The sequence below is a fragment of the Chrysemys picta genome, chromosome 2 (assembly GCF_011386835.1).
Source record: "Chrysemys picta bellii isolate R12L10 chromosome 2, ASM1138683v2, whole genome shotgun sequence".
NCBI classification, from domain to species: Eukaryota; Metazoa; Chordata; order Testudines; family Emydidae; genus Chrysemys; species Chrysemys picta.
The window spans coordinates 285,344,836-285,469,734 of NC_088792.1; the positions used below are offsets into that span (position 1 = coordinate 285,344,836).

The 124,899-nt window shown below is 48.5% G+C and overlaps 3 protein-coding genes and 1 long non-coding RNA gene across 4 annotated transcripts; all 4 read right to left on the reverse strand.

Annotated features, from left to right (window-relative positions):
• Positions 1–35,154: 35,154 nt before the first annotated feature.
• On the reverse strand, positions 35,155–43,433 carry LOC135981841 (uncharacterized). Its single transcript, XR_010599040.1, has 2 exons — positions 40,215–43,433; positions 35,155–37,620 (listed from the first exon to the last, which is right to left on the reverse strand). It is a non-coding gene; the product is annotated as an uncharacterized LOC135981841 (long non-coding RNA).
• An 18,937-nt stretch (positions 43,434–62,370) lies between these two features.
• On the reverse strand, positions 62,371–73,827 carry LOC101942543 (lymphocyte antigen 6E-like). The gene is made up of 4 exons (XM_065586340.1): positions 73,661–73,827; positions 73,446–73,578; positions 65,699–65,818; positions 62,371–63,277 (listed from the first exon to the last, which is right to left on the reverse strand). Exons 2-4 carry the CDS (start codon positions 73,495–73,497, stop codon positions 63,072–63,074), a joined length of 378 nt encoding a protein of 125 aa, XP_065442412.1. The 5' UTR covers positions 73,498–73,578; positions 73,661–73,827; the 3' UTR covers positions 62,371–63,071.
• A 17,177-nt stretch (positions 73,828–91,004) lies between these two features.
• LOC135981843 (lymphocyte antigen 6E-like) lies at positions 91,005–101,130 on the reverse strand. Its single transcript, XM_065586341.1, has 3 exons — positions 100,936–101,130; positions 96,421–96,540; positions 91,005–91,881 (listed from the first exon to the last, which is right to left on the reverse strand). Exons 1-3 carry the CDS (start codon positions 100,985–100,987, stop codon positions 91,676–91,678), a joined length of 378 nt encoding a protein of 125 aa, XP_065442413.1. The 5' UTR covers positions 100,988–101,130; the 3' UTR covers positions 91,005–91,675.
• A 12,854-nt stretch (positions 101,131–113,984) lies between these two features.
• Positions 113,985–121,173, reverse strand: LOC101951317 (lymphocyte antigen 6E-like). The gene is made up of 4 exons (XM_065586342.1): positions 121,035–121,173; positions 120,804–120,936; positions 115,297–115,416; positions 113,985–114,891 (listed from the first exon to the last, which is right to left on the reverse strand). Exons 2-4 carry the CDS (start codon positions 120,853–120,855, stop codon positions 114,686–114,688), a joined length of 378 nt encoding a protein of 125 aa, XP_065442414.1. The 5' UTR covers positions 120,856–120,936; positions 121,035–121,173; the 3' UTR covers positions 113,985–114,685.
• Between the last annotated feature and the right edge of the window lie 3,726 nt (positions 121,174–124,899).

Here is a 124,899-nt window from a genome sequence, read left to right on the forward strand (position 1 = left end):
ATGACAATAGATCCTAAAGTAGGAGGGTTTACCCTAAGAATGAACATAAGTCTCATGCTACGTCAGATATGGAAGGATATCTCTGTATATGAGGCAATTTATAGAGACAAAGAAGTGGGTTGATGGCCTCTGACGTAGTTAAATTACCTTCCAGAACTACCCCCGCCTCCGGTCACTATCAGTTTCAGCGGGAAGGACTTGCACCTTTATTCCACAGAGGAAAGTGGGGTAGAGGAGGGGTTCCGGCCTACCACAAGGGAGAATGAAAATGAAGGTGGTGTCTGATCATTTGGACTGGCTGTACAAGCCTCGAGTGCTGTGTTTGTTCTTGTCGTAATAACGACATATTAAAATGAGGAGACCAAAGCAAGAGGCTGTTTGATTCTTCTTCAGGATACACCCAGTTTGCTCAGTGATTAATTAGGAGGAACAAATGGAAGTGGGGGGTGATGCATTTTGCTAATCATGCCTTCTAGCCAAGCAGACACAACCACTTTCTAGCTGCACTAACCGTGTGCCCTTCTCCATTAGCAGAGTGGAGCTTGCAGTTTTCTGCTATTAACACACCCATTCCCTGGTGGGTTTTCTACCCCTGGAGATCCTGTCCCCAAGATAACTGGGTGTAAATTTCCAGTCTCAGTTTTGTTCCCTTTGACCATTTCCTGATACTCCTCAGATAAGCCTATTCACCCACCTGCAAAGGCAAATACAGTTTGCTAGTGCCACCTGTTGGCAAAAGAAGAAAACGGAAATGTTTTTTTTGCTCCAATCAAAATCCCAAGGAAAACAAGAGCAAATTGTTGTTATTCTGACCATTTGCTTTTATTTGTTCATTTCAGATATTTCCAAATAAGGGATTTTGTGCCTGTACGGCTTGGCTCCCGCCGTGTTTTGGAAGAACATGTTAGCTTCAGAAAGAGTCAGCATCATATGGAAAACACTGGGGAACTATGGGCATTCTGGGGACTCATGAATGGATCAAGAGTTAAACTCTAACTGGCTGTAGGCAGGGTGAACAGCTGATGTCCCTGCACCTAAAAGATCTGATAGGAAGGGCAAAATAGCTTATGGCATGGGGAGCTTGTAGCTCTCAGACTTGCTTGTTTATTTAGTGTCCGTATTTGTTTAAAGTATTTTTATTATTATTCCTATAATAGTCAGACCCTGACTCTGATGACCACACCAGTGGAAATCTGGAGTAAGGCCACTAGAATTAGTGGAGCTATCAGGGTATAAATAAGATCAGACGTCGGCCCTGGGGCGCTTTTCATTTGCGGCTCTTCAACTGCTTTACAGTGGAGAATAAAGACTCTCATCACCGTGCTACAGATGAGGGAACGCAGACAGACAGCACTCAGGTTTCAGAGGTAAAGAACCCCTGGAGTTCCCGTTCACAATTTTGGTTGGTCAGTGGCTCTGAAAATTTGGGCCTAAGCAACTTGCCCAAGGTCAGAGAGGGACCCTGTGCCAGAACCAGTGGGCAGGGGGGACAGTAGGGGGCATGACCCCGTCACTTTTTACCTGCCCTAAGGGTGAGCGACGGGGCGGGAGGGGGAAGGGAACAGAGAGGAGCGAGTGGGGTCTTTGGGGAGAAGAGGTGGTGCTAGGGTGGGGGCCCGGGAAAAAGGGGCAGCGTGAGGGCAGGGTCTTGGGGGTGGGGGCAAGGCCACAGTTCAGGCACCTGTGCCCCCCACTTTTAGAGCCCTTCCAGCACTCCTGGCCAGAGCTGGCATTTGAACCCTGATTTCCCAAATCCCCCGTCCAGTGCCTTAACCACAAGGCCATCCCTTCCTCTGAAGTCTAGGGCTGATTTTTTTCCTGTGGTAACAGTTGGGATTTGGGTCCTCATCTCTCCAAAACACTGAACGTTGGAGGAGGATGTGGGAAGGCGGGTGGCTGGAGATGAGTCATTCTGGTTTGGGCGCAATCTCCAGTATATTGTGGCTCGTTTTCTATCATGTGTGCCCGTTGATCAACAACACACCACGCCCTGCTGGGATATTAATGAGTCATTTCTCTATAGCAGAATGAAACGCATCACCAGGAATGGACATTTTTTTAATCAGACATTTTCAGGGGCATAAACATCAGTGAGTCCCGAGCTTTATTTCTGCAGCACGTTCACCATGACATAGGGGGCTAAATAAAGGGGGAGGGATAGCTCAGTGGTTTGAGTATTGGCCTATTAAACCCAGGGTTGTGAGTTCAATCCTTGAGGGGGCCATTTAGGGATCTGGGGCAAAAATCTGTCTGGGGATTGGTCCTGCTTTAGCAGGGGGTTGAACTAGATGACCTCCTGAGGTCCCTTCTAACCCTGATATTCTATGATTCTAACCTACCCTATATAGCATTGGTCAACGTGCCCCAGGGGCCACTAGTGGATTCAAAATGTGCACAGCCCAGCTGAGTGCCTAAGTCTCCAACCCCAAGGACATGAGAGAAAACCTTCTGGTTCCACTGAGCGGCGTGGAGTTCCACCCAGTGACCGAGGCGGGAAAGGTGGTAGAGAAGCTTAGTGATGAGATCCAAGATGACACTTGATAGAAAAGGCCCAGTGTTAATCCCGGTGGGATGCATTGCAAAGAGGAGGTGTTGTCTCTCCCTGGGTGGGTTCAGCGAAGAAACCCCCTCTCTGCCCAGCACATCACACTCTGGTCCTGACAAAGGTGACAACAAAGCCGGCAAAGATGCTCATTGCCAATGCCGGGAAGCCGATTCTTATGTCACCCACCCCATTGCACAAATCTTCCTGGCAGCAGAGAAAAGAAGATTGGGGCGTGGCAAGAGGTTTAATCATTGTAGAGAGTGGGCACGATGGGGAACATCTCTTCTCCAGGACATAGTCGGGAGTGGAGCCATCTAAACAAGAAAAGGAAAAGGGGAGGGGGGTGAATCTGCATTTAAAAGTTCCCAAATGACTCCTTAAAGACTGTATCCATCAGTGTTGACTTTATCCTAAATCCCACTGGGATCATAACGCCATGGAATCATCCATTTATCCCAGGGGATTTATCCATTTGTTTCTAGTTAAATAGCACCCTGAGACACCTCAGATTTGACAACTCCTTGGGAGGAGGAGGAGAAATTGCCCACAATTATCTGCTGAGATCTCTCAGAGGGAAAAGAATAAAGCCGCTGAGGAGGAACCCTTTCCACTCCTGTCAGGGTCTGCCAGTGAGCCCAACACTTTGTGATAAATGGTACTGGCTGATACCTGATCTTCATCCATCATCAGGAGAACATCATTGACCAATGCGGTCTCTGTGCCATAACTAGGTCTAAACCCAGAGTGAGAAGGGCCCAGGAGATCTAAGGCATCTGGAGGTGTCTTACCCCAACCTTCTCCACAGACGTACCCAAGAAGGGAGGATATCAATATGTTGAGTGATGGCCCCTTGAGCAAAGGCTGCTCTAATGCTTCCTTCGAAGCACTAGGAAGCCTGTCCTCACTGAGAGAGACATTGACAATGTCTACAACCAAGGACCCAGTCCTTCTCTGCTGGCCTTCACCAGCCCGGAAAGACATGGATCCAGAGCACAGGTTGTGGGATGAAGTTCTCTCACGCCTCCAAGACCTCACGGAACATCAACAGATGGATCTCTAACAGAGACAATGAGATCCTTGTTCCCCCAGGATTTTGCTCTGCCACCAGTTCATTCCTATTCTGATCAGTTTTACCCACAAAATAACAAGAAATTTCCTCAAAACGGCAAGCCTGGCCCCCAATGGAAAGGAGAGCAGCCTCGTGGCTGGTCTAACTTACACTCTATTTTCCATTGGTTCTGGGAAGTAGAAAAATAGCCATAGTGCAGGGCACTCTGGGCATGACCCCTCCTTTCATGTCCTACCCTGGGGAATAGGAGCAGGACAGCATAGGACCCTTATACCAGTTGTACACCAGCTGGGGCACCCAGCACATGGGGCATTCTCAATGGGACCATTTCTGCCCACTTACTTGTCTCCCTGCCCTTAATCAGCTACTCACTAAGCAAGGCTCTGATCTTGCCATTGGACCATTGGCTTAGGGCTCTGCCTGTGCTGGTCCACTCCAGAATATGGCCCTAAGCACCTGCAATGCTGGGACTTACTTCTAATAAATGTCGTACAGTAACGATCAGCGGTTGAGCAATTGACGGGATTCGTGCAGGTGTTCGCCGTTGTGGTGTTGCACATGTGGCAATGCAGTGAGTAAGCTGTGAAAAGAAGATAACACGGCATATCCGACAGCTATCGAAACAGTTGCTTTTATTTGATTGGCTGGGAAATCAGCCTTATTCTCCCAGGGAAATGTCATGAATACTTGCTCGGTGTCAGCCAGAATTGTGCGACAGGCAGCAGAATGTCACCGCTGAGGATCAGACCTGCTACTATCCAGACACAACACGTTGGTGGGCCAGATCCTCAGCAGATGTAAATCGGTGTATGTTCATCCAGGGAGCCAAACCGATTTAAACCCAAGAACTTAAGTGAGACATGGGTGGTGCTGGCCCTCTGCACAGGCAGGGCCGGCTTTAGGCCAATTCCACCAATTCCCCTGAATCGGGCCCCGTGCCTAAGAGGGCCCCGCGCCGAGTGGCAGGGCCGCCCAGAGTGGGGGGCAAGTGGCAGAGAATCCCTTCCCTGGCTAGAGGCGCCTTTTTAATTTTTACTCACCCGACGGCGCTCTGTCTTTGGCAGCGGGTCCTTCAGTGCCACCGAAGACCCGGAGCGAGTGAAGGACCCGCCGCCAAAGACTAGGAGCGCAGCCCGGTGAGTACAAGCCCCATGTGGTTTTTTTTTTTTTTTTTTTTAAGTCAACCCTGCAGGGGCCTCGTCGAAACTATTTGAATCGGGCCCCGCACTTCCTAAAGCCGGCCCTGTGCACAGGGATGAGTTTCACCCATGGAAAATGAAGGGAAACTGGTAACGTTACTGAGATGTGCAGAAAAGAAGGAAAGCAAAACTAATTAGAGAAGCAAATAGGAATAATAACTGGCAAAAGGCCGAAAACTGGGGAGAGTTCTGAAAAAAGCTACAAGAATTGGAGGTCTGAAAACCCTGCCTTTGTAGTGAGACACTTAAGAGGGATGATTGATTTAGTTGATTCAAGAGAATGCTAACAGGGGCTTGATCAGCGACTCTGATCCTACATGGGAAAGAGATTTCCGAGAGGAGACAGTTCTTTAAACTGACAGAAAAAGGATAAAGAGATCCAATGGATGGAAACTGAATCTAGACTAGAAATTGACTAGAAATAAGGCATTATTTTTTAGCAGGGAGGGTAATCAGCCATTGGAACAGATTTCCTAGGGACATGGTGGATTCTCCATAACTTGCAGTCTTTAAATCAAGGCTAGACCTCTTTCTAAAGATCTGTGCTAGCTCAAACAGAAGTGATGAGCGTGATGCAGAAATCGCTGGGGATAATGATTCTGATCACCTTTGTAAAGCGCTTTGTGCGCTACTGATGAACAGTGCTATATAAGAGGCAGGCAGTGGTGTAATTATTATTTCTGGGTCCAAGTTCTTCATCCAGTATTATACAAAAAGTCGGATCAGATTATCATAATGGTCCTTTTTGGCCTTAAACTCCACAAACACCTTTCATTCCCGCTGATTTTTCAGATACTTTAATGAGCAAGGAGGAAAAGAAGCCAGTGGGGTCTTTACAAAGAAGATCAGCATTTATAGCTGGGGATAAAGGTGGAGTGACCACAGACTGCACAAAGAACAGCAACAGCGGCAGAAATCATTTATCTCAGGACAGAAGAGGAGCTGGCAGAACGTGCAAAGAATGAGAAACGATCCCGTTCCTTTCTCTCCCCATCCTAGCTTCTGTAAACTTTTCCTTTGGGGAAGGAAGTCCACTGAAGCCAATGGGGGGTCTTTCCGCTGACTTCACTGGGCTTTGGCTCAAGCCCATAATTGTAAGTGTACAGGAGCTCAGCGATGGAAAGCATTATTATCAATGGAAGTCTCACCTCTCTTTGCCCACAGGACCGCGGCCAGCAAAATGATTAGATAAGCCTTCATCTCCTTGGGATCCTCTCAGCTTGCAGAGAAAAGGACAGCTTCTCCGGTAGGGACGATGGATTGCCTTGGCAAATGAGGACAGCAGTTTTAAAGGCTTGGTCTCAGGTAGGTGTGACAATAGGTGGCTCAATAAGGTGTGGAGCATCCATATGTACCTACCTCATAAAGCGAGTCTTTTATTTACCTTTCCATTTACAAGATTTGTCTTGCCTTTTTCTCCTTTGTCGTAAGCAGAGAAAACAGGAGAGGGGATTTTACATCCTTTTTCAGGGCGTTTCCTTTTAGTGAGGGCTCCATTATAACTCTGAGACGTCTGCAATTCAGTATATTGATCTGTAAACCCCTTTCAGCTACGGATCAATCCATGAACACCCCACCCCACCCAATTCAAACGTCTCTTCCCTCCCCAACCCAACTGCTGTGACCCCTTCCTTATCTAATGCTATCATCCTCAATCCAGTATCTGGATTGGTTTGTCTTCTTGTTCCCTCCTATTCTCTGTATGACGCAGAAGAGAATCCTATCTGCTCCACTCCTATTAGCGTAGGTCTGTGAGATGTGTGAGCTATATGTCTTGTGTGATAGGTGGTTATTGGCAGGCCCCTGAATATTTTCAGATGCACTTGGACAGTTCCAGGCATTGTTAGGTTGACATCAGGGTCACCACTTGTAATGCAGGCCAAGCCAGTAGTGACGAGGGCCCTTCACCATCTGAGTTCTGAGTTCTGTCCTACATGAAATGAGTTTGGCAGAGCTCAGTTCTGTTCCTAGAGCACAAGTGTGTCCACAACACAGAAACAGCTGCCAACCTTGACGCTTGCTGGCCTCCTTGTTAAGAGTCAGCAGGAGGCCAAAGACTGACTAAGGACTATCTGTGGAGACCATCTCCAAGCCACTGCTGCTCCCTCCAGGCCAGGGTTGGGGCAGTGTGGGAGAAGCTGGCATTGTGCGGCGTCTGGCGAAATAGAAGTCTTCAGTGCAATCAATCAGGCAGCTTCCTCTATCTGCAAAGAGCAAAAAGCATCTCTCCTTACACCCATCCTCCTTGTCTGTTAACCTTTCCCAAGGTTCTCCTGAATCCGTTCGCTCACAGTCCATAGCTTACTGCGCATTCTGCATGCCAGGTTTGTAGTGGGAAACATTGCCCACAAATATCGGTTTGGATATTTAAATGAGTTTGCTTTGACGCTATTATGTTTTTCTTTTCCAAGAGCCAACAGAGCTCTGACAGTCTGGATTGACTTTTGTTTCCAATTTACAAAAATAGACAAAGCAAAAACAAAAGGAAATCTTCATATGAGAGAAAGAGAGAGCACTGTGTATGCAACTCCTTCTATAACAGCCACCCTGAACTGACAAACAGCACTGCCTCTAGTGGGAAGGCAAGGAGATTCCATCCATTTGAAGGTGCTGTACATGTGAGACGTTATCTGATTAAAATATGACCGTGTAGATCATTGTTGCTATCACTGTTATATAATTGCAACAAATCTTATACATAGTGTGCCACGTGAGGTGTCAATGGAAAGGTTATGATTTGCTGAACGTGATTATCCTATTTGTATCTGAATTTATGTATATTGACTATGTACCTGTATTTCAAATGTATTTGCTCCTTTGGTAGCACCCACGGGGTGATTTGCATCCTGTCTGGCCAGCACATTGTGAATGGAGTATTCAAGTTGATGGCTCATCGGTGAACACAATGGACCATGGAAGAAGCCTATCTACACCTGATGGACTGTCCTGTGAACGTTCTAACTAGAGTATGGGTAATGCCCTCTGCTATGACTCAGCAAAGTGTGCAAGGGCATGTGACTAAAATCATGTGACCCTAAACTCCATCTTGTTACCTATATTTTTCCACAAACTGGGCTGAGGGCTTTGTTTGGAACAATGGGTTTCCCTCCACATAGCAGAAGCTATAGAAGGCTCTGGAAACACCTCCATTTTGCCTCTTTCCTGCTCTAACCTCTGGACTATGGACTTACACTAATGGGAGCCCAAGCATTCTAACCAAGGGACTGAGGACCTTCCAAATTATTTGGAAGCAACCAGAGATTTAACAAGCCAGCAGTTTATGCCATCACTGCTACAAGCCTAATCCAAGAACTTTGCAATTATTGTATGTATTTGATTCCTTTAACCAATTTTAACTCTCACCTTTCTTTCTTTCTTTCTTTCTTTCTTTCTTTCTTTCTTTCTTTCTTTCTTTCTTTCTTTCTTTCTTTCATAAACCTTTAGATATTAGATACTAAAGGATTGGCAACAGCGTGATTATTGGGTAAGAGCTGAGATATATATTGACCTGCGTATGTGGCTGGTCCTTTGGGATCAGAAGAACCCTTTGGTTAATGAAATTGGTTTTCAATAACCACTCATCATTAAGTCTAGTGTCTGGGTGTTGAATCCAGGACTGGAATAATCTAAGGAGGCTGCATTTCTGACTTCTTGTTAGCCAGTGTGGTGAGACAGAAGTTTACTTTTGTTGCTGGTCAGCTATATCTTATGGGAGAATAACCACCAGTACTGGGGTGTGTCTGCCCTATTTCTCAGCAGCTTGTTCTGAATTTGGTGTTCTCAGTTGTGACAACATGCAAATCAGAATCCCAACACCTCCCCTGTGTTTATGTGGCTATGTGCACCACAACCTGTGTTCATACCCTAGATATATTCAGGCAAAACAATATATTAGTAAAATGTTCATGAAAACAATCAGTTTTAATGGCATATTGAAGAATGTTTGCTGACTATGAATTTAGAACTTGCAATCAGAATCATAGGACTGGAATGGACCACAAGAGGTCATCTAGTCCAGTCCCTCAAGGCAGGACCAAGTATTGTCTAGACCATCCATGGCAGGTGTTTGTCTAACCTACTCTTAAAAATCTCCAGAGACGGAGATTCCACAACCTCCCTAGGCAATTTATTCCAGTGCTTAACCACCCTGACAGTTAGGAAGTTTTTCCTGATGTCCAACCTAACTGCCTTTGCTGCAATTTAAGCCCATTGCTTCTTTTCCTATCCCCAGAGGTTAAGAAGAACAATTTTTCTCCCTCCTCCTTGTAACAAACTTCTCCGTACTTGAAAACTGTTATCATGTCCCCTCTCAGTCTTCTCTTCTCCAGACTAAACAAACCCAATGTATAGCTCATGTTTTCTAGACCTTTAATCATTTTTGTTGCTCTTCTCTGGATTTTCTCCAGTTTGTCCACATCTTTCCTGAAATGTGGCACCCAGAACTGGACACAATACTCCAGTTGAGGCTGTATCAGCGCAGAGCACAGCAGAAGAATTACTTCTCGTGTCCAGCTAATACATCCCAGAACGATTTTCGCTTTTTTTGCAACAGTGTTACACTGTTGGCTCATATTTAGCTTATGATCCACTATGACCCTCAGATCATTTCCCCAGTACTTCTACCTAGGCAGTCATTTCCCATTTTAATGTGTGCAACTGTTGTTCCTTCCTAAGTGGAGTACTTTGCATTTGTCCTTATTGAATTTCATCCTATTTACTTCAGACCATTTCTCCAGTTTGTCCAGATCATTTTGAATTTTAATCCTAGCACTTGGAACCCTTCCCAGCTTGGTATCGTCTGCAAACTTTATAAGTGCACTCTCTATGCCATTGATGAAGATATTGAACAGAACCGGACCAGAACTGATCCCTGCGGAAGTCGTCTGACATGATTTGTTCTTGACAAATCCATGCTGACTGTTACTTATCACCTTATTATCTTCTAGGTGTTTGCAAATTGATGGCTTAATTATTTGCTCCATTATCTTTCTGGGTACTGAAGTTAAGCCGACTCAATCCTGAGTTTCTGAATCAGAATCCTGATTCTAAGAGTTATGCCCATCCAATCAGAAAACAGATTTATACCCTGTGACCCCATGTGCTGAGTCACACCTGCTTGAATTCTGATTCTCAGAATGAACGACTTGCGATCGAGTTACAGATGCAGTGTTGTTTGCAGAAATCTTTTGGGGATGGAATTCACCCCTCTGGTTAGGGACCAGCATACGGACAAGGCAACATGTACATCCCACTAAAGCTCTCATTTTAGACAAAACTTTTCTTATTAGTGATGAAGTACAGAAGGAAGGAATTCAGTTTGACTCCTCTGTGTATCTAGCCAGATATTTACATGGCCCTCATCTCCATAGTATCTGAATACCTTTGATTCCCGGCTGTGTTTGCAGGGCCCACGGTTAGAAAAAACATGGAATTCTTGCATCTGAAGAAGTGAGGTTCTTACCCACGAAAGCTTATGCTCCCAATACTTCTGTTAGTCTCAAAGGTGCCACAGGACCCTCTGTTGCTTTTTATGGAATCCTTGTGAACTAGGTAAACTTGATCTGGGGTCATTGAAAGCCTACGTGGGACTTGGCAGGCCTAAGTGGGACATTAGTGGCACCTATGCCTTTTGCCATTCGGGCGAATGTCACCCTGTCAGTATGTGGGAATGACCAATATGTTTGAGAAAATCACTATTTTCTTTTAATGCACAATTTGTGAGCAGGGAAGAAGGCAAAATTCTTCAAGGACATGTTCTAATTACTCATCCAAATCCAGTTGACAATACAACTTGTTTGAAACCAGAAGCAATTTGTTTCCTCTTTGGACACTCCCCCATCAAAGATGTTTAATCTAAACTCTTAGAGATTAGAATCTCTTATAGACATTCCTGCAGTTTCTGGGCAGTAAAACAGCACATAGCTGGAAAGGTGTCAGGCTAGTTCAGTTTATTGCAGGATGTTGCCCAACACCCCATTTAACAGCCTTTTAAAGATCAGTGCGTATAAGAGTCAGGGACTAGTAATAAGTTATTATCCTTTTTTAACCTACCCCACATATGCTCAAGATATGGCTGGCGGGTTAGATCCAACCTGCATGATATATTTATGGCCACAAGCACTGGTAATGCTGGGCATGAGGCCTGAGGCCTGAACTAGAGTAATAGTCAAGACATTGTTAAGCAAAGCTGGGCTGTTCACATGGAGTGGCCCCAAACCAGTTAACTGCAGCAAAAAAGGGCACTCCCGCTATCCATTTGGCATGCAGACAAAAGCAACAGACACTGGGGGAACAAATTCAGGTTTTACAAGAGCAGGTAACTACCCCCACTCTCCTCTCAAAGCCAGGATAAAAACCAGGAGCGCAGTTCCCAACTGCGCAGGTCCCCAACTGCTTTGACTCACGGAACCACGCTCCATGCTCATATCTAAAAATATAACCTTCTTTCTCAAATATTTGTACATACCGGTTAAATTTTTTCCTTTATATGCTTCTAGGGTTACCATACGTCCGGTTTTTCCCGGACATGTCCAGCTTTTCGGCAATCAAACCCCCGTCCGGGGGGAATTGCCAAAAAGCCGAACATGTCCGGGAAAATGCCGGCCAGGCACTTCCCCTCCCACGGCTGCTCTGCTCCTCCCCTGACTCTTCGGCTCTGTTTAAGAGCCAAGCTGCCCGAGCGCTATGGGCTTCAGGCAGCCCCCTTGCCTCCGGACCCCAGCCGTCGGCCGGGCACTTCTCCTCCCGGGCTCTGACGGCGCAGGGTCTGGAGGCATGGGGGCTGCCCAAAGCCGGTAGCGCTCGGGCAGCTCAGCTCTTAAACAGAGCTGAAGAGTCAGGGGAGGAGCAGAGCCTCCGGCTGCGGTGGCTCTGCTCCTCCCCTGACTCTTCGGCTCTGTTTAAGAGCTGAGCGCTACGGGCTTCGGGCAGCCCCCGTGCCTCCGGACCCTGCGCCGCCGGAGCCCGGGAGGGGAAGTGCCCGGCCGGGGGCGCAGGGTCCGGAGGCATAGGGGCTGCCCGAAGCCCGAGCGCTACCGGCTTCACGGTTTGCCGGGCAGCCTCCAGACCCTGCGCCCACGGCTGGGCGCTTCCCCTCCTGGGCTCCAGCTGCGCTGGGGAAGCGCCGGCCGGGGCCGCAGGGTCTGGGGGCTGCCCGGCAAACCGTGAAGCCGGTAGCACTCGGGCAGCCCTTTTCGCGTGGCTGGGAGTGGGAGGGAGGAGGGGGCGGAGTTAGGGCGGTGAAGGGGCGGAGTTGGGGTGGGGCTGGGGTGGGGAAATGGGCGGGGCCAGGGCCCCGTTGAGGGTCCTCTTTTTTTATTTGTTCAATATGGTAACCCTATATGCTTCCTCAATTTGCTAAACTTGCTGCTACTGCCCATAATTTCAAATACCTTGATAGAGTTAATCTCTCTTGGCTCAGGTCTTACTACCTTCCTAGGTTGCTCTCCACCCTCCCACCCCCTTTTCCCCGCTTCTCCTCACTTCGGCTCTCTCTCTTGGTTTTAAAAGTTAAAAGTTGTAGTTTTACAGAAACCTCCAAAAGATAAAGCAATTAAAAACAGAACAAAACAAGAAACAAAAAGAAAACAAGGTAAAAACTTTACTTTAAATAAATCCAGTGAATTAATTATTTTAACCCTTCAGAAATACAACAGCTAAAATTATTCCCAACTTTCTTGAAGATATGGTTGCCAAGCAACAGAAATGCACACTCTGCTTCTAATTCTAACCACTCACTAATATTTGAAACATGGGCTTTTCTTTTTTCCATATAATGTTTAAATTCCATTTAAAATAATGTTAAATATAAAGTAATACAAAATTCCTTGTTACCAAATTAATGCAATACATTTGGCAAATATTAATTTATTTTTTATCAATTTTATTAAAAGTTTTAAATAAGGTAATAACTTGTTTATTCAAATGTTTAACCCTTTTAATTTTCTGTTTTTGTTTGCCTTACTTTGTATAGTTATGAATAGAATGCTGGCGCCATTTGTTTTTAATTGTAAGTTTGTTCTGTATGTCATGTGTGTTGTCCTGTGTTGTATGTTGTGTGTCACATGACTATTTTTTTAAAATTATTTTTATTTTGTTGCAACAAAAGTCAATTTTATACCCTTTTAAAAATATATGCATATGTGGTACCACACTATTTGAAGATCACGGTTGGGGTATAATCAAAAAGGTTTCAGTTACAAATATATGTACATATATTTCTGCCTCAACAAATAATGCAATTGCAAACAAAAAGAATTCTCTTTTATCAATGACAGTTTTGTTTTGTTTTGTTTTGTTTTTTATTTATCATTCAAAGAAAAAATGTAAGGGGAAACCTCAATATTAAGATTAAGCTAATATTAACAAAATGTCAATTTCTTGTTTGGGCTTTTTATAAACTTGTTTGCACTTTTGAATATAATTATAAGAATGTCATAACCAAAATGTTTTAAAATAACAATTTATGAATAAGGCTAACCAAACAATTTCAACAGGTTTTCAACAGGTTTCCACCTTTGGCTCCCAAACATAACAAAGCATCATGAAAGTTTAATACCCTCAAAGTATTTGCATGGACCTGTATTTAAAATTTAATTTGGTTTAATTTTATAGTTGGTTTAATTTTATACATTTTTCTTTTGTTATGTTATGTTATGTTATGTTAATGGGAAGCAGTGGTTGTTAAAGTTTGTGCTTCTAAACAGTTAACAAGAGTGAAGTTGGTATCACAAGCAAATTAACTCTAAAAAGCTTATTAAAAGTATGTTACTAACAATTTTGCTGAAAGGAAGTGTTCAGCGAGGGAAAGCAATACACCTTCTCATGGAAGATTGTGAGCATCTATTTTAGCCATTAAGCATCACATTTAGTATAAAATATTAGTAATGCATCTCAAGTGAAAATGAATGTCTATACAACAATTGCAAAAATATAACTTGTGTTATAAAAGATTTGGTCCCTATTACATTTTAAATTCGAAATGAATCTGTGTATTAAATTTGGGTTACTAAAAACATGAGAAATGTAAAAACAAACAAACAAAAGCTTTATTGTAGTAACTAACTTAAGCTGTTTAAGGCTGCATCCCACAGACCAAAGACACCAGAAGATATCAGTATACAGTGAAGAAACCCCCAAGCATCAAGAAAAGAAAAATGAAGTGTTCTATCAATAAAAGACTGGTCAAATACACCTCTATCGACCATATATGGACAATTAATTTAACAAATCAGCAAAAAACCACTAGCCAGATCAGGATAAACTGTTATTTAATTTCAACTTGGTTACTGTGTAAAAACAACTGTATTATTGCTGTTCTATTGTATTATCATTGTACTATTGCTGTGTTGTATTATTGCTATACAACATTTACAATGTGCATAACCTTGCTAAACTGTTTAACCAACACACAGGTAAAAATCAACAAATGAACGGCAGCAAACAACATGAAGGCACATTAAAAACAAATCGGTAAAGAAATTAAGTTACACAGTAACTACACTTGGGTAAACAAATTCCGTGTTAGTACCCATCATAATTTGGGTAACTGACACTGCATCCTAACTAAGACACATGTTATTCAGAACAATCTTGCTCAGTGTCTGGATACCAATACTACATCCTGCCACAGCAATATTTGATAAAATCGGTTACTGTCCAGTCAGTAAGTTATCTGGAAAACAACAGCTGGCTCTACGTCAACTGCTGGTGTATCACAGGGCAATGCAATCCATGGAACAGAGAAGCTAAACGTTCCTGTTTCCTGCCCAGCAAAGCTTACCAGAGGGTGACAACCAGCAGCAAGGGTGACCCATAACATGAATGGAGAGTACTGAGTAGTAACTAATTACAATATATATAGAGGCCTCAGTGGTAGTGTCACTACTTCAAATTTCTGTTTTACTTCTCATATACATAGCACTCTGGGACACATTATCACAATCCCTATACCAGAATATATACATATGGGGCCCATATACACTACAAATATTTACAGGTCTGTCACATCTTATGCGCATTTAACATGCGCGATTTCAACTTTACGCAGTCGGCAAAAACAAAACAAAAAAAAGAGAAAAACAACAATTTTAATACTATACCTGTAGTGTGGGCGATTTCGCCCACCATTGAACTCAATGGGATTTTGGCTATATGCGTTTTTCGCTTTACGCACTAACCATGGAACAGAACCCCCACGTAAGATGAGACAGACCTGTACATCATACCCATATTACTGATAGATATTAATTATTTGGGATTGCCTCTAAGACTCAATCATAATACTACATTCCTTAGTCATGGTCCCGGGGCTAACATTCCCAGACCCGCCATAAGGCACTTGAAAGAATTGAATAAGAAAATCTGTCTACCAGTCATACGAGGGAATGTGCAGACTAAGGACAGATGGGGCATGAGTGTATTGATGGTAAAAAGAGGTAACCACATAACAGTGTTTAGCCCACTGGGTTATCTTCAATCCATGCATTATGTTTTTCTGGGACGATGGGTAAACAACCTCCCCATAAAAAAACAAGAAGTGGGGGAATGTAGTAAGATGAGTCTATGAGACATAAACCCTTGGTATCAGGGCCCGGTATGAGGCCTGAGGCCTGAACTAGAGTAATAGTAATAGTCAAGACATTGTTAAGCAAAGCTGGGCTGTGAGCCAGAGGCAGATCCCACTCACAGAAGTTGGCAAGAAGAGGGCTGCTAGAAGTCACTAATAAAATGAACCTGTGCCAAGACGGCACCAGAACAGCTGGGTAGGAACATATCCCACACAGATAACAAGGAACCAAGACCTAGCCTAAAGACAGTATAAAAGAACAATATGATGGCTAGACAATATGAAAGGACAATACGGTGGAGACAATATGATATGAAAGGACAATACGATGGATAGTATGATGGATAGTTTGTTCGAACCAACCTGTGCCAGGCGAAGGCACCCCCCCAATAGAGGGGCTGTACCTCAATGCATCAGGAGTGATGAGTAATCTGTTTGCAAAAGGGTATAAGAATGCATCCCTGACTGGATGTCTTTGTCCGGCCTAGGGGGCAGTGGAAAGTCCCGCCACTGACTGAGCTATGTCCATTGCCAGGGGGCACAAACACATAGTATGTCCTGTAGCGTCTATAGGAAACTATTACTGTGCTTCCTTTGACAATAAACCTGGCCGGGGGCCTTCGTACCTTATTAGAGTCTGTGGTCATTGGTGGTTCTCTCGGGGTCTATTGGGTAGGACTGGCTCCTAGGTTTTTGCCGCCCCAAGCGGCGGAAAAAAAAAAAGCCACGATCACAATTGCGATTGACGGCACTCCAGCGGCAGCTCCATCTCACCGCTTTCTTCTTCAGCGGGAATTCAGCGGCAGGTGCTTCCCTCCGAGAGGGACCCGCCGCCAAATTGCCGCCGAAGAGCCCGACATGCCGCCCCTTCCCCTTGGCTGCCCCAAGCACCTGCTTGCTGGGCTGGTGCCTGGAGCCGGCCCTGCTGCTGTGTCAGCTCTCTGCGCAGAGTCGGGACAGCACACAGAGGGAACATGCACGCAGCCGACTGATATCAACATTGAACAGAGCAGAGCACCACATCGGTAGCGTCTGACGACACTGGGACTAATCATATTATGGCCTAGTCACATTCTCCAGAATCTCAGCTTACTTGTTTTTTAAAAATGAAAGTTTCTTGCCCTCATGGTTGTGAAGAAAACCTTCCAAATGTGAACCAAGTGTAATCGACGGCGCCTGAGTTTGCAGACAGCCTGATACCATTGCTCTGAAGGGTGTGACCTGCCCTGCTCCCCACTGGAATGTCATCCCTAAAGGCCAACGATGACACTTCAGTATCAATGTTAACGATCCACTGCTGGTCCTTCTACAGGATGGAGCAGAAAAGGGGATGTGTCATAACTATAAAGGGAAGGGTAATAGCTGTCCTGTGTACAGTACTATAAATCCCTCCTGGCCAGAGACTCCAAAATCCTTTTCCCTGTAAAGGGTTAAGAAGCTCAGGTACCTGGCTGGCATCTGACCTAAAGGACCAATAAGGGGACAAGATACTTTCAAATCTTGGGGGGGGAAGGCTTTTTGTTTGTGTTCTTTGTTTGGGAGTGGGTTCGTTCTCGGGGACTGAGAGGGACCAGACATCAATCCAGGTTCTCCACATCTTTCTAAGCAAGTCTCTCCTATTTCAAACTTGTAAGTAAATAGCCAGGCAAGGCGTGTTAGTTTTCCTTTGTTTTCTCAACTTGTAAATGTACCTTTTACTAGAGTGTTTCTCTTTGTTTGCTGTACTTTGAACCTGAGACTAGAGGGGAGTCCTCTGAGCTCTTTAAGTTTGATTACCCTGTAAGGTTGATTTCCATACTGATTTTACAGAGATGATTTTTACCTTTTTCTTTAATTAAAAACCTTCTTTTTAAGAACCTGATTGATTTTTTCCTTGTTTTAGATCCAAAGGGGTTTTGGATCTTGATTCACCAGGAGTTGGTGGGAGGAAGGAGGGGAATGGTTAATTTCCCCTTGTTTTAAATCCAAGGGGTTGGATTTGTTTTCACCAGGGATTTGGTGAAGGTTTTTCAAGGTTTCCCAGGGAGGGAATCCATTGAAAATGGTGGCAGCCGAACCAGAGCTAAGCTGGTAATTAAGCTTAGAAGTTTTTATGCAGGCCCCTACATTTGTACCCTAAAGTTCAAAGTGGGGATCTCAGTCCTGACATGGTGAATAGCGGTGGGATCATTTTAAACCCAAAAGCCAGTGAGATTTTTTTTTCCTTCTAGCTGCTTGGAAAGCCGAGCTGGAAGTAGATAGATGCATATCTTATCTCTCCTTGCCTGAAGGCAGAGGTGTTAAGTTTTTTTTACAGGTCCTTTGTTAAGAGAAGGGTTCAATTAGCAAATGACTGGTAAAAGGTATTTACAAGCTGAATTGTTTTTTTTCTTTTCTTTTTACATCCTCGGGAGTAGCTAGTTAGAAAGTTACTGTTAACTCTGCAGCAGCCAGAGCTGAGAGCTTCCCAGTTTGTCAACTGCAAAGGGGGTGACCCAGCACAAGAAAACAGGAAAATGACTACCAAAGAAGAAAAAGCCAAAGAGGAGGCCCACAAGAGAGAGATAGAGCTGAGAGACAGAGAGGAGAAAGCCAAAGAGGAGGCCCACAAGAGAGAGATGGAGCTAAAAGAAAGAGAAGAAAAAGCCAAAAAGGAGGCCCATGAAAGAGAGATGGAGCTGGAAAAAACCTAAAGGATGCTCAGGAAGAGCAAAAGGCCTGGTATGATAAACATTCCAGAGAACGGTCCTTCAAGGTAGGAGACCAAGTCATGGTCTTAAAGGCGCTCCAGGCCCATAAAATGGAAGCGTCGTGGGAAGGACCATTCACGGTCCAGGAGCGCCTAGGAGCTGTTAACTATCTCATAGCCTCCCCCACCTCCAACATAAAGCCTAAGGTATACCATGTTAATTCTCTTAAGCCCTTTTATTCCAGAGAATTAAACGTTTGCCAGTTTACAGCCCAGGAAACAGATGATGCGGAGTGGCCTGAAGGTGTCTACTATGAAGGAAAAAAGGATGGTGGCGTGGAAGAGGTGAACCTCTCCACGACCCTTGGACGTCTGCAGCGACAGCAGATCAAGGAGCTGTGCACAAGCTTTGCACCAATTTTCTCAGCCACTCCAGGATGGACCGAACGGGCATACCACTCCATTGACACAGGTAATGCTCACCCTATTAGAACCCCACCCTACCGGGAGTCACCTCATGCCAAAACGGCTATACAAAGGGAGATCCAGGACATGCTACAGATGGGTATAATCCGCCCCTCTAAGAGTGCATGGGCATCTCCAGTGGTTCTAGTTCCCAAACCAGATGGGGAAATACGCTTTTGCGTGGACTACCGTAAGCTAAATGCTGTAACTCGTCCTGACAACTATCCAATGCCACGCACAGATGAGCTATTGGAGAAATTGGGACATGCCCAATTCATCTCTACTTTGGACTTAACCAAGGGGTACTGGCAAGTACCACTAGATGAACCCGCTAAGGAAAGGTCAGCCTTCGTCACCCAGGCAGGGGTGTATGAATTCAATGTACTTCCTTTCGGGTTGCGAAATGCACCCGCCACCTTCCAAAGACTTGTAGATGGTCTCCTAGCGGGATTGGGAGAATCTGCAGTTGCCTACCTCGATGATGTGGCCATTTTTTCTGATTCATGGGCAGAGCACATGGAGCACCTGGAAAAAGTTTTCGAGCGCATCCAGCAGGCAGGACTAACTGTTAAGGCTAAAAAGTGTCAAATAGGCCAAAACAGAGTGACTTACCTGGGGCACCAGGTGGGTCAAGGAACTATAAATCCCCTACAGGCCAAAGTGGATGCTATCCAAAAGTGGCCGGTTCCAAAGTCTAAGAAACAGGTCCAATCCTTCTTAGGGTTGGCTGGATATTATAGGCGATTTGTACCCCACTACAGCCAAATCGCCGCCCCGCTGACAGACCTAACCAGAAAGAAACAGCCAAATGCAGTTCAGTGGACTGATAAGTGTCAAAAGGCCTTTAACCAGCTTAAGGCAACACTCATGTCTGACCCTGTGCTAAGGGCCCCAGACTTTGACAAACCGTTCCTAGTAACCACAGATGCGTCCGAGCGAGGCGTGGGAGCAGTTTTAATGCAGGAAGGACCGGATCAAGAATTCCATCCTGTCGTGTTTCTCAGTAAGAAACTGTCTGAGAGGGAAAGCCATTGGTCAATCAGTGAAAAGGAATGCTACGCCATTGTGTACGCGCTGGAAAAGCTACGCCCATATGTTTGGGGACGGCGTTTCCAACTACAAACAGACCATGCTGCGCTACAGTGGCTTCATACCGCCAAGGGAAATAACAAAAAACTTCTTCGGTGGAGTTTAGCTCTCCAAGATTTTGATTTTGAAATACAACACATTTCGGGAGCTTCTAACAAAGTGGCTGATGCACTTTCCCGGGAAAGTTTCCCAGAGTTAACTGGTTAACAATTGTTCTTGGAATGAAACATATTGTTAGTTTTTATATAATCAGTAGTATGTCTAAAGGTACATGTGTCTTATTAACTCTGTTTTCTCCTAGAACTCCAGGAAGAAATCACAGCCAGTGTGGAACCGAACATCCAACACTATCTGTGATTTGGGGGGCGTGTCATAACTATAAAGGGAAGGGTAATAGCTGTCCTGTGTACAGTACTATAAATCCCTCCTGGCCAGAGACTCCAAAATCCTTTTCCCTGTAAAGGGTTAAGAAGCTCAGGTACCTGGCTGGCATCTGACCTAAAGGACCAATAAGGGGACAAGATACTTTCAAATCTTGGGGGGGGAAGGCTTTTTGTTTGTGTTCTTTGTTTGGGAGTGGGTTCGTTCTCGGGGACTGAGAGGGACCAGACATCAATCCAGGTTCTCCACATCTTTCTAAGCAAGTCTCTCCTATTTCAAACTTGTAAGTAAATAACCAGGCAAGGCGTGTTAGTTTTCCTTTGTTTTCTCAACTTGTAAATGTACCTTTTACTAGAGTGTTTCTCTTTGTTTGCTGTACTTTGAACCTGAGACTAGAGGGGAGTCCTCTGAGCTCTTTAAGTTTGATTACCCTGTAAGGTTGATTTCCATACTGATTTTACAGAGATGATTTTTACCTTTTTCTTTAATTAAAAACCTTCTTTTTAAGAACCTGATTGATTTTTTCCTTGTTTTAGATCCAAAGGGGTTTTGGATCTTGATTCACCAGGAGTTGGTGGGAGGAAGGAGGGGAATGGTTAATTTCCCCTTGTTTTAAATCCAAGGGGTTGGATTTGTTTTCACCAGGGATTTGGTGAAGGTTTTTCAAGGTTTCCCAGGGAGGGAATCCATTGAAAATGGTGGCAGCCGAACCAGAGCTAAGCTGGTAATTAAGCTTAGAAGTTTTTATGCAGGCCCCTACATTTGTACCCTAAAGTTCAAAGTGGGGATCTCAGTCCTGACAGGATGGGAATGAAGTTTTGGGGGAGAGGAAACTGAGAGTTGTTGCAGGGAAGTAAAAACCATAGGGAAGAACAGAAGAGGCTTGCAAAGAAGGAATGAGAGGGAGAGAAAGAGAGAAAGGAGGGTGGGGAAGGAAGAGAGAGAAGGCAGCAGTAGCAGTGACTTTACAGGGAGTAGATTTTCTTGCTGAATGTGACAATAAGAGTGAATATATTAAAGTTTAATCACTGCATGAAGGCTGTATTGTCCCCCTGATCTCTGTGCAGTGCTCTACTGACATCAGGGGAGTGTGAAGGGGTGTGACCTGCCCTGCTCCCTATTGGAGTGGGGATGCTGTGGACTGAGGGGAGCATGAAGTCCTGAATATCTATCCTAGGCCTTAGCCTAAGCTCAAACATGGGCGCCAGCCAAATGAATGTGATACCCTAGACTTACACAGGAAGTTACTAGTTCAAATCCAGGGCTTATCTGCAGCGATGCTAGATGACACTGAGTTTTTATTAATATTTAAGATTCTCATAGACTCATAGACTCATAGACTTTAAGGTCAGAAGGGACCATTTTGATCATCTGGTCTGACCCCCTGCATGCTGCAGGCCATAAAACCGTCCCTACCCCTTCCCTGGACTCTGCTGTTGAAGTCCCCAATCCTGTTTTAAGTGACTTCAATCGGCAGAGACCCTCCTGCTAGAGATCCCTGCCCCATGCTGCGGAGGAAGGCGAAAAACCTCCAGAGGCTCAGCCAATCTGCCCTGGAGGAAAATTCCTTCCCGACCCCAAATATGGCGATCAGTAAGACCCCGAGCATATAGGCAAGAGTCTCCAGCCTGACCCTTGTTAGCCATTATACTATTTACCTGCCATTGCTTGGTTTTCCTTGACTACTATGTTTTACCATTAAACCATTCCCTCCATAAACTTATCTAACTTAATCTTAAAACCAGACAGGTCCGTCGCCCCCACCGTTTCCCTCGGAAGGCCGTTCCAATATTTCACCCCTCTGATGATCAGGGCTTCATTGTGCTAGTTGCTATATAAATCTATACTGATCCACTCCCTGATACAGAGAGCCAAGCAATTGTCGGGCAAAAATGGAACAAGCTGGAGTTAAGGTTGTTAATGTGCATCAACATCAGGGTGCAACTACCCTGAAATGCAGCTCTGCTCTAAAAAGCGACCCTGTAAAAAACGCATCATGGGTTTGTCTCCCGGTGATGCCCGATCAAACTTCGTATTCAAGCCAAAAAAGATGCTGTTTTCTAATTGCAAACTCGGCCTGAGATCTGAGAGTCAAGCTGGGCTCTTGTCCTTTTTATGCATCATCACCAGTAACAATGGGTCTGCGGGCCAAATCCTAGCCACAGTGACACCTCTGCAACCCCTTTCTCTTCAGATTCTGCTGTGTTCCTCCCGTGCCTTCGTGAGGTCGTTATAATTATTGTATTACAGCGGCATCCTGAGGCCTCCGTTGAGATCAGGGCCCCATTGTGCTCGATGCTGTACAGGCACTAGAGACAGTGCCTGCCCCAAAGAGCTGAGAATCTAAGTAGAAAAAGGATGGGAAGGGAAATGGAGGCACAGCAAGGTAAAGCTACTTGCCACGGTCACAGGCAGAGCCAGGAATAGAACCTACATCTCCTGAGTCCCAGTCTGGTGCCTTATCCACTAAAGAACACTGCTTTTTGATAACCTGGCCATCAATGCCTTGAAAGCATGGCTCCGGCTCGTATTCAGGTTGCCACTTTCTGACTGAGCACCCTCCCCACAAAAAACGAATCCAGCCCCCCTTCTGCAGAAGAGAAGAGTGAGGGGGGATTTGACAGCTGCTTTCAAATACCTGAAAGGGGGTTCCAAAGAGGATGGATCTAGACCAGGGGTAGGCAACCTATGGCACGCGTGCCAAAGGCAGCACGCGAGCTGATTTTCAGTGGCACTCACGCTGCCCGGATCCTGGCCACCGGTCCGGGGGGCTCTGCATTTTAATTTAATTTTAAATGAAGCTTCTTAAACATTTTTAAAACTTTATTTACTTTACATATAACAATAATTTAGTTCTATATTATAGACTTATAGAAAGAGACCTTCTAAAACCGTTAACATGTATGACTGGCACGCGAAACCTTAAATTACAGTGAATAAATGAAGATTCGGCACACCACTTCTGAAAGGTTGCCGACCCCTGATCTAGACTGTTCTCAGTGGTATCAGATGACAGAACAAGGAGTAATGGTCTCAAATTGCAGTGGGGGAGGTCTAGGTTGGATATTAGGAAACACTATTTCACTAGGAGGGCGGTGAAGCACTGGAATGGGTTACCTAGGGAGGTGGTGGAATCTCCATTCTTAGAGGTTTTTAAGGTCAGGCTTGACAAAGCCCTGGCTGGGAGGATTTAGTTGAGGATTGGTCCTGCTTTGAGCAGGGGGTGGGACCAGGGCCGGTGCAACCATTTAGGCGACCGCTAGGATTTGGGGGGCACCATTTTCTTCGGCAGCGACCGCGGCAGCTGGATCTTCGGCTGCCCCGGTCGCCGCCGGCATTTAGGCGGAGGGAGCTGGGGCAGTGGAGCGCGGGGAGGGCTGCCTGCAGCAAAGGGGGGGGGCGGCACGCGGGGGAACTCCCCGCCCCAGCTCACCCCTGCCCCGCCAATCAGCTTAGGCGCCGCAAGCCTGGGAGGCGGGAGAAGTGAAGCAGTCACGGCATGCTCGGGGAGGAGGCGGTGCAGGGGTGAGCTGGGGCGGGGGGGGGGGCGCCTCAGGGCGGAGGGGGGGAGCTGCCACGGGGGCGGGGTGTCTCAGGGCGGGGGCTCAGGGATGGGAGGGGTGCGAGGTGGAAGTTTCGCCTAGGGCACGAAACATCCTTCCACCGGCCCTGCGTGGGACTAGATGACCTCCTGAGGTCCCTTCCAACCCTGATATTCTATGATTCTATGATTCTAAGCCTTACCGCCTTGCTCAAGCCACATGCTTGACTACGGCTGGTGCACAGAGCTAGGGTCCTCCTGGTTTTGTGGAAGGCAGCAGCACTGGGATACAAGGAGAGGTGTTCGCACTCTCTCGTCTGGGATGTGTTCTGCTCCTCCAGCCTGCACCTACCCAGAAAACTCTGTATCATGAATCCGGTGCAAGCTCATTCGATGCTTAGCACTTTGGAAGTTGACGTTGTCTAACCCTACTAGTTTGCCCAACACTAGCTTGTCTCAGCCTCTACAGAGCTCAAATCACGAGCCTCTACCATTTGAGCTAACAGAGTAACTCCGCTAGCTGGAAGCACTAAGAGATTCATAAACCTCTCAAATAGACCAGCTGCTAGCAAGGATCAAAGACACACCCCCCCGCCACAATGTGAGTTACGCTTACACTGCCGCTGCCCATGCTGTCGCTGTTCTAAGGGCCTGATTCTGATCTAACAATGGTGGCAGGACTCCCCTTGTGTGAAACTGATGTCAGGAAGAACAGAAGCAGGCCCTCAGTCTCTGGCAGCATTAAATTCATTGCTCCTCAAAAACTCATCAGAGGGTACGTCTATACTTACCTCCGGGTCCGGCGGTAAGCAATCGATCTTCTGGATTCGATTTATCACGTCTTGTCTAGACGCGATAAATCGATCCCGAAAGTGTTCGCCGTCGACGCCGGTACTCCTGCTCCGCGAGAGGAGTACGCGGAGTCGACGGGGGAGCCTGCCTGCCGCGTCTGGACCCGCAGTAAGTTCGAACTAAGGTACTTCGACTTCAGCTACGTTATTCACGTAGCTGAAGTTGCGTATCTTAGTTCAAAGTGGGGGGTTAGTGTGGACCAGGCCAAAGACAAGACCAGAGACTTATTCCACATTGCAGATCTGTCCTACACTGGCAATAAAAGGGAGGCTTGAGCACAAAGGTGGCCTATATAGCATGACAATAACCACGTAGTAATGATTCCTGCAGAGACTTGTCTATACTAGGGGTTTCCATTGAACTGCAAGTAGCATCCTGGTGGGAGTTTCCCCCGCATGCCCTGATTTTCTCTCCTATGTTTCAAGCCTTCCGCAGTTTCCTCCTTGCAGACACGCAGTGAGAAGGAAAGAGCTCTGGGGAAAACCTGCCCAGAGTTTAACGTGATTTCATTATTTGCGATGTGAAAAAGCAGGTTAATATTTACATTGGTAGGGATGCTCCCTGTGAGACGTCACTTATATGAGCTTTTGATTGAGGAAGTGACAGAGGCTCCCTGAGACTTTTAAATAGCAACTGGCAAGTGTTTTTGCATATCCAATGGTTTTTATAGTTGTACCAATGGACATTAATCTGTTTGTCCCTGGGAACGTTTCGTTAGAGCTCATAAATCCCAGTGATGGGTACGGTAGATGGCAGATTGATCAACCTGATAGATGAATGGAGGATAGAAAGACAGCGCCGCAGAGATACCCATCATTTGTTCCCCCTCTTGTCCTCCAAAGCCCTGGCAAGCCGCACCCTTCAGAGACTTTGTAACACAGCTCGATACCAACCTGGGAACGACTAAGCCTTTTCCCAAGGGGGTGATGATGGTGCTGCCCCAGGACACTGGTCTGGGGATTTCAGATGGTGCTGCCCCATGATGGTGGTCTGGGGATTTCAGATCAAGGAAGCTGGGTCCTACGAAAGGCAGTGAGTCACCATGCCCTGCCAGCCTAGCCCTGTACCGTCTATTCTGCACATACATAGACAACATCAAATGCACGTGTATTTGAAAAGAACAACAAGAAGCCATTTCAAATCTCTTGCGTCATCAGCTTAGCTTCCAACCCGTCCCATCCTGTCCTAGCGTCTAGAGCAGAGGTGGGCAAACTACAACCCGCGGGACCCTCCTGCCCGGCCCCTGAGCTCCTGGCCCGCGAGGCTAGCCCCTGGCCCCTCCCCTGCTGTTCCCCCTCCTCCGCAGTCTCAACTCACTGCGCCGCTGGCGCAATGCTCTGGGTGGTGGGGCTGCGAGCTCTTGCCGGGCAGTGCAGCTGCAGAGCCTGGCCTGACCCGGTCTCTGTGCTGCGCGGTGGCATGGCTGGCTCCAGCCGGGCGGCGCAGCTGCCCGTCCTGGTGCTCTGGGTGGCGCGGCTGTAGTGCTGCCAGCCACCGGTGCTCCAGGCAGCGTGGTAAGGGGGCAGGGAGCAGGGGGGGTTGGATACAGGGCAGGGGAGTTTGGGGTGGTGGTAAGGGGGTGGGGGTGTGGATAGGGGTTGGGGCGGTCAGAGAATGGAGAACATGGGGGCAGGGGTCCCCGGGGGGAAGTCAGGAAGGAGGGGGGGTTGGATGGGGCAGCGGGGGGCAGTCAGGGGCAGCGGGGGGCAGTTAGGGAACAGGGAGAAAGGGTTGTTGGACAGAGGGCAGGGGTCCTGGGAGGGTTGTCAGTAATTACAGGAGGGGTTGGATGGGGCGGCGGGGGGTAGTCAGGGGCAGGGGTTCTGGGGGCTGTCAGGGGACAGGGAGCGGGGGGGTGGATGGAGCAGGAGTCCGGGGGGGCCATCAGGGGGTGAGAAGCAGGGGAGGAGTCGGATACGGGGCATTGGCTGGGCCATGCCCAGGGCCGCCCAGAGGGGGGGCAAGTGGGGCAATTTGCCCCAGGCCCCGGGCCCTGCAGGGGCCCCCACGAGAATGTCTGAGGCTCCCCCCCCGCCTCCGCCTGCCCCCTCTCCCAGAGCCTCAGTGCGTCGTGTCTAGGAGCGGTCCTGGACAGCGCTGCAGCGGACTGGTGGCTCCAACGGGGCCTGAGATCCCGCCACTCGGAGCCGCATGGTAAGGGGGCAGGGCTGCAAGCTGCAGCCGAGCGGCGGGAGCTCAGGCCCCGTTGGAGCCACCACACCGCTGCAGCGCTGTCCAGGGCCTCTCCTGGACACGGTGCGCTGAGGCTCCGGGAGAGGGGAGGCGGGGGTAAGCAGCATGATAAACCCCTCTGAGCCGGACACCCCCCGACCCCATCCCCCCCACAGCCCTGACCCCTAGCTCCGAGCCCAGCCCTTCTGAGCCGGACACCCCCCGATCCCATCCCCCACACAGCCCTGACTCCTAGCTCCGAGCCCAGCCCCTCTGAGCCGGGCACCCCCCCCAACCACATCCCCCCACAGCCCTGACCCCTAGCTCCGAGCCCAGCCCCTCTGAGCCGGGCACCTCCTGACCCCATCCCCCCACAACCCAGAACCTCAGCTCTGAGCCGGGCACCCCCCAACCCAGAGCCCAGCTCCCCACCCAGCCCTGGGCAACAGCAGCGCCACCCCCAGGCAGCGACAGCCCATTGGCACCAACCGTCGCCATCACCCAGCAACAGCCCATTATGTAATTGCAAATGTGTACATCCCATTAAAGCATTTAATGGTTTAAATAATGTATTTCGTGTATTTTCAAATTATTAAAAATTAATTTTTGAATGTATTTCACTGGGTTTTTTTACATTTCCAAATACATGTTACTATAGTATTGCAACTTTTTTTATGGAAGGGGCCCAGAAATTGCTTTGCCCCAGGCCCCCTGAATCCTCTGGGCAGCCCTGACTAGCCTCCCCTAACCGGCCCGCCATACAATTTTGGAAACCCGATGTGGCCCCCAGGCCAAAAAGTTTGCCTGTCCCTGTTCTAGAGAGTCCCACTCAGGTTTGCTGCAAAGGTAACCAAAATCACAAACAAGGTCCTCTGCAAGGAGAAGTGTCTCGTGAATGCGTCAGACTGAACTCTACACAAACCAAATCAGCAAGTCCTACAGAGGATGTCTTCTGGGACTCAGGGATTTGTATTGCTGTGCATGGGCAGTTGTGCCCCACCCCCCCTTTGAGCACACACATGCAGTGGGTGCACACATTTACCTCTGCAGGGAGGCAAGCGAGCCTGCTTCCTGAAAATTAGGCTCACAACATATATGGCAAAGCAGTCGAGTTAAACAACTTCCCCATACTACCTGTGCTGTAGCCAACTCCTGTTTCCCCTGAAGGACTGCAAGATAGGTGCTATGATGCTTGCAGCAGCCACTCAGAACAACAATAGAGAGAGACTCAGATCAGCTTCCTCCAGAAACTCAAGCTCCTGCCACTTGAGACAAAGGAGAATCCCCATGAGCAGTATAGGGTCCATGACACAAAGCTGAGCAGTTCTAATTCCAGCCAGTAGAGGACAGTGGTTTTAATAGTTTCTAAAGCCAGAAGGGACGATTCTGATAATCTAGTCTGGCCTCATTAATAGCACAAGCCATAGAGCTGTCCCAAAATAATTCCTAGCGCAGATCTTTTAGAAAAACATCCAATCTTGATTTAAAGATTGCCAGTGATGGAGAAAGCAACAGAGGGTCCTGTGGCACCTTTGAGACTAACAGAAGTACTGGGAGCATAAGCTTTCGTGGGTAAGAACCTCACTTCTTCAGATGCAAGTAATGGAAATCTCCAGAGGCAGGTATATATCAGTGTGGAGACAACGAGGTTAGTTCAATCAGGGAGGGTGAGGTGCTCTGCTAGCAGTTGAGGTGTGAACACCAAGGGAGGAGAAACTCTTTCTGTAGTTGGATAGCCATTCACAGTCTTTGTTTAATCCTGATCTGATGGTGTCAAATTTGCAAATGAACTGGAGCTCAGCAGTTTCTCTTTGGAGTCTGGTCCTGAAGTTTTTTTGCTGTAAGATGGCTACCTTTACATCTGCTATTGTGTGGCCAGGGAGGTTGAAGTGTTCTCCTACAGGTTTTTGTATATTGCCATTCCTGATATCTGACTTGTGTCCATTTATCCTCTCACTACGCAAGAGGATAAATGGACACAAGTCAGATATCAGGAATGGCAATATACAAAAACCTGTAGGAGAACACTTCAACCTCCCTGGCCACACAATAGCAGATGTAAAGGTAGCCATCTTACAGCAAAAAAACTTCAGGACCAGACTCCAAAGAGAAACTGCTGAGCTCCAGTTCATTTGCAAATTTGACACCATCAGATCAGGATTAAACAAAGACTGTGAATGGCTATCCAACTACAGAAAGAGTTTCTCCTCCCTTGGTGTTCACACCTCAACTGCTAGCAGAGCACCTCACCCTCCCTGATTGAACTAACCTCGTTGTCTCCACACTGATATATACCTGCCTCTGGAGATTTCCATTACTTGCATCTGAAGAAGTGAGGTTCTTACCCACGAAAGCTTATGCTCCCAGTACTTCTGTTAGTCTCAAAGGTGCCACAGGACCCTCTGTTGCTTTTTACAGATTCAGACTAACACGGCTACCCCTCTGATACAGTGATGGAGAATCCACCACAGCCTTTGGTAAATTGGTCCAGTGGTTAATTCCCCTCCCTGGTAAAGTGTTACACCTTCTTTCCAGTCTGAATTTGTCTGGCTTCAACTTCCAGCCATCGGCTCGTGTTGTATCTTTTTCTGCTAGATTGAAGAGCCCATTAGTAAATATTTGTTCCCCACGTAGGTACTTATGGACTATAATCAAGTCACTCCTTAACCTTGTCTTCGTTAGACTCAAGAAGCTCAATCTATTTAGCTCATTGCAATAAAGCATGTTTTCTAATCATTCCCACGGCTCTTCTCCAATTTATCAACAACCTCTTGAATTGTGGACACCAGAATTAGACATGGGATTCCAGCAGCGGTCACACCAGTGCCAAATACAGGGGTAAAACAACCTCTCTACTCCTACTTGAGATTCCCTTGCTGATGCATCCCACGATTGCATTAGCTGTTTTGGTCACAGTGCCACCCTGGGAGCTCATGTTCAGCTGATTATCCACCATGACTCCCAAATCTTGTTCAGAGTCCCTGCTTTCCAGGATACAGTTCCCTTATCTAGCAAGTATGGCCGACATTCTTTGTTCGCAGATGTATACAGTTACATTTAGATGTATTAAATCACATATAGTTTGCTTGTGCCCAGTTTACCAAGCAATTTAGATTGTTCTGAAACAGTGACCTGTCCTCTTCATTATTTACCACTTACCCAATTTTGGTGTCATCTGCAAACTTTATCAGTAATGATTTTATGTTGATAAAGATGTTAAATAGAATATCATGGTTGGAAGGGACCTCAGGAGGTTATCTAGTCCAACCCCCTGCTCAGGGCAGGACCACTCCCCAGACAGATTTTTGCCCCAGATCCCTAAATGGCCCCCTCAAGGATTGAACTCACAACCCGGGGTTTAGCAAGCATAGCTTAGAGCCAAGCATCAATAGGACCCCACTGGAAGCAGACACGCTCAATGAGGATTCCCTGTTTAGAGTTAGCTAATTTTTAGTCCATTTAATGTGTCCCATGTTAATTTTATATCATTATAATTTTTTAATCAAAACGACAAGCGGTACCAAGTCAAGCACCTTATAGAACAGTGGTTCTCAAACTTTTTTTTTTTTTTGCGGACCACTTGAAAATTGCTGAGGTTCTCGGCGGACCACTTCATGATCTTTCCAAACATTGTACCATTAGCTAACTATTGTAAAGCTCTTTGGATAAAAGTGCTATATAAAAAAAATAATAATTAACATTTTTTGTTCTACAAATAAAAACACACAACTCATATTTTAATATCAATACTCTCACTTTTCGAATGCGATGGATGTGCCCGCTCTCCCCCGCTGCGGCAGCCCCTGAGCTGGGGCTGGGAAGGAGGGGGATCTCTCCCCCACCACAGTAGACACAGAGCTGAGGCTGGGAAGAAGGGCTGTTTCTCCCTGGCAGCCGCAGCCCTGGAGCCGGGGAAAGTTATCTCTTTCTCTGGCCACCGCAGCCCTGCATGTCCCAAATTCCTCTCACCCCCTCTTCTAACCCCACTGCCCCCTCCCACCTACCCCCTCTTCACCCCAAGGCCACCACCTCACTTAACATTTGCGTCTTCTCCAGGGTCCAGGCACCTAATTAGTGGCGCGGGCCGAGGGACGTACTGGCCGCCGCTTCCAGCAGCTCCCATTGGTCTGGAGCAGCGAACCGCGGGAGCCGCGATCGACCGAACCTGCGGGTGCAGCAGGTAAACAAACCGGCCTGGCCCGCCAGGGGCTTTCCCTGCACAAGCGGCATCCCTCGTTTGGGAAACAGTGTGTTAGGACATTGATCCATAAGCATTCAAGATCATTTTCTTCTGAGTTATCAGTGACTTGGAAACAGATAATTAGGGTTACCATTCGTCCGGATTCCCCCGGACATGTCCGGCTTTTTCGGGTTAAAAATAGCGTCCGGGGGGAATTTGTCAATGTCCGGACTTCTCCTCCTTCCCCCCCCCCCCCCCCCGCCCATGCAGAGCGTGCGCGCGGCTTACAGACCAGCCGGGGCTCCGACAGCCAGAGCCAGAGCCCTTCCTTCACTTCCCCCCCCGCCTCTCTCCTGAAACTTGACACCACTCCCCTCCTCTCCCTCCCTCCTCCTGCCCTGCATTCACAGATCGCCGGGCTGGGGCTGTTCGTCTGGAGCTCCGACCCGCTGTCGAGCGCGCTGCTCTGCAGCACAGTAAGGGGGCCGGGGGCCAGAGAAGCGGCAGGGAGGTTCGGGGGGGGGTAGTCAAGAGACAGGGAGCAGGAGGGAGGGTTGGATGGGTCAGGGAGTTCGGGGGGGGGCTGTCTGGGGGTTGGGGGTGTAAGGTTTTGGGCAGTCAGGGTACAGGTGGGGGGGGTCTCAGGAGGGGGCAGTTAGGGGACAAGGAACAGGGAGGCTTAGGTAGGGGGTGGGGTTCTGGAGGGCAGTTAGGAGCAGGGGTCCCAGGAGGGGGCAGTCAGGGGACAAGGAGCGGGGGGGGTCGGGAGTTCGGGGGGGGGCTTTCTGGGGGAGGGTGGATAAGGTTTTGGGCAGTCAGGGTACAGGTAGGGGGTAGGGTCCTGGGGGACAGTTGGGGGGGGTCTTAGGAAGGGGCAGTTAGGGGATAAGGAACAGGGCGGCTTAGGTAGGGGGTGGGGTTCTGGAGGGCAGTTAGGAGCAGGGGTCCCAGGAGGGGGCAGTCAGGGGACAGGGAGCAGAGGGGTTTAGATGGGTCAGGAGTTCTGGCAGGGGGGCTGTCAGGGGGTGGGGGTGTGGCTAAGGGTTGGGGCAGTCAGGGGACAGGTAGGGGGTAGGGTCCTAGGGGGCCAGTTAGGATGTGGGGAAGGTCTCAGGAGGAGGCAGTCAGGGGACAAGAGGCAGGGAGGCTTAGGGAGGGGGTGGAGTCCTGGGGGGCAGTCAGGGGACAAGGAGTGGGGGGGAGGGTTGGGGGTTCTGAGGGGGGCAGGAAGTGGGAGGGAGTGGAAGTGGCAGGGGCGGGGCTAGGACAGGACGGGGGCGGGGCTAGGACAGGGGCGGGGCTAGGGCGGGGCTCCTCCCGTCCTCTTTTTTGATTGTTGAAATATGGTAACCCTACAGATAATGCCATTTTTTACACAGTGTGCCACTCCCTGTGCCCTTTTGCCCACTCGATCTTTCCTAAATAGGTTATAACCATTCACGTTAACACTCCAGAGTCATCCCACCAGGTTTCAGTCATGCCAACTAGATCAAACGGATGCTCATAATGATCAATTCCAATCCCTCGTGTTTGTTACCCGGGCTCTTAGCATTAGTGCACAGGCAATTCAAGACTTTCTTGAGTGTTGGGGAAGATAACGGACTGGGAACCCTCCTGACAGGAGTCATGATCTTTCAGGCTAATAACAGCTGTATATTTGTTAAGGTCCATATTGTATACAGCGTCCATTTTAACCTCACTTCGACTGCAGGCAGCCATGTTATTTATTGGCCTGCGGATAAAAATGTACAATCAACTCTCAGGTATAAAATGCCCTTTAACTGGACAACCCTGGTACCAGACCGTTTCCAAAATCTGTTTTCATTGATACCCGAGGTCCAAAACATTTCTGATGTATAGGGACAAATTCATATCCTTAAAAATGTATATCAGGTAGAAAAAGGTGCCTTTCAGCCAGCCTATAGGCTGTCTTCTTTGTGTACCAGTTGGGATTTGCTGTGTGTGGTAACCAAAATGATATGTGAACCCCATCGTATTGTTATATTGAGTGGGCTAACAGTTGTGGTGATGTTGCTTGTTTGGGGATTGTGCCTTTGTTATTGCTGTTCAAATAATATTGCTGTGCATATAATTTTTCTGCTAGGCAAGGGAACAAGTGGCATTAATGATTGTTAATAAAAGTTGGGATGAGAAAAGGGAAAAGAAAAGGAAGGAAATCAATGGGCTCACGAATGTAGAAGTTTAGGCCAAAGATGGCACCAGAGAAGCGCCAAAGGGGGGAACTGTGGAGGAAAAATGGTCTAAGGCCTAAACTTTGGTCAAGTGAACTGTATGTAGGGTCAGGTGAACTATATGTGTGACCTGGAGGGAAGGGGAGAGGTAAAAGGAGAAGGGTAGACAGAAACTACAGAAGCAGAGCTAACCGTTTGTAACAGTCTATGATTAATAGCTAGTAGGTGGCAGAGTAAACTGCAAAGGCAAAACTAAGAAAAAACAGGAAAACTTGTTTTGCTTCCTCTCTTATATGGATGTAAAACTTTAAGGAAGTCTATGTAATTTTTGTGGTTTTTCTCCTATATAATCTCTCGCATTTCATCTGTCGGGGGGGTTCGGCTGCCTTGGCTGACACCCCCATGCATGCATGTTTGATTGATCAATAAAGGAGCCTCAGGCTGTCTGATCCCAAATCAACCGTGTGGTCCATTTTCCACACACTGATTACTTGCAAAAGTTGCAAGTGTTTTTGTACACCCTGATGACAGAGAAGAGCATCTAGGATCCTTAACATGGATAATGCTAATTGCTGCCCCAATATCTATAATAAAATTTCGGTGGTGGCCCCCTACCACTGCAGATACTGTGGGTTTCCTTCTTGCATCCCTGCCTAAAGGGTCTATGACTATGTGCGGGGCTGATTGGCGTCATGCCAAGTAATTTGTAGAGCATGCAGACAAATAATGTACGGGTTTTCCTTCTATCTCTCCGGAGGCTGTCCACCGGAGAGGAGGAAATGGGTCAACTAAGGCCACCAAATGGTTTGAGGGTGCCGGGCCTTGGCCTTCCATCATCAGCTCATTCACGTGGGCTCGGAGTTTCTGGATATCTCATCGTTGAGCCTCAAGCATCTGCTGCAGTGTCTTAAACATCATTACAACTGAGTCCTCATCTTTGTGGGGACGGGGTGACTTGGGTCTCTGCAGGCATCAATTGTTCTGTGCGGTATCTAAAAAGAAAGGAACACAGTCCCGGGCCCCTATATGGGATCCAAATGCATAACCCTGTCGAGGGGCATGCCTACTCGAAGGTCCAGGGTTACTACGTGGGTTAGGGTCATTTTGCCAACGCTGGTACCTGGGGAATTTAGGAACACCTCGGCCTAACCCTGGGGGGGTTCTTCAATCCTCACAGTGGGATTAGCTCGTGGTTCCTGAAGTATTGCAACAGGGGCTTCACGCCGACCAATTTTAAGGCCTCCCTGAGAATATGCCTTGGCCAGTAAGGCTAATGCCTCCTTTAAAGGATCTGAAGATCTGAGGATCTTCTCTCCGCATTGGGATCTGGACTTCTATCTGAGCTTGAATTTATTATTTCTATGTTTTGACTTCTTTTACCCAAATTTACATTTTCCTCATCTGAGCTATCAGAACTTTCCACTGGAAATAATCCTGGATGAGCAGGATAACTTTTCATAAAACCTCTACATCCTACACTCAAGGCATTTTTACACTGACGCAGGACATCTTTTAGTCCGTTAAGATCTAGTGTAGTAGGGTGTTCTACTGGTACACCAGGTGATACCAACATACACTAAGGGGGTGTAGAGGGTCCATGAAATTCTAGGGACCTAGGCAATGTGGATGATTGCCCAAATGCCCAGAAGTGTCCACCCAAACGGGCTGGATCTCCTGATCTACAAGGTGCCAATGTAACAATGGGTGGAGGAACAGGAATTGCATCCCTTGGTTGTTGTATTTCTCTCTGTTGTAATTTAGAGATTACTACATCACAGGCACTAGCTACTCGTGTCACTTGTGACACCGCATCTTCTAGTCCTTAGAATCATAGAATCATAGAATATCAGGGTTGGAAGGGACCTCAGGAGGTCATCTAGTCCAACCCCCTGCTCAAAGCAGGACCAATTCCCAGCTAAATCATCCCAGCCAGGGCTTTGTCAAGCCTGACCTTAAAAACCTCTAAGGAAGGAGATTCCACCACCTCCCTAGGTAACCCATTCCAGTGCTTCACCGCCCTCCTAGTGAAATAGTGTTTCCTAATATCCAACCTAGACCTCCCCTACTGCAACTTGAGACCATTGCTCCTTGTTCTGTCATCTGCCACCACTGAGAACAGCCGAGCTCCATCCTCTTTGGAACCCCCCTCAGGTAGTTGAAAGTGTTAGCCAAATAGGGCCCGTTTCCCCCCGGAGCTTACCTAATTACACCAAGGAGGCACGGAGAGACAAGAAGACGGGTACCAGGTCCTTTATTTGTCAGTCAGCTGAGAGGGTGCTCCTCGACTTATGCCAGAAGAGACACACCTTACAAGCACAACTGAGCTCTTTTATACAGAGAGACAAACAACTTAGCATTCATTCTTTTGCGTCATTATGCTGACCGATAGATAATAGGTTACACAGAATACATATTATTTTGGGGCAGGGGATACAAGAGACATCTGTTGCGGATACATTTGTCATTTTGAAGGGAGAACAAGGTACATCCCTTGACCCTTTGCACTAAATGCCTTGGGGATATATGGGAAAGCAACTACAAACTAACTATCTCTCTCTGTTCCCTCCTCCTTATCTCTATTATTTCTGCTAGTGTGCGTGAAACTGCAGCCATTTGCTAGAAACGCTGACCAATACATTTCTGCTTTAACATGTAAGCAGTTAGCACAGAAGTAAATGAGAGTTCACAAGATGGAGTCTGGAGTTTCAGGTAGGCCCAGAGCAAAAGAGTTTCATCGACACCTTGGCTTTCCACTCTCCCGAGTTACCTGGCAGCTATGCCTAGTGGATCCCAACAATCCCCCCTTTGAGAACACTCAACAAACCTTTGTCAGAGTTTTCTCATACTCTAAAGACAAAATGCGATTAAGCTCCATGCAATCAGGATTATCAATGAAAATAAAACCAATGCTCAGGGTTCTCGCGGGGAGTATGCCGTGACTATTCAGAAAGATCACAACGCATTCCCAGCGACCCTTATTGTCTTTTGAATAGCGGCCTAAGTCCCAAATCGTCGTTAGCAGTCTTCTCCGCAGGCTGGACAGTCCACTGTTCAGGAGCGGGCACTGCTTTTAGTCGAGAGTGATGAATCCAGTTCTTGTGTCCTTTGACCTTTGCCACTGTATGGGTGACAAGCAGGATGGTGTGGGGTCCCTTCCACTTCTCTTGGAGAGGCTCGTCCTTCCAGGTTCGCATGAGAACGGAGTCACCAGGCTGCAGGGAGTGGACCCGGAGTATCCAGCAGAAGAGGCTGTGAATCTTTGGTGTGCCTGTGAAGAAAAGAAAGAACAGCAGACAGAGGGCACATGTACTGAGACAAGAAACCATACCCCATCTCCCACTCCCCTGCCAGAACTGGGGTACCATTCATAGGCCATGCTCTTCCAAACATAATCTCGAAGGGACTAAGCCCTATCCTGCCCTTAGGGAGAGCACGAATGCAAAATAACACAAGGGGCAAAGCATCAGGCCACTCAAGAGAGGCCTCCTGACAGACCTTTGAGAGGTGTCACTTGAGTGTCTGATTTGTGCGTTCCACTACTCCACTGGCTTGTGGTCGCCAGGGTGTGTGGAGTTTCCAGGGGATTTGCAGAGCACTTGATATCTTTTGAACCACTTGAGATGTGAAGTGTGTTCCATTGTCAGATTCCATCCACTGAGGAAGGCCGAAGCGAGGAATGATCTCCTTAACAAACTTAAGAGCCACTGTCTTGGCAGTGTTGTTGCGACATGGGAAGGCTTCAGGCCGCCCGCTGAATCGATCCACTAAGACGAGAAGGTACCTGTACCCTTGAGTCCTGGGAAACTCAGTAAAGTCTATTTGCCACACTAATCCTGGGCCTGGGGTAGGTTCCAGGGTGGCTGGTGGCACTGCTACTTCTGGTCGAGGGTTATTCTTTTGGCAGATTAAACCTTCAGCCTGTACCTGTGATGCTAGTGGTTTAAGTCCAGAGGTTAGAAAATATTTATTCATGAGCTGGATAAGAGCCTCTTCGCCTGCGTGTGTGGTTTGATGCAGTTTCTGCAACACTAGTCGAATCAGGCCCTTGGGCAGGAGGATTTTTTCCTTTGTGGAATAAAGCCATCCCTCCTTTTCCTGGAGACCGAGACTGTCAGCCAGGTTTCTGTCCTCTTAGGAGTACTGAGGGGCTGCAAGCTCACTCACTGATGGGATGAGGGCATGCATTTGGGCATTCTCCTCAGTTGGTGATTTCAGGGTAGCAGCTCGCTTAGCTTCCCTGTCTGCTCTGGCATTGCCCTTGGATACATCTTGATCTTCCCTTTGATGGGCTTTGCAATGCACCACTGCTACTGCTGAGGGGAGTTGTACCGCTTCTAAAAGCCGGAGAATTTGAGACCCATGCTTGACAGGAGAGCCTTGGGCTATTAGCATTCCCCTTTGCTTCCACAGACCAGCGTTAGCATGCAATACCCCAAAAGCATACTTTGAGTCAGTAAAGATATTAACCCGTTTGTCTTTTGCCAGCTCGAGTGCACGAGTCAGGGCCACTAGTTCAGCAAGCTGGGCAGATGTTCCTGACGGTAAACTTTCAGCTTCCACGGTATCATGAAGAGACACAATAGCATAACCAGCCCTCCTTTGCCCATCCACAACAGTACTACTTCCATCAGTATACCATTCCAAGTCAGCATTTGGGAGTGGCTGATCTTTTAGATCTGGGCGGCTAGAATACTGAACATCTATGATTTCTAAACAGTCATGTTCCTGCTTTTCTGTCTCTGGTAGCAGTGTAGCTGGATTAAGGGAGGGACAGGTCTGCAGGGTGACTTCAGGATTCTCTAACAGCTTCGCCTGGTACCGAGCAACCCGAGCCTGTGTGAGCCAAAGACCACCCTTAGTGTCCAGCAAGGCTCGGACCATATGGGGAATATACACTTGGACAGTTTCTCCCAGTGTCAGTTTTTCAGCTTCCCCAAGCACTAGAGCAGTAGCTGCGACCGCCCTCAAACAGGCTGGCCATCCCTTTGAAACTTGATCCAGTTGCTTAGGAAAGTATGCCACAGGACGCTTCCAGGCACCTAATAGCTGAAATGCCCTGTCCGCTTCTGGGGACCAGTGAAAGGGGTCATGTTCCGCTCCCTTAACACATTCATACAGAGATTTAGCCCACAGTCCAAACTCTGGAATCCATATTCTGCAAAAACCTGCCATGCCCAGGAATGCCCTAAGCCGTTTGCTGGGGATGGGAACTTGGCAGATAGCCTCCTTTCTTTCGTTTGAGAGCTGTCTCTCTCCCTGTCTGATGTGAAATCCCAGATATTGAACCTCTGAAAGAGCAATTTGGGCTTTGCTTTGAGATACCCTGTATCCTCGCAGTTTAATAAAGTTTAGGAGACTCACAGTAGCTCTGAGACAAGGGATTAGATCCACAGCAGCAATTAGCAAGTCATCTACATATTGCAGCAGGAGGGCTCTGTCTGAATTATCCCACTTCTCCAAGTCTCTGGCCAAAGCCTGTCCGAACAGAGTGGGGGAATTTTTAAATCCCTGGGCCAATACTATCCAGCAAAGCTGTTTTTTAACCTTTCTGTTGTCCTCATTGTGCCTTGCAGTATTTTGCAGATCTCATAGTTGCTTGGGAACATTCAAGCCCCCCTTTCTCTTGGTTGTCAGCAAAGTCTTGGCTGTGTGTACAATGTCCTTGGACTGAGGCCAGCTGTATTTTCCTCTCAGTTAACTCATTCTGTGTTTTTTTTCTCTTCTCCCTTTCTCGGCTTCTTCTAACTTTCAAAGGAACCTTCTACTCTTCACTTATACACCTTTTCTCTAACCATTAACACATACTCATTGCCATCATACACCTTTCCAGTAACATAACTTCTGTGTAGGGTGACCAGACGTCCCGATTTTATCGGGACAGTCCCGATATTTCCTTCTTTGTCCCGCGTCCCGACCGATGTTCGGTCGGGACGCGGGACAAAGAAGGAAATTTACCCTCTGCTCCGGCGCTCACGCCCCCCCAACCCCGACTCCGCCCCCTCCTTCCCCCATTGGATCTCTCAATGGAGGGAGGAGGTTAGGAGGAGGGTCGGGCAACTACCAGGAGCCTGGGAGGGGAAGGGAAAGTTGCCGCGGCCCCGCCGGGAAGGAGCCGCTGGAGCGCAGCCGAGTGGGAGAGGCGCGGGGCTCCCATGCCGGTGGCGGGACGCGCCGCATGTGCCCACGGCGGGCTGGGGAGCGGGAGGCTCTGCAGGGCTGGGAAAAGCCCTGGCTCCTGCCCGTTGCCCAGCCTGGAGCCCCGGGGAGCCCCTCAGGAGACCGGCCGCTGCTGTGGAGGCAGCAGCCGGGGCTGGCTCTGGCCCGGGTGGGCAGCGTGGGCCGCCGGAGACACGCGGCGAAGAGAGGCTGCGGGGGCGAGACTTGTCCCAGGCAGGGAGGCCGGCGGACAGGGGCAAGGGGCCAGCCGGGGTCCCCATAAACTTCCCCGCTGCTGACAGGGAGCCCCGCGCCTCTCTTGCTTGGCTGCGCTCCAGCGGCTCGCCCCGCCTGGAAGGAGCCGCTGGAGCGCAGCCGAGCGGGAGAGGCGTGGGGCTCCCTGCCGGCGGCGGGACGCGCTGCATGTGCCCACGGCAGGCTGGGGGGCAGGAGGCTCTGCAGGGCTGGGAAAAGCCCTGGCTCCTGCCCGTTGCCCAGCCTGGAGCCCCACAGGTGACCGGCCGCTGCTGTGGCTCGGCTGTGCCAGCCCTGGCCCCTTGCACGCCCGCGCCGTGGCCAGCCCCGGACTTTGTTTCTTGTCCCCCCCCCGCCCTCTTTATCCCTAGCCCCTTCTGCATCGGGGCCAGCTTTTGCCCTGGGGTGGGTAGCACGTGCGCCCGGCACGGCTGGGGCCTGCTAATGCCCCCCCCGCCCCTGCGAAACTGCTTTTTTTTTTTTTTTTTTTTTTGGCTCCGCCGCCATTTTTTTTTTGCTCCGCCCCCCCCCCCCCCCCCGCGTCCCGATATTTCATCCCTGTGGTCTGGTCACCCTACTTCTGTGCAAAGCTTTGAAGCAACAAACCAGGACAAAAAGAAGAACAGGAGGACTTGTGGCACCTTATAGACTAACAAATTTATTAGAGCATAAGCTTTTGTGGACTACAGCCCACTTCTTCGGATGCATATAGAATGGAACATATATTGAGGAGATATATATACACACATACAGAGAGCATAAACAGGTGGGAGTTGTCTTACCAACTCTGAGAGGCCAATTAATTAAGAGAAAAAAAACTTTTGAAGTGATAATCAAGCTAGCCCAGTACAGACAGTTTGATAAGAAGTGTGAGAATACTTACAAGGGGAGATAGATTCAATGTTTGTAATGGCTCAGCCATTCCCAGTCCTTATTCAAACCGGAGTTGATTGTGTCTAGTTTGCATATCAATTCTAGCTCAGCAGTCTCTCGTTGGAGTCTGTTTTTGAAGTTTTTCTGTTGTAATATAGCCACCCGCAGGTCTGTCACTGAATGACCAGACAGGTTAAAGTGTTCTCCCACTGGTTTTTGAGTATTTTGATTCCTGATGTCAGATTTGTGTCCATTAATTCTTTTGCGTAGAGACTGTCCGGTTTGGCCAATGTACATGGCAGAGGGGCATTGCTGGCACATGATGGCATATATCACATTGGTAGATGTGCAGGTGAACGAGCCAGGACAAGCACGCTCACTTCTGAGGATTTCACTCTGTACAACCTCTGGTGTCCAATAGCTTTCCCTTTTTAAACCTAAAATGCCTTCTCTCTCTTTACCAGATCTTTTATCTGCTATTTTGTTACCCAAAAACAAATTCAAATCTTTTATTCTCCTGGCTTTGACTACCCTGCTGCAGCCACAACCTTTGGTCTTTAGTTAAAACATTTTAAATCTTGTAAAGCGTTAAGTCACCTTAAGGATTAAATGCTAAATACCTTAAACAACACTAGTTTCCTGTGTCTGGCAAAAGTATTCTTAGTTTTGCAACTTTAAAACAACACCAATTCATCTCAAACTTATAAAACACAGATTCTATATAGCAGGAGTGTTCTTCAGCAAATCAGACTAACGTATTCATAGTCGAATAATTCCACTTAAATAACCTCTTGCCTGAATTACTTACAGACCTTCCTACCAAGTTTCACTGCTTGTTTCCCTCTAGCAACTACAGAGTTAACTTCTCACTCTCTTTTCTTAAATCACTTGCTTGTCTCCCAAAACGACACCCAATCAACTCAGATTTTACCATTCCAATTATTGTCCTGGGGATTTGAAATCCCCATGCTTATAATTACTTACTCTTTTCCTTCCACTATGCCCTCAAAGTTTCCAATCTGTTTTCCAATCTCTCTATCTGTTGCCTGCCCGCTTGGGCCCGATCCTGCTTTTCTCGCTGAACCGTCCCTTCCATGGGCACCGGCTTTTTTTTTTTTTTCCACTACCAATTTAGCTAGGAGGGTGGGTTTCTCAACTAGCCCCCACCCTTCCTGGTCTCTTCCCTTAAACATTCTTACTCATAAGGCTACCCGAGTCCTCCCTCGTGAGGCTTATGGCTAGCTAGACAACCTTCAAAGATAGAAATGAACTTGCTTGGATTCGTTGAGAATTCTCCTGCCTCTGCCTTAAAAGCAGCCAGATGTTAAAAGCAACATGACACAAGATCCTGTGTTCCTGGACGGGCTAACACACTCTCAGTAATCAACAGATACAATCCCACCGGGGGGGGGGGGTACTCTCTAAAGACTGTGGGGGTGAAGGAGACGAAGGGGACGCCGATTCTGGCATTACAACAGTGGGAGGGTTCTGGGGTTTAGCAGCCATTACTACCGAGCCTGTCGGAGTCAAATGGCACTTGAACAAAATATCAGATCATTTTTACATAATACCATTCCATAATCAGCCTGGCGTCTAAACGCCTTCCAATGATTTAACATACATTCCAAAGGTGTCCCAGCATATGTGCTTTGTCCGGACCCCATTATGCTCGTGTTTAATTAAACCTGGTCATGGGTTTGACCGACCCCCCTTGCGATCAAGATATCCTGGTCACGGGGTTTCCCCTCGCAGGAGTCTCGGTGCGGCTGGAGTCGGTTTAAGTCCTAGACCTGGTTATCACAATTTTGGCTTCCAGCATATCATTAGTATGAAAAAGAACAGTACCCCTGCCAAGAATAAAAGCAAGCCCTGGGGCTTTTCTACGTCCCAGTAATTATCCAATACGGCCCACAGACTAGGGAAGTTAGTGAAATTATTCATTAACCGTTGCCTGGCTTAGTTATCATGACCACAAAACATTTGTCCATTTACAGTACCTTCCCACACAGGGATTACCCAAAGGGCCCAATTTACACTGCGGGGGTGTTATCCCTCAAACCCAAGAGGTAAACGCACTTACCGCCCGGAGTGGCCGCGTCCGGCTGTTGGACCTTCCCCTTCTTCTGGTACCGTCTTATCTCCGTGTCGTTAGGAGTTCTCTTTAGAGAGGACACAGCCGCCCCGACCGATTGTGACGACCCGAGGCCCGAGCAAACAACAGCTTGAGGTGGCCACTCCTCGGAATTGCCCTCGGTCGTCGGTCAGTGCCCTCTACAGGGAGAGAAGTCCCGGCGGAGTCGCCAATTTGTTAGCCAAATAGGGTCCGTTTCCCCCCGGAGCTTACCTAATTACACCAAGGAGGCACGGAGAGACAAGAAGATGGGTACCAGGTCCTTTATTTGTCAGTCAGCTGAGAGGGTGCTCCTCGACTTATGCCAGAAGAGACACACCTTACAAGCACAACTGAGCTTCTTTTATACAGAGAGACAAACAACTTAGCATTCATTCTTTTGCGTCATTATGCTGACCGATAGATAATAGGTTAGACAGAATACATATTATTTTGGGGAAGGGGATACAAGAGACATCTGTTGCGGATACATTTGTCATTTTGAAGGGAGAACAAGGTACATCCCTTGACCCTTTGCACTAAATGCCTTGGGGATATATGGGAAAGCAACTACAAACTAACTATCTCTCTCTGTTCCCTCCTCCTTATCTCTATTATTTCTGCTAGTGTGAGTGAAACTGCCGCCATTTGCTAGAAACGCTGACCAATACATTTCTGCTTTAACATGTAAGCAGTTAGCACAGAAGTAAATGAGAGTTCACAAGATGGAGTCTGGAGTTTCAGATAGGCCCAGAGCAAAAGAGTTTCATCGACACCTTGGCTTTCCACTCTCCCGAGTTACCTGGCAGCTATGCCTAGTGGATCCCAACAAAAGCAGCTATCAAATCCCCCCTCATTCTTCTCTTCTGCAGACTAAACAATCCCAGTTCCCTCAGCCTCTCCTCATAAGTCATGTGCTCCAGCCCCTTAATAATTTTCGTTGCCCTCCGCTGGACTCTTTCCAATTTTTCCACATCCTTCTTGTAGTGTGGGGCCCAAAACTGGACACAGTACTCCAGATGAGGCCTCACCAATGTCGAATAAAGGGGAACGATCACGTTCCTCGATCTGCTGGCAATGCCCCTACTTATACAGCCCAGAATGCCGTTAGCCTTCTTGGCAACAAGAGCACCTTGAACAATCACAGTCTCTAAAGGCACTCCCTCTTCACTATCGGGGCGGACACTAACAGAGTAGACGATATTTCCTCCCCTTTTGCTCTGCTCATCTCATCCTTTATATCACTAGTCGCCTCCTCTATGATGACATTTACTCTGCCTCCTGTGGTGCCACCCTGGGACTTCCTTTTTCTATCTGCAGACTGCTGGTCGCTTCTGCACTGCAAACTTCCTCTTTTGACACTCCCGGTGGCTCCTGAGACTTAATCTCCAATTCCACTTCTAAAGGTACTGTATCAACTGAGCTAATTCTCTCACCCTACTTCTAGTAATTGTCCCTGAAGATTTTTTTGTCTCCGTCAGTTCCACCGTGCCAGTAGGGATGGGAACCAGGGCCGGCTCCAGGCACCCGCTGAGCAAGCGGGTGCTTGGGGCGGCAGATTGTTGGAGGAGGCATACTGCCCAATCCTAGGGCAGCACGGCCGCTTTTATTTTGTTTTGGTTTGGTTTTTTTGTTCTTGTTCCGCTCCGGCCGCCCTGTAGGGGGCGGCGGCGCGGAGAACCAGAGCGCCCTGCAGGGCAGTCCTCTTCCTTCCCTCCCTGCTGACCGGACCGGAGCCCTCGCGGCAGGCGGCAGGAGGCGGTGCAGCGGGTGGGGCCGCGTGGCAGCGCCCCTGCTGTAGCCCTGGCCGCCCCCTTCGCTCTCTCTCCCGCCCGCTCCCTCCCCCTCCCACCCTCCCAAGCCGGTCCCTCTGCACCCACGCTCCGGCCGCGCCGCAGGTTTTTTTTTTGCTTTGCCGTTCTGGCCGCCCCGTTCTTTTTTTTTTTTTTCCTTGGGGCGGCCAAAAAGCCAGAGCCGGCCCTGATGGGAACTGATTCTTTATCCACCTTTAACGCATCTTCTATTTTTTTTCAACTCTTTGATTCTTTTTAACGGCTGACCCCACGGTCTGATTTATAGCCGTCCAGCGATTTTAAGCTGGCATTCAAAGTGTGCTGGGCTTTCCTGAGTAGCTCTAATTTTTTTATTTAATTTCTTTCCCAGCACAGTTTTCTAAAGCCAGACTGTGGGCAACTTCAACAGACTCTACACTTGCCCTTGCTCCACTCACCTTAACACACAACATAGAACTCATTTGAATTCTAAAACTTCACTAGCTTATGTAATCAACTGTAATGAACTCCCCCGCCACCACTAGTGTGGGTCATCGGGCCCGATGCTACTGCTAATAGCTTATCGGTACCATTCGTTATAACTTCAACCTTTAACAAAGCCCCTTAAAAGGCGCGTATCACTTTTTAAACAATAACATTATTACTTTATCTTGCAAGATTACATTCAAAACCTCTAAAATAAAACTCTAAGTCAAACCACAATACAGAACAGGAAATACGGGGTTTGCTGCTATTCTGCAGCCACAGGAAATCAGGTTCCTGGGTTCTTAAGAGTGAGTTAGCAAGACATACAATCTTGCGCTCTAACTCTCTGTAACTTTAACTCTTTACTTATGCCTCAGCTGAGATTCTCAGGGGTCTAAGGATGCCTGGAATCCCTGAAAATTCCTGTCACACATTCCTTGAGTCTCCTGGCTGGCTTGCCAGCCTGTAGCCTGATTTAGCGTGCACTAATAATATTAATTTAATGTATCAATGTAATTCTTATTTAATTTAATTAATATAGATTAATCATTATTATTTATTAATAGTAATAGTATGGGTTTTAGGCTCGCCAAGCTGTTTGATCAGAAGATAAAAGTTCTTGTTCTGAATCAGGCGCCACAGAATTTACAAAGGACCCTTGGGGGTATGAGAGAAGCTTACACTGAGACAGATGTAGCCTTAAAGACTTTTTATTAAAATTAATAATAGTAAGCAAATGGTAAAATACTCAGAGTTACAAAGTTACAATTGCATTACTGCTATTCAAAAGATACATATGATCATATACACCTCTACCCTGATATAGCGCGGTCCTCGGGAGCCAAAAAATCTCACCGCCTTATAGGTGAGACCGCATTATATTGGGTACGGTCCGGTACGGCGTACCGACAAGAACCGGTTTGCCGTGCCGGACTGGACCAGCTTCTCCGGCGGTGATTTAAAGGGCCCGGTGCGCCAGCCGCTGCGGGGAGCCCTGGGCCCTTTAAATCACCATCGGAGCTCCGGCAGCAGGGCTCAGGTGGCGCTTTAAAGGGCCCGGGGCTCCCTGCAGTGGCCAGAGCCTCTGGCCCTTTAAATCCCTGCCCGAGCCTGGCTGCTGGAGCACCGGGCCCTTTAAATCACCGCCAGAGCTCCAGCAGCGGGGCTCAGGTGGGGATTTAAAGGGCCCGGGGCTCCACACGAATTCAGATATCACGTGGTAAAGCAGCGGGGCTCGGGCGGCGCTTTTAAGGGACTGGGGCTCCCCACTGCTTTACCGCGCTATATCTGAATTTGTGTTATATCGGGTCGCGTTATATCGGGGTGTAGGTGTAGTATTATGTGCTACAAAGCTTTGGTTAATATACAGTAACTCCTCACTTAACGTTGTAGTTAAAGTTGCATTTTTCAGGAACATAAGTGAAATGATTTAATGTAAATGGGGTGGGGTTGGGTTCCAAGGAGATTTGGGGGGGGGGCAGACAAAAGGCATTATATACTGTACAGTACTGTACTGTACTGTGGTTGGGAAGTGCCCCTGGCTTACCCCACACAGGCACAGCCCACCTCAGGCAAGGATGCTAGGAAGCACCTTTGCAGCAGCAGCGGCGGCTTCCCTGGAGAAGAACAGGCGCCAACTTTGCCGGGGGATGCTCCAGGCCTGCCTCTTCCTGTCCCCGCTCCACTCCAGGCCCGCCTCTTCCTGTCCCCGCTCCACTCCAGGCCCGCCTCTTCCTGTCCCCGCTCCACTCCAGGCCCGCCTCTTCCTGTCCCCGCTCCACTCCAGGCCTGCCTCTTCCTGTCCCCGCTCCACCTCCTCTCCGAAGCAGCTGCATCTCCACTCCTCCCTCTCCCTCCCAGAAAGTCCTAAGCGCTGTTTGGCGGTGGGAGAAGCACTGGGAGGGAGGGGGAGAAGGCGGAGAAGAGGAACTTGTGCAACGCTTCCTTGTAAAGATGCTGCTATTCCACAGAATCTTACAAGTAGTGGACAGAGCAGGCAGCCAAACGACATTATAGGGGAGCATGGCACAACTTTAAACGAGCATGTTCCCTAATTGAGCAGCGACGTAACTTTGAACCAACGTTAAGCGGGAGGACGTTAAGTGAGGAGTTACTGTAATCACACCCTTCCTTGATAACCTGGTGGTAAGGGACACAGGACCAGCCTTGTGGTTCAGGTTTCTCAATTCTTGAGAGAGAGATGCAGTGCTTAGAAGAAACTAATACTGAGAGCTCTCAAAACTAACTGAGGAGGGTTTACTTGACTAATTTAAACTTAAAATTAAAACCTAATAAACTAAGAATAAAACGTAGGGAAACCAAACTTAGCCTAGTTCCCTTGAAACTTAAAGTTTAAGAAGAACACGTATAGCCTACTAATAGTAGATAGACAGAATAGAATAGAAGAGGAAGAGGAATAGAGATAGAGTAGAAAAAGAATACTCTAGCGAGGTGGGTCATCTCTTTTATAGGGCACAAGTGCCGAAAATCCTTCCTCCTATGCCCAAATTTCATTTCTCACCCATAAAATGTCAGGGTACGCTTACTCCATAGGCTAGTATGTTTGTGCGTATTGATGACATGTACATACGCACAGAAGTCTCCTTGTGGTGTACCTGTTAAGTCTGTGGGTACAACATTGAAAAACCTCTATGCCATTCTTCCATTGTCTATTGGTCTAGATAAAAGGTCATAGTTATTTAGGCAACAAGATATAGGTCAACTTTGCTTTCTGGGTAAAAGGTCTTAATATAGATATGCTAACTTTGTTTTAGCATAGCATACAGGATATTGGCCTGTAGGTCTTTGGAATTACAGCCAAACTTATTTTTAATAGAAATTTATAAACCTATTACAATACATCAAATACTTAAACTATAAGAAACGATATGCAAGCAAGCAGGTTAATCCTACAGGCTACCAAAGGAAGGCCTCCCACTGAGACAGCCTCCGAGGAGCCCATGAATCAGTGAATTATTTGATGGTTCAATTCTGAGTCAGTACAAATGGCATCACAGAGATTCCACTTTGATTGTCCCTCGGTGACTCTAAGGCAGATGGTCTTAGCTCAGTTTGCATTTTTAACCATCAGTGCCACAAATTTAACCTGGATCACTCCTGTTTACTCATCACCACTAATCAAGCACAGGTTCTTATACAGCCCCCCACTACCTTAGCATCTGAGCACCTCAGAATCTTTAATGTATTTACCCTCACAACACCCTTGTATTTACATATGGGGAAACTGAGCCACAGCGAGGCTAAGTAACTTGCCCAAGGACATGCAGGAAGTTTGTAGCAGAACAGGAATTTAAACCTACATCTCTCAATACTACTCTAGTGCCTGATCAACCGGACCATCCTTCCTTTCACTAATAACCATTTTATGATCGCGCAAACAATTCGGAGGATGCGTGAGCCAGGATAGAATCCAGCTCCACTCCCTCTCCCAGAGCTACGCTGGCAGACACGGTTAAAGAGGAGTGAAAATGAATTTTTTTTCATAATTCCAAATACTCATGTTGAGTAGCTAGGTGCAATGTACAACGCTGTGGTATATTACTCTTTTTGGCCACAGTGTCATACTGGGAGCTCATGTTCAGCAGATTATCCACCACGGCCCCCCAAATTTTGTTCAGAGTCACTGCTTCCCAGGGTAGAGTCCCTGCTTCTGTAAATATGGCCGACATTCTTTGTCCCTAGATGTAGACCTTTACATTTAGCCGTATGGAAACGCATCTTGTTTGCTTGCACCCAGCTTACCAAGCGATCCAGATTGCTCTCTGTCAGTGACCTGAGCTCTTCATTATTTACCACTCCCCTAGTTTTTCTGTCACCTCTAAGTTTATCAGTGATGATGTTGTTTTCTTCCAGGTCATTGATAAAAATGTTCATTAGCGTAGGACCAAGAACTGATCCCTGCAGGACCCCACTGGAGACACACCCACTCATTGACCATTCTCCATTCATAATTACATTGTGACACCTATCAGTGAGCCAGCTTTTAGGCCAGGTCTACACTACCACTTATGTCGGCAAAATTTACGCCGCTCCCGGGTGTGAAAAAACACACCCCTGAGCGACATAAGTTACACTGATCTAACTGCTAGTGTGGACACTCGCTCACCCACCAACACAGCTACAACCACGCATTGTGGGTGGTTTAATTCTGTCAAGGGGAGAGCTCTATCCGGTCGGCATACAGCAGCTACAGGAAAGATCTTACAGAGGTGCAGCGGCATCGGTAGAGCTGTGCCGCTGTAAGCACGCTAGGGCAGACGTGGCCGTAGTCAATGTGTGCCAGGCTAATGTTCTATCATTCTAGTTTTACATCAAAATGTCACACGGTACCAAGTTAAATGCCAGTACTAATAAGTCCATTACAGAGAAAAACCAGAAACAACGGGCTCATGAAAAATGTCTTAAAATAGAAAATGTAATGAAGAGGGAGGAATTATTTAAGGAGTCAGTGACTGAAACTACAGACCAGTTAGTTTAACTGCTGTGCCAGGGAAGATAATGGAGCAAGTAATTAAGGAAATCATCTGCAAACACTTGGAAGGTGGTAAAGTGATAGGGACTAGCCAGCATAGATGTGTAAAGAACAAATCATGTCAAACCAAACTGATAGCTTTCTTTGATAGGATAACGAGTCTTATGGATAAGGGAGAAGCTGTGGATGTGGTATACCTAGACTTTAGTAAGGCATTTGATACGGTCTCGCATGATATTCTTATCGATAAATTAGGTAAATACAATTTAGATGGGGCTACTATAAGGTGGGTGCATAACTGGCTGGATAACTGTACTCAGAGAGTTGTTATTAATGGTTCCCAATCCTGCTGGAAAGGTATAACAACTGGAGTTCCGCAGGGGTCTGTTTTGGGACCGGCTCAGTTCAATATCTTCATCAACAACTTAGATATTGGCATAGAAAGTACGCTTATTAAGTTTGCAGATGATACCAAACGGGGAGGGACTGCAACTGCTTTGGAGGACAGGGTCACAATTCAAAATGATCTGGACAAACTGGAGAAATGGTCTGAGGTAAACAGGATGAAGTTTAACAAAGACAAATGCAAAGTGCTCCACTTAGGAAGGAACAATCAGTTTCACACATACAGAATTGGAAGAGACTATCTAGGAAGGAGTACGGCAGAAAGGGATCTAGGGGTTATAGTGGACCACAGGCTAAACATGAGTCAACAGTGTGATGCTGTTGCAAAAAAAGCAAATGTGATTCTGGGATGCATTAACAGGTGTGTTGTGAGCAAGACACGAGAAGTCATTCTTCCGCTCTCCTCTGCTCTGGTTAGGTGTCAGCTGGAGTATTGTGTCCAGTTCTGGGCACTGCATTTCAAGAAAGATGTGGAGAAATTGGAGAGGGTTCAGAGAACAGCAACAAGAATGATTAAAGGTCTTGAGAACATGACTTATGAAGGAAGTTCAGGGCAATTCCCTGGGGCCCCACGCCGCAGGGGGCCCCCACGAAGCTACATTGCTCAGGCTTCGGCTTCAACCCCGAGTGTTGAGGTTCAAGGCCCTGGGCTTCAGAACGATGCGGTGGGGCTTCAGTTTTCTGCCCTGGGCCCCTGTGAGTCTAACTCTGGCCCGATTTAGCGAACCCCCAGAAACCTGTTCTTGGCCCCGAGGAGGGCCCCAGACCTCTGGTCGAGAACCACTGATCTAACCCACGCAAGTCGATCATCCTCTCAGCGAATCTCCTTTGCAATTCACCCCTGGTTTCATCAATGAGTTCATGATGAACCTGAGACCACTGATTGGTACCAGCATTCCAAAGTGTCAAGGAGCAAGTGCTCAGGGACTATCGAACCTTGACATTTTGGGGGCAGTATCTTGGCTATTTTGCTGGCACAATTGAATGCTGATGCATTCATCACATGCATCTTTCAGAACAGAGGGCTTGGACGAAGTCTGAGGACAAAGCCTTCAAATGTCTGTCTATTTTGTTGAAGTTCTTCAAAGGCAACTAATCAGTTTGACTCCTTTAGCAAGGTGCGTTAGCTCCTTTGGAAGGTAATTGTTCATAAGAGAAAAAATTTCAAAACCATTCTGTGGCAAGTTCCCCCCGGGGTGCCACCTGGAACTGGAGTATCACTGAGCCCCCTGACCCACCAGCCTGGGTTCCCTCTCACACTGTGCTGCTGGGACAAGCTGCAAAGCCCTCCAAGCCTGCGCTTTCACCAGCAGTCGCACTGGTAGGGACACACCCAGCTGCAGTTACATGCAGACTCTCTGACCAGCCCCTGCATCAGAAGGCTACAGCTAGGGCAACTCCCAGCTCCTCAGGCACACCCCCCCTCTGGAGTATAAACCCAGAATTATACCATCTTGCGCTGCACAGGGAACTGCTTAGTGTAAGCTCATAAAGTTCACCCCCACCCTCAATGTGGAGAGGAATATACAACAGCCGTGAGCTAGGATTCCCATACACTTCACTCCAACTCACTGGTTTAGATAAAGCAAAAACAAGGTTATTAATTACCAAGACAGATTTTAAGTGATTATAAGTGAAAGCAAACAGATCAAAGCAGATTACCTAGCAGATAACCAAAAACCACAAACTAGGCTTAATATACTAAACAAATTAGATATGAATTAGCAGAATCTCAGCCTAAGAGATGATACAGGCAGGCTGCAGATTCTTAAGGGACAAGCTGCACTTGCGTTACAGCTTGGAATCCCCAGGTGTCCCATTCACAGCCTAGAAATCCCTTTAGCCTGGGTCAAGCACTTCCCCCAGTTGTCTTTGTTCCTCAGGGATTTCCAGGAGTCTTTTTGTTTGGTGAGTGAAGAACACCTGATGATGTCACTCCTTGCCTTATATACCTTTAACATATGGCAGGTACCATTTGTTTCAAAACTTGGTTCCCAGATCAGTCTGTGGAAAAATACTGACATCCCAAGATGGAGTCCAGAGACATGTGGTCTGATCGCATGTCCTTGTAGAGTCCTAGCAGCCATTACTGACTGGCTGTTTGGAGTGTTCTGAGGAAGGCTCACCAGGTGTGAGATGAGTTTCTCCTAAGGAGCTGTACCACGCGGCTCGGCCCTGCTCCGGCTGGGGCGCTGGGTTGGGGCTGCACCTCATGGCTCAGCCCCACTCCAGAAACGTGAAGGGTGAGATAGTGTTTGGTTCCCTTTTGGTGGGAGCAGCACATGGCTGGTGTTTTGCCCAGCTTTGGCTTTTGTTAGCTGGTTTTACCCACTCTTTTTTATTTTGTATTTTTTCTTTTATCATGTATTTGAAGTACACAGGTGTGTTCTTTTTGCCCTAGGGCTACCATTGCTGGTACTCCAGTCACAGCCACCTCCTCCAAGGTTACCCAACGAGCCTCCGATTGCCAAAAACCCCATGCCCCACCAAGGACCCCCCAGCTGGATGGCGCCCGCAGAAGAACCAGAACCATCCCCAGCGCTTCCAAACACAACCGCGCCCCCACAAAGCCCAGCACCGGTGCTTCCAGAACCCCACTCCCTCCTGGAGACATCGAGAGCTGCCCTCCTCACCGCACCAGGACCCCCACCTCAAGACCCACCTGAACACCGCTCCCCAGTCCAAGGGACAACCAGGCCGCAGACTGTCCCCGCAGCACCTGAACCTGTGGAGACAATACAGCAGGAGGAGCGACGGCCACGAGTGAGGGTCGCCACACCGTGGCAATCTGCCTGGATGGAGGAGCTGGCAAAGGCTGAGGACTTCAAGAACTTCGACACCCTGATGGACAGACTGACCGCAGAACTGTCTGTGGACATTACAGCCAGAAGGAGGGAACCCCAGGCGGCCGCACGGGCCACTCGCAGATTCCCTGCGCCGAGCCGTAACAACACCGCCAGAGAAGGCAGGAGAGGGGACATCGGCCGCCGCTACGATCCAGTGGCTGCATTCCGTATTCGGAAACTATACAGAATGAACCGGACAAAAGCCATGAGGGAGATCCTCGACGGGACCTCCTCCTACTGTGCCATCCAGCCCGAGAGGCTCTACTCCTACTTCAAGGACGTGTTTGATCACGAGGCCCAGACCAACTTGCGACGCCCAGAGTGCCTTCCCCCACTACCCCGGATTGACCTCACGGAGGACCTGGAGCGAGATTTTTCCCCACAGGAGGTGCAGGTGAGGCTGACAAGGACCAAAAACACTGCCCCTGGAAAAGATGGCATTCGCTACCCCCTGCTGAAGAAGCAAGACCCCGGCTGCTTGGTGCTCGCTGCCATCTTCAACAAATGCAAGCAGTTCCGCCGTGCCCCCAGCTCCTGGAAAAAGTCCATGACCGTGCTCATCCACAAAAAAGGCGAACGAAACGACCCCGGCAACTGGAGGCCCATCTCCCTCTGCTCCACCATCTACAAGCTGTATGCCAGCTGCCTCGCGGCAAGGATCACAGACTGGTCAGTGCGCGGGGGCGCCGTCAGCTCAGTGCAGAAGGGTTTCATGTCCTGCGAGGGATGCTACGAGCACAACTTCCTCCTTCAGACGGCCATCGAGGAGGCAAGAAGGTCCAAGAGGCGGTGCGCAGTAGCATGGCTTGACCTGACCAATGCCTTTGGGTCCATACCCCACCATCACATCTTTGCCACCCTGGGAGAGTTCGGGATGTCAGAAACCTTCATCCAGATCTTCCGAGACCTCTACAAGGACTGCACTACCACCATCCGTGCCATGGACGGAGAGACCGACGCCATCCCCATCCGCCGCGGCGTGAAACAAGGATGCCCCCTCAGCCCCATCATCTTCAACCTGGCCATGGAACCGCTCATCCGAGCCATCTCCAGCCGCCCGACTGGCTTCAATCTGTACGGCAAGAAAATCAGCATTCTGGCCTACGCGGACGATCTGGTCCTGACCGCGGATGACCCAGAGAGCCTCCAAGGTATGCTAGACACCACCAGCCGAGCTACTGACTGGATGGGGCTCTGCTTCAATGCGAAGAAGTGCGCAACTCTGCACATTGACGGCAGCAAAAGGGACTCGGTGCAGGCAACGGGGTTCCAGATCCAGGGTGAGCCCATCATCCCCCTGGCAGAGGGGCAGGCATACCAGCACCTGGGCACGCCAACAGGGTTCCGTGTCCGGCAGACACCCGAGGACACCATCCAGGAGATCTTGCAGGACGCCGCCAAGATTGATGCCTCCCTGCTGGCACCGTGGCAGAAGATAAACGCCCTGAACACCTTCCTGATCCCACGCATCTCGTTCACCCTAAGGGGATCCGCCGTGGCGAAGGTGCCCCTCAACAAGGCAGACAAGATCATCCGGAAGCTGGTAAAGAAGTGGCTGTTCCTTCCCCAGACAGCCAGCAACGAGCTGGTCTACATCGCCCACAGGCACGGCGGTGCCAACGTCCTCCGCATGGGTGACCTGTGCGACGTCGCGGTGATCACCCACGCCTTCTGCCTGCTGACATGTCCCGACGCCATGGTAAGGAACATCGCAGCGAATGCCCTGCGTAATGCAACAGAGAAGCGGATGGGCAGAGCCCCCTCCAACCAGGACATTGCTACCTTCCTGAGCGGCTCCCTGGATGGGGAATTTGGACGGGACGGGCACAACATTGCTTCACTGTGGTCCCGCACTCGCAACGCCACGCGTCGCCTAGGGAAGCGCATCGGCTGCCGCTGGGTGTGGTGCGAGGAGCGCCAGGAGCTGACAGTCCGGGTGCCGCAGATCGGGTCCAACGACAACACCATCATCACCTCGAGCACCAGGGGCTTGCTGGAGAGGACTCTGAAGGTCGCCATCCACTCCCTGTACTTGGAAACCTTGAAGCATAAACAGGACCGTTGGGACATGTAAAGCCTTTGAGTTGACCAGCAAGTGGGATGTCAGTAACCACTTCCTCGCCGGGGTGGCTTCACCCATTTCGCCGACTGGCGGTTCATCCACCGTGCCCGGCTCAACTGCGTCCCTTTCAACGGAGCCGTCCGCCACGGGAACCGAGACAGGCGTTGCAGGAAGTGCGGCTACTCCAATGAGACCCTGCCCCACGTCCTGTGTAGCGGCAAACCCCACTCCAGAGCCTGGCAGCTGCGCCACAATGCCATCTAGAACCGCCTGGTGAAAGCCATCGCACCACGCCTGGGGGAGATCTCCGTGAACTGCACCATCCCTGGTACCAACAGCCAGCTACAACCTGACGTGGTTGTCACCAACGAGGCTCAGAAAAAGATCATCCTTGTTGACGTCACGGTCTCCTTTGAGAACAGGACTCCGGCATTTCGCAAAGCCTGAGCCCATAAGCTGGAAAAGTACGCCCCCTGGCCGACACCCTGAGAGCGAAGGGCTACGAGGTGCAGATGGACGCCTTGATTGTCGGAGCCCTGGGCGCCTGGGACCCCTGCAACGAGCGTGTGCTGCGGACCTGTGGGATCGGTCGACGCTGGATGAATTAATACATCTTTTCCACCTTTATTTTTTATGATTTTTTAGCCTGCACATACTTATTTGGATAAAAGTTGTGCTCCTTGGCATGCCTGACCCTTAGAGGCATGGAAACCTTGCAATTACAGTCGTTTGACAAATTTCTCATTCGATAATGTTAGAACCTGAAAAAGATCATCCTGTTTCTGCTATAAAGAAGAGCTCTGTGTCACTCCAAAGCTTGTCTCGCTCACCACTAGAAGCTGGTTCAATTAAAGATATTACCTCACCCACCTGGTCTCTCTAATGACCACTCGATGGCAGGCGAGTCTAGGGCCTGATTCATGGGTTGCCCTTTGCACTTATGAAGTCATTTGCTAAAGTGAAAAGTGTTGTTTGGTACCGTTTGACACCCACTTTGCACGGGGAGGAATGATTGCACGCTGCAGCACAATGGTGAACAAAGCCCCTCCTGGGAAGAGGAGGGAGGGGAGGATCGCAGGGCATCCTGGGTCCCTGCACAGCCCCTTCTCCCCAAACACTGATCAGTTCCAGCAGTTCAGCATTGCTCCAAGCAGGGGATCGTTTGCGCCCTGGAGCAGCCATTGTCACCTGGCCAGATGATAAGTGAGCACTTGCCAAGAAAACAGGAAGGGGAGTTTCACAGTTTCCGGGGCTTTCCAGGGGGAGGGGCGGATGTCTGTTTACCTGGCATCAGAGCAGCAGAGCTGTTGGCCAGAGTGGTCACCTAGGCACGGTGGGATATCCTGCGGAGGCTAAAAGCTCTGTAAACAGGAAGAACGTGTCTTCAGTTGCACATCACTTCAAAAGCATCTCGGGGAGGGGGGTTTTCTTTTTGCGGTGAAACTTCTGAGTTTCACTGGAAAAAGTCATTGACAAGGTTAGACGCTCCCACGGTTTTTGTGCCAGAAAGGGACTTTTTCCGCTTTACATGGCAAGTGTAGACATGCCCGGATTCTTGTAACTACGTTAAAATTAGTAATTTCCCCCCTCATTTTCTATCTCTGGCCGTGCCACCCTGAACATGCCTGTTTTCAGAAGCTAAGTAGGGTGGGGGCTGCTTAGGGCTTGGGTGGCAGACCTTGTTTGCTTACTGATCTCTGGTGAGAGTTTATAGCTAAAGCTCACAGCTGATCATCTGTGCTGAAGCCCTTACCTGTGCTCCAGCCACTGATTGGAGGGCCTAGAAATACCAAGGTTAACTTCAGGTCTCATTTAGCATGTTTCTAGCCCCTTGTTTCATTGCAAAATGGAAAACGTCTCCAGGCTCTCCATAACTTTGGTAAATCAAAACAGAGCAAAAGCATTGGTCCTTTCTAGATGGCATCCATGGGAAATATCAAGCCACAATTGTTTTGTCCTATAAAAATAGTATAATTTTTTTTTTATATGCAGAAAAGTGTTCTCCTCCTCCGCCCCCCGACCCCAAAATAATTCAACAACCACTGAAGGGATTTTGTCCAAACTTTGCAAAAAAGTGACCTTCCAGCCGACAGCCACCATGGAAAATTTGAGTACCCAAAATGAAAATTCTGGCAAATTCTGAGCATGTGCAAATGGCATATTGGAATAGAAACTCTTGTGATCTTGTGTAAGTACCAGCAATGACTGTTAAACCATGTGGCCACCAATGAAATGCAGCCACTTCTGGGGTGGAAGGCAGGAACCAACCAGTTCAAAGTATTCTCCAGATCCTTCCTCTCTTATGAAAAGTGTACTAAAATTTCTAATGTTCATACAGAGCAGACCTGACCTCCTTTTTAAGGTGTCATCCAAATTACTCCCACTCAGTAAAGTGCATGGGACTGTGTAGTGAGGCGGATTGGCTGCCCACAGACCCGGAGGGGGAGGAGCCCCCATTGAACCCTGGTGGGCGGAGCCACACCACACTCAACCCGCCTGCTGGAAGTCAGTGGGCGGGACCAGAAGTATAAAAGGCGGGCTGGAGAACTCAGTTGGGGCCCAGCCACCGGAGGAGCCAAATGTCTCCTGTGTGCTCCTGAGCTGGGAGGCTGCTGCAGACCTGAGGGAGGCGAGGACTGGTCAGGGCCACTTACAGACCCGAGCAGGGAGGAGCTGCAAGCGGTGACAGAGGTCTTCTTCCCCGACGACCAGGACCAGGGCCGGCTCCAGGCACCAGCCAACCGAGCACGTACACCTTAGAAGGGGTGGCCAATGTTGAGGTGGTGGGGGGCGCTCGCGGTGTTTTCGGGGTTTTTTTTGTTTTGGTCAGGCAGCGCGGGGGGTGTTTCGGCGGTGCTGGGGGGTGGGGGCTTGGGCGGCCCGGCCTGACGCTCGGGGGGGGTTGCCCGGCGCGGCGCTCTGGGGTTTGGGCGGCATGGTGGGGCGCTCGGGAGTGGGGGTTTGGGCGGCGCGGCGCTCTGGGGTTTGGGCAGCGTGGTGTGGCATGGCGCTCAGGGGGGCAGGGGTTTGCCCGGCACGGCACTCCGGGATTTGGGTGGCCTGGCGCTGCGTGGCGATCGGGGTTTGGGTGGCGCGGCCCGGCGCGGCGCTCGGGGGGGGGGGGGGTTTGCCCGGCCCGGCGCGGAGCTCTGGGGTGTGGGTGGTCCTGCGCGGCGCTGGGGGGTGGGGACTGTTATAGTGGGGCAGCGCTCTTCTTTTTTGCCTGGGGCGGCAAAAAAGTTAGAGCCGGCCCTGACCAGGACATCCCTCTACAGCGCCAGATACACCCTGAGGGGGTGTTGGGAAGTGGCCCAGGGGTAGCCAACCCCTGTCTGCCTGCAGCGCTGTCAGCGAGCGAGTAAGCATGTTGTGGTCAGGATCCCCGTGGACCCGGTGCCAGATCGCTCTGCCACTGCTAGGGCCTTGGGCCAGGACGCAGTGGAGTGAGTGGGCCTGCGTCCCCCCCTGCCACCCCAAGCCATGGGGGGCAGCCTCTCCCTCGCCTAGGCAAGAAGCCTGCACTTGTCGGCCCTCCGCCAGAGCTAGGAGGCCCGACTGTTTGCTGTCCAGCCTGTGGGCAGGCCGGAGCGTGAGACTCTTTGTTGCCCCACCCCGACCGGGGCTGGGCTCTGTAACTGTGTTTGTCGTTCGGCCCTGACCACAGGCCAGAGCTCATGTCTCCCGTCGCCCCGCTGATTCCTCTCGTCAGGCGACGTAGTGAGGCAGATTGGCTGCCCACATCCCGGAGCGGGAGGAGCCACTCCCCCCAATGGACTACAGACACCATTTATCTGTCTGGGAAAGGGGAAGGTCTGAGTTGTCCCTGCTGGAATTTAGACCTATAATTCCACAGAGATTAAATAGTCCGTATGGCCAACCCCACGACTCCAAAAACCATGCGTCAAGCCCCTCAAAATCATGAGTCTGGCTTAAAAATCATGAGCTTGTCTCTGCAACCATTAAAATTAAAATAAATAAATAAATGAAATCTGAAGTTCTCACATGATCTCATAGTCAAGCACTGCTACAGGCTGGGGACCGACTGGCTAAGCAGCAGTTCTGCAGAGAAGGACCTAGGGGTTACAGTGGATGAGAAGCTGGATATGAGTCAGCATTGTGCCCTTGTTGCCAAAAAGGCTAATGGCATATTGGGCTGCATTAGTAGGGGCATTGCCAGCAGATCGAGGGAAGTGATTATTCCCCTTTATTCGACATTGGTGAGGCCACACCTGGAGTACTGCGTCCATTTTGGTACCCCCCCCCCCACTACAGAAGGGATGTGGACAAATTGGAGAGAGTCCAGCGGAGGGCAACAAAAATGATCAGGGGGCTGGGGCACATGACTTATGAGGAGAGGCTGAGGGTGCTGGGATTGTTTAGTCTGCAGAAGAGAAGAGTGAGGGGGGATTTGATAGCTGCTTTCAACTACCTGAAGGGGGGTTCCAAAGAGGATGGATCTAGACTGTTCTCAGTGATACCAGATGACAGAACAAGGAGCAATGGTCTCAAGTTGCAGTGCGGGAGGTCTAGGTTGTATATTAGGAAACACTATTTCACTAGGAGGGTGGTGAAGCACTGGAACGGGTTCCCTAGGGAGGTGGTGGAATCTCCATCCTTAGAGGTTTTTAAGGCCTGGCTTGACAAAGTCCTGGCTGGGACGATTTAGTTGGTGTTGGTCCTGCTTTGAGCAGGGGGTTGGACTAGATGACCTCCTGAGGTCTCTTCCAACCCTAATAGTCTATGATTCTATGACTCCAGGAGCTGGGGCTTTAAGAAAAAACAACAACCCATATGGGCGCCCACACACCATTAATAGAAAAGCCGTCATTTACTAGAGCACTTAGAACAGAAAGGTTGCAACTAGCCTCCCTGTCCTGTATATAAGAAAGGTGATAAGCATGTGACTACGAGCCAAAGTCCTCTGGAGGGCAAGAGAGTATAGAGATAACTGATCTTCATGTCAGTCTCTAGGGCTATCCCTTTGGATTATGCATTATTTGTACATGCTGCCTCCTCAGTCCTTCCTCTCCAGCTAGGCAAATAAAGTCTTTGATGGAAGCCAGTGGCTAGAATGCTGGTCTGGAACTTGGGAGACCATGGTTTGATATTTCCTGGGGGTAGTAGCTGTTCTTCTTGGGGAAAAGAGTAACGGTTAGTGGAGATGGTCTGGTGCTACTGATGCTATCAGAGTCTGATTTTGATTTGGGGGTGGGGCGGTTTACATTGCTTTCAGCTTGCCTGAATGGTCACAGGCTCGCAGCAGTGTTGCAAAAGGTGGCGTAGATTTGGCCTCCTCAGCCAGCAGGCAAAAAGCACAGAATAAAAAACAGAAGAGAGAAGGAGCCTCAGGAAAATAACCCTGGACGGGGAAGGTGACATCAGGGGCTTGAGTCTCACGTCCCTGGTGTTGTTGGGGAATTAGCTGAAGCTGGTGGAGATGGTGATGGCTCTCTGGCTCCGTCTGATCAGGAGGCCGTTCAGGATCAGGAAGACGAAGGTCCAACGGTGTCTTGGTGGGTCCTGGAGCATCACGAGATGGTGTGGGTGGCCGCCTTGAAGGTGGCGTTCACTCTTTCCAGTCCACCCATCCCACTCCTCTCATGTAGTGACTCCGCCCCCCAACTTATAACTCAAAACGATCCAATTTGTACAAGTCTTCACTGACTTTCCGAAACAATTTTACATAACCGGTTGAGTTGGACTTTTGTTACATTGGACAACTTTGAGAACAGGTCTCTGCTCAACCAGTATCATTATCAGCTAAGGCACAGAGAGCTTAAATGACTTGCCCAAGGTCACACAAGGAGTCTGGGGTAGAGCCAGGAACTGAACCCAGATCTTCTGAAGCCCACACCAGAGATTTAACCACAAAATCATCTTTACTCCTCCAATCTGAGCCTCCGCCCTGGAAGACCCTCTGCCTTGTACCAGTGTTTCCAAGGAGTCAGGAAAGCCAGGGGTGAGTTAGGATTTCCAGGCAACTATCTTCATTAAGCTGGAGGTAAGGTTGAAAGTGCATCTCACTAACTTAAGGGTTAAAAAACATGGCTACGGTTTTGTAGTTATTTTTAAAAACCCCAAATATTAGAAACTCAGGAACTTCATTTATATTAAATTTAACAGAAACCTAAGCAAGCCATTCAGCCAGTTGGAAGTTGGACAGTCTTGTTTCTGGTTTCAGTGGTAGCCGTTTTAGTCTGCCAAACGTGCTTTTGTCCAATATCATCATGGATGCACAGAAGAGGCTGTTTGCAGAGTGTCCTGTTCTGTCCCCACCAGCATCAGAGACCTCAGAGACACCGTCTTTGCGAGGTCACACTGGTATCACTCTGCAAAATGTCATATTCCATGTGACATGACCTCGCATGCACTGTGTGTGCGAAGTCACACCAATGGAGGCAGGGTGGCGCACCCTGCAAAATGGTGTCCTCCATGCAGCATGACCTTGCATGCCCTGTGCATGTGAGGTCACAGCAGCAGGGACAGGGTCACACCAGAGGGGGTGGGCCCATGCAACCAAGGGGATGTCCTGTATTCTGGGGGTGCCTCGGTGGCCAACTTCGAGACCCCCAAAGTCTGAAATGACAGCAGTGCACAGACTGACTGACACCAGCCTCCATTTATCCCTTCTTTGTTCCTTTCCTAGCCAGGGCCCGATCCTGAAGACCCTGACTCGTTCAAGGAAGGATCAGGCCCATTACATTGTAAGATGCAAGGGGAATTGGATCAAAGGGGTGTCAGGGGGTTAGCTGCTCTTTATGGGGAACTAGGACCCAGTCTGCCCCGACTACCTGATGAAGGCCCCACCGGGGGGTAATTGGCTGCCCTGGGTGGCTAATTAATAAAGGTTACCCATGCGCAGTTAGAGGGCAGCTCCAATGGGAGATGGGAGGCTTCTCTGGAGCGGAGGGCAGTTCACAGGAGAAATCTGAGACAGAGGGTTGAGCAGGGCTCTCTGGGGACCTATCGGGACAGCGAGCCTCTCAGAGGAGCTCATGGAGACGGGCACCTCCTAGATAGAGGACTGCTTTCCCTGGAGAAGGATGACAGTGGATGGACTTATGTTTACATAATCTCATGATTTATGGATGGACTTCCCTGACCCCCTGGCTCCAGAGGACGTTGTTCCATCAGGGGTAAGAAGCACAACCCCAAGGCAGAGTCTGGCACCAAGGGAACCCCGGGGTAGAGAAGAACATGGGACTCAGTTGGGGGACATGGATTGAGATGACCTCGTCACCCGCCGCGATGTTGGGGTGAAAGTTTTGTTGATGTTCTGCCTGGGCTTTTCTGTTAATAAATGACACCCGGCACTAGGGGGTGCTCTTTAGCATTTAACAGGCTGTTTGGACTTGCCACTACTCTGGGTGAGGGGAAAATAAAGTAAGGGCTCGCCTGCAACACCACACCTGCCCGCATGGGGGCGCTCTGGGATAATGAGAAGGCGTTAAAGGAGATTGCTCATTATGGCTGTTTTTAAATATAGCCGCAGTCACCACTCACTGACGATGGAAGGCAGGAATCGGAGAGAGGCTAATATCTAACGTACAGACTGTCCCTGCAGTGGTTTTGCTCCCATAGTGTTTGCTCCAGTCCCATATGACACGTCTATGGTAGACCAGACTCACACTTCATCCTGTCCAGCCTCAGTCAAACAGACTGAATCCGAAAGGGCTTTTAGGGAGTAAAACAATATAAGGCAACATCTGGTCTGTGGGACATGTTACAGGTACCACAGCTGGGAAGAACAGGTGAATAATCAACTCAAGTGTTCGTTCCTCAGAGCCCATCCTGGAGGGGGGATGGGGGCAGGCATAGGAGGTAAAGGTCTGTGTTAGGATGAAAAGTGACAAGAGAGACGGCGCTGCTGAGAACCACAGAGCAGCTGTCCCAAGGAGCAGTTGTGCTGCACCCATGACTTGATCTTTCGGCTAAGGGCACCTCACACACCCTGTTTTTCCAGCAAGCAAAGAGACACGCAATACATCTGGGCTCAGGCAAGAACAGGAAGGTGTTTATTCAGCTGTGATGCTCACAGTGCGAGCACTGCATTCATTTTACATAAGAAAAGTGAGACAAGGAGCAGAATAAAAAAAACAATGTAAAAAAACAGAATCCAACCGGGGGTGAATGTATCTGAGGTTTGGTTTTGGATCATGCCTTCCCAGCAGTCAGTCTGGCGCTGATCCCTAGCGTGACGTGGATGGGAAATGTCTCTGCGGTAACAAGAGGCAGGGGTGTTTATGTATTCCACTTTGGAGGTGGTTTGGGATAAACAGTTTCTGGTGAGCCCTGACTTTTTTTTTTATCAGCCCATCAACTGGGACTATGGGTATAAAAGTAGAAACCCTGCCAACATTATCCACCATTTCCTGATGGGTCAAGAGTGCAAGCGGGCATCTCCCCAGTGGGGCTGCACGCTTCAGTTGAGCTTCCCAGGCCTCCTGCCCCCAAAACATTAGAGCAGCAATCAAGATCTGCTGAGAGGCACAGAGGGGCACCCAGTGACAGCAGCGGGATTTCCTTGTGAACAGCAAGAGGGCAGGTCTTGTCTAATGGGATCTGAGAGAGAGTTTTAAAGAAAGGGCACCATTGGTAACCTCAGTATAGCTTTGCATAGAGGGGGGTTTCGTGTCTTGTTGGAGAAGCCTGAGCAGGTTCTTCAGGGCATCAAGGTATTTTTTTGTGGCCCGATCACAGTCCGGCCCTGATATAGACGAAGCTGGCCAAGATTGCCATGGCCAGCACCGAGTAGCTGACTTTCACGCTGGTGGCCCCACTGATGTTGCACAAGGAAGAACTGCAGCAGGAAACAGAGGCGGCTAGTATTCCTATGTTTATCCCACCGCTGGGGCAAACTGAAGCACATCCCTTGGAGATGCTCTGCCCGGAATATCCACCTGATCAGGAAAAAGAAACAAGAGAAAGACTCAGGATTAAAATGTTGCCCAGAGTTCGGACAGGAGCTCCTGAGCTCTGCAAAGGAGTTAATTGTACCGATGTAGCTAAGCAATCCTGAGAGGAGGAGGCCATTTCTCAGCAGTTAAGAGCCTCACAGCCTTAGCTCTGCCAGTGAATGCCCAGTGATTAGAATCTGTTAGTCTTTAAGGTGCCACCAGACTCCTTGTTGTTTCAGCCATTAGAAGTCACTACTGCTGTTATATACCATGAAAACAGCACTAGTCTCTTCCTAGCAGTTACAGACCCGTATGTAACCATCCGGGAACATCCCCTTCAGATTCCTGGCCAGGACGTGGGAACAGCCAGAGAACCCCGAGAATCCACTTCAGATTGTCACACTCTGCCCACTGCATGCTGGGACAGGGCTTTGGGAGTTCAGGGAGGTCTGTGGGGATGCAGCCCAGAGGGGACTGGGTCCTGTCTCCTGCTGTTGCGCCTCAGAGCTTGAAAGAGCTGGTAGTAGTCAGGTCACAGCACAGCTCATTAAGCAGCAGACACCAATATACCCCAAAAGGCTTCAACCCGGCCTCCTTTTGTGCAGGCACAACCAGCCAGGCACTGGGATTGGAGCGGGTGAATTCTCTCACTTGCACATGACAATAGTGGAACCTTGCACCAGCACATGAGATCAAGGCCGTCCTTACCCATACGCAAAGTACGCAGCTGCGTAGGGCACCAGGAAATTTGGGGCACCAAATTTCCTGGTGCCCTGCACAGCTGCATGCTGCTCCAGCCCCTACTCTGACTCTTCCTGCCCCTGCTCCGCCCCAGCCCCACCCCCAATCTACCCCTTCCCCAAAGCCCCCGCCCCGCTCCGCCCCTTCCCCGCCCCTGCTCTGCCCCTTCAAACTGCAGCAGGGCTGGGCCTGCACTCACTGGTGACTGCTAGGGGATGGTTCTCCCTTGTCCCCCAAGCCAGCCCCCCATGGAGGCCTGGGGCCCCACCCCTTCCCCCCACGAGGGGCTGCGTAGGGCCCTAGAATAGCTAGGGATGGCCCTGCATGAGATGTTCGGTGCTTAAACCATCGCATGGCTTCCCCAGGCACGAAAGGCCAGACTGGGAAAGGAAGGCCCATAATGTCAGTTATGCCGGCAGTTACAGCGGCCTGCAATCCAACTGGTCTTGTTGTGATGTATATGTTGTAATACGCTATAGGCCACATGGGCCTAGTATAAATGCTGTATGTTTGATGTCATGACAAACTGGTCTATAACTAATTGCCAGACGTATCTGAAATTTGAGGTCAGACCATCGACCCAGAGCTCTGAAAAAGAAGAGGCGTGTGACATCAGACTGAATTTCGACTGACCATCGGGATTTCCTTCCGATCTTCAGATTCCGGTGTAGTGTGAAAGGAGTGTGAATGTGGAGTGAGTGGGATTTAAATGGTAATCAATAAAAATATTTAGATTATTATATATCAACACTGTGTCTGGCATCTGCCCAATCCCCCATCTCGTAAGGAGGCCTCTATCAGAGCCTAACATTCTCATCCCCTGGCTGATATCCCTGCACTACTCACTAGGCTGGCACTACTTTTGTTAACTGAACCACATCGCAAGTAATATCAGTGCGCCTGCCCGTGAACTGCCTACTTACAGTCTGCTCAAAATGCAGAGGTTGGCAACAGTATTTACACTTGCAGTATAATGGCTGCTGGGTGCAATCGGACACATGCGGGAGACGTCCTTTCCCCTGCGGTCCAGGGACAAAGGCAGCCATCTTTTCCCCCCACCGAACCGGAGGGAAAGGGGCGTGGGCTCGATGCCACAAGAATGCAGCAGAGCAGAGGAGGCTGCTTCCCTGAGAACCACTGCTGAGAAGCAGAGGATCCACTGAGCCCTTTCTAACTGCTCCCTCGCTGCGTTCAGGGCTGGCAGCCACTCGGGCAGGCAGCCTCCTTCCCTTTCACGCCCATGGCAGAGCCGCTGAGGAGCGGGTGGGAACTCAGTCCCAGCCCTCGCGCACCTCAGCAGTAGCAGCACCCACTGCTGGGGAGCGGCTGCAGGACTGGGCTATAAAGAGCCTCATTTCAGGACTTCAGCCAATGCTGGAGGGGTAGATACGGAGCCCCCAATTGGCGTAGAGGAAGCCTGACATTGCCTGCCTTGCCCTCCTCTCAGTCACTCACTCAACTGCAAACCTCACCACTGAGTACAGGGGCTCCCGCCCCCTTAGCGCGTCCCAGCAAAGTTCTCCTGCCATTCGGTTTCAAGGAGTGATTCCCCAATTCCACATCAGCAATGTCCCATCCTTCCAGCAGATGGAGGAAGGAAAACCCAGTCATATGGAACAGGAGCAGCATGTCGTCTGGGAAAGCGCTAGGGAAAGACAATAGACAGATCATGCCCAAACTTACCAATTCCTGCACCAAGATACGTGGTCACACAATAGTTTGCATCGCTGGGACATGTAGCTGGTGCCAGACAACCCCAGTTGGAGGACGCATCGTTACAGGTGAAGCACACCAGTGATTGAGCTACAAAAGGAAAACACACCCTGTGTTAGAGGCTTGCAGGAATATGTTATTTGTTCCTGGTCTACAATCCCCATCCCTGTCACCTACTGCTAGTGAGCATCAAAATGGACCATATCCTGATGTTCTCAGCCTCTATTTCAGGCCAAACTCTTATTGAACCCAGTGATAGTTTTTCCTGTGCATCGATTAAGGATTCAGGATTAGACCCAAACACAGAGGGGGGTATTTTCAAAGGCAGAAATGGCAGCTCGGCACCCAACTGCTATTTATGCCTCTGAAAAGTTCCCCCAACACCCTCTGTGTTACCGATTTGTAAATACTTTCTCAGCACGTTCCTTTCCAAAACCATGTTACACACAGGATCATAAGGAAAAACCAGCATGGGCTTCTCAAGAACAAATCATGCCAAACCAACCTAATTTCCTTCTTTGACAAGGTTACCAGCCGAGTGGATAAGGGGAAAGCAGTAGGTGTGATACATCTTGATTTTGACACAGTCCTATATGACATTCTCATAATGAAAGTAGAGAAAGGTGCTCTAAGGCGGGTGCACAACTGGTTGAAAGACTGTTATCAATGGTTCACTGTCAAACTGGGAAGGCAAATTTTGTGGGGTAATGAAGAGGAGAGTACGCTTATTGCATTTGCAGATGATGCCAAGCCGGGAGGGGTTGCAAGCACTTTGAAGGGCAAGATTAGAATTCAAAACAACCTTGACAAATTCAAGAATTGGTCTGAAATCCACAAAGTGAAATTCAATGAATTTAAGTGCAACGTACTACAGCGCGGAAGGAAAAATCAAAGGCACAGAAACAAAATGGGGAACAACTGGCTGGGTGGAAGCACTGCTGAAAAGGAGCTGGGGGTTACGGTGGATCACAAATGGAATATGAGTCAGCCATGTGATTCGGTTCTAAAAAAGGCTGACATCATTCTGGGGTGGATTAGCAGGACGATTGTATATAAGACAGAGGAGGTAATTGTCCCATTGTACTTGGCATTGGTGAGGCCTCAGATGCTGTACTCTGTTCAATTCTGGGCACCAAACGACGTGGACAAATTAGAGAGGGTCCAGAGGAGTGCAGCAAAAATGATAAAAGGTTTAGAAAACCTGAACTTTTTACAAGCGTTTTTTGTAAACTTTTTAGAAAACCTGAACTTTTTACAAACAGAGCATGTTTAGGCTTGAGAAAAGAAGACTGAGGGGGAGGAATCACAATCTTCAAACATGTTAAGATCTGCTAAAAAGAGGACAGTGATCAATTGTTCTCCATATCCGTTGAAGGTAGGACAGGAAGTAATGGGCTTAATCTACGGCAGGAGAGATTGAGGTTAGATATTAGGAAAAACTTTCTAACTACAAGGGTAGTTAAGCTCTGGAACAGGCTTCCAAGGGAAGTTGTGGAATCCCAGTCATTGGAGGTTTTTAAGAACAAGTTGGACAAACACCTGTCAGGGATGGTCTAGGTTTACTTGGTCCTGCCTCCGTGCAGGGGGCTGGACTTGATGACCTCTTGAGGTCTCATCCAGCCCGACATTTCTATGATTCTATGACACTAGATAAGAGAGTGAGCATGCCTCCCTCTACGGGTTGGTCCAAGCAATTTCAACAACCTCCTTCTTATAGCTACAAGTGTTCTCCTTTAATTTGAGTGATACAGGCCTACAGTTTGGGGCTCAAGACTCTAGGTTCAGTCCCCTCTGATTACCATGTCTGTATTATGTAGTCACTGTTACATACAGAAGACGTGCCATCCCAGATCAGACCATATGTTCCAGTTGTTCAGCATCCTCCCTTCTGCAGTGATCATTGCCTGATGCTTCATGGGAAGGCACAAAAATCACCAGTGCACCTGGGTTCATATGCATGGGGGAAACAACTCCTTCCTGGCTAGAGCTGGTCCAATATTTTATAAGGACTAATTTGCAAAGAGACAGGTGCCAGTGGCCATCAAGATATGAGCTCACACTGGCTCTGACAAACGAAGTGGGAACGACATGATGTGTTATTTATAGATGGAAGACCAGAGAATTCATTCTGACTTGCCAAACAAGCTTGGTTATTATTATTATAATGCCATAAACATGCTAGATGCTTTATAGAAACAAACAGAGAAGCACGGTGCATTTCCTAGAGAGTTTATAGTGCAAATTGGACAGGAAGTGATGCGTAAGGGTGACAAAGAGAAGGAGGGGATGGGTTAAGGAAGAACAAGATCTGAAACATTAAGTTCATCCCAGGGCTTGATTTTGCCACCTTTACGTAACAATCCCTCCATCTCCATGGGTCACCAGCAGAGTTTGAACCCAGGCCTTTAAGCAGCACAACACAGACCTTGACCACTGGTAGGGAAGGAATAACTCCAACTAGAAGCAGTAGTGGGCTGTTATCCTCTGCGGCCCAGACACTAGAAGAGGATGCAACACGCATTTTCAAGCACATGCTCCAGTTACACTGGGGAGTGTCTTACTCACACGACTCCAGTGGGGCCAGTCAGGGAGTCAAATGCTCTTTTTTTGAATACAGACATTGCGATGATTGGCTTATTGGCCCAGCTGCACTCGAACGGCTACGTGCACTTTGGGGGTCACTGTTTATTATTACTGAGCACCCAGAGTGTAAGCTCTTTGTGCTGTGTTTATACAGCACCTGGCGTAATGCAGTCCTGGTTCAGGACTAGGGCTCCTAGGAATCCAGGGTCAAAGCAGAGAATCAACAAATGCTTTATTAAGAGAGACTAATTGAACAACATGAGTGGGAGGTCTGGAGAATGCAGCTAGAACAAGCCCAGACCGGTTTTCAAACAGCTCCACCCCCATCACTTCCTCGCAAGAATATATAGTTACATGCATTGCATCGTCAGGTCAGAATGTCACTGCCTGATCCCGAAGGAAGGGGCTGGTTTCCTAGCAAGTCTGCAGAGCAGTTTAAACTGCAGCTACCTGGCAGGATTTCAGAGCCACAGGAAGCCAGAGAAAAGCCTCCCATTGACACAGCCTCAGACGGCACGGTCCTCGGAGGAGCCCATGAATCAGTGAATTAATTTGATGGTTCAATTCTGAGTCAGTACAAATGGCATCACAGAGATTCCACATTGATTGTCCCTCGGTGACTCTAAGGCAGATGGTCTTTGTTCAGTTTGCATTTTTAACCATCAGTGCCACAAATTTAACCTGGATCACTCCTGTTTACTCATCACCACTAATCTAGCTCTTAACAGGGGTTCTTATACAGCCCCCCACACACACCATAGCATCTGAGCACCTCAGAATCTTTAACGTATTTACCCTCGCAACACCCCTGTTTTTATATATGGGGAAACTGAGCCACAGCGAGGCTAAGTAACTTGCCCAAGGACATGCAGGAAGTCTGTAGCAGAACAGGAATTTAAACCTGTGTCTCGCAAGTCCTACTCTAGGGCCCGATCAACCAGATCATCCTTCCTCTCACTAATAACCATTTTATGATCACATTTAAACAATTCTGAGGATGTGTGAGCCAGGATAAAATCCAGCTCCACTCCCTCTCCCAGCGCTACACTGGCAAACACGGTTAAAGAGGAGTGAAAATGAATTCTTTATCATAATTCCAAATATTCATGTTGTTGGTGTCACTAGGCATAACCCTAGGTAACTCGGGAGGGTGGAAAACCACAAGTGTCAATGAAGCCTTCCTGCACTAGGCCTAAATGAACCAAACTCCTTCCATGTTTAAACTCTAATCGACCTCAAAAGCCAGGTGCAAAATGGAATGTGTAAGCAGCGAGTTATCACTTGCAACCCCCCGCTCACACCGGTACCAAGCGGTAATAACGAGGCCTGCATACTTCTGGCGGAAAGGCAAAATAACAAATCAAAGGGAAAAAGACAAGATAACGGTTTAAAGAAGTGTTACTAATGAGCTGGACTTATAGCCGCCAAGATGACGTAACTGCTTAAATGTAATTGCTATTTGCTTAGTAACTATTACCAGGGAAGGGGGTGGGGGGAAGAGGGAGGAATTTAGCTGTGAAATGGAATTGCTTGCTACCTGCTTAAAATAAGCTATTATAGGAGAAAGGGAGGGTAAAGGGAGGGGGGTGGGTGAAGAGAAAAGCCTAGCTGTAAAATGTATAAAAAGGGGAAACTGTTTGTCTCAGTGTGCTTGATCTGAGACTTGCCAGTCTCCTAACACCGCTTTGGTATCCCAAATAAACTTTGATTGCTTCTCCACCTGGTGTGTTTATTGGCATGACGCACACCGGGCAACGGACCCGCTGTTGCTGTCCTCGGGCACTCTGTGTTAGCAACCATGTTGAGTAGGTAGGTGCAATTTACAACGTTGTCGTGTTTCTGCCCATAGCAATTACTGATCTTCTAATATTTCTGATATATTTATAGTGCATTTTTAAAATGTCCTTGATTTGAAACCGTCCAATTGCTCCGTGGCTAATCTGCGTTCCTAACACAGCAACCCTAACCCAGCCCCATACAATCGTCTGTTCAACCCCCTTATTACACTGAGTCTTACTTTAGACTGTAAACTCTCCAGAGCAGGGACTGCTTTTTAATGTGTTTCTAAGCTGGCAAAATGGGCCCTGAATCATAACTGTGGCTTCTGCCTCCTCCTGTAACACGTACAATAAACAATGTCTGTACTAGAGTCACAGATTCATAAGATCATTGTCAACATCTCGGCTGATCTCCTATAAAACACAGGCCAGAGAACTGCCCCCAGAACAATTCCTAGAGCAGAGCTTTTAGAAAAACAGCCAATTTTGATTTAAAATTTGCCAGTGATGGAGACTCCACCATGACCCTTGGTAAATTGTTCCAATGGTTAATGATCCTCACAGTTACAAATTTATGTCTTATTTCCAGTCTGAATTTGTCCTGCTTCAACTTCCAGACAATGGATCTAGTTTTCGGTTTCTTTTGAAGTTTGAAGAGCCTATTATTGAGTATTTGTTCTCTGCGTAGGCTCTTACGGACTGTGATCAAATCACCCCTTAACCTTCCCTTTGTTACGCTAAATACATTGAGGTCCTTGAGTCTACTGCTATAAGGCAGGTTTTCTAATCCTAAACATTCTCATGGCTCTTCTCTGAACTCTCTGCAATTTACCAACATTCTTCTTGAACTGTGGACATTGGAACTGGACACAGGATTCCAGCAGCGGTGGCACCCGTGCCAAATATAGAGGGAAAATAACCTCTGTACTCCTACTCAAAATTCCCGTTATACATCCAAGAATCACACTAGCCCTTTTGGCTACAGGGTCACACTGGGAGCTCATGTTCAGCAGATTATCCCCCATGGCCCCCCAGAGTTTTTTTCAGTCACTGCTTCCCAGGGTAGAGTCCCCCCCTCCAGTAAATATGGCCGACATTCTTTGTCCCTAGATGTCCCTTTACATTTAGCCGTATTAAAATGCGTATTGTTTGCTTGCACCCAGCTTACCAAGCGATCCAGATTGCTCTCTATCAGTGACCTGAGCTCTTCATTATTTACCACTCCCCTAGTTTTTCTGTCACCTCTAAATTTATCAGTGATGATGTTGTTTTCTTCCAGGTCATTGACAAAAATGTTCAATAGCGTAGGACCAAGAACTGATCCCTGCAGGACCCCACTGGAGACACACCCACTCATTGACCATTCCACATTCATAATTACATTGTGATACCTATCAGTTAGCCAGCTTTTAGGCCAGGTCTACACTACCACTTATGTCAGCAAAATTTATGCTGCTCAGGGATATGAAAAAACACATCCTGAGTGACATAAGTTACACCAACCTAACTGTGGACAGCGCTATGTCACTCACCCACCCACACAGCTACAACCACTCATTGTGGGTGGTTTAATTCTGTCAAGGGGAGAGCTCTATCCGGTCGGCAGACAGCAGCTACAGGAGAGATCTTACAGAGGTGCAGCGGCATCGGTAGAGCTGTGACGCTGTAAGCACGCTAGGGCAGACGTGGCCGTAGTCAATGTGTGTCAGGCTAATGTTCTATCATTCTAGTTTTTCATCAAAATGTCACACGGCACCAAGTCAAATGCCAGTACTAATAAGTCCATTACAGAGGAAAACCAGAAACAACGGGCTCATGAAAAATGTCTAAAAATAGAAAACGTAATGAAGAGGGAGGAATTATTTAAGGAGTCAGTGACTGAAGCTACAGAACAAAGAACCTAAGCAATGCAAGAGGAAAAACCAATTGCCACCAATCTGATAATGGGACAATTTGCCAGGGGAAGAAGCTTTCGGTGCTCAGCGACTAGAGATGCTGAAGAACTCGTGAGATACAACACAACCCTAATGAAATGTCTCAGATAAGACCTGTGCAATCTGACCTTGCAAAGAGCAGAGCTCGGCCAAGGCTTTCAAACCCCGACCCAAAGCCCAATGCAGTCAGTGGAAAGACTCCCGCTGACATCACTGGGCTTTGGATCAAGCCATTACTGCCCACGCCAGCTCTGTCTGTGTTCTCCGCGCAGCCACTGCTCTCCTTCAACAGCCCAGTACTTGGCACTTAAACACCACATTGTGTCTTCACGGCAGGTTAGTGAGTAGCCAGCTAAAGCAAAGGGAGTTCCTCAGGAGAGGCTCCTTGCATGACAAAAGGAATATTCCTGTTGCTCTGGGGACACAGCTACCTGCAATAACCCCATTTGCCTGGTGAAGGGTGTCTACTGTCCAGGCACAGGGGCCGGCAGATTTTTCTCATGCTCTGGGCTTAATTTGATCACATGCAGACTGGGACTGGGAAAATAACACACTCTCTGTACCCACTTTGTTGACATCACGATGGGCTTAGACACTGTGGCGTGGGATCCGGATTGAGTATCTAGAGGGGGCAGCTAAGATCATCTTAAGAGCAGTGAGAAACCAACTAGTTGTTTCTCACTATGGACCCCATGGAATTGGAAGTGTCCTTGATTTCTGAGCCAGAAACCCAGGTGGCTGGAGCTGGTCAGTTTCCTTGGGCTCAGGCTGTAGTTTATCCTGGCTCCTGGTGCAGGTCTTGGGGTGATTTATTTATGTATGTTAATGTGAGTAAACAGTAAGAGAGGGGGTTAATACATTTGTATAAACGATCAAAAAACAAGAGCATCTGGTCTGATCTCACTTGTGCCGATGCTCCAGTGCACCAGCTTAACTGAATTCAGTGCAGTGACTCCTGATTTACTCCGCTGTATCTGGGATCAATCAGACCCTTATGTTTTTAGCTGATTACAGCAGAAAAACTTGCAAAGTTATGGTTGCAAGAAAGCAATGCTGAGAAGCCCTGATCGCCCTGAGTAAAAGAGCCTGGCTCAGAGGATAACCGGATAAAAGATTTCTTTAAGAGATGACAGGACAGGTCTAGTCAGCCCGCCCCCCATCTCCCTCTAGGCCTCTCAAGACATGCTGCTGTTGGAAGGAGCTCAGCTCCACAGAAGTGGGCTCCCTCTTGCACCCAGAGCACCAGCCGTTGTTCGCACTACCAAGCGGCTGGCTGCAAAGGGAGGTTTGCAGAAGTGCCAGCTCCCACTTCAAGGTAGAATCTTTGCCAACGGTGCTGCAAAAATCCCCCTCTGCCCCCCCATTTCTAGCTGCTTCCCTGGCTCTCTCTCAGGCACAGGGGAATCATTAGCAGCATCTCACCTTGCTCCACACACAGAACCGCCACCAGCAGGGTGAGAAGAAAAGCCTTCATCTTCGGCCTGCCGTCACAGCCTGGGCAGAAAGGCAGCTGCTTCTTGGGGGGCTGGTTATAAATGAGGATCTTGGTGGTTGCCTGTGAATTCAGCGCATGGAAAGACCGTGAGTTAGAGGGGAGGGGACAGGAAACTGATGGCTGGGAAGGGGAGTTTGCTCACGTGGTTGTCTTTTTTTTCTTAGTTCAAGAGCAGCCAGAGGCAACAAGGCTCAGAGTCTGAACGGAATCCAGTGCCCCAGGAAATGCCTTTGTGTTTGGTTTCGTTTCCCCGCTGCAGTCTGGAGGGAGGAGGAGAAGCAGGACTAAAGCATTCCTGTGCCAAACGCTTTTGCACAAGGAGATGGTTAATACACTGCATAAGCCAGACACCACAGTGGAAAATCCCTACTTTAGTGTCTAATCCGGTGATTCTTAACCTTTTCCATACCGGGTTCCAGCAGCAAAGAGAGTGGGGACCCTGCTCCCTGCCTTCTAGGTGCAGAGAGAGGGAGGGGGTCACCAGTGGAGCTGGCCAGGACAGAGAAGCTCCAGCCTGTGAAAAAGTTCCAGTTGGCGATAAATCTTTCTGTCCCAAATCCGGATGAAAAGTTAAAACCTCATGGGGGTGGCGGGGGAGGGACTGAAAAGTCAAACGTGTTTCAGACTTTTAAAAATGGTTTTTAAAACACAAGACAAGTTCCCAGAATGCCTGGCTAGCGCGCTCTTCAGCACCCTGATCTCCCAGCACCCCAGGCCGCCTACCTCCCGGCCTGGCAGGCTGCCTCGCTGCCCTGGCTCCTTGATGCCTCCAGCTGCCCGACTCCCCATTGGCTGTGCAGCCCAAGACACCAAGGAGCGGGGCAGCCCCGCAGAGGGGGAGGCAGGCAGCACTGGGAATTGGGGAGCTCAAGGACTGGGGCAGCCTGCCAGGCAGGTGGATGGGAAGACAGGCAGCACGTTGTTCCAAGGAGCAGGGCAGGTGGGAATTGTTGGGCAGACCAGGAAGCTGGTTGTCTGGGGTGTCAGCTGTGAGGAGAGTCAGGCAGCCTGGCAGTCCCTAGGCAGCATACGGGGAGCCAGCTAGCATGGGGCTCCAGGGAGTGGGGCAGCCCACCAGGTAGGGGGTCAGGAGAACCAAGGAGCCAGCCAGCTGCCTGGGGGACGGGGGAGCAGGCAGCCTGGGGAGATGGCTGCCTGGGGATTTGGGGAATCCCAGTTCCCACACTTCCCTCCAGGCGGGCTGCTGATGAGCTGGGGGGTGAGCTGGCAGGAAGTCAGGCCGGTTTCTCTCAGAAGTTTCAGCCAAATCGACATGTTCCCGCAGAACATTCTGATATTGTCAAACCCCAGCCCAGGCGAGAACCCCTAATTTAAACCCATTTCCTTCCCAAGACACGGCATACTTCTCTCGGCTTTCTCCAGTCTGGTTTAAAATGTCCCAGAATATGAGGTTTCCACAGTTCTCTCATCATTTATTATTATTTAGTGCTGAATTATCGGGGCCGGTGGTACTGGCCTCTGTATTTCTGTTGCCTAAGGCTTGTCTAAGAAAATGGGTTCCTGTGACCTTTCCTTTATTTAGTTTGCAAAGTCAAGCACACGAAAGTTAGGTGTGATGAACCTGCTAAGCCAGGGGACTACAACTCCCCTCAGTCCCTTCCCCACGGCACTTCCCTTTCTCCAGGGCAGGTAGGAGGAAGGACCCTGAGTAGAAAATGATGGGGCACTTTTGGGAGGCAGTAGCCGCATGGCTAACCAGGACCTGCGGAGAAGCGGGATGCAAAGAACTGTCTGCAGAGCTAGGTGTGTGCTGGGCATTGCAGACGGGGGCCGGTCAGTGTGGGGCTTACAGGGGACCAGCGGCAGCTGGCAAGGAGCCAGTGCAGAGGGGCCCTAATGAGACACTGAACCTGGCCTGGAAACCTGGGAGATCCTTTTTGCTTGAAAACAGATTGCACTGCAGAGGGGAAGGATAGCTTGCTGGTTTGAGTGTTAGCCTACTAAAGCCAGGGTTGTGAGTTCAATGCTTGAGGGGGCCACTTAGGGATATGCAGCAAAATCAGTATTTGGTCCTGCTAGTGAAGGCAGGGTGCTGGACTCAATGATCTTTTGGGGTCCCTTCCAGCTCTATGAGATAGGTATATCTCCATATACTATTTTATATTATTTTTATTATGCACTAGGTCTGAAGAGACCTGACTCGAGTGGACTGTCCCAGGGATTCAAACAGGAACTGCTCTTGGTCACTGTGAACTATAACTGCACAAAGGGGATTTGCAACCTTCCCTTTCCTGCCAGGCCTAGTAAAATACCCTTTCCATTAGCCATGGCTCAGAGCGGTTATTGGGACCCACCAGCATAGGCACCAACTTTGCCATTGGGTGCCCGCGCCCCCCACCCTTGGCCCCGCCCCGACTCCAGCCCATCCCCTCCCCTGGCCCGGCCCACATTCCGACCCCATCCCCAAATCCCCGCCCCAGCCCCGCCTCTTCTCCCAGCGCACCGCGTTCTCCCTCCTCCCCCGTCCCTCCCTGCCCCGCGAATCAGCTGTTTTGCGGCACAAGCGCTGGGAGGGAGCGGGGAGAAGCAGGACGTGGCGGCATACTCGCAAAGGAGGCGGAGGTGAGCGGGGGCAGGGCCACAGGGAGCTGCCGGTGGACACTGAGCACCCACCAATTTTTTTCCGTGGGTGCTCCAGCCCCGGGGTTTTTTCCCCACAGGACAAGTGCCTCATTCAGTACATCCGAGGATGGACACACAGGGGTAGAATTAGGTTGCTAGGGCAACTAAAACCTACCTGGCATTTGCTAGCTTTCGAATGCTTGACTTTGCAACTTTAATGTAGGTTCTTGGGTGAGCTATTTAAGGTTTAAATTACGGTAGCACCAGGGACCCCAATCAGGGCACAGGGGTGATGCTGGAGGAGCTGCTAAGGGGGGCAAGGGCAGCCGCAGCAATAGAAGAGCCCTCGAGTAGGGTCAGCCTCATCCCACTGAATTGACTTGGGGGTCGGGCCAGCAGCATTCATTGCATTGGGGGCAGGGGAGGCATTAATAGAATTTGGGGGCAGAAGAAGCAGGGACCACTCCTCTTTCTCTACCCCTCCCTCCACCTGATACCCCTGGCAGGGACCCTCTCCCGAAATCCCCAAGCCCCTCGGCTAGGACCTTCCTCTTTTCTGTAACTGACTGACTCAGGGCCTGCAGCAGGGCCAGTCTCTGGGCAACTTAATGACCACATGAGCTGGCTTGTAGTAGGCTGCCTGATAGGCTACCAGGGCCGGATTTAGGCCAATTCAACCAATTCCACTGAATCGGGCCCCACCCCAAGAGGGCCCCACACCCAAGCCCCGGTACCAGGGTGGCCCGGCTTCCCCAGGGCGCAATTTAAAGGGCCTGGGGCTCCCACCAGAGCTCCACTGCTGGAGGCCTGGGGTAGGGCTGTGGGGCTCTGGGGGCTATTTAAAAAGTCTGGGGCTCCCGCTGCTTCTACCGCCCTGGCCCTTTAAATAGCGGCTGGAGCCCCACTGCTTCCCCAGGGCTCCCACGGCTATTTAAAGGGCCGGGGCGGTAGAAGCAGGGGAGCCCCAGGCCCTTTAAATAGCCCCCAGAGCCCTGGGGTAGCGGGGGACTCTGGGGGCTATTTAAAGGGCCGGGGCTCCAGCTGCCTCTGCTGCCCTGGGCCCTTAAATAGCCGCCGGAGCCCCGCCACTTCCCCAGGGCTCCCTTGGCTATTTACAGGGCTGGGGCGTGGAAGCAGGGGAGCCCCGGGGCCTTTAAATAGCCCCCGAGCTGCTGCTGCTACCCCAGTGGGGGAGGGAGGAGGAGGGGGCACTTACCATACAGGGTGGGCTCTACCCGCACCAGCCCCGCACCCCCTGCCCTGCCCGCAGCCAGCCCCTGTCTCCAGCCAGCCCCGCACCCCCTGCCCTGCCCGCAGCCAGCCCCTGTCTCCAGCCAGCCCCGCACCCCCTGCCCACAGCCAGACCTGCACCCCCTGCCAGCCCCGCCCCCCGCCCTGCCGCTGCCTGCGGCCGGCCCCGCACCCCCTGCCCACAGCCAGCCCCACACCCCCTGCCCACAGCCAGCCCCTGCCGCACCCCCTGCCCTGTCTCCAGCCAACCCCTGCCGCACCCCCCTGCAGCCCTGCCTGAAGCCAACCAGCCCCCCCACACACCTCTGCCCGCACCAGCTTTGAACTCCCTGCCCTGCCCACACCAGCCCTGCACCCCCTGCCCTGCCTGCAGCCAACCCCTGCCGCACCCCCCTGCCTGAAGCCAGCCAGTCCCGCACTCCTCTGTCTCCAGCCCTGCCAACCCCTGCCGCCCTGCCTGAAACCAGCCAGCCCACCCCACGCACCCCTGTCTCCAGCCAAACCCGCACCCCTTGCCCTGCCTGCAGCCAGACCCTACCTCCAGTCAGCCCCTGCCCTGCCTCCAGCCAGCCCCATGTGCACTGGTGCCCTGCAGTTCCCAGGGCAGTAACCCTGCACACCTGCTTCAATGAGGGGGGCAGGGAGCAGCTGGGACCCACACATGTGCACACCGCCCCCAGGGAGTGTAGAACTGATGAATGAAATTGTTTTTAATTGTTCACTTTATTAATGTAACTTCATAAGTAAAGTTTTATGAATGAAACAATATTCATTCATAAAACCGGTTACCCCAATAACTGGCTAATTAACAATTAAGATGCTTGTTAAGAGCCATAGCTGTTCAGTCAGCTGCCTTTGTAAGTTTCACTATCAATCCAATTCCTGCTTAAATCACTAAGGGTACATCTACACTACAGGGGGGAGTCGATTTAAGATACGCAAATTCAGCTACGTGAATAGCGTAGCTGAATTCGACGTATTGCAGCCGACTTACCCCGCTGTAGGGACGGCGGCAAAATCGACTTCTGCGGCTTCCCGTCGTCGGCTCTTACTACCACCTCCGCTGGTGGAGTAAGAGCGCCGATTCGGGGATCGATTGTCGCGTCCCGACGGGACGCGATAAATCGATCCCCGAGAGGTCGATTTCTACCCGCCGATTCAGGCGGGTAGTGTAGACCCAGCCTAAGACTTGCACTGTTTCAGTATTGTAACTTCTGTTCACCATTTATTACACTTGCCTACAGTGTAACTTCTGTTCACTGTTTGCCATCCATTATACTTGTCTATATTGTAACTTCTGTTCACTGTTTGCCGTATTGTAATTCAAACCCCATTTTAAAACGCTTACTCTGTTTTGTAAGGGCTTGCTGCAACCTTCAGTTTTGCAAACCCTGCTGTAATCTTATTAGTTTAGTTTAGATGTGTGAATGAGGTATGTATGGATGATGGAATCAACCTCCAGCCCCAGCCTGTCCTGATTAAATAGAGTTCAAAGGGCTGAAGATGCAGACAAGAGCCCTAACAAAGTAAGAAGAATCCACTCTAAAAAGAAAAGGTACAATAGAAGGAAGATCAAAGCCCGGTCCCAGGCTGAAAGTCATGTCTGCAATTGACGGGTGATCAATCACCAAACCTGGAGGCAGCGTGACACAGCAAGACCTATAGACTCTGGATTCAAACTAAAGCCTACAAAAAGGATGGGTGAGATGGAAAACTTTGAAGGAGGGTAACATTCTGCTGCCAACATGGAAGGGCATCGGTGCATGCCCAACAGAGACCCAGCTCGTCCTTGTGCCCGGCTTTCCTGGCCAATTAGCCGCCACAAGCTACGAACCCAAGCTGCAAACTCAAACCACAGACTCAAGCAGGACTGGTAACTATGCAGCAGCTGCAGAACATCTGATGGATGTGTGTGTGTGTAAATGCGTGTGTGTGTGTGTGTATAGGTATTAGGTATAATGTGTGTATAAGGATTAAGATATTAGTTATTGGTCATAAATCAAATTGTTATTATAATAAATGTGGCATCTTTATCTTGTCCCCTTTAATCAGATCCTGCTAGTTTTTATTGGTATAACAGGAGTGGCGGGGACCCACACATGTGAAACGGAGCTCATTTCTAGTTCAGGCCCATCTTTTTAAAAAAGAACTTTAGGTAGCGTTAACATACATCCGTATTTTCCCGGACATGTCAGGCTTTTTGGTTCTTAAATCACCGTCCAGGAGGAATTTTTTAAATTTAAAAAATATGGACGTATGGTAACCCTATTGGTACAAAAAATACATACTGTGGCACATCCCTTAAATCAGAACTTTTTATAGGGAACTGGTTGCTAAGAAATGAAAGGCTTTTTTTTACATGGTTGGGTTTTTTTAGTCATCGCTGCCGGGACCTCGCCAAAAATGTTCGAATTGGGCCCCGCACTTCCTAAAGCCGGCCCTCTTGGCTACCCCACCCCACTGGAGGGAAGAGTCAGCAGACTGGCTATTAAGCCCAGCAGCTTCTCCTTCCTTCTTTGTCTCACTCCATATAACTGGTTTTTGACCCTTGGCTCCAATTCCTGGCTACTGACTCCTGCTCTAAGTCCTGCCAGCCACCTCTCAGCCAAGCCATCGCAAGCTCGCTAGGGTATTGTAGGTGCGGTGGCAGCAATGGGTCTGGAAGGTGGAGATGCTGCAGCCTCACAAATCAGTTCAGGGAAGAGTCTGCCATGCATAAGGGCCTGTGACAAGACAAGGAATTCTCACATGCTGCAGTTAATGCTCCAAACAATCAGACCCCTATAAACATTTCAAACATACACGGGAAAGCCTCCTCTAATTCCTTGCCCGCACCTAGACCTTCGTCACATTCTTTGCGATGTCTCTTATTTATCAGTGGCTTAAATCCAGCCATTTCAACTTTCACTTTCTCTATATCTAAGCCACGCAAGTCAATCAAAGCACACAGTGATTTCAACGTCAAGACGTCTGGAGAGCTGACGGAATAGATTGCTGACCAGCCTTTGTAAAAGTTGGAGTTCCTCTCAGAGAATCTCCTTTGCAATTCACCCCTGGTGACCAGACAGCAAATGTGAAAAATTGGGATGGTGGTGGGGGGTAATAGGAGCCTATATAAGAAAAAGACCCCAAAATCGGGACTGTCCCTGTAAAACCAGGACATCTGGTCACCCTAGATGAATCTGAGACCACTGATTGGTACCAGCATTCCAAAGTGTCAAGGAGCAAGTGCTCAGGGACTATCGAACCTTGACATTTTGGGGGCAGTATCTTGGCTATTTTGCTGGCACAATTGAATGCTGATGCTTCATCACATGCATCTTTCAGAACAGAGGGCTTGGACGAAGTCTGAGGACAAAGCCTTCAAATGTCTGTCTATTTTGTTGAAGTTCTTCAAAGGCAACTAATCAGTTCAACTCCTTTAGCAAGGTGCGTTAGCTCCTTTGGAAGGTAATTGTTCATAAGAGCAAAAAATTTCAAAACCATTCTGTGGCAAGTTCCCCCCGGGGTGCCACCTGGAACTGGAGTATCACTGAGCCCCCTGACCCACCAGCCTGGGTTCCCTCTCACACTGTGTTGCTGGGACAAGCTGCAAAGCCCACCAAGCCTGCGCTTTCACCAGCAGTCGCACTGGTAGGGACACACCCAGCTGCAGTTACATGCAGACTCTCTGACCACCCCCTGCATCAGAAGGCTACAGCTCGGGCAACTCCCAGCTCCTCAGGCACACACCCCCTCTGGAGTATAAACCCAGAATTATACCATCTTGCGCTGCACAGGGAACTGCTTAGTGTAAGCTCATAAAGTTCACCCCCACCCTCAATGTGGAGAGGAATATACAACAGCCTTGAGCTAGGATTCCCATACACTTCACTCCAACTCACTGGTTTAGATAAAGCAAAAACAAGGTTATTAATTACCAAGACAGATTTTAAGTGATTATAAGTGAAAGCAAACAGATCAAAGCAGATTACCTAGCAGATAACCCAAAACCACAAACTAGGCTTAATATACTAAACAAATTGGATATGAATTAGCAGAATCTCAGCCTAAGAGATGATACAAGCAGGCTGCAGATTCTTAAGGGACAACTGCACTTGCTTTACAGCTTGGAATCCCCAGGTGTCCCATTCACAGCCTAGAAATCCCTTTAGCCTGGGTCAAGCACTTCCCCCAGTTGTCTTTGTTCCTCAGGGATTTACAGGAGTCTTCTTGTGTGGGGAGTGAGGAACCCCCAATGATGTCACTCCCTGCCTTATATACCTTTTGCATATGCTGGGAACCCTTTGTTTCAAAACTTGGTTCCCAGACCAGTCTGTGGAAAAATACTGACATCCCAAGATGGAGTCCAGAGACATGTGGTCTGATCACATGTCCTTGTAGAGTCCTAGCAGCCATTACTGACAGGCTCTTTGGAGTGTTCTCAAGCAGGCTCACCAGGTGTGAGATGAGCTTCAGCTAAGGCCTCCTGTTTTTTCTAATGACTCATTGCCCAGATGTAACAACCATCATTCACAGCTATTGAATCTTTCATTAAAGACAGGAAAGGCAGGGGAAAAACAGTTCAAGCATTTGAGATATAAAGTGTTACATGTAAAGGCTTTCATTGTACTGGAGATAAGGTGTAAATATTTAACAGTGAAGGGAATTAACCATTGGGACAATGTACCAAGGGTCGTAGTGGATTCTCCATCACTGGCCATTTTTAAATCAAGGTTGGATGTTTTTCTAAAAGATAATCCTTAGGAATTTTTTCCAGGGAGTTCTCTGGCCTGTGTTATAGAGGGGGGGTCAGTCTGTCCCTTTTTGGTCTTAGACTTTATAAAACTCAGCGTTGCCAACTCTCATGAGTCTCAAGATAATTATTGTTTTCCTTAAAGTTCCAGCTCCTGGAGTCAGGTGGATATGTGATGATTTCAGCCTACATTCTTAAAGAAAAAGTAAGTTTCTAGCCCTAGTGGCTGAGGAGAAAGCTTCAAAACGTGACCCCAGTGCACCCTAAAGGCTCCAAAAGTGGAAGGCAAATAAAAAGAACCCCAAAACTTTTATGTTTACATAATCTGATTTTAAAGCCAGTCTCATGATTTTTGGTGAGCCTGACTCATGATTTTTGAGCATTTGGGATTGGCAGTCCTGGGAACAACCAATATCCCTTATTCCCTTTTCCTTTAGCAATATGGAGCCTTGAATACACAGAGAGGCCTCTGCTTGGCAGTCATTTAAAGGGGGTGGTAGCTGTTCCTCTTGGGGAAAAGAGTAATGGTTAGTTTAGATCAGGGGTCGGCAACCTTTCAGAAGTGGTGTGCCGAGTCTTCATTTATTCACTCTAATTTAAGGTTTTGTGTGTCAGTCATACTTTTTAATGTTTTTAGAAGGTCTCTCTCTATAAGTCTATATTATATAACTAAACTATTGTTGTATGTAAAGTAAACAAGGTTTTAAAAATGTTTAAGAAGCTTCATTTAAAATTAAATTAAAATGCAGATCTTATCAGTTTAGTGCAGTGGTTCTTAACCTGGGGTGCATGCACCCCCTGGGGGTGTGAGATGCCCTTTCTGGGGGTGCAAGACATGCAAAAACAATTTTGGAAGGTAAATCATCAAAAACACAAATTAAGCACAGGCACGTAAGTACAACTACTTTGTTTCATCAAACCTATGTATTTATTAACATTGTACATTTTTTAACTTTTATTACTGTAATATACAAACAAAGGTTTTAAGTTTTCAAGTTTTTAAGCGAATTGTAGTGTAATTGTTGATAAGGGGTACGAGAACATATTTTGAGAACTCCAGACCAGGGCGGGGGCTGTCTTTCATGAGTCAGGCTGGATACTGCACCCTGGTTCCCCAAGAACACAGAGGTGTCTGGTATCAAGTCCCTCCGTTGATCGGGTGCTTGCACTGAGCGAGTATCTCCATCACATCTGTGACGTTGTGCAGTCTATATGGATTTATAAAAACATAATAAGAAGTGAATATAATGTAACTGGAATAGTTTTATAAAAATATGATAAGTGAATATAATGTAATTGGAATATGCTTCATGCAAAAGGTCTCTTGTAAGGTATCATTACAAAGCTTATAAACTACTGAGTGTGATCATCCTTTTTGTATAAATGTACCACTCTTGTATCTAAAACTAAAAATATAAAATATAACTCTGAGGGCCTATTGTAATTACGTAAAGTGTGGGCCATTAATGATGGTTTGGAATCTTGATGACTCCCATTAACAAGGACCATTGTCTGCAGATGGGTGTGTTTTACCTGTTAGTCTTCCTGTATGTGTGTGTGCTGGCAAGTGGGCAATGAAGTCTTGCAGTGACATGTGATCATGTCACCTGAACTGGAATCCATCTTTAACCCTGGTGCTTTTCCAGTGAGGGGGAGGTGGAAACCCAGAGGGACAAAGGGTTCCCGCCTTATGCAAAAGATATATACAGGGGTGGAAGAGAACAGAGGGGGAAGGAGGAGCCATCAGGAAGAATCCCCTAGCTACCACCAGAGCTGGAACAAGAGCTGTGCCAGGGGAAAGAATTGTGCCCAGGCCTGGAAGGTGTCCAGTCTGAGAAAAAGCTTACTGAAGCATCTCTGAGGGTGAGATTATCTGTATTTAGTTTGATTAGACATAGATTTGCGCATTTTATTTTATTTTGCTTGGTGACTTACTTTGTTCTGTCTGTTACTACTTGGAACCACTTAAATCCTACTGTCTGTATTTAATAAAATCACTTTTTATTTAGTAATTTACTCAGAGTATGTATTAATACCTGGGGGAGCAAACAACTGTTCATATCTCTCTATCAGTGTTATAGAGGGCGAACAATTTATGAGTGTGCCCTGCATAAGCTTTATACGGGGTAAAACAGATTTATCTGGGTTTAGACCCCAGTGGGAGTTGGGCATCTGAGTGCTAAAGACAAGCACACTTCTGTGAGCTGTTTTCAGGTAAACTTGCAGCTTTGGGGCAAGTCATTCAGACCCTGGGTCTGTGTTGGAGCAGACGGGAGTGTCTGGCTCAGCAAGACAGGGTGCTGGAGTCCTGAGCTGGCAGGGAAAACAGGAGCAGAGGTAGTCTTTGCACATCAGGTGGCAGCTCCCAAGGGGGTTTCTGTGATCCAACCCGTCACAACATCCTTACTCTGTGATACCGGGTCTGCTCTTCCATCCATTGCAGCCGCCGCATCAGTCATTGTATCCAACAAACCAGCAAAACCAGACCAATTGCTAGTATCATTTGGAAACCAATGACCACCACAATGGGGTAAAGCATGATATTTAAAAGACCTGTTGTTCTGGGGCTCCACCCAAGCAAAGTCTCCCACCAAGAGTGATGGCCTGTGTTTTACCTTAATGGCAATGAGACCCATTCCCAGTGAAATGGGGGAAACCTCCTTGTAGAGCTCAGGATAGGCATTTAAATGTTGTACAGTCCATATAGGCACAGTAAACTTAATATCACAACTAACAATGATGGTTACATTATAGAAACCGTGATTAACTTAAGGCACCATGGGTTGGACCCAATGTCCATTAATTAATACAATATTACAATTTGTCCTTACACACACACATGCTTTACCAACATAGACAATAACAGACCCCTCTTCCTGGATAACATCTAAGGAACGTTGAGACTTATTCCCAGGTTACTCATTCATCCCAACCCTTATGGCTAGTTCCAATCAGGGGAGCACATGCAGGTGCAATGTGAATTTAAACCAAATTGCTGGCATGAGCTCGTCATCATGTGTGCCCTTTAATGAAATTACCCAGTCTGGGGGATCTTGCTGAATCAAGTCATGTCCAGCTAAAGGCCAGTTCAGCAGTTTCCAGTTTACAAGGAACCGTGTGATGTTTTTGCCTGCTGGTGTGATCAGAGACAGCTGCAGTTCCTCTCCGGGTAACAGAGGTGTCTGAGTTCCAATGACAATGATGACAGGTAGGGGCATGGTTGTTCCCCAAACAGCAGAGGAAACCAGGGCTACCCTGCATCTTCCGCCACCCCGGAGGCTGTCACTGGGTGTGTTTGATGGTGTATGTCCCGTTCGAGACCACAACGGCTTACAGAACAATGGGATGGAGTCTGGGGTGGTCTTAGTTTCATAACAAAATTTAAGTGACTCTCCGGTGGCACTCTGCGTGCAATTGGTAATGCTTTCCCAGGGGCAACCCGAGGAGTTGCCAACAGCGTAGAACTGGTAGCGACGCTGCAGGGCCAGGGAGTTGCTCCCATTCCCATAGAATCCATGCATGTGGCACAGCAATTTTACTTCCTGGGCTCCAGCTGGCAGGCACCTCCAGAGGTTCAGAGGGATCACAGGTACAGCATAGAGCCTGGACAACATCAGACTTCAGACACTTAGGAACAGCAGGGTGCTGGTGCACCGGTGGGATGTCATGGCTCATGTACCGGACCTGTGAGGGGGCAGAGAAGAGAGAAAAACTTCCCACACTCCCCCCGTAAATACTGGGAGAGACTGGGACCAATATTACAGGGTGAACATGAAGCAGTGACCTACGTGAGGGTGGCCATAATAAGTCAAGGACTTTTCTGGCCTTTTCCTGTCTCAACATCGGGGTAGGCACTGACCAGCCCACTCGATGCGTATTTTCCAACGGCTCAAAGCCGTTCCTTCTTGCTGGCCAAGAAGGGTGGCCGACAGGATGGAGAAGACAGGATTGAGGGTCAGGTGGTTTATCCTTCCATTCTTTGAGCTGTGAAGAATGAAAAAATTTCCGCCAGTGTTTTCCATTTCTCCCATTCAGGATTTCTATCTGACACACACTGGGGCTGGCCCGATTCACAATAGAGCTGCAGCCATCCCAGGTGTGTGTAAAGAGCTGCTTAGCAGTGACAGAGGCAGTGTTGGTTTTAGCAGGGATGGCTTCCACCCTGGATCCTTCTAAAACAAAGTCAGTGGATTCATACACAGTTAGAGAAACTTTGGCAGCTAGAATCTGAACCAAATTCCTCAGCACCGACACTGTTGCTTGCTGCAGATAAGGATTCACTCTGAGCTAACTCGATCAACTCACTTCCACGTCCTTCAGTTGCAGCAAACTGCTTGCAAAAGCTAGCCTGAGGTTTTACTCCTTCAGGAGTACTTTTAGGCACCAATTCATTTCCCCCCAGAAATTTTGTCCTTTCCCTTTTCAGCTCTACAGAAACATCTTTCTGGGTTTCAACTGAGTCCAGAATGACTTCTGAGACAACTGACATATCCTCATTCAGCATAAGCTGAGAGGCACATTCTGCCTGCTCCTCAGACAGAAGATTGGAGACAAACTCTCCCCCAGCAGATAAACTGCCATTCTTAACAGTCACAAGGTTTGGAATTTCCTCCCCTTTGTTCCCAGACAAGCGTTTGGAGATTGGGGTAGCTCCCTCCATGGGCAAGTCATTACTCCCAACAGACACAGTCCTAAGAACACTTCCTTCCTGGGTTTTAGTTGAGTCCAGAACCACATCTGGCACAACTGACAAATCCTCAGTCAGCATAAACTCAGAGGTACTTTCTGCCTGTTCCACAGACAGAACACTGGAGACATTTTCTCCCCCGGCAGTTAAACTGCTTTTCTGACTAGACAAAGGGTACGTCTTCACTACCCGCCGTATCGGCGGGTAGCAATCGATTTATCCGGGATCGATATATCGTGTCTCATTAAGATGCGATAGATCGATCCCTGAACGCGCTCACCGTCGACTCCGGAACTCCACCAGAGCGAGCGGCGGTAGCGCAATCGACGGGGGAGCCGCGGCCGTTGATCCCACGCCGTGTGGACCCCAGGTAATTCAATCCAAGATACTTCGACTTCCGCTGAAGTTGCATATCTTGGATCGATTCCCCCCCCCAGTGTAGACCAGCCCAAACAGTTTGAACTTCCCTCCCCCTTGTTACAGACCACATGGCCTTTCACAGACAAACTCTGGGAGATTGGGATGGCTTCCTTAACAGGCAAATCGCCACTCCCAAGAGACAAACCATGGGAGACAGTTTCTCACTCATACCCGTTGAGCTGAACCTGTTTAGTGTGTATGTAAATTGAGATGTCTTCCTCTCCCATCTTTCATGCAGATGAGGCTAGGGGAGTTGTCTCTGCTCTCCATTCTGTATGCTAATGGAGATGTCTTAATCTTGTCACCCTTGTCAGGAGGGGTCTAGGTGAGGCCCTTCACTGCTCTCTGCAAGTTTTTTCCTCTGATGGGTTTTGGTTTAAGCAGAGGCTAGGGGGGAGGGGTGTCTTTCATGAGTCAGGCTGGATACTGCACCCTGGTTCCCCAAGAACACAGAGGTGTCTGGTATCACAGGGGACAGGGAGCAGGGTGGCTTGGATGGGGGAGGGGGTGGGGTCCCAGGGAGGTGGATGGGGCAGGGGTCCCGGGAAGGGGCAGTCAGGGATAAGCGCAGGGGGGTTTGGATGGGTGGGAGATTCTGAGGGGGGGCAGTCAGGGGGTGGGGGGTCCCAGGAGGGGGCGGTGAGGGGAAAAGGAGCAGGGGGGGTTGGATGGGTCAGGAGTTATGAGGGGGGCAGTAAGGGGGTGGGAAGTGGGAGGGGGCAGATGGGGACGGGCTGTTTGGGGAGGCACAGCCTTCCCTACCTGGGTGTAATGTATTACATTTCTCCCCGTAGGAATGTGCTACTTACAATGTACTACTTACGGCTGCCAGTCCTGGTGCTCCGCAAGTAGCACATTCCTACGGGGAGAAATTTAACACACGACACCGGCGGATAGAACCCCAGACCGGTGGTGGGCTGAGCGCCTCAGTCCGCCGCCAGGCTGGGGTTCCGTCCGCCAGCTCCTGCCAGCCGGGGTCCCGGCCGCCAGCCCCGCTCAGCCGCAGCCAGCCGGGGGCAGAGCGGGGGCGGCGGCCAGGACCCCAGCTGGCAGCAGCGTGCCAGTAAAAATTGGCTCGCGTGCCGCCTTTGGCACGGGTGCCGCAGGTTGCCGATCCCTGGTTTAGATGGTCTGGAGCTACTGAGGCTGTTAGAGTCTGATTTAGGTTTCGGGGGGGGGGGGGGGGGGGTGTTACATTGCTTTCAGCTTGCCTTAATGGTCACAGGCTCGCAGCAGTGTTGCAAAAGGTGGCAGAGATTTGGCCAGCTCAGCCAGCAGGCAGAAAGCACGGTATAAAAAACAGAAGAGAGAAGGAGCATCAGGAAAATAACCCTGGAGGGGGAAGGTGACAGCAGGGGCTTGAGTCTCACGTCCCTGGTGTTGTTGGGGAATTAGCTGAAGCTGGTGGAGATGGTGATGGCTCTCTGGCTCCGTCTGATCAGGAGGCCGTTCAGGATCAGGATGACGAAGGTCCAACGGTGTCTTGGTGGATCCTGGAGCATCACGAGATGGTGAGGGTGGCCGCCTTGAAGGTGGCGTTCACTCTTTCCAGTCCACCCATCCCACTCCTCTCATGTAGTGACTCCGCCCCCGCAACTTATAACTCAAACCAATCCAATTTGTACCAGTCTTTACTGACTTTCCTAAACAATTCTATATAACTGGTAGAGCTGCACTTGTGTTACCTTAAACAACTTAGAGAACAGGCCTCTGCTCAACCAGTATCATCATCATCTATTATGGGGAAACTGAGGCACAAACAGGTTTAATGACTTGCCCAAGGTCACACAAGGAGTCTGGGGCAGAGCCAGGAACTAAACCCAGATCTTCTGAAACCCCACACCAGAGATTTAACCACTAAATTATCCTTACTCCTCCCATTTGAGCCTCCGCCCTGAAAGACCCTCTTGTTTCCAAGGAGTCAGGAAAGCCAGGGGTGAATTAGGATTTCCAGGCAACTATCTTCATCAAGCTGGAGTTAAGGTTGAAAGTGCATCTCAGTAATTTAAGGGTTATAAAACATGGCTACAATTTTGTAGTTATTTTAAAAAAACCAAATATTAGAAACTCAGGAACTTCATTTATATTAAATTTAACAGAAACCTAAGCAAGCCATTCGGCCAGTTGGAAGTTGGACAGTCTTGTTTCTGGTTTCAGTGGTAGCCGTTTTAGTCTGCCAAACGTGCTTTTGTCCAATATCATCATGGATGCACAGAAGAGGCTGTTTGCAGAGTGTCCTGTTCTGTCCCCACCAGCATCAGAGACCTCAGACACTGCGTTTGTGAGGTCACATCAGTATCACTCTGCAAAATGGCATCTTCCATGTGACATGACCTCGCATGCACTGTGTGTGCAAAGTCACGCCAATGGAGGCAGGGTGGCGCGCCCTGCAAAATGGCATCCTCCATGCAGCATGACCTTGCATGCCCTGTGCATGTGAGGTCACAGCAGCAGGGACAGGGTCACACTGGTGGGGCTGGGCCCATGAAACCAAGGGGATGTCCTGTCTTCTGGGGGTGCCTCAGTGGCCAACTTCCAGAAACCCCAAAGTCTGAAATGACAGCAGTGCACAAACTGTCTGACATCAATTTCCATTTATCCCTTCTTTGTTCCTTTCCTACCCAAGGCCCGATCCTGAAAACTCTGACTCATTCGAGGAAGGATCAGGCCCATTACATTGTAAGATGCAAGGGGAATTGGCTCAATGGGTGTCACGGGGTTAGCTGCTCTTTATGGGTAACCAGGGCCCAGTCTGCCCCGACTACCTGATGAAGGCCCCACCGGGGGGTAATTGGCTGCCCCAGGTGGCTGATTAATAAAGGTTCCCCATGCGCAGTTAGAGGGCAGCTCCAATGGGAGATGGGAGGCTCCTGTGGAGCGGAGGGCAGCTCGCAGGAGAAACCTGAGGCAGAGGGCTGAGCAGGGCTCTCTGGGGACCTATCGGGACAGCGAACCTCTCAGAGGAGCTCATGGAGATGGGCACCTCCTAGATAGAGGACTGCTTTCCCTGGAGAAGGGTCACAGTGGATGGACTGAGATGACCTCGTCACCCACCGGGATGTTGCGGTGAAAGTTTTGTTGATGTTCTGCCTGGGCTTTTCTGTTAATAAATGACACCCTCCACTAGGGGGTGCTCTTTAGCATTTAACAGGCTGTTTGGACTTGCCACTACCCTGGGTGAGGGGAAAACAAAGTAAGGGCTCGCCTGCAACACCACACCTGCCCGCACGGGGGCGCTCTGGGATGACAACAAGGGGTTAAAGGAGCTTGCTCATTATGGCTGTTTTTAAATATAGCCGCAGGGTTTTCCGTCACCACTCACTGACGATGGAAGGCAGGAATCGGAGAGACGCTAATATCTAACGTACAGACTGACCCCGCAGTGGTTTTGCTCCCATAGTGTTTGCTCCAGTCCCATATGACACGTCTATGGTAGACCAGACTCACACTTCATCCTGTCCAGCTTCAGTCATACGGACTGAGTCCGAAAGGGCTTTTAGGGAGTAAAACAATACAAGACAGCATCTGGTCTGTGGGACAAGTTACAGGTACCGCAGCTGGGAGAACAGGTGAATAATCAACTCAAGTGTTCGTTCCTCAGAGCCCATCCTGGAGGGGGATGGGGGCAGGCATGGGAGGTAAAGGTCTGTGTTAGGATGAAAAGTGACAAGAGAGACGGCGCTGCTGAGAACCACAGAGCAGCTGTCCCAAGGAGCAGTTGTGCTGCACCCATGACTTGATCTTTCGGCTCAGGGCACCTCACACACCCTGTTTTTCCAGCAAGCAAAGAGACACACAATATATCTGGGCTCAGGAAAGAACAGGAAGGTGTTTATTCAGCTGTGATGCTCACAGTGCGAGCACTGCATTCATTTTACATAAGAAAAATGAGACAAGGAGCAGAATAAAAAAAACAATGTAAAAAAACAGAATCCAACCGGGGGTGAATGTATCTGAGGTTTGGTTTTGGATCATGCCTTCCCAGCAGTCAGTCTGGCGCTGATCCCTAGCGTGACGTGGATGGGAAATGTCTCTGCGGTAACAAGAGGCAGGGGTGTTTAAGTATTCCACTTTGCAGGTGGTTTGTGATAAACATTTTCTGGTAGCCCTGACCTTTTTTTAATCAGCCCCATCAACTGGGACTATGGGTATAAAAGTAGAAACCCTGCAAACATTATCCACCATTTCCTGATGGGTCAAGAGTGCAAGCGGGCATCTCCCCAGTGGGGCTGCACGCTTCAGTTGAGCTTCCCAGGCCTCCTGCACCCAAAACCAAATCAGAGGGGCACCCAGTGACAGCAGCAGAATTTCCTTGTGAACGGGAAGAGGGCAGGTCTTGTCTAATGGGATCTGAGAGAGACTTTTTAAGAAAGGACACCATTGGTAACCTCAGTATTGCTTTGCACAGAGGGGGGTTTGGTGTCTCATTGGAGAAGCCTGAGCAGGTTCTTCAGGGCATCAAGATTTTTTTCCTGGTCCGATCACAGTCCGGCCCTGATATAGACAAAGCTGGCCAAGATTGCCATGGCCAGCACCGAGTAGCTGACTTTCACGCTGCTGGCCCCGCTGATGTTGCACAAGGAAGAACTGCAGCAGGAAACAGAGGTGGCTAGTATTCCTATGTTTATCCCAACGCTGGGGCAAATTGAAGCACATCCCTTGGAGATGCTCTGCCCGGAATGTCCACCTGAACCGGAAACACAAACAAGAGAAAGAGACTCAAGATTAAAATGTTTCCCAGAGTTCAGACAGGAGCTCCTGAGCTCTGCAAAGGAGATAATTGTACCGATGTAGCTAAGCAATCCTGAGAGGAGGAGGCCATTTCTCAGCAGTTAATAGCCTCACAGCCTTAGCTCTGCCAGTGAATGCCCAGTGATTAGAAGTCACTACTGCTGTTATATACCATGAAAACAGCACTAGTCTCTTCCTAGCAGTGACAATCTGGGAATATTCCCTTCAGATTCCTGGCCAGGACGTGGGAACAGCCAGAGAACCCTGCGAATCCATTCCAGATTGTCACACTCTGCCCACTGCATGCTGGGACAGGGCTTTGGGAGTTCAGGGAGGGCTGCGGGGATGCAGCACAGAGGGGACTGGGTCCTGTCTCCTGCTGTTGAGCCTCGGAGCTTGAAAGAGCTGGTAGTAGTCAGGTCACAGCACAGCTCATTAAGCAGCAGACACCAATATACCCCAAAAGGCTTCAACCCGGCCTCCTTTTGTGCAGGCACAACCAGCCAGGCACTGGGATTGGAGCGTGTGAATTCTCTCACTTGCACATGCCCATAGTGGAACCTTGCACCAGCACATGAGATGTTTGATGCTTAAACCATCACATGGCTTCCCCAGGTGCAGAAGGCGGCCAGACTGGGAAGCAAGGCCCATAATGTCAGTTATGCAGGGCAGTTACAACGGCCTGCAATCCAACTGGCCTCATCCCCTGGGTGATATCCCTGCACTACTCACTAGGCTGGCACTACTTTTGTTAACTGAACCACATCGCAAGTAATATCAGTGCGTCTCCCCGTGAACTAGCTACTTACAGTCTGTCAAAATGCAGAGGTTGGCAATGACATTTACACTTGCAGTATAATTGCTGCTGGGTGCAATCGGACACATGCGGGAGACGTCCTCTCCCCTGCAGTCCAGGGACAAAGGCAGCCATCTTTTCCCCCCACCAAACCGGAGGGAAAGGGGCGTGGGCTCGATGCCACAAGAATGCAGCAGCGCAGAGGAGGCTGCTTCCCTGAGAACCACTGCTGAGAAGGAAAGTTCACCTTTCGAGGAGAGGAAAGACCCTATTTGGACACAGACTGGCTAACCTAGTGAGGAGGGCTTTAAACTAGGTTCGACGGGGACAGGTGAGCAAAGCCCACAGGTAAGTGGGGAACATGGAGACTGGGGGGATGGGTCGGAAACGAGAGGGAGTGTGGGCTATATTGTCAGAGAGAAAGGAGGGTCAGGACAAAACTGGGAGGAAAGATCAAACCAGTATCTTAGATGCCTATATACAAATGCGAGAAGTATGGGGAATAAGGAGGAAGAACTGGAAGTGCTAATAAATAAATACAACTATGACATTGTTGGCATCACTGAAACTTGGTGGGATAATACACATGATTGGAATGTTGGTGTGGATGGGTACAGCTTGCTCAGGAAGGATAGACAGGGGAAAAAGGGAGGAGGTGTTGCCTTATATATTAAAAATGTACACACTTGGACTGAGGTAGAGATGGACATAGGAGACGGAAGTGTTGAGAGTCTCTGGGTTAGGCTAAAAGGGGTAAAAAACAAGGGAGATGTCATGCTAGGAGTCTACTACAGGCCACCTAACCAGGTGGAAGAGGTGGATGAGGCTTTTTTTAAGCAACTAACAAAATCATCCAAAGCCCAAGATTTGGTGGTGATGGGGGACTTCAACTATCCGGATATATGTTGGGAAAATAACACAGCGGGGCACAGACTATCCAACAAATTCTTGGACTGCATTGGAGACAACTTTTTATTTCAGAAGGTTGAAAAAGCTACTAGGGGGGAAGCTGTTCTAGACTTGATTTTAACAAATAGGGAGGAACTCGTTGAGAATTTGAAAGTAGAAGGCAGCCTGGGTGAAAGTGATCATGAAATCATAGAGTTTGCAATTCTAAGGAAGGGTAGAAGGGAGAACAGCAAAATAGAGACAATGGATTTCAGGAAGGCAGATTTTGGGAAGCTCAGAGAGCTGATAGGTAAGGTCCCATGGGAATCAAGACTGAGGGGAAAAACAACTGAGGAGAGTTGGCAGTTTTTCAAAGGGACACTATTAAGGGCCCAAAAGCAAGCTATTCCGCTGGTTAGGAAAGATAGAAAATGTGGCAAAAGACCACCTTGGCTTAACCACGAGATCTTGCATGATCTAAAAAATAAAAAGGAGTCATATAAAAAATGGAAACTAGGACAGATTACAAAGAATGAATATAGGCAAACAACACAGGAATGCAGGGGCAAGATTAGAAAGCCAAAGGCACAAAATGAGCTCAAACTAGCTACGGGAATAAAGGGAAACAAGAAGACTTTTTATCAATACATTAGAAGCAAGAGGAAGACCAAAGAAAGGGTAGGCCCACTGCTTAGTGAAGAAGGAGAAACAGTAACAGGAAACTTGGAAATGGCAGAGATGCTAAATGACTTCTTTGTTTCGGTCTTCACCGAGAAGTCTGAAGGAATGCCTAACATAGTGAATGCTAATGGGAAGGGGGTAGGTTTAGCAGATAAAATTAAAAAAGAACAAGTTAAAAATCACTTAGAAAAGTTAGATGCCTGCAAGTCACATAAAAACAACCCAGGAAACTACAGACCAGTTAGTTTAACTTCTGTGCCAGGGAAGATAATGGAGCAAGTAATTAAGGAAATCATCTGCAAACACTTGGAAGGTGGTAAGGTGATAGGGAACAGCCAGCATGGAGTTGTGAAGAACAAATCATGTCAAACCAATCTGATAGCTTTCTTTGATAGGATAACGAGACTTGTGGATAAGGGTGAAGCGGTGGATGTGGTATACCTAGACTTTAGTAAGGAATTTGATACGGTCTCGCATGATATTCTTATCGATAAACTAGGCAAATACAATTTAGATGGGGCTACTATAAGGTGGGTGCATAACTGGCTGGATAACCGTACTCAGAGAGTTGTTATTAATGGTTCCCAATCCTGCTGGAAAGGCATAACGAGTGGGGTACCGTAGGGGTCTGTTTTGGGACCGGCTCTGTTCAATATCTTCATCAACGACTTAGATATTGGCATAGAAAGTACGCTTATTAAGTTTGCGGATGATACCAAACTGGGAGGGATTGCAACTGCTTTGGAGGACAGGGTCATAATTCAAAATGATCTGGACAAATTGGAGAAATGGGCTGAGGTAAACAGGATGAAGTTTAACAAAGACAAATGCAAAGTGCTCCACCTAGGAAGGAAAAATCAGTTTCACACATACAGAATGGGAAGAGACTGTCTAGGAAGGAGTACGGCAGAAAGGGATCTAGGGGTTATAGTGGACCACAAGCTAAATATGAGTCAACAGTGTGATGCTGTTGCAAAAAAAGCAAACATGATTCTGGGATGTATTAACAGGTGTGTTGTGAGCAAGACACGAGAAGTCATTCTTCCGTTCTACTCTGCTCTGGTTAGGCCTCAGCTGGAGTATTGTGTCCAGTTCTGGGCACCGCATTTTAAAAAAGATGTGGAGAAATTGGAGCGGGTCCAGAGAAGAGCAACAAGAATGATTAAAGGTCTTGAGAACATGACCTATGAAGGAAGGCTGAAAGAATTGGGTTTGTTTAGTTTGGAAAAGAGAAGACTGAGAGGGGACATGATAGCAGTTTTCAGGTATTTAAAAGGGTGTCATAAGGAGGAGGGAGAAAACTTGTTCACCTTAGCCTCTAAGGATAGAACAAGAAGCAATGGGTTTAAACTGCAGCAAGGGAGGTCTAGGTTGGACATTAGGAAAAAGTTCCTAACGGTCAGGGTGGTTAAACACTGGAATAAATTGCCTAGGGAGGTTGTGGAATCTCCATCTCTGGAGATATTTAAGAGTAGGTTAGATAAATGTCTATCAGGGATGGTCTAGACAGTATTTGGTCCTGCCATGCGGGCAGGGGACTGGACTCGATGACCCCTCGAGGTCCCTTCCAGTCCTAGAATCTAGAATCTATGAAGCAGAGGATCCACTGAGCCCTTTCTAACTGCTCCCTCGCTGCGTTCAAGGCTGGCAGCCACTCGGGCAGGCAGCCTCCTTCCCTTTCACGCCCATGGCAGAGCCGCTGAGGAGCGGGTGGGAACTCAGTCCCAGCCCTCGCGCACCTCAGCAGTAGCAGCACCCACTGCTGGGGAGCGGCTGCAGGACTGGGCTATAAAGAGCCTCATTTCAGGACTTCAGCCAATGCTGGAGGGGTAGATACGGAGCCCCCAATTGGCGTAGAGGAAGCCTGACATTGCCTTCCCTGCCCTCCTCTCAGTCACTCACTCAACTGCAAACCTCACCACTGAGTACAGGGGCTCCCACCCCCTTAGCGCGTCCCAGCAAAGTTCTCCTGCCATTCAGTTTCAAGGGGTGATTCCCCAATTCCACATCAGCAATGTCCCATCCTTCCAGCAGACAGAGGAAGGAAAACCCAGTGATCTGGAACGGGGGCAGCACGTCGTCTGGGAAAGCGCTAGGGAAAGACAACAGGCAGAACATGCCCAAACTTACCAATTCCTGCACCAAGATACGTGGTCACACAGTAGTTTTCACCACTTTGACATATAGTTGGTGCCAGACAACCCCAGTTGGAGGACGCATCCTTACAGGTGAAGCACAGCAGTGAGTGAGCTGCAAAAGGAAAACACACCCTGTGTTAGAGGCTTGCAGGAATATGTTATTTGTTCCTGATCTACAATCCCCATCCCTGTCACCTACTGCTAGTGAGCATCAAAATGGACCATATTCTCATAGACTCATAGACTCATAGACTTTAAGGTCAGAAGGGACCATTATGATCATCTGGTCTGACCCCCTGCATGCTGCAGGCCATAAAACCGTCCCTACCCCTTCCCTGGACTCTGCTGTTGAAGTCCACAATCCTGTTTTTAGTGACTGCAATCGGCAGAGACCCTCCTGCTAGAGATCCCTGCCCCATGCTGCGGAGGAAGGCGAAAAACCTCCAGAGGCTCAGCCAATCTGCCCTGGAGGAAAATTCCTTCCCGACCCCAAATGTGGCGATCAGTAAGACCCCGAGCATATAGGCAAGAGTCTCCAGCCCGACCCCGTTAGCCATTATACTATTTACCCACCATTGCTTGGCTTTCCTTGACTACTATGTTTTACCATTAAACCATCCCCTCCATAAACTTATCTAACTTTATCTTAAAACCAGACAGGTCCGTCGCCCCCACCGTTTCCCTCGGTAGGCCGTTCCAATATTTCACCCCTCTGACGGTCAGAAACCTTCGTCTAATTTCAAGTCTGAACTTCCCCACGGCCAGTTTGTATCCATTCGTTCTGGTATCCACGTTAGTACTAAGCTGGAATAATTCTTCTCCCTCCCTTGTATTAATCCCTCTAATATATTTAAAGATAGCAATCATATCCCCTCTCAGCCTTCGCTTTGTCAGACTAAACAACCCAAGCTCCTCTAGTCTCCTTTCGTACGACAGCTTTTCCATTCCTCTGATCATCCTAGTGGCCCTTCTCTGCACCCGTTCCAGTTTGAGTTCATCTTTTTTAAACATGGGAGACCAGAACTGCACACAGTACTCCAAATGAGGTCTCACCAGCGCCTTATACAACGGAAGCAGGACCTCCTTATCCCTACTAGATATACCTCGCCTAATGCATCCCAAGACCGCATTGGCTTTTTTCACCGCCACGTCACATTGTCGACTCATAGTCATCCTGCGGTCTACAAGAACCCCTAGGTCCTTCTCCTCTTCCGTTACTTCTAACCAATGCGTCCCCATCTTGTAACTAAAATTGTTATTAGTCATCCCCAAATGCATCACCTTACACTTTTCACTATTAAATTTCATCTTATTTCTGATTCTCCAATTCACAAGCTCATTCAAGTCTCCCTGCAGGATATCCCTGTCCTCCTCCGAATTTACAACGCCTCCCACCTTCGTATCATCCGCAAACTTTATCAGCCCACTCCTGCAATCGGTTCCGAGGTCAGTTATAAATAGATTAAATAAAATGGGTCCCAAAACCGAACCTTGAGGCACTCCACTAGTAACCTCCCTCCAACCCGACAGTTCACCCTTTAATACAACCCGCTGCTTTCTCCCCAGTAACCAATTCCTTATCCACTTCTGGATTTTCATATCGATCCCCATGTTTTTCAGTTTAACCAATAATTCCTCATGGGGTACAGTATCAAACGCTTTACTGAAATCCAGGTATATTAGGTCCACCGCATTTCCCTTATCTAATAAATCCGTTACTTTCTCAAAGAAGGAGATCAGATTCGTTTGGCACGATCTGCCCTTCGTAAAACCATGTTGTAATTTATCGCAATTGCCACTACCCTCTAGGTCCTCAACTAGTTTCTCTTTCAGAATTTTCTCTAACACCTTGCACACTACAGATGTTAGACTAACAGGCCTGTAGTTACCCGGATCACTTTTTTTCCCTCCTTCCTGGTAGAACTGGTCCAATATTTTATAAGGACTAATTTGCAAAGGGACAGGTGCCAATGGATGGTGGGCGGCAATCAAGATATGAGCTCACACTGGCTCTGACAAATGAAGTGGGAATGACATGATGTGTTATTTATAGATGGGTATCACATGGAAGACCAGAGAATTCATTCCGACTTGCCAAACAAGCTTGGTTATTATTATTACAGTGTCAGAAGCATGTGAAATGCTTTATAGAAACAAACCGAGAAGTACGGTGCATTTCCTAGAGAGTTTATAGTGCAAATTGGACAGGAAGTGATGCGTGAGGGTGACAAAGAGAAGGAGGGGATGGGTTAAGGAAGAACAAGATCTAAAGCATTAAGTTCATCCCAGGGCTTGATTTTGCCACCTTTATGTAACAATCCCTCCACCTCCATGGGTCACCAGCAGAGTTTGAACCCAGTCCTTTCACAGATCTTGATCACTGACAGGGAAGGAATAACTCCAACTAGAAGCAGTAGTGGGCTGTTATCCTCTGCGGCCTAGATACTAGAAGAGGATGCAACACGGATTTTACAAGCACATGCTCCAGTTACACTGGGGAGTGTCTTACTCACACGACTCCAGTGGGGCCAGGCGGGGAGTCAAGTGATCTTTGTGACTGCTCATTGTTTTTTAAAGTTGACAGCTAGCCTAGCAAAGGTGGGGAGCAGAGAACCTCTTCTCCAGCTCTCCCAACACAAGCACCTAGCAGTGGGCAGGGCACACTCCAATCTTGACCTTGGCTACAACACCCACTCACACCCCACAGTTCCAGTGAGAGCGGGGGCACGATTAGGCCACTGGCCCCACAGCATACATGTCATAGGTGGTGAATACTGGGCTCTCCCCCACCAATCACCCTGATCGAGCCCATTGGGTCCCAAACTTTAACATCCTGTGAACCCCTTTTACTAAAATGTCAAGTCTTGCCAACCCCCTCCTAAAAATGAGTATGTCCAGGGATTTTCTACTTTACCTGAGTATAAACTATAAAAGCAGTGATCTTGGAAATATAAAATGTGTTTTTATGACATGCTTATTACACATTATTTATTGTTAACTATTATTTACCATTACAGTATTTTTCTTACATTATCAAAACGGCGACACTCTTCCAAGATCTCGCTTTCGTAGCTTGTATCACTTTGAATAAGCCAGTTAGAAGACAAGGCTCCTATGTTTCATCAAGGAGTATCAGATGTGAAACAGCATGAAGGTATGTAAGAAGCCAACTCAAAGCATTCCTCCTACACAAGCATTCAGGTCTTGAGCAGTCCAGGCAAACAACGCATGTTACAACAAAGCTTAAATTTGTTCTTCATCATCATTTTAAAAACAATACGAGCTGCCTATTTAATTTTAAAAACAGCAACAAATATCCACCTTCCCTTTCCATTTCTTATAAGGAGTCTTGAAGTTTAAATCTCCTCAGTGTGATAGATGTGCTTGCTTTGATCTGCTTAGCTCTTGGAAGTCCAGGGGCTCCAGGCTGCAGGCCCCGTGTTGCCCCGGGTCCCTAGGGACAGCTCTGTCCACCATTAGGGAATTTTTTCCCAAGACCCCCTATAACATTTCACGAACCTCCAGGGGTTCACAAACCCCAGTTTGGGAACCACTGATCTAGCCCTACCCGCAAGCGGCTCCAGGACCCTCCAGGAAGCCAGCACCTTCTCTTCTACAGGAAGAGTTGGAGGAGTAAAATTATCCTCCATTAAGAATCAACCAGTGGCTCTTCCCACCAGAACCTACTGCTGTGACCCCCGTCCAATATTACTGGGATTCCACTACAGCATTGTAAGAACGCAGGGCCTGAGTCTGATCTCACTTGTGCCGATGCTCCACTGCCAGGGCCGGCTCCAGGCACCGGCAGAGGAAGCAGGTACCTGGAGCGGCACATGCTAAGGGGCGGCGTTCCGTCCATTCTTGGGGCGGCACAGTCCGGGCGGCTTTGTTTTTTCTTTTTTTGCTTTGACAGTTCGGACGGCAGTCTGAGTGGCTTTTTTTTTTTTTTATTTCCGCTTGGGGCGGCAAAAATGGTAGAGCCGGCCCTGTCCACTGCTCCAGCTTAATTGAATGGAGTGCAGTGACTCCTGATTTACTCCGCTGTATCTGGGATCAATCAGATCCTTATGTTTTTAGCTGATTACAGCAGAAGAACTTGCAAAAGTTATGGTTGCAAGAAAGCAATGCTGAGGAGCCCTGATCGCCCTGAGTAAAAGAGCCTGGCTCAGAGGATAACCGTGTAAAAGATTTCTTTAAGAGATGACTAGACAGGTCTCTAGGGCTAGTCAGCCCCCCCCCCCCCATCTCCCTCTAAGCCTCTCAAGACATGCTGCTGTTGGAAGGAGCTCAGATCCACAGAAGTGTGCTCCCTCTTGCACCCAGAGCACCAGCCGTTGTTCACACTACCAAGCGGCTGGCTGCGAAGGGAGGTTTGCCGAAGTGCCAGCTCCCACTTCAAGGTAGAATCTTTGCCAACGGTGCTGCAAAAATCCCCCTCTGCCCCCGCATTTCTAGCTCCTTCCCTGGCTCTCTCTCAGGCACAGAGGAATCATTAGCAGCATCTCACCTTGCTCCACACACAGAACCGCCACCAGCAGGGTGAGAAGAAAAGCCTTCATCTTCGGCCTGCCGTCACAGCCTGGGCAGAAAGGCAGCTGCTTCTTGGGGGGCTGGTTATAAATGAGGATCTTGGTGGTTGCCTGTGAAGGCAGCGCATGCAAAGACTGCGTGTTAGTGGGGAGGAGACACAAGATTGATGGCAGGGTGTGGAAAGTGCAGGGGAGTTTGCTTTGCTGACATGGGTTTTTTTCTTAGTTCAAGAGCAGCCAGAGGCAACAAGGCTCAGAGTCTTAACAGAATCCAGTGCTCCAGCAAATTTCATTGTGTTTGGTTTCATTTTCCCGCTGCAGTCTGGAGGGAGGAGGAAAAGCAGGACTAAAGCATTCCTGTGCCAAACGCTTTTGCACAAGGAGATGGTTAATACACTGCATAAACCAGACACCACGGTGGAAAATCCCTACTTTAGTGTCTAATCCGGTGATTCTTAACCTTTTCCATACCGGGTTCCAGCAGCAAAGAGGGTGGGGACCCTGCTCCCTGCCTTCTAGGTGTAGAGAGAGGGAGGGGGGTCACCAGTGGAGCTGGCCAGGACAGAGAAGCTCCCTCCTGTGAAAAAGTTCCAGTTGGCGATAAATCTTTCTGTCCCAAATCCGGATGAAAAATTAAAAACTCATGGGGGTGGCAAGGGGAAGGGACTGAAAAGTCGAACGTGTTTCAGACTTCTAAAAACTTTTTTTTAAAACAAAACACGTCCCCAGAATGCCTGGGTAACCCGCTCTTCAGCACCCTGATCTCCCAGCACCCTAGGCTGTCTACCTCCCGGCCTGGCAGGCTGCTGGGCTGCCCTGGCTCCTTGATAGGTGACCAGACAGCAAATGTGAAAAATCGGGACGGGGTGGGGGGTAATAGGAGCCGATATAAGAAAAAGGCCCAAAAATCGGGACTGTCCCAATAAAATCAGAACATCTGGTCACCCTACTCCTTGATGCCTCCAGCTGCCCGACTCCCCATCGGCCCAGATGGCTATCTGGGGAGTCATCTGTGAGGAGAGTCAGGCAGCCTGCCAATTCCCCAGGCAGCACATAGGGAGCCATCTAGCATGGGGCTCCAGGGAGGAGAGCAGCCCACCAGGTAGGGAGTCAGGTGAACCATGGAGCCAGCCAGCTGTCCAGTAAGTGGGGCGCCAGCTGCCTGGGGGACGGGGGAGCAGGCAGCCTGGGGAGATGGCTGCCCGGGGATTTGGGGAATCCCAGTTCCCATACTTCCCTCCAGGCGGGCTGCTGAGGAGTGGAGGAGGCAGGAAGGTGAGCTGGCAGGAAGTCAGGCCTGTTTCTCTCAGAAGTTTCGGCCAAATCGACATGCTCCCGCAGAACATTCTGATATTGTCAAACTCCAGCCCGGGCGAGAACCCCTAATTTAAACCCATTTCCTTCCCAAGACACGGCATACTTCTCTCGGCTTTCTCCAGTCTGGTTTAAAATGTCCCAGAATGTGAGGTTTCCACATTTCTCTCATTATTTATTATTATTTAGTGCTGAATTATTGGGGGCGATGGTATTGGCCTCTGTATTTCTGTTGCCTAAGGCTTGTCCATGAAAATGGGTTCCTGTGACCTTTCCTTTATTTAGTTTGCAAAGTCAAGCACGCGAAAGTTAGGTGTGATGAACCTGCTAAGCCAGGGGACTACAACTCCCATCAGTCCCTTCCCCACGGCACTTCCCTTTCTCCAGGGCAGGTATAAAGAAGGACCCTGAGCAGAAAATGGTGGGGCACTTTTAGGAGGCAGCAGCTTTGTGGCTAACCAGGAGCTGCAGAGAAGCGGATGCAAATGTAACCTTTGGGTGGGTCAAAGTTCACTTCATTACCCTTCTCCAGTGCCTAAAACCCCCAACTCCCATAGAAGAGCAGCTGGAGACCCAGAGTTCAGTCTCTAAGGATTTTCAGCAAGGATTGCACAGGCTAACCTCTCCACATTCAAGTCCCGAAGGGAACTAAAGAAATGAATATAATTAAATAACTTTATAAAATCTTATGATAAAGAAACAAATAATAATCTAATTTTTACAGCATGACATGGCTATTTTATAATCCACAGACATTACCTTCACAGTTATACGTAAACATAAAGAAAGAAAACAAACTAAAATCTGAACAGTTCAGTCCCCACAGAAATACAGAGAGAAGAAACTGAAAGTTCCCAAAAGCTTCGGTTGAGTTCACCTAAGTCTCAGTTAGAGTCTTTGATCACCAAGTCTAGACAGTTTGAGTCTAAAACAACATCTTCCCTCCACTTGCTTGTAGAGATCTTCAGTTGGAATCCAGGCAGACTCTTCCTCCGCTGAAATCACTGCTAGCCAGTCAGCTGACGGATTAACCAACCACGCAGTTAAGTGTACAGATTTAAAGACAACCCGGCTGCAAAATGCTTCAGAGTTCGGGACAACAGCCAGCTTTCTGCTCCTGGACTCAGCTTCTCCCAACTCACACAGGGCACGTGGCCTTCTGCAAAGCAGCTGCCCTGACTACTTGCCCTCATGTAGAGTGACCAGATGTCCAGATTCTATAGGGACAGTCCCGATTTTCGGGTCTTTTTCTTATATAGGCTCCTATTATCCCCCACCCCTTGTCCCAATTTTTCACATTTGCTGTCTGGTCACCCTACCCTCAGGGAGTCTGACTCCAACAACAGGGAACCTACTGGAGCAGATCCAAAACTACCACACCCAATTCCAGAAGCTTCTGGATGTGGAGTACTTAATCTGTTTAGCAACAATGACCCTGACACAGCTCACTCCTACTTCCACGCGATGGGTCTCTTAAAGAGATAGCCCCCATTAGGCACATGGGTTACACAAAGAACTGTCTGCAGAGCCACGTATGGAAATGGCTGCGTGTGACGGGCATTGCAGACGGGTGCTGGTCTGTGTGGGGCTTACAGGGGACCACCAGCAGCTGGGCAAGGAGCCAGTGCAGAGGGGCCCCAATGAGAGACACTGAGCCTGGCCTGGAAACCTGGGAGCTCCTATTTGCTTGAATAGGGACTGGACTGGAGAGGGCATCCCATGCCCTAGGTTTGAAAAGACCTGACTCGAGTGGACTGTCCCAGGGACTCAAACAAGGACTGCTCTTGGTCACTGTGAACTATAATATCACAAAGGGGATTTGCAACCTTCCCTTTCCTGCCAGGCCTAGTAAAATATCCTTTCCATTAGCCATGGCTCAGAGCGGTTATTGGGACCCACCCCAGGACTAGTCCCTATACAGCCTAGCAGCGGCGGCACCAACACTGCTTGCGTCCAGGTCACAGCCCACCTGGCATGCTACTGGCACCCCAGGGTTTTTTCCCACAGGACAAGTGCCTCATTCAGTACATCCAAGAATGGACACACAGGGGGTAGAATTAGGTTGCTAGGGCAACTAAAACCTACCTGGCATTTGCTAGTTTTCGAGTGCTTGACTTTGCAACTTTAATGTAGGTTCTTGGCAAGGCCGGCTCCAGCATTTCTGCCGCCCCAAGCAAAAAAAAAAAAAAAAAGCAGCGACTGGCAGCGGCAATTGGAAAAAAAAAAAGCCGCGACTGGCAGCGGCAGTTCGGCAGCAGGTCCTTCGCTCCTAGAGGGAGTGAGGGACCTGCCGCCCCCAAATTGCCGCAGGTGCCGCCCCTCTCCCTTAGCCGCCCCAAGACCTGCTTGTTAAGCTGGTGCCTGGAGCCGGCCCTGGTTCTTGGGTGAGCTATTTAAGATTTAAATTACGGTAGCACCCAGGGACCCCAATCAGGGCACAGGGATGATGCTGGAGGAGCTGCTAAGGGGGGCAAGGGCAGCCGCAGCAATAGAAGAGCCCTCGGGTAGGGTCAGCCTCATCCCACTGAATTGACTTGGGGGTGGGGCCAGCAGCATTCATTGCATTGGGGGCAGGGGAGGCATTCATAGAATTTGGGGGCAGAAGAAGCAGGGACCACTCCTCTTTCTCTACACCTCCCTCCACCTGATACCCCTGGCAGGGACCCTCTCCCGAAATCCCCAAGCCCCTCGGCTAGGACCTTCCTCTTTTCTGTAACTGACCGACTCAGGGCCTGCAGCAGGGCCAGTCTCTGGGCCACTTAATGACCGCATGAGCTGGCTTGTAGTAGGCTGCCTGATTGGCTACCCCGCCCCACTGGAAGGAAGAGTCAGCAGACTGGCTATTAAGCCCAGCAGCTTCTCCTTCCTTCTTTGTCTCACTCCATGTAACTGGTCTTTGACCCTTGGCTCCAATTCCTGGCTACTGACTCCTGCTGTAAGTCTTGGTCCTGACTCCTGATTTCACCATTGGGCATGACTCCTGCTGACCTATTTGTTTGACAGAGTGAGTAAACATCCCTATCAATAGGGTTCATAGTTAATAACCATCCTGATCAATCACAGCACAACATGCAACAAAAACCAGATGTCCCACATTTCGGTTGCTGGTCACAAGTGATGTTGGCTTGGGGTCACACATGGGCAGGCTTGGGGATCGAGAGCTGTTCTCTCTGCCGGAGCTGCCAGCCACCTCTCAGCCAAGCCATCGCAAGCTCGCTAGGGTATTGTAGGTGCTGTGGCAGCAATGGGTCTGGAAGGTGGAGATGCTGCAGCCTCACAGACTTAGATAAAGCAAAAACAAGTGAATTAATTACCAAGACAGATTTTAAGTGATTATAAGTGAAAGCAAACAGATCAAAGCAGATTACCTAGCAGATAACCCAAAACCACAAACTAGGCTTAATATACTAAACAAATTGGATATGAATTAGCAGATTCTCAGCCTAAGAGATGATACAGGCAGGCTGCAGATTCTTAAGGGACAAGCTGCACTTTCTTTACAGCTTGGCATCCCCAGGTGTTTCATTCACAGGCTAAAAGCAACAGAGAGTCCTGTGGCATCTTTAAGACTAATAGATGTATTGGAACATAAGCTTTCGTGGGTGAATACCCACTTCGTCAGACGCATGATGGTCACATGTGTCTGACGAAGTGGGTATTCACCCACAAAAGCTTATGCTCCAATACATCTGTTAGTCTTAAAGGTATCACAGGACTCTCTGTTGCTTTTACAGATCCAGACTAACACGGCTACCCCTCTGATAATTCACAGGCTAGAAATCCCTTTAGCCTGGGTCCAGCACTTCCCCCAGTTGTCTTTGTTCCTCAGGTATTTCCAGGAGTCTTCTTGTGTGGGGAGTGAAGAACACCTGATGATGTCACTCCCTGCCTTACATACCTTTTGCATCTGGCAGGTACCATTTGTTTCAAAGCTTGGTTCCCAGATCAGTCTGTGGAAAAATACTGACATCCCAAGATGGAGTCCAGAGACATGTGGTCTGATCGCATGCCCTTGTATAGTCATAGCAGGGTTTTAAAGTTTATAGGTGTTTTTAAAAGTTTTGTTTCTCTCTCTTTTTCTTTTTGGCATGGTGACTCATGGTTTTTCAGGGCAGGGAGGGGAGAGAAATTTCCCCCTAAGAACATAAAAACAGCCACACTGGGTCAGACCAAAGGTCCGTCTAGCCCAGTAGCTTGTCTTCTGACGGTGGCCAATGCCAGGTGCCCCAGAGGGATGAACAGAACAGGTAATCATCAAGTGATCCATCCCGTTGCCCATTCCCAGCTTCTGGCAAACAGGCTAGGGACACCATCCCTGACCATCCTGGCTAATAGCTATTGATGGACCTATCCTCCATTAACTTATCTAGTTCTTTTTTGAAGCCTGTTATAGTCTTGGCCTTCACAACATCCTCTGCCAAAGAGTTCTGCAGAATGATGGTGCGTTGTGTGAAAAAAATACTTCCTTTTATTTGTTTTAAACCTGCTGTCTATTAATTTCATTTGGTGACTCCAAGTTCTTGTGTTATGAGAAGGAGTAAATAACACTTCCTTATTTACTTTCTCCACACCAATCATGATTTTATAGACCTCTATCATATCCCCTCTTAGTCGTCTCTTTTCCAAGCTGAAAAGGCCCAGTCTTATTAATCTCTCCTCAACGGGAAGCCGCTCCATACCCCTAATCATTTATGTTGCCCTTTTCTGAACCTTTTCCAATTCCAATATATCTTTTTTGAGTTGAGGTGACCGCATCTGCACGCAGATTTCAAGATGTGGGCATGCCATGGATTTATATAGAGGCAATAGGATATTTTTTGTCTTATTATCTATCCCTTTCTTAATGATTCCCAACATTCTGTTCACTTTTTTGACTGCCGCTGCACATTGAGTGGATGATTTCAGAGAACTATCCACAATAACTCCAAGATTTCTTTCTTGAGTGGTAACAGCTAATTTAGACCCCAACATTTTATAGGTATACTTGGGATTATGTTTTCCAATGTGCATTACTTTGCATTTATCAACATTGAATTTCATCTGCCATTTTGTTGCCCAGTCACCCAGTTTTGTGAGATCCATTTGTAGCTCTTCGCGGTCTGCCTGGGACTTAACTGTATTGAATAGTTTTGTATCATCTGCAAATTTTGCCACCTCACTGTGTACCCCTTTTTCCAGATCATTTATGAATATGTTGAATAAGACTGGTCCCAGTACAGACCCCTGGGGGACACCACTATTTATCTCTCTCCATTCTGAAAACTGACCATTTATTCCTATCTTTTGTTTCCTATCTTTTAATCAGTTACCAATCCATGAGAGAACCTTCCCTCTTATCCCATGACAGCTTACTTTGCTTAAGAGCCTTTAGTGAGGGACCTTGTCAAAGGCTCTCTGAAAATCTAAGTACACTATATTCACTGGGTCCCCCTTGTCCACATGTTTGTTGAAGCCCTCAACGAATTCTAGTAGATTGGTGAGGCATGATTTCCCTTTACAAAAACCATGTTGACTCTTCTCCAACAAATTATGTTCATCTGTGTGTTTGAGAATTTTGTTCTTTACTATCATTTCAACTAGTTTGCCCAGTACCGAAGTCAAGCTTACCAGCCTATAATTGGTGGGTCACCTCTCGATCCCTTTTTAAAAACTGGCATCACATTAACTATCCTCCAGTCAGTTGGTACAGAAGCTGATTTAAATGATAGGTTACAGACTACAGTTAGTAGGTCTGCAATTTCACATTTGAGTTCCTTCAGAACTCTTGGGTGAATCCCATCTGGGCCTGGTGACTTAGTTGTTTTTAGTTTACCATTTGTTCCAAAACCTCCTCTAATGACACTTCAATCTGGAACAGTTCCTCAGATTTGTCACCTAAAAAGAATGGCTTAGGTGTGGAAATCTCCCTGACATCCTCAGCCATGAAGACCGATGCAAAGAATTCATTTAGTTTTTCCACAATGGCCTTATCCTCCTTGAGTGCTCCTTTAGCATCTTGATCGTCCAGTGGCCCCACTGGTTGTTTAGCAGGCTTCCTACTTCTGATATATTTAAAAAATAAATTGATATTACTTTTTGAGTCTTTGGCTAACTGTTCTTCAAATTCTTTTTTGGCCTTTCCAATTATATTTTTACACTTCATTTGCCAGGGTTTATGCTCCTTTCTATTTTCCTCACTAAGATTTAACTTCCACTTTTTAAAGGATGCCTTTTTGTCTCTCACTACTTCTTTTACTTTGTTGTTTAGCCACGGTGGCACTTATTTGGTTCTCTTACTGTGTTTTTTACTTTGGGGGATACATTTAAGTTGAGCCTTTATTATGGTGTTTTTAAAAAGTTTCCAGGCAGCTGGCAGGGATTTCCCTTTTTGTGCTGTACCTTTTAATTTCTGTTTAACTAACTTCCTCATTTTTGAGTAGTTCCCCTTTCTGAAATTAAATGCTACAGTGTTGGGTTGCTCTGGTGTTTTCCCTACCACAGGAATGTTAAATGTAATTATATTATGGTCACTATTACCAAGCGATCCAGCTATAGTCACCTCTTGGACCAGATCCTGTGCTCCTCTTAGGACTTTGCACCTTATGAAGTTGTTTGCTAAAATGCAAAGTGTGTGTACAATGCTACCATTGATATTTGGTACCCTTTGTCATCCACTTTGCACAGGGAAGAATGATTGCACACTGTGTAGGCCTCTCTCCGGGATTCTTGTAACTACATAAAGGTTTGTAATTTTTCACCTTAGTTTCTATCTGTGGCCACGCCACTCTGAATATGCCTGCGTTCAGAAGCTAAGTAGGATTGGCGCTGCTTAGGGCTTGGATGGGAGATCTTCTTTGCTTGCTGATGTCTGGTGAGAGTTTATAGCTAGGGCCCTACCAAATTCACAGTCCATTTCGGTCAATTTCACAGTCAGAAGATTTTAAAAGCAATAAATTTCATGATTTCAGCTATTTAAATCTGAAATTTTACGGTGTTGTAATTGTAGGGGTCCTGACCCCATAAGGAGTACGGGGGGATCACAAGGTTATTGTAGGGGGGGTTGTGGTTCTACTACCCTTACTTCTGCACTGCTGCTGACAGCAGCGCTGCCTTCAGACTGGGCAGCTGGAGAGCGGCATCTGCTGGCCGGGAGCCCAGCTCTGAAGGCAGAGCCACCGTCAGCACCAGCGCAGAAGTAAGGGTGGAATAGTATGATATTTACACCCTTATTTCTGCACTGCTACTAGGGGGGTGCTGCCTTCAGAGAGGGGTGCCTGGCCAACAGCCGTCACTCTCCAGCCACCCAGCTCTGAAGGCAGCACAGAATCACGGGTGGCAATACCGCAACCCCCCTAAAATAATCTTGTGACCCCTGCACCTCCCTTTTGGGTTAGGAACCCCTATTTGAGAAATACTGGTCTCTCCTGTGAAATCTGTATAGTGTAGGGTAAAAGCACACAAAAGACCAGTCTTCGTGCGGGTGAGACCATTTTCACGGTCCGTGACATGTTTCTCATGGCCATGAATTTGGTAGGGGCATATTTATAGCTAAAGCTCACAGCTGATCATGTGTTCTGAAGCCCATAGCTGTGCTCCAGCCACTGATTTGAGGGACGGGGGGCTAGAAATGCCCAAGGCTAACTCCAGGTTTCATTTAGCATGTTTCTAGCCCCTTTCATTGCAAAGAAAGCTATTAATAGAAAAGCAGTCATTTACTAGGGCAGTTAGAATGGAAAGGTAGCAACTAGCCTCCCTTTCCTATAAGAAAAGTGATAAGCAATGTGACTACTAGCCAAAGTCCTCTGGAGGGCAAGAGAGTATAGAGATAACTGATCTTCATGTCAGTCTCTAGGGCTATCCCTTTGGATTATGCATTATTTGTAGATGCTGCCTCCTCAGTCCTTCCTCTTCAGCTAGGCAAATAAAGTCTTTGGTGGGAGCCAGTGGCTAGAATGCTGGTCTGGAACTTGGGAGACCATCGTTTGATTGTCTTCTCCACCACAGATTTCCTGGGTGACTCTTGGCAAGTTACGTACAGCCAGTTTTTTACGGTGCCTCCACAAGACACCGTTGTAATGTCCACATCAAGCTACCACCGCTGACTGCGATTGTAACAACTGTCATTCAGATCTATTCAACCTTTTCTTAAAGACAGAAAAAATGGGATGGGGGAGACAGTTAAAGCATTTGAGATATAAAGTGTTACATGTAAAGGCTTTCACTGTACTGGAGATAAGGTGTAAATATTTAATAGTAAAGGAAACTAACCTTTGGGACAACGTACCAAGGGTCGTAGTGGATTCTCCATCACTGGCCATTTTAAAATCAAGATTGGATGTTTTTCTAAAGGATAATCCTTAGGAATTTTTTCTCTGGTTTTTGTTAGATTAGATGATCAAGATGGTCCCTTTTGGGCCTTGGACTCTATGAAACTCAGCGTTGCCAACTCTCATGATTCTCATGATAATTATTGTTTTTAAATTAAAGTCCCAGCTCCTGGATTCAGGTGGATATGTGATGATTTCAGCCTACATCGTTAAAGAAAAGGCAAGTTTCTAGCCCTAGTGGCTGTGGAGAAAGCTTCAAAACGTGACCCCAGTGCACCCTAAAGGCTCCAAAAGTGGAAGGCAAATAAAAAGAACCCCAAATCTGTTACGTTTACATAATCTCATGATTTTAAAGCCAGTCTCGTGCTTTTTGGTGAGCCTGACTCATGATTTTTGAGCATTTGGGGTTGGCAATACTGGGAACAACCAATATCCCTGCTAAATGCAGCCTTGTATACAGAGAGAGGCCTCTGCTTGGAAGTTATTTAGAGGTGGTGGTAGCTGTTCTTCCTGGGGGAAAGGTTAGTTTAGATGGTCTGGAGCTACTGTTGCTGTCAGAGTCTGAGTTTGGTTTAGGGGAGGGAGATACATTGCTTTCAGTTTGCCTTAATGGTCACAGGCTTGCAGCAGTGTTGCAAAGGTTGGCGTAGATTTGGCCACCTCAGCCAGCAGGCAGAAAGCACGGTATAAAAAACAGAAGAGAGAAGGAGCGTCAGGAAAATAACCCTGGAGGGGGAAGGTGACAGCAGGGGCTTGAGTCTCACGTCCCTGGTGTTGTTTGGGAATTAGTTGAAGCTGGTGGAGATGGCGATGGCTCTCTGGCTTGGTCTGATCAGGATGCCGTTCAGGATCAGGATGACGAAGGTCCAACGGAGTCTTGGTGGGTTCTGGAGCATCACAAGATGGTGGGGGTGGCCGCCTTGAAGGTGACGTTCACTCTTTCCAGTGCACCCCTCCCACTCCTCTCATGTAGTGACTCCGCTCCCCAATTTGTAACTCAAACCAATCCAATTTGTACCAGACAGTCTCCAACTTTTACTGACTTTTCTAAACAATTTTACATAACCGGTTGAGTTGGACTTTTGTTACCTTGAACAACTTAGAGAACAGGCCTCTGCTCAACCAGTATCATCATCTGTATGGGGAAACTGAAGCATGGAGAGGTTAAATGACTTGCTTAAAGTAACACAGGGAGTCTGGGGCAGAGCCAGGAACTAAACCCAGATCTTCTGAGTCCCATGCCAGTGATTTAACCACAAAATTATCCTTACTCCTCCAATCTGCGCCTCCGCCCTGGAAGACCCTCTGCCTTATACCATTGTTTCCAAGGAGTCAGGAAAGCCAGGGGTGAGTCAAAATTTCCAGGCAACTGGAACCCAATTAAGCTGGAGTTAAGGTTGAAAATGCATCTCAGTAACTTAAGGGTTAAAAAATATTGCTACATTTTTGTAGTTATAAACCTCCCCCCACCAAATATTAGAAACTCAGGAAATTCATTTATATTAATTTTAACAGAAACCTAAGCAAGCCATTCTGCCAGTTTGCAGCTGGACAGTCTTGTATCTGTAAGGTTTGTCCCTCTCTAGTACTGATATAAAACCTCATGTCCTTTTAGTCCAGTATCATCATGGATGCACAAAGAGGCTGTTCGCAGAGTGTGCTGTTCTGTCCCCACCAGCATCAGAGACCTCAGAGACACTGCGTTTGTGAGGTCACATCAGTATCACTCTGCAAAATGGCGTCTTCCATGTGACATGACCTTGCATGCACTGTGTGTGCGAAGTCACGCCAATGGAGGCAGCGTGGCGCGCCCTGCAAAATGGCGTCCTCCATGCAGCATGACCTTGCATGCCCTGTGCATGTGAGGTCATGGCAGCAGGGACAGGGTCACACCGGCAGGGATGGGCCCATGCAACCAAGGGGATGTCCTGTATTCTGGGGGTGCCTCAGTAGCCAACTTCCAGAAACCCCAAAGTTTATAAATTATAGCAGTGCAGACTGCCTGACACCAGCCTCCATTTATCCCTTCTTTCTTCCTTTTCTCCCCAAGCCCGATACTGAAGACCCTGACTCATTCGAGGAAGGATCAGGCCCGCTACATTTTAAGATGCAAGGGGAATTGGCTCCAGGGGTGTCATGGGGTTAGCTGCTCTTTATGGGGAACCAGGGCCCAGTCTGCCCCCTGACTGCCTGATGAAGGCCCCACCGGGGGGTAATTGGCTGCCCCGGGTGGCTGATTAATAAAGGTTCCCCATGCGCAGTTAGAGGGCACCTCCAATGGGAGATGGGAGGCTCCTGTGGAGCGGAGGGCAGCTCGCAGGAGAAACCTGAGGCAGAGGGCTGAGCAGGGCTCTCTGGGGACCTATCGGGACAGGGAGCCTCTCAGAGGAGCTCATGGAGACGGGCACCTCCTAGATAGAGGATGGCAGTCTGCAGGCACCCAAAGGGACCTGGTCTCATCCAGTGGTCACCCAGACATAGGCTGGAAGCCTGGCCTCACAAGGATCACCTGCTTTCCCTGGAGAAGGGTCACAGAGGACGGACTTCCCCGACCCCCTGGCTCCAGAGGATGTTGTTCCATCAGGGGTAAGAAGCACAACCCAAGGGCAGAGACTGGCACCAAGGGAACCCCGGGGTAGAGGAAAACATGGGACTCAGTTGGGGGACATGGACTGAGATGACCTCGTCACCCGCCAGGATGTTGGGGTGAAAGTTTTGTTGATGTTCTGCCTGGGCTTTTCTGTTAATAAATGACAACCTCCACTAAGGTGCTCTTTAGCATTTAACAGGCTGTTTGGACTTGCCACTACCCTGGGTGAGGGGAAAACAAAGTAAGGGCTCACCTGCAATACCACACCTGCCCGTATGGGGGCGCTCTGGGATGAGAACAAGGGGTTAAAGGAGCTTGCTCATTATGGCTGTTTTTAAATATAGCCGCAGGGTTTTCCGTCACCACTCACTGACGATAGAAGGCAGGAATTGGAGAGACGCTAATATAGTGTTTGCTCCAGTCCCATATGACACGTCTATGGTAGACCAGACTCACGCTTCATCCTGTCCAGCTTCAGTCACAGGGACTGAATCCGAAAGGTCTTTTAGGGAGTAAAACAATACAAGGCAGCATCTGGTCTGTGGGACAACTTACAGCTACCACAGCTGGGAAGAAGATGTGAATAATCAATTCAAGTGTTCATTCCTCAGAGCCCATCCTGGAGGGGATGGGGGCAGGCATGGGAGGTAAAGGTCTGTGTTAGGATGAAAAGTGACAAGAGAGACGGCGCTGCTGAGAACCACAGAGCAGCTGTCCCAAGGAGCAGTTGTGCTGCACCCATGAGTTGATGTTCGGCTCAGGGCACCTCACACACCCTGTTTTCCAGCAAGCAAAGAGACACACAATATATCTGTGCTCAGGCAAGAACAGGAAGGTGTTTATTCAGGTGTGATGCTCACAGTGCGAGCACTGCATTCATTCTACATAAGAAAAGTGAGACAAGGAGAAGAATAAAGAAAACAATGTAAAAAAACAGAATCCAACCGGGGGTGAATGTATCTGAGGTTTGGTTTTGGATCATGCCTTCCCAGCAGTCAGTCTGGCGCTGATCCCTAGCGTGACGTGGATGGGAAATGTCTCTGCGGTAACAAGAGGCAGGGGTGTTTAAGTATTCCGCTTTGGAGGTGGTTTGGGATAAACATTTCCTGGTGAGTCCTGACGTTTTTTTTATCAGCCCCATCAACTGGGACTACGGGTATAAAAGCAGAAACCCTGCCAACATTATCCACCATTTCCTGATGGGTCAAGAGTGCAAGCGGGCATCTCCCCAGTGGGGCTGCATGCTTCAGTTGAGCTTCCCAGGCCTCCTGCACCCAAACCATGGGAGCAGCAATCCAGATCTGCTGAGAGGCACAGAGGGGCACCCAGTGACAGCAGCAAGATTTCCTTGTGAATGGCAAGAGGGCAGGTATTGTCTAATGGGATCTGAGAGAGAGTTTGGAAGAAAGGGCACCATTGGTAACCCCAGTAGAGCTTTGCACAGAGGGGGGTTTCGTGTCTCATTGGAGAAGCTTGAGCAGGTTCTACAGGGCATCAAGTTCTTTTTTCCTGGACCGATCACAGTCCAGCTCTGAAATAAATGAAGCTGGCCAAGATCGCCATGGCCAGCACCGAGTAGCTGACTTTCATGCGGCTGGCCCCGCTGATGTTGCACAAGAAAGAACTACAGCAGGAAACAGTGGCGGCTGCTATCCCTATGTTTATCCCACTGCTGGGGCAAATTGAAGCACACCCCTTGGAGATGCTCTGCTTGGAATGTCCACCTGAACCAGAAAAAGAAACAAGAGAAAGACTCAAGATTAAAATGTTTCCCAGAGTTCGGACAGGAGCTCCTTATATCTGCAAAGGAGATACACCGCTACCTCGATATAACGCAACCCGATATAACACGAATTCGGATATAATGCGGTAAAGCAGTGCTCCGGTGGGGCGGGGCTGCACACTGCGGTGGATCAAAGCAAGTTCAATACAACTCCCACCACCTTAGTGCATCCCAGGAAAGGTCTCCTGCCATTCGGTTTCAAGGAGTGATTCCCCAATTCCACATCAGCAATGTCCCACCCTTCCAGTAGAAGGAGGAAGGAAAACCCAGTGGTCTGGAGCTGGGGCAGGATGTCATCTGGGAAAGCGCTATGGAAAGACAATAAGCAGAACATGCCCAAACTTACCAATTCCTGCACCAAGATACGTGGTCACACAGTAGTTTTCATCACTTGGACATATAGTTGATCCCAGACACTCCCAGTTGGAGGATGCATCCTTACAGGTAAAGCACACCAGTGAGTGAGCTGCAAAAGGAAAACACAAAGGAAAAATGTTAGAGGCTTGTAGGAATATGTTATTTGTTCCTGGTTTACAGTGTGCTTTTGTTGCCAAGAAGGCCAATGGCATATTGGGCTGAATTAGTAGGGGCATTGCCAGCAGATCGAGGGAAGTGATTATTCTCCGCTATTTGGCACTAGTGAGGCCACACCTGGAGTATTGCGTCCAGTTTTGGTCCCTCCACTACAGAAGGGATGTGGACACATTGGAGAGAGTCAAACGGATGGCAACGAAAATGATTCATAGATTCATAGATTCTAGGACTGGAAGGGATCTCGAGAGGTCATCGAGTCCAGTCCCCTGCCCGCATGGCAGGACCAAATACTGTCTAGACCATCCCTGATAGACATTTATGATTAGGGGGCTGGGCACATGACTTACGAGGATAGGCTGAGGGAACTGGAGTTATTTAGTCTGCAGAAGAGAAGGGTGAGGGAGGATTTGATAGCAGCCTTCAACTACCTGAAGGGGGGTTCCAAAGAGGATGGAGCTCAGTTGTTCTAAGTGGTGGCAGATGTCAGAACAAGGAGCAATGGTCTCAAGTTGCAGTGGGGGAGGTCTAGTTTGGATATTAGGAAACACTATTTCACTAGGAGGGTGGTGAAGCACTGGAATGGGTTACCTCGGGAGATGGTGGAATCTCCATCATTAGAGGTTTTTAAGGCCTGGCTTGACAAAGCCCTGGCTGGGATGATTTAGTTGGTGTGGGTCCTGCTTTGAGCAGGGGATTGGACTAGAACCTAGATGACCTCCTGAGGTCCCTTCCAACCCTAATATTCTAATCCCCATTCCTCTCACCTGCTGAATCCATAATTCATAATCCATAATTCCAAATACTCATGTTGAGTAGCTAGGTGCAATTTACAACACTGTTGTGTTCTGCCCATAGCAATTACTGATCTCAATATTTCTGATATATTTATAGGTGCATTTTTAAAATGTCCTTTGATTTGAAACTGTCCAAATGCTCCGTGGCTAATCTGCATTCCTAACACAGCAACCCTAACCCAGCCCCCATCCAATCGTGTGTTCAACCCACTTATTACACTGTGTCTTACTTTAGACTGTAAACTCCCCAGGGCAGGGACTGCTTTTTAATGTGTTTCTAAGCTGGCAAAATGGGCCCTGAATCATAACTGTGGCTTCTGCCTCTTCCTGTAACACGTACAATAAACAATGTCTGTACTAGAGTCACAGATTCATAAGATCATTGTCAACATCTCGGCTGATCTCCTATAAAACACAGGCCAGAGAACTGCCCCCAGAACAATTCCTAGAGCAGAGCCTTTAGAAAAACAGCCAATTTTGATTTAAAATTTGCCAGTGATGGAGAATCCACCATGACCCTTGGTAAATTGTTCCAGTGGTTAATGATCCTCACTGTTATAAATTTATGCCCTATTTCCAGTCTGAATTTATCCTGCTTCAACTTCCAGACAATGGATCTTGTTATTCGTTTCTTTTGAAGTTTGAAGAGCCTATTATTGAGTATTTGTTCTCTGTTTAGATGTAACCCACACAGCTCCTGGGTGTGGTGTTCTGCCCCACCTAGTGGCACCGATACCACTTAAAGAGAGAGATAAAATGAGTCTGATTTACAGCCTTAGCTAACAGGCAACTGGGGCTTTTAGCTCATTTTGTAGAGGCTCAAGCACTATGCCCCAGAGGTCGCAGATTCGATCCCACCCGCCAAGGACTGGGATCTGTCAGTGTTACATAGGCAGATATGGACTGTGATCAAATCACCCCTTAACCCCCTCTTTGTTACGCTAAATACATTGAGGTCCTTGAGTCTACTGCTATAAGGCAGGTTTTCTAATCGTTCTCATGGATCTTCTCTGAACTCTCTGCAATTTACCAACATTCTTCTTGAATTGTGGACATCAGAACTGGACACAGGATTCCAGCAGCGGCGGCACCAGTGCCAAATATAGAGGTAAAATAACCTCTGTACTCCTACTCAAAATTCCCGTTATACATCCAAGAATCACACTAGCCCTTTTGGCTACAGGGTCACACTGGGAGCTCATGTTCAGCAGATTATTCCCTATGGCCCCCCAGAGTTTTTTTCAGTCACTGCTTCCCAGGGTAGAGTCCCCCCCTCCAGTAAATATGGCCGACATTCTTTATCCCTAGATGTAGACCTTTACATTTAGCCGTATTAAAATGCGTATTGTTTGCTTGCACCCAGCTTACCAAGCGATCCAGATTGCTCTCTATCAGTGACCTGAGCTCTTCATTATTTACCACTCCCCTAGTTTTTCTGTCACCTCTAAATTTATCAGTGATGATGTTGTTTTCTTCCAGGTCATTGATAAAAATGTTCAATAGCGTAGGGCCAAGAACTGATTCCTGCAGGACCCCACTGGAGACACACCCACTCATTGACCATTCTCCATTCATAATTACATTGTGACACCTATCAGTGAGCCAGCTTTTAGGCCAGGTCTACACTACCACTTATGTCAGCAAAATTTACGCCGCTCACGGGTGTGAAAAAACAGACCCCTGAGCGACATAAGTTACACTGATCTAACTGCTAGTGTGGACACTCGCTCACCCACCCACACAGCTACAACCACTCATTGTGGGTGGTTTAATTCTGTCAAGGGGAGAGCTCTATCCGGTCGGCAGACAGCAGCTACAGGAGAGATCTTACAGAGGTGCAGCGGCATCGGTAGAGCTGTGACGCTGTAAGCACGCTAGGGCAGACGTGGCCGTAGTCAATGTGTGTCAGGCTAATGTTCTATCATTCTAGTTTTACATCAAAATGTCACACGGTACCAAGTCAAATGCCAGTACTAATAAGTCCATTACAGAGGAAAAACAGAAACAACAGGCTCATGAAAAATGTCTAAAAATAGAAAACGTAATGAAGAGGGAGGAATTATTTCAGGAGTCAGTGACTGAAACTACAGAACAAAGAACCTAAGCAATGCAAGAGGAAAAACCAATTGCCACCAATCTGATAATGGGACAATTTGCCAGGGGAAGAAGCTTTCTGTGCTCAGCGACTAGAGATGCTGAAGAACTCGTGAGATACAACACAACCCTAATGAAATGCCTCAGATAAGACCTGTGCAATCTGATCTTGCAAAGAGCAGAGCTCGGCCAAGGCTTTCAAACCCCGACCCAAAGCCCAATGCAGTCAGTGGAAAGACTCCCGCTGACATCGCTGGGCTTTGAATCAAGCCATTACTGCCCATGCCAGCTCTATCTGTGTTCTCTGCGCAGCCACTGCTCTCCTTCAACAGCCCAGTACTTGGCACTTAAACACCACATTGTGTCTTCACGGCAGGTTAGTGAGTAGCCAGCTAAAGCAAAGGGATTTCCTCAGGAGAGGCTCCTTGCATGGCAAAAGGAATATTCCTGTTGCTCTGGGGACACAGCTACCTGCAATAACCTCATTTGCCTGGTGAAGGGTGTCTACTGTCCAGGCACAGGGACCGGCAGATTTTTCTCATGCTCTGGGCTTAATTTGATCACATACAGACTGGGACTGGAAAAATAACACACTCTCTGTACCCATTTGGTTGACATCACGATGGGCTTAGACACTGTGGCGTGGGATCCGGAGTGAGTATCTAGAGGGGGCAGCTAAGATCATCTTAAGAGCAGTGAGAAACCAACTAGTTGTTTCTCACTATGGACCCCATGGAATTGGAAGTGTCCTTGATTTCTGAGCCAGAAACCCAGGTGGCTGGAGCTGGTCAGTTTCCTTGGGCTCAGGCTGTAGTTTATTTTGGCACCTGGTGCAGGTCTTGGGGTGATTTATTTATGTATGTTAATGTGAGTAAACAGTAAGAGAGGGGGTTAATACATTTGTATAAATGATCAAAAAACAACAGCACCTGGGAGACTATAAATGGGGAAATCTTCAAACAAGTGAACATTCATTGGTTAATAACTGAGCCGGTTCTTCCTAGGTTTAGTGGCTAAATAAATAAATAAATTAATTAATTAAATAAAAACCTGTTCCACAAACACCTTTTATCCCTGGAGGTCTCCCATCCAAATATCAAACTGCCCCAGACCTCCTTATTTTTAAAACCAGAGGAGCTCAGGAAGAGTTGGAGGAGTAAAATTATCCTCCATTAAGAATCAACCAGTGGCTCTTCCCACCAGAACCTACGGCTGTGACCCCCCGTCCAATATTACTGGGATTCCACTACAGCATTGTAAGAACGCAGGGCCTGAGTCTGATCTCACTTGTGCCGATGCTCCACTGCGCCAGCTTAACTGAATTCAGTGCAGTGACTCCTGATTTACTCCACTGTATCTGGGATCAATCAGACCGATATGTTTTTAGCTGATTACAATAAAAGAACTTGCAAATTTATGGTTGCAAGAAAGCAATGCTGAGGAGCCCTGATCGCCCTGAGTAAAAGAGCCTGGCTCAGAGGATAACCGGATAAAAGATTTCTTTAAGAGATGACTAGACAGGTCTCTAGGGCTAGTCACCCCTCCTGAGCCCCCTCTAGGCCTCTCAAGACATGCTGCTTTGGAACGAGCACAAATCCAGATCCACAGAAGCATGCTCCCTCTTGCATCCAGAGTACTGCATCCCCCTAAGCATCATGAAACAGAGATAACTTGCTGTGCCTGCATTGACCTATTTTTATTACATCCACACAAGCTAGTGCTCAAAAGACAGCCAACGCACCAGCCGTTGCTTCAGACTACCAAGCGCTGTCTGCAAACAGGGCCGGCTCTAGGCACCAGCAAAACAAACTGGTGCTTGGGGCTGCACATTTTTAGGGGCGGCATGGCCGGCGCCAGAATGCCGCCCCTAAAAATGTGCCCTGGCCGCCCTAGCTCACCTCCGCTGCTGCTGCCACGGCGCGCGAAACAACTGATTCGCGCGCCGCTACTCGCCCTCCCTCCCAGGCTCTCAAACCTGGGAGGGAGGGGGAGATCCCAAGCGGCCGTTTCGCACGCCGCTGCTCCACCTCCGTCCCGGGCTCTCAAACCTGGGAGGGAGGGGGAGACTCCGAGTGGCCGCGGCGCGGGCGCCGCTTCTCCCCCTCCCTCCCTCCCTCCCTCCCTCCCTCCTAGGCTTGAGAGCCTGGGGGGAGGAGGCAGGGCTGGGGATTTGGGGAAGGGGCGGAGTTGAGGTGGGGCCAGGGGTGGGGTAATTAAAGAAGGAGGGGGCGGCCAAAATTGTTTTTTGCTTTGGGTGGCAAAAATCCTAGAGCCGGCCCTGGCTGCAAAGGGAGGTTTGCAGAAGTGCCAGCTCCCACTTCAAGGTAGAATCTTTGCCAACGGTGATGCAAAAATCCCCCTCTGCCCCCCCATTTCTAGCTGCTTCCCTGGCTCTTTGTCTGGCACAGAGGAATCATTAGCAGCATCTCACCTTGCTCCGCACACAGAACCGCCGCCAGCAGGGTGAGAAGAAAAGCCTTCATCTTCGGCCTGCCGTCACAGCCTGGGCAGAAAGGCAGCTGCTTCTTGGGGGGCTGGTTATAAATGAGGATCTTGGTGTTTACCTGTGAAGGCAGCGCATGGAAAGACTGTGAGTTAGTGGGGAGGAGACAGGAGATTGATGGCTGGGCTGGGTGTGGAATGGGCAGGGGAGTTTGCTCACATGGGTTTTTTCTTAGTTCAAGAGCAGCCAGAGGCAACAAGGCTCAGAGTCTTAACGGAATCCAGTGCTCCAGGAAATGTCTTTGTGTTTGGTTTGGTTTGGTTTGGTTTGGTCTCCCTGCTGCTGTCTGGAGGGAGGAGGAAATGCAGGATGTTACCTCAAGGGGAAGGTAACGCTTCCGAAGGGAAAACTCTAGAAATGGTGGTGGGGGGGGGGGGCGGAAATAGAAAAGGAAAGCCCCTTATCTCAGAAGAGCAGAGTCGACTCTCTTCCACGCCTGTCACCGGTTAGATTAGCTGACAATAGACGCGTCCCTCTCGCCCTAAGTGGTGCAGTGAAAATAAAGAGAAGAGGAGGTGATGTGGTACAAACAAAGGTAAGTGTAAGGGTAAAGGTACAGAAACTGGGTAAAACGGGGGAGAAACAGAAGCATAAACAGTGAACCCGTGACTGGTTTAGGAGCTTGAAGCTCAGACCCACAAAACCTCCCTTGGTGTTCGAGAAAACAACAAACGATGCCCCAATACAGAAACCTCTCCCTACTATTTCTAGGTGCAGTGGACACGATATATGGATGCGAGGCCCAGGACCTTCTACTCTCCGGCTGATTGGGAGCCTTTGAGGAGGACCACTGGGGAGGCGCGACGACGGATGGACTCCGTCGCGGGCGGGGAGAAACTCTGGGAGGCTGACTACCAGGGAAGCAGCAGGACCCTTCACAGGGAAGGTGGATTTGTCATGGTGTGGGGGTGGCGAGAGTAGGCCTCTCCTTCCTCAGTCTCGCTATGGGATGGGTGGGGTTCTTCTCACTGGCTCTGGAGCGGTGGGGAGACCCGACCGTACAGGCGCTGCCGCTGGAACGGACAGCCCCACGCCGGCGCTGAGCAAGGCCTTATATAGTCTCTAGGGCGGGGGGAGTTCTGAGGGAACGGAATGTTGGGGGCTGGTTCTGGCGGGAAAAGCTGGTTCTGTCCGGTTTGAGCCAGGGGACTCCAGCATCTTAACTGTAAACAAGTCAGCTTATAAAGATGGAGTCCAACGGTCACAGTTCAAATACTCCATCTTGGATTTCATTAAAGCCAGTGATTCACATAATATTACCTCATAAATACATTATTAAAACAGCTAATTGAACACATTGAACAGTACCAACATTCCTTCCTTATTTATACCTAACAAGGACTAAAGCATTCCTGTGCCAAACGCTTTTGCACAAGGAGATGGTTAATACACTGCATAAGCCAGACACCACTGTGGAAAATTCCTACTTTATTGTCTAATCTGGTGATTCTTAACCTTTTCCATACCGGGTTCCAACAGCAAAGAGGGTGCGGACCCTGCTCCCTGCCTTCTAGGTGTAGAGAGAGGGAGGGGGTCACCAGTGGAGCTTGCCAGGACAGAGAAGCTCCATCCTATGAAAAAGTTCCAGGTGGAGATAAATCTTTTGGTCCCAAATCCGGATGAAAAGTTAAAAAGTCATGGGGGTTTAAATGCTACAATGTTGGGCTGTTCTGATGTTTCTTACAGCCAGTTTTTTTATGGTGCCTCCAGAAGGCATCGTTGGAATGTGCACATCAAGCTACCACCACTGACTGCGATTGTAACAACCGTCATTCAGATCTAGTCAACCTTTTCTTAAAGACAGAAAAAATGGGAGAGGATGGGGGAGACAGTTAAAGCATTTGAGATATAAAATGTTACATGTAAAGGCTTTCATTGTACTAGAGATACGGTGTAAATATTTAACAGGGAAGGGAATTAACCATTGGGACAACGCACCAAGGGTCGTAGTGGATTCTCCATCACTGGCCATTTTTAAATCAAGGTTCAATGTTTTTCTAAAAGATAATCCTTAGAAATTTTTTCCAGGAGTTCTCTGGCATGTGTTATAGAGGGGGATTCATACTGTCCCTTTTTGGCCTTGGACTCTATGAAACTCAGCGTTGCCAACTCTCATGAGTCTCATGATAATTATTGTTTTCCTTAAAGTCCCAGCTCCTGGAGTCAGGTGGATATGTGATGATTTCAGCCTACATCCTTAAAGAAAAAGCAAGTTTCTAGCCCTAGTGGCTGTGGAGAAAGCTTCAAAACGTGACCCCAGTGCACCCTAAAGGCTCCAAAAGTGGAAGGCAAATAAAAAGAACCCCAAATCTGTTATATTTACATAATCCCATGATTTTAAAGCCAGTCTCATGATTTTTGGTGAGCCTCACTTATGATTTTTGAGCATTTGGGGTTGGCACTCCTGGGAACAACCAATATCCCTTATTCCCTTTTCCTTTAGCAATATGGAGCCTTTTATACAGAGAGAGCCCTCTGCTTGGAAGTCATTTTGGGGGGCGGGGGTGACAGCTGTTCTTCTTGGGGAAAAGAGTAACAGTAAGTGTAGATGGTCTGGAGCTACTGATGCTATCAGAGTCTGATTTAGGTTTCGGGGGGCGGGGTTGCATTGCTTTCAGCTTGTCTTAATGGCCACAGGCTTGCAGCAGTGTTGCAAAAGGTGGCGTAGATTTGGCCACCTCAGCCAGCAGGCAGAAAGCACGGAATAAAAAACAGAAGTGAGAAGGAGCGTCAGGAAAATAACCCTGGAGGGGGAAGGTGACAGCAGGAGCTTGAGTCTCACATCCCTGGTGTTGTTCAGGAATTAGCTGAAGCTGGTGGAGATGGTGATGGATCTCTGGCTCGGTCTGATCAGGAGGCTTGGTGGGTCCCGGAGGATCACGAGATGGTGGAGGTGGCCTCCTTGAAGGTGACGTTCACTCTTCCCAGTCCACCCATCCCACTCCTCTCATGTAGTGACTTCCCCCTCCCCCGAACTTGTAACTCAAAACGATCCAATTGTACCAGTCTTTACTGCCTTTCTAAACAATTTTACATAACCAGGTGAGCTGGACTTGTGTTACCTTGAACAATTTAGAGAACAGGCCTCTGCTCAACCACCAGCATCATCTGTATGGGGAAACTGAGGCACGGAGAGGTTAAATGACTTGTCCAAGGTCACACAAGGACTCTGGGGCAGAGCCAGGAACTAAACCCAGATTTTCTGAGTCCCACGCCAGTGATTTAACCACAAAATTATCCTTACTCCTCCCATCTGAGCCTCTGCCTGGAAGACCCTCTGCCTTATACCATTGTTTCTGAGTATTCAGGAAAGCCGGGGTGAGTTAGAATTTCCATGCAGCTATCTTCATTAAGCTGGAGTTAAGGTTGAAAGTGCATCTCAGTAACTTAAGGGTTAAAAACTATTGCTACAATTTTGTAGTTATTAAAAAAAACCCAAATATTAGAAACTCAGGAAATTAATTTATATTAAATGTAACAGAAACCAAGGCAAGCCATTCAGCCACTTTGAAGCTGGACAGTCTTGTTTCTGAAAGGTTTGTCCCTCTCTATTCCTGATATAAAACCCCATGTCCTTTTTGTCCAATATAATCATGAAGCACTGGAATGGGTTACCTAGGGAGGCGGTGGAATCGCCTTCCTTAGAGATTTTTAAGTTCAGACTTGACAAAGCCCTGGCTGGGATGATTTAGTTGGGGATTGGTCCTGCTTTGAGCAGGGGGTTCGACTAGATGAACTCCTGAGGTGCCTTCCAACCATGATATTCTATGATTCTATGATGCACAGAAGAGGCTCTTCACAGAGTGTGCTGTTCTGTCCCACCAGTATGACCTCAGAGACACCGCGTTTGTGAGGTCACACCAGTATCACTCTGTAAAATGTCATCTTCCATGTGACACAACCTTGCATGCACTGTGTATGTGAAGTCACGCCAATGGAGGAGGGGTGGCGCACCCTGCAAAATGGCATCCTCTATGCAGCATGACATTGCATTCCCTGAGCATATGAGGTCACAGCAGCAGGG

Bases quoted from the DNA above. Each gene is read 5' to 3' on its own strand.
- LOC101951317 (XM_065586342.1), bottom strand. From the start codon at position 120,855: ATGAAGGCTTTTCTTCTCACCCTGCTGGCGGCGGTTCTGTGTGCGGAG. The intron at 115,417-120,803 runs GTGAGATGCTGC...TTCCTTTTGCAG, and splicing joins GGTTCTGTGTGCGGAGCAAG to CTCACTCACTGGTGTGCTTT. The intron at 114,892-115,296 runs GTAAGTTTGGGC...TTTCTGGTTCAG, and splicing joins GTATCTTGGTGCAGGAATTG to GTGGACATTCCAAGCAGAGC.
- LOC101942543 (XM_065586340.1), bottom strand. From the start codon at position 73,497: ATGAAGGCTTTTCTTCTCACCCTGCTGGTGGCGGTTCTGTGTGTGGAG. The intron at 65,819-73,445 runs GTGAGATGCTGC...TTCCTTTTGTAG, and splicing joins GGTTCTGTGTGTGGAGCAAG to CTCAATCACTGGTGTGCTTC. The intron at 63,278-65,698 runs GTAAGTTTGGGC...TTTCCTGATCAG, and splicing joins GTATCTTGGTGCAGGAATTG to GTGGATATTCCGGGCAGAGC.
- LOC135981843 (XM_065586341.1), bottom strand. From the start codon at position 100,987: ATGAAGGCTTTTCTTCTCACCCTGCTGGTGGCGGTTCTGTGTGTGGAG. The intron at 96,541-100,935 runs GTGAGATGCTGC...TTCCTTTTGCAG, and splicing joins GGTTCTGTGTGTGGAGCAAG to CTCACTCACTGCTGTGCTTC. The intron at 91,882-96,420 runs GTAAGTTTGGGC...TTTCCGGTTCAG, and splicing joins GTATCTTGGTGCAGGAATTG to GTGGACATTCCGGGCAGAGC.